Here is a 114,136-nt window from a genome sequence, read left to right as displayed (position 1 = left end):
GACCAGGGTAACTTCGGTAAACCACAATTGTAATTAATAGCTGGTCAAAATACATGTCCTCTTCCTATTTAATGTGTCATATCTCTAAGATGGAAATAATGAGGTTCAGCAAGAACAAATCTTTTACGGACTCCTCCCCTGTAGAGTTAGAACAGGACAAAATGGTTGGGCAAACAAAAAACAAACATGTGGCCACACTGTATCTTTAAAAATTAGTACACTCCAGATATATTCGGTGATGCCAAGTAAAAATGGCTATAAAACAAAGGCATTGGTTCTCAACTGGATTTGCTTCGGGGCCAGGATTTTACGTTGGACATCAAGTGGTGACCTATCAAAGTACAAAAACATGGCCTGTATTTAATGAAGTCTGGGTTGTATATTTCTTTTTTCTTGTAAAATCTTGTTTATGGTTTTCAAGTGCTGTATAAGGGTTTGTATCAAGTGACATTTTTGATGTCAACAAAGAAACTTGAATCTTTCTCTCCCAAATGTAGATGAGACTATTTATTTACATGAGCCTATTATATTTATTATCCTGTTTGTTTTTTCTTCCTAATTTAAAACATTCAATCAGAACATTACATAGAAGGAACTTTTTGTCCATAAGTCTTGGAGGTCCAGACTTTAAAGCTCTTTATGTACTTGCCCTTTCCCTCACTGAGCACTTTATTAGGAACACTATGATCCTAATAAATAGCCTGATGCGGTCTTCTGCTGTTGTAGCCCATCCACCTCGAGGTTACTGAGATGCTTTTCTGCTCACCACAATTGTTCAGAGTGGTCATCTGAGTAACTGTAGCTGTTCTGTCAACTCGAACAGGTCTGGCCATTCTCTGTTGACCTCTCGTATCAAGGCGTTTCCGTCCACAGAAGTGTCGCTCACTGGATGATTTTGGCACCACTCTGAGTAAATTCTACAGAGAACTAGGAGAATCCCAGGAGATACTCAAATCAGCCCTTCTGGCACCAACAACCATGCCACGGTTGAAATCACTGATATCAAATTGTTTCCCCATTCTGATGGTTGATGTGAACATTAACTGAAGCTCCTGTTTCGTATTTGCATGATTTTATAGATCGCACTGCTACCATGCAATTGGCTGATTAGATAGTTGCATGAATAAGTAGGTGTAGAGGTGTTCCTAATAAAGTGCTCAGTGAGTGTATATTTACAGTGTAATGTCATATATGCACAACATTAATGGCTCCTTATTATAGTGATTAGGTCAGTGTAGCTAGTCTTTCTAAAAATAATCATAATAATGCTATGACAAAATAATAGTAGCCTAAACGGAGTGATGGTGGTGTAGTGGGCTAAAGCACATAAGTGTTAATCAGAAGGTCACTGGTTCGATCCCCACAGACACCACCATTGTGTCCTTGAGCAAGGCACTTAACTCCAGGTTGCTCTGGGGATTGTCCCTGTAATAAGTGCACTGTAAGTCGCTTTGGATAAAAGCATCTGCCAAATGCATAAATGTAAATGTCTAAACACATTTAGAAACTTTAACTGCAATTGTCATAGTTGTAATAAAAATGAGGTCTAATAGATTTTTTTAAATGAAACTATAACATTTTTGTGAATATATCACAGTTACTGTTACTGCCATAAAATCATGATCCATTTTAGTAAGGATGATTGTGCAATTTGAAAAAGTTTATTTTGGTGCATAGCACAGTGTTGTCCTTTTCCTCAGTGCTGTTTATCATGTCGGGACTGTCTACTGTTTTAGAGGTTTGACTTCCTCCATGGAGCTTCAAACTAGAAAATCCCACTAGAATTGAAATGGGTTGCATCAGTTTTGTGGCCTGTGCTGTGATTTTGCACGCTAAATCCAAACAGACCTGCGACCCAATTTTGGGTAACGAACCACCAGTTGAGAATCACTGGATTATAGTATACTTTTAGGGTTTATTTTCTTGCATACCACACTTCTTTTTCTTGTTATCATATTGTGAATTTTATACTATTATATATCATATTCAAGTTGATCAAATTTGTGCCAAAAAAAAAAATATATAGAGAGGTTACAGTGAGACACTTATAATGGAAGTGAATGGGGCCAATATTTGGAGGGATTAAAGGCAGAAATATGAAGCTTATAATTTTTATAAAAAGCACTTACATTAATTTATCTGTTAAAACTCATGTATTATTTGAGCTGGACAATCAGGACCCAAGGGCAAATTCCTGGACAAAAGCCAAGGGAGCCAAGATAACAATTCAGCCTCCAGAAACCCCAGAGCAACAGCCCCTCTCACCACATACTTTCTCCTTCTCGCCAACATCCCCACTTCTGAGTTTCTCTGAGAAAATGGAGGAACTAGTGTATGATGGAAGATAGCTCTCCCATTCCATTGATGCAAGGCCTCAGATACCAACCAAAAAATGGTGGGTCCCTCTACCACCAAAGCCTGTGGGCACAGCTCACCCCCACCCTGCTACAATGCCAGGGCACATATAGTAATTTTTTGCTCTCGGTGAAAAACAAACTGCTGATAACAGCTTTCAGTGATGTGTGTCTGGTCCCAGCAAGGTAGCAGTCACATTCACAAATCAAGAACAAGTGTGAACCCAATGTGCCTGTGGCTTTCTCTATATCTGTCCGATTAAGTGATAGAGAGACTAAGGCATTCTTAAGACGTATGGCAAACCTGTCTAATCTACTGCCTATTAAACGTCACAAACAGACACTGTGAAGTTCACACTTTTAAACATCTACTCACTTAAGAACATATACATTTTAGTCAATGACCTCATCACCACAAACAACCTGGATTTCATGTTTTTAAACGAAACTTGGTTAGATAAAAGCTGTAGTGCAACATTTTTCAATGAATCAGGCCATCCAAACTTTACTTTTATGCATTTCTGTAGAGCTGTTAGGAAAAGTGGAGGATTAGCTGCATAAATCCTCTTATTAACGATGTAGCGCTATCTGACCATTTTTGTATTTTCTTTGATATATTGATTTCTCCTGCCACAGAAGTTACATCTGTCTGTCAAAAAGAGGTACATAAATGAGAATACTAGTGTGCTATTTATGAAGGCTGTATCTAGGACACCAAGTATATCTGCAGACTGTGTTGATGTTCTCCTCAATACTTTAACAACAAAACGTATTGATGGCATTGCTCCTGTAAAGGTCAGGACGATTACTGGCAGGCGTAATGCAAAATGGAGAAACACAACAGCTGTACAAAGCATGAAAAGGAAATGAACGAAAGCTGAGTGAATATGGCTGAAAACAAAACTTGAAGTCCATTATAATATCTATAAAGACAGTCTCCAAGCTTTCAATATGGAACTAGGCACAGCTAGGCAGACCTTCTTCTCAAATATTATAACCAGGAATATAAACAACACCCACATTCTTTTTGCTACTGTAGAGAGACTAACTAACCCCCCCAACACAAGTTCACTGTGAAATGCTCTCTGATAGCAAATGCAATGAATCTTGGTGTCATTTTGTAGTCAGACCATAGTTTCAGTAGTCACATCAAATCAATAACCAAATCAGGCTGGGGGGGCTTGGGTAACTCAGCGAGTAAAGACACTGACTACCACCCCTGGAGACGTGAGTTTGAATCCAGGGCATGCTAAGTGACTCCAGCCAGGTCTGCTAAGCAACCAAATTGGCCTGGTTGCTAGGGAGGGTAGAGCCACATGGGGTAACCTCCTCATGGTCACTATAATGTGGTTCGCTCTCGGTGGGGCGTGTGGTGAGTTGTGAGTGGATGCCGCGGAGAATAGCATGAAGCCTCATGATGCATGATACGCTATGTCTCCGCGGTAATGCGCTCAACAAGCCACGTGATAAGATGCGTGGATTGTTGGTCTCAGACTTGGAGGAAACTGAGATTCGTCCTCTGCCACCCGGATTGAGGTGAATCACTAAACCACCACAAGGACTTAAGAGCACATTGGGCATTCCAAATAGGGGAGAAAAGGAGAGAATTCATTTTTTTTTTTTTTTTTAAATAACCAAATCAGCCTTCTATCATCTAAAATATATAGCGAGAATGAGATGTTTTGTATCCAGTCAAGACTTAGAGAAACTTGTTCATGCATTTATCACCAGTAGTGTAGAATACTGCAATGGACTCCTCACCGACTTTCCCAAAAATACCATTAGACAGTTGCAGTTTATTCAAAATGCTGCTGCCAGGATTCTTACCCTAACCAACCAGTTCTCATGTCTTTTCACTGGCTTTAGTTACATTTAGAATTGATTTTAAAGTACTATTAATTGTTTATAAATCACTCAATGGCCTAGGACTTAATACATTGCAGAAAAGCTTGTTGAACCTGACAGACCTCTCAGATCATTAAGATCAAGTCAGTTAGAAATATCTCAAAACAAGGCGAGACAGCATTTTACCATTATGCCACCAGCAGCTGGAATCATCTTCCTGAAGAGGTCAGGTGTGCACCAACAGTAGCCACATTCAGATCCAGACTGAAAACACATCTGTTTATCTGTGCATTTATTCCCTGAACACTGTTCTGCACTTAATGATTGCACTGCATCATCATTTCAGTTTTCTTTTTTATTCATTTTAATATTTTTGACTTTTTTAAAATGTATCTTATTACCTTTTATTCTTATTTCATGTTCTTAATTGATTGTAAAATATTTTTTATGTATCTTTATATATATATATATATATATATATATATATATATATATATATATATATATATGTAATGCACTGAATTGCCATTGTGTATGAAATGTGCTAAATAACTTGCCTGTTATAAAATATTATATCTGTTAGACAGGCCTAAATATTCTAAGTTGTAGAATATAATTATTCATTGTTCTTCATAGATTTATAGCAGATAAGACGTACTGTTTAATACTTTTTTTTATACCATCTTAACTCACATATTTATGTGTGACCCAAAGATAGGTGATAAGATATTATATACAACAGTTAGTTCCGGTCCTCGAATCTGATTGGACGAGAGACGTCTGAGACTATCAGCACTCGGACGCTTCACTGTGTGTGTATCAATCCGCTTGTGTTCGTGCCGTTCTAAACTAAAGTGTAAGAGCAGTGAAGATCTGTTAAGAGCTTGTCTTTTTTTTATTATATATGTTAGCCAGCAGGTGGTAGCAAAAGATAATTTTTGTGTGTAATATGAGCCAGTTAGGTGACATGAAGTGAATCTGTGTCAGCTAGTGTTTACATAAAACAGCTCTTCCTGATTGCCTGTATTACTTCTACACTACTAAAGCTAGGAAATAGCTTTAAACGGCTTTAAACAAACAACTTCAGCATTACGGCTCATCACAGCTGAGAGACACAACAGACTGATGAATTACACAATGGGTGCGGTTTAAAATGGCAGAGAACATTGCGGTTTCTATAGTGATAGACTCTTGCACACTGGCTACCACTAAATAGAGAGAATTACCCCCTCTTGGATGCTATTTTTCCACTGAGAAAGCTGATCTTCAGAAAGCTGACAGCATCTCTGCCTGGGTGTGGCAGCAGGTGATCACACATGCTCCGTCTCTCTCTCTCGCTCTTCAACTCACACACACACACACACACACACACACACACACACACACACACACACACACACACACACACACACACTTGTTTATCTAATAACTTGTTTGAAACAGCACAAGCCTTGATACTATTTCTGAATTGACATTTTTGATTTACAAACGAAGGCATCGATGCATCATTTGTTTTGAACCAGCAACGGCAGATTCTGATCCGTAAGATAGTAGTTCCATGCACAAATGCGTTTTTTATGACCGTACTCAGTTTTTCCTAATTTAAAAAAAATTTACTTGTTCATTGGATTGTTGTATATAAGCAATATCATACTCGTAATCGTGAAATATGGCCCTACATCAGCACTGCTGTACCTACGGCACTCAGCCTGCAGACAAATCAAATCAGTGCTGGTGTAGGGCCATATTGCATGAATACGAGTATGATATTGCTTATATACAACAGTTCAATGAACAAGTACATTTTTTTAATTGCTGATATAGGGCAATATTGCACTCTATTTGAGGTCATCATTTCCGAAGATAAAGTCTGGAAAATACAAGCAGCTCTGGGAGTGAATATTTTAAGATGTAACCAAAAACAAAACAAACAAAAAAAAAACCACACATTTAACACAAGCAAATTAACAGATTATACATAAACTGACATCATCATTTAAAACCCAATGGTTTTTCGAAAACTTGTTCGTTCAACTGAAACATTTGAGATTTAGAATTTAAAATGGTAAAAGTTAATGAACAAATTAGTGTTGACCTCTTAAATTTAAATGTTTTAATTTTGCCAGTAAGAGTCATTTTGAAATTTGTTCACTCAAACTGGCAAAAAGACACTCTGAATTTAATGTAAATAAAAATGTATGCAAATAAAAACATTTTAAATATATTTTCATGCTGTTTTTTTCCTTCTTCTTCAAATTGATTTTTAATGACCAACACAGTATATGCCTTACGTTTACTATCAAACAGCTTCTGATATGTATAATGATGTTGCTAGGATATTGCATGAACATCGCACACAGTAGATGAAGAATTGAGATTATTTATTACGATTATTTACTTTCAGATCTGATTAATAGGTAAGTAAATGTAAGTTAATGTTTTCCTTCAGGGATTAAACTTAAAATAAACATTAATATCATTGTATTTGAATTTGACTAAAGTGTCAGTTTAAGTTAATACACATGACATCACTCTGAACTAGACTGATTGACGTACTGAAATACGTCTGTAAAAAACACTGTAAAATGTTATAAGTTGACTACTTAAAAAAGTGATAAAACCAATTGCCTTAAAAAATCAATTACTCTTATTTGGCTCAAGAAATGTGGACTATTACTAGTTCACTTTACTTGAGCCAAATAAGTACATTTACTACCATTTACTGCCTTTTTTAACGCAATGGGTTTACATGCTTTTTTAAGTAAGGTTATTTAATTAGATTTTACAGTGTATAAAAATACATATCTTTTAGCTCTGTTATTACAGAAATACTTTTTCCTCTAGGGTGGTGATCAGATAAGCTATTTATTTGGGAATTAGAGAGATTCAACTATATCTTTGATTATGATTAACTTTGTGTCCTGTTGTAACCAGATCAAAGAAATGACTCATGAGTCCAAAGCAGTCCACCCTATATTGGATCATTCGGTTTGTCTTAGGATCACTCCATCAAATATTTGAATTGTTTTCAACTTTATACATTTATCATACATTTTCATTTACACCTTTAGCCGATGCTTTTGTTCAAAGTCACTAGAGGACTGCTACAATTATTAATTATGTGATTATTCATTTCACACGGTCAAACTAAACAGATTAGTCAAACTAAAAGAGCTTAGTATATCGAGACTTTCTCATTCCCAGAGTGTGTGAGTGTATATGATGAAATGACACGTTGAAAGGGGTGTATCCTGTAATACTGCTATAAAAAGCCCAATCAATTCTTCACAGCTTTACAGTTTTATCACATTGGTTGACTTGTGTCTCAGGTCGTGAACAATGTTTGCACGAAGTGTCATCGTTCTTCTCTGTGTTCTAGGTGAGTGCTATAATGATTTACTCTACAATATAATAATAATAATAATAAAAAGTCATAAGGAAGTTGCCGATTGTCCCCAAAAGGCATTGCAGTTTACATTGATCTTCATATTTCTCTCCTATGTAATCTGATTCATAAGGGTTTTACAAAGATTAATGAAAGTCAAATACATTATTTAGAATTTCGACAATATTATAGCTTAAGTTAGGTAGATTGAGCTATAAAAATGTATGAATATCTTTGCTTTAGATAACAAATATCAAAACCAAGTGTCACTTGACTGTACAAGCTGTGCATTCAAACACTGATTTGTCCAAAGAATTGTTGGGGCCAAGGATCAGATGAGCCCGCTTCTGGTATAATGTTAATGTGCATGTTTAATACAGCCTAGTATATAAAAATGAAACTCCCTTATATGAGAATGTGCCCTTGCCATATCATGAAAAAAACATTTTCTGTGTTTCTTCCTTGACACAAACAGTGGCCATGTCAGATGGAGCAAGAAGAGTGAGTAATTCTATAGAATTTCTGTTTCAGATTCAGTTTTATCCTCTCCTTGTACAAATAGCAAATGTAATCTTCTCTTTATGTTTCCAGCCTATTTGCTCCAAGTACCCTGGTGCAATTTGCCCGATGAACTACTCACCTTTGTGTGGCACTAATGGAGTAACGTATGCAAATGAATGCATTTTGTGTGCTGCAATCAAGTAAGTTTCATTGAGACTTTAAACTCTTAATTAAATACTTACTAAAAAGTCTGGGTTACTTTAAGATCTCACGATACTTTAGGGCAAAATATGTATTTCTTTAATGTTTTTAATTATTCTATTTTAGGTCATCACATAAAAACATCTTCATCCTGAAGCCAGGCGAATGTTGAATAAAACATCTGCATTCGTGTCACAAGAATGCCACCAAGTTTAACTGTACTTGGACTCCCATTTATGGCCTGAATGTGTAACAAGTTAATCCATAAATAAATATTGTCATATTGAAGATGTTTGAAGCAACAACAACCAAAAAGAGCCTGTGTAAAAGACTTGTCACCCAATAAAATTATTTTAAAATCAGTCGTAGTATGTCTTTGTTTTTATTACTAAAACACGTTATATTTCAACTGTAACTATTTTTATACATGTACTGTAACTTGCTTCACTGGTATTCCTTGAACAGCTCTTTTTCATTTGGGGTGAACCATCCCCATATGAGCAACATCTGTAAAAGGGATTTTGTAATGCATTATTATTATTCTATTATAAGTTTTAGTTTAGGTGATTTTTGCCTTTGCTTTACTTGGGAGTCCATATACACAATGCATTTTGTGATGTGCCGTGTTTACCTCTAGATATAAGTGCGACAAATTTCCAAACCCTTTAACTGTCATAACACAAGTCTTATTTTTTCACTTTATCACAGCAATCAAATTAGCAAACAAATACAAAACAGCTCATTTTTTCCTTTAAAATAACAAGATCACATTTGTAGCCCTGTGTATTAAAGGAATAGGTTACACAAAAATTTAAATTCTGTCATAATTATATTCACACTCATGTTGTTCCAAATTCATCGAATGAATGAGCTTCTCTCACAGCGCTCATGAACGCACAACGGACGTCGAGACTTTATATTAAAAATTTCACAAGAACTTCACTCAATAGTCACATGGACTACTTTTATGATATGTGCAGATACTTTAGGCCACGGGTCGAGCCCAGCCAAACATGCAAGCTTACAAATGAGGCAAAAGTGTCTTAGAAGCAACACAAAATTAAGTGGCTGCTTTAGAAAATTTCCTTTAATGACACATTTGCTTTTTCCACACTATCGATTAGGTTTAGGCATTGGTTAGGGCTGTCACGATTAGCTGAAGATTAATTGTCAAACAAATAATTGCGATTATAACGATTAATCTGTTTTAGGGCTATGATGATTCATTGTCTCTTTAAGGCTTTCACAATTAATTGTCATATAAATTGTCATTTCTTAAGGTGCATGTGCGCTTCATACACATTAAGAAGTGATTTTTACATATTTATCTTCAAATATATAAATAAAAAAATAAATAGGGGTATATGATTTCCTTTTAAGATTTTTAAAAATGTAAAAACTATGTTTTAAATATTAAAATATGTCTCTCTTTTTGGTCAACTTGACTTTCGGTCAATTTTACATTTACGCTGTTGTTTTTGGAACTCATATATTTTATATTTAAAAAAAGAAATATACATTTGTTATGTATTTTTATTATTATTATTATATTATATTATGCAATAGCCAAATATATGGCTATTTTTTTTCAGAGTTTTAATGCTCTTTGATAAAACCCATGCTTCCATGTTTCTCATAAAACAAAACCTTTGAGATTTTATTTAATAATTTGATCACTCCACAGAAATAGATTAAGCATGTGTGTCTCCTCCTCTGTGTCACTGCATGTCAATAACACAGCATGTATGAACCTGTTATGACCAGGAATATTTGCCATTACACAATAATTTAAAGTGAAGCTGAAGCACTTTGCGTTTACTATCAAAGTTGATATATTTATTTTGTATTTCCATGGGACTTCTGCGCAAGCCATGCTGACAGCGTTCACACATGAGTCTTCAGGACAGGAGCTGCTCGGAGTTCAAATGAATGACACACAAATGCATGGTTTATGGCATTTATATATTTGCTTAAAATTCCCTTATTTGGGTATTAAAATGCTATTGGGATTTTAAGTGCATAATAATCATGGTTATCTCAAATAACCGGGGTTAGATCACATAACCACGGTTAGACGATTATTTTATAATCGCGACAGGCATAGTGTTGGTTAAGGGTAAGGATATCTGCTTTGTTCACCTCTTATTTAAACACTATTGGTTAGGTTTAGGTTAAGGTTTTAAGTTAGGGAGGTCCGTTTTACTCATTAAAACATCCATTAAACATTCACCTTAAAAATCTCGTCTGATTACGACACCATTACACTCGCTTTTGGCGCCCCCCTCTGGACATTTCACTGGAAAACTGCAGCAAAACGTCTAATGAAGCACGTAATTTCATTTAGCTAAAATGTTGCCACGGTCAAGTAATTTTCATGAGATCAGGCAACTTTCTTAAGCTTTAAAGTGAAGCACTATCAACTGCCTTTGTATTGAAAAGACGGATCGATATATTCATTAAAACATCTCCTTTCTGTTAAAGAAAGTGGGTAAATGACAGAATTTTCATTTTTGAGTAAACTATCCCTTAATTTCCTTTCTTTTTGCATGTCCAGGTCCCTTTAAATTATGTTTTTTTTATTATTATTATTAATAATACCTTTACAAAACATCCCAGATATGATTGTCTAATCCATTAGGTGCTGCTTTAGGAAACACAAAATATAAAAGGCACTAATAATATCTGATCAAAATTGGCATCAGACAAACCTTTGTTAATACTCGTAAACCACGTCTTAATGTACGTTTGGCTTCAGATTTTTTGTATGATAAAATATGAGTTGAGAGAAATATGGACAAGAGCGTAATGCTACACAAATCAAAGCTACATACAAGATATTAAACCACAGCTACCAAGTTTTCTGCTGAATCCTTTGTTATAGTCCCTTCATGGCCTGTAGGTTTTGATGACGTCCTTTATGGGTCTCCGACAGATGGGACAACACGCATTAATCTGTCTCTTGAGTCTCAGTCCGCAGTCATTACACAAACACATGTGTCCACACGTATAGATGACCGTGTCCACTTCCTGATCAAAACAGACTGTACACTCACTGTTCTTGTTGCCCAACGGTATGTCTGATGAGGAGAGGGTGGGTGAGACAGGTGGACTGAGGGGAGAGCTGGGAGCCGTCACTGAAAAATAACACATTAAAAACATCATCCACACGCTTTAGGGTAAAAACTAATTTATATTGTTGTTACACAACACTAACAATGTTAAAACAAAGACAGAAAGTATCATAGGTTTGGAACAACATGAGGGTGAAGTTGAACTATCCCTTTAAGACTGACCGAGAGAGGACTCAGAAGCCGATGAGGATCTGTTGGCACTGAAAACCAGATCAGAGTCACTGTCGTCAGGTGTTGATCCCTGAGACACTGATGGGGAGGTGGGTGGACTGGCCTGCAATGTTCCTTATAAAGAAAAAGAATAACATTTATTACTCTGGACATCTGTTGTTAATAGAACAAAGCTAATTGTGCAAACTACAGTTTGTCTTAAACCAGGGGTGTTCAAACTATGGCCTTTTAATAAACAGAAAAGAATTTGGCCCACTATTGAGAAATGAATTGAAATTCATAGTGTGATCACTGGATGTCACTATTACATACAAATTCTTCCACTGCAAAAGAGCCCAACAAGAATTGGGAAAACCCCAGACAATGAACAAGAGCCATCTTAAAGGTTACTTTTAATATCAGCGGTGATATGATCTTTCCCAGTATAGCTTTTAAGTATTAATGTAAAATGTCTGTACTCCATGATGTGATGTTATGACTTAAAAAAGTGCTTTTGTCCTGTTTTACTCAGTGATTTTTTTCCTTATGAACTGTATCTAACAATTAAATTAAATGGGTCATCAAATTTTCCTTTATATTTTAACATATAAGAGGTCATTCTACTATAAAAACATACTGTAAATTTCAGAAATCAAAACCTAATCCCCAATGCATAAAAGATGTATTGAAACCAAGCTGCAAAAACAATTTGTGCAACTTCCCAATGTCACTAGGGGGCTCATTCATTCATGAACACCTCTACAGCAAAAAACATCAACACCTACTTTACATATTTCACCCATAGCCCCGCCCACTAGCGCTCAGTTCGTAAACTGGGAGAGAGAGAGCAGGGCAGACAGGCCTAGTGTGGCCTACTAACTATTCCTGAACACAAACGCAGACCCATCTGGACTATTTTTATTTATTTTTGTATAAAAACATGCACTAGACAGACATCTTTGACCGTTGTCATGTATTTCGTGCCACTTTTAAAAGCAGCAGTGTCAAGTTACAACTCTGAAACCTCCCTTCTGTTTCATCAGCTGCTCTTGATCTTGCTGTTTTGAGCACAAACGTGTTCTGGACACCTTACTGTGCTTTTTTAAAATGGTTGGTGTATGTAAACATGCACTAGATGGACGTCTTTGACTGTTTTGATTAATTTCTGGCGATGTGAGCTTCAGTGCAAGATGATATCTGTATGTGTGTGCATCTAGTTCATTGTGTTTTGGACTACATACACTCACCTAAAGGATTATTAGGAACACCTGTTCAATTTCTCATTAATGCAATTATCTAATCAACCAATCACATGGCAGTTGCTTCAATGCATTTAGGGGTGTGATCCTGGTCAAGACAATCTCCTGAACTCCAAACTGAATGTCAGAATGGGAAAGAAAGGTGATTTAAGCAATTTTGAGTGTGGCATGGTTGTTGGTGCCAGACGGGCCGGTCTGAGTATTTCACAATCTGCTCAGTTACTGGGATTTTCACGCACAACCATTTCTAGGGTTTACAAAGAATGGTGTGAAAAGGAAAAACATCCAGTATGCGGCAGTCCTGTGGGCTGAAAATGCCTTGTTGATGCTAGAGGTCAGAGGAGAATGGGCCGACTGATTCAAGCTGATAGAAGAGCAACTTTGCCTGAAATAACCACTCGCTACAACCGAGGTATGCAGCAAAGCATTTGTGACGCCACAACACGCACAACCTTGAGGCGGATGGGCTACAACAGCAGAAGACCCCACCGGTACCACTCATCTCCACTACAAATAGGAAAAAGAGGCTACAATTAGCAAGAGCTCACCAAAATTGGACAGTTGAAGACTGGAAAAATGTTGCCTGGTCTGATGAGTCTCAATTTCTGTTGAGACATTCAGATGGTAGAGTCAGAATTTGGCGTAAACAGAATGAGAACATGGATCCATCATGCCTTGTTACCACTGTGCAGGCTGGTGGTGGTGGTGTAATGGTGTGGGGGATGTTTTCTTGGCACACTTTAGGCCCCTTAGTGCCAATTGGGCATCGTTTAAATGCCACGGCCTACCTGAACATTGTTTCTGATCATGTCCATCCCTTTATAACCATCATGTACCCATCCTCTGATGCCTACTTCCAGCAGGATAATGCACCATGTCACAAAGCTCGAATCATTTCAAATTGGTTTCTTGAACATGACAATGAGTTCACTGTACTAAAATGGCCCCCACAGTCACCAGATCTCAACCCAATAGAGCATCTTTGGGATGTGGTGGAACGGGAGCGTCGTGCCCTGGATGTGCATCCCACAAATCTCCATCAACTGCAAGATGCTATCCTATCAATATGGGCCAACATTTCTAAAGAATTCTTTCAGCACCTTGCTGAATCAATGCCACGTAGAATTAAGGCAGTTCTGAAGGCGAAAGGGGGTCAAACACAGTATTAGTATGGTGTTCCTAATAATCCTTTAGGTGAGTGTATGTGCATTTTATTCGGCTTATATCAGCGTGGATTGCTTGTGAACCATTAATAATACAATTAAAGCTTTGCAAAGAAACTGTTATTGAAGGATGGGAAAGTTAAAAACACTTCTGGACCAGATCGCAAAACCATAAGTACCCAGTTTCATACATCAGTATTTAAAATGTCATGATTGTTTAATAGTTTATGGTGCTGCTGTGCTTGAGTGAACAGTTTCATATATGTGTTAGATGTGCTTTATGTGTAAACCCTGACATGTAGTTTTATAATAAGTTTGGTTGATTATGATTATATATTACTTATTTATGACTGTTTTGGTGCAAAGAAAAAACTTTACTATCATTATAAGTGGACCTCAGGGAAGATTATACAATGAAAAAAAAAGAGTATGCCATGACCCCTTTAAATTAAATTTTAATTAAATTATATTAAAAGCTGTCAGATTTGCACATATGATAGTTTACAAACATTCTGAATCCCATAGAGGCCATGCATTATTAATATTTTCCTGTTCTATTTTCTTGAAATCAGGACTTATTCAACATCACTGTATACATTAACAGTGTTATTAGTGAATAAATGAATAAATATATATAATTTCATTAATGTAGCCTATTATAACCACATTAAGTTTTTAGGTTATGTTTGTTTTGAGGTATATGCTACTCTTAAAAGATGACAAAATCCTTTTTTATATATTTCATGTAATTATTTCAAATGTAGAAATGCAATTAAAATTAAGTCTTTTTCTTCAGGGAAAATGGACCAAAAACGTTGATGATTTTGATACATGGTCTAATTAACGTTACTTTACCTGCATATTTGCTAATGATTTTTACGTGGCTCCTTGTACATATCGTGGCTACTTCCTGGTGAATTTAACACTATGACTTTTTTATTCACTTTCACACAAAGCACAAGTAAACGGCAGACTATCGGCTCATCAGTTTCCATTACATAACCAAATCCTGTAAAGCATGCGAGTCGACACGAGAGCCGAAGGTGTCAAAGAAGCAACACAAAATGATGTGCATTTTTCATCTCACATATGATTTATGACACTATTTGTTAGGTTTAGGTTTAGGATAGGGAGGAAGGTTTGTTGATTTTGTTGACCTCGATAGAGGATTAACCTTAAAAACTTCATCTGTTTGGAAGAACATTTAAATTGCTATTAATTTAACTGCCACGAAACATGTAATGAGCCATGTAATATCATTTTGCAAAAATTTTGATTTTGCTTAATATTCATGAGATTCGTAAGGCTGAATCTATGTCCAATAAAATGTTCTCTACAAATGAGAATGTCCCTTTCCCTAATATCACCTGAGTCTGACTAGCAATTGAAAGTATTGAATCATGGTTCACACCTGTAATGTAAACGAAAGGTTATTAAAAAAAAGAGCCCTTCAATCTTTCCTGCTTCAACTTCCTGTTTCAATAGTAAACACATGAAACACTGCACTTCTCAATCCATTTCATGTCTTGAAAAATTGTATTTACACTTTACAAGCACATCCAAGAGCAAAACCTGTCATTCAAACCCACATAATAAGCAGTAAAAAAACAATGTAATGATGGCAAACTAGTGGCATCTAGCCTTGTTTAAGTACAACATCCATGTGGGCTTATTTTTGCGAAATGTGGCCCCCAATAAAAAATAAAGGTTTGGACACTGCTGACTTAAACTGAAAAAAAGAAGAAGAAAAAAATAGCACAATGTCAAACTTAATATCTTCTCAATATTAAAGAATGTGTAAATAAAGTAGGCTATGTTACATAAGCAGTAATTAAAGATGACAGAATATTCCACACTCCATTCTGGGCAGGAATACCACATTCCATTTTTGCTAAAGGGATCATATGATATTAATGTGCACAAACGTTTTCAGCTGCCCCATGGTGTGAGTTTTATTTCTTAAAAACATAATGTTTTGAGTGTGTGCTCATCATCAGTTAGAATTAAGTGGATTGAAATGAAAGGAACTTTGAAAACTGTTAATGCTGTTATGAATCATATAATTGGACTAAGGGGGAATTATTTTGGAGCACTGGAATAAGAAAAGTGGTATGGTGAAATAAAGCTGTCTGTAGGACATATGTTGGAATATATGTCTAAGGGGAAGAGGAACACTGGTAGAAAAACAGTGTATGATCTATTTTGTCCAGCAGTGAAGGCGCTATATGTTGAAATGAGCTCACTGTCACTGGCTCATACACAATTAGGTCATTCTAAAATTGCAGTGGCATATGTTGTTACCAGGGCTGGACTGGTAATCTGGCATACCGGACATTTTCCCGGTGGGCCGACGCACTTTGGGGCCGATCAGGGGCCGACTGGCCATCGCGAGAACCGAGTGGGCCAGTGGGCCGGCCGCTAAATAGGCCGAATGGGCCGCAATAAACGAATGAGCCGTCGAGTAATGCAGAACGGACCACAAAACAGCGCCGCGATATTTAGAAAAGTTACTCACTTAAGTAAAGCAAAAGGCTGATATTTAAAAATTACTACACTACTACAGTAAAACAATGGTTAATTTTACTGGATCAAACCTTTCTCTCAGTATCCCCGACCTTCACTGTGATCAAACGGAAATGTGAGGTGAGACATGGGAAAAAGTGGGATAAAAGGTGGGATTCGAACCCGGATCATCAGCATGCCAATGCATTTTCACACTGTTGTAACACCCTGAGCTACAACATCGACATGCTGGGTTGCAGTTTATCATAAACTACTGTGTTTCCATCAAACTATTGGAGTGCAAATTGTCACTCCATTCTCTTAACCAGTTCAAGGTCACCTTCATTTTACCAGGAGTGTACCCCAAAGACATTTGGTGTGGCTGTCTTGAGCTTGGTCTCAGCAATGGTGGGCCAAGTTATTGTATATAGCCTTTGCCAACAAGATGGGCTATTTGCATACATGCATAATATACTGTATTTATATAAAAGTACAATTAAATATATTATAATAGTAAAATATAGTATTTACATAACAGAAGGTAAAGTTACATTAACTGAATATTATTAATTCATATAAAATAACAAAAACAACGTATGCACTTTTTTATATTAGTGGTGATATGGTCTGTCCAAAATAGTTTTAAAATGTCAATGTTAAATGTCTGTTTCCTAGAAATTAGATTTTATGACCTAAAACAGAGTCCTGTTTTTTTTTTTTGTCCTGTTACACTTACTGGTCTTTTCCTGCTCCAATGTATCTACAAATCAAATTAAATAAAATACTAAAACAAATAAACCATTCAATAATATTTTGATACGTAGGAAGTAACATCATTTGGACACTTTCTATAGCAAGGCGGGAAGACAAGTACATTACATCATTCCATTTGTTTGAAGTTTGTGTAGTTTCTCAGTTTATTGATGCTTGTAGGGGTTGACTGCATGTGTCAGGCTCAACCATTCAACCCTGTTACCAAAGTTTTTGTAAAAGAAAATGATCTTCTACTATTAATATCTACAAACCAACATTTGTTCCAATCTATCTAGCCCCAGTGGAGTGATTTTGTAAATACATACCTAGTATCCTGAGTCGGTTTACGGCCCCGTGCAGTGTAAAGAAGGCCCATAAAACTTGAGACGAGTCGACACAGAGCAGACGACCACGTGCTCCTCCATTAATCCCGTGATGTACCTCCCCATTGGCCAGAAGAGTAAAGCTGAGCACATCGCCCGCCGCTGGCACAGGAAAACCCCTGTACACCACCCAGTACTCCTTACGGTCTAGAAGAACTTCCGGGTCAGCAGGAAGCTCGCCTGCATTTAGGGTGCCTGGATCACAAGAAGTCATACCAAACAGAAGCGCCCCAAAATATGGCAAGCCGAGATGGCCGACCTCCACATAAAGAGTCTCGCCCACTCGAACGGGCCTGTCGCTGAACATTAGAGTTCTGCTTCTGTTCAGAAAGTGGGTACACGCAACTGTGCGGTCATTAGAGAGGACCACGTCAGGGCCTCGCACCGGGTGAAAGTGTAGGTCAGTGTCGAGGGGCAAGGAGAGGCCACGGACTGCTCTCTGGGCGGTGAAGGCGTTGGATGGGGTGGAAGATGTGGAGCAGCAGGGGATGAGCTGGTTGTAGTTGCGGAGCTGTAGCGTGGCAAACTTCGCCGCGGCGGCCTGGTTGGTCTCCAGCTGGTTGTTGTTGTAATTGGCCGAATCATGGTTGCTCTGGGGCAGATAGGCACTAAGTCGAGTGGTGCTCAGATTATTCGCGCCCACGCTCTCAGCAAACGTACTCTCTGAGAGAGGAAAGAGAGGTCAGTAACTCCTTACAGATTAAAGCATATGAAGGCACTTTAAATAATTTTGCAAACAACAAAAGTGCATCTGATATCTCAGTGACAAATATTAGAGGGTGATTCTCACAGTAACCAGTCTGGTTATGGAAGTAAGAATCCCATTCATTTTTGTCATAGGCAAATTAATTATTAACGATAACTTAATAACCTTTAAAGACAGACCTACCATGAGCTCAGAGGTTGTTCATTGATGGTATATGCTTCTGTTGAAGCCATCAGACCTTTTTCAACTTCATTTTTTTACAATCGTGTTTAATAATTCCTGGTGAAGGACTACATATGATCCAGAAGGGAAACGATCCACCAATCAGAGAATCACTCTTTCAAACTCCCCTACTTATATATTTGTATATAACTGAACATTTTGCAATAAAACTGCAATACATCTAAACTTTTAATCAACTTTTAATACTTGAATTGAACAGTTTTATGTATTTCAATCATTTTTAATTCAATTACGTCATTCGCAATGCTTCACGGGATTGCAGTTCAGTCCCTCATTAAAGCCATTAACTACACAGTCTTTTACATTTTTGTCAGATTTTCAAGTACTTTTTTGCTTCATATGAAAGTTTGTGATGTGCTTCACCTCAGAGCTGGTTGATTCATGGCTTAGAATGTGTTTATAAAGGTTTCAATGAAATCCCTATGGAAATAATTAATGGGAAAAATACTTCTTGAACAAAGATGGCTGAAAATGTGGTCTGGCATTGTTGTGCTCTATTGTCCAGGTCATATTTCACCCAAAAATAAAAAATAAAATATATACAGTATATTATAGATATATATATATTAATTCATTTTAATTGAGAAAAACAAAGCCTAATTTTGATCACATTTAAATAAGGGATAATATAGAGTAAGCTGCTCATTACTTTCAAATCAAACCCTGATAGGGTGCAAAGTTTACTTTGTAGGGGTTTATTTTGCGATAATGAGCAGCTTACTGTACCATTATCCTTCTTATTACATAGCTACTTTCCAACTTAACAAATAAATGGACATGAAATACATTTGAACTGTTGAGTTGAAATAAGAAGAGAAGAAATTAGAAGAAAGAGACAGAAGGAATGATAAAAGGGACATAAAACTATAGGAAAATCTGTTGCTTGAGAAAACACTCAATAATACATTTTAACGGTAAATAAATTAAAATATTTCATTTGAAAAAAAAACTCAATTTAATATTGTTTTTTTGTATTATTTTAAGTTGTACAGTACATTTGTAAAGTATAATTATAAGTATACATCATGGTCGTACTAAATTTGTTGTACATACAGAATTTATTTCATGCTGATTGTCCAGCACTGTCCAGACACAATGATTTTCATTACTGCATTACTGTAATGAGAATTTGGTGGTGAATGTGCTTAACTGTCATGTCAAAAATAATATTTCTTCTTTTGATTTTGGAGTGAAATATGACCTGGACATTTCAATATGAGATTCATCCCAGGTGTCAGGATTAAAGTATATTATAAATTCAAAGGTTTCAATGCAATATACAATGTTCTCTTCCCAAATTTCAAAGGTTAGTAAAATTGCAATATTGATCTCTGTTAATCAAATAACTCCGAGTATGTTCTTTAGAGATATTTTGTCAGAGAAGCACCATATTTAATTTTCCCTAACAAGGCTGTTAGACTTAAGAGTCACTTCAATGTAGGTCTGAAATGATTAGTTGACATTATTGGCTATGTTGACGATAAAAAATTGTCGACAAAATGTTTTGTTGTCAAACTGTGGTTTGATCTCATTAACGTAAAACGAGATCACATTAAACTCTAATGATGGCGCGGGAGCAGAACTGCAGCTTGCATCTGACTCCGACTGCATGTCGAGCATCTTTAAAGGAAACACCCCGACGTTACATCTTTAATGCTGTTATATTAAAATATCTAAAAATACTTTAAAAAAGATGCATTCAGCTGAGAAGCAGCATAAGATATTTATACTTGTATACAAAATACACTTACTGTATATTTAAGATACATTCTCTTAAAGCAAGTCTAAATATCTAATATGTTGCTTCTCAAGTAAATGTATCTTATTTTAAGGATTTTTAGACCATTTTAAATGGAAAACAAGAGAAAAACAATTAATAACAATATGATTTTTTGCAGTAAATGTTTTACTGAAATTTTTTCCCTTAATTCAGTCAATGTCTTTTAGAGGTATTTTTAAAAGATGATTTTGTCCTCTTTATTGTTAGTAAGCACATTTAATACAATCTTTTATGTCGGGATCTTTGCATTAATCAGCGAATAGTCGAATAATCGTACTGAAAATCATTAAATTATATGTTGTTACCAGGGCTGGGCTGGACTGGTAATCTGGCATACCAGACATTTTCCCGGTGGGCTAATGCAGATTATTAAAATAATCATTAGTTGCTGACCTAATTCAATGGCATGCACTGTATAATAGAGGTCGACTGAAAAACGATTAATCGGAAGACAGTTTTATTCGATTTATAGAATGTTAAAAAAAAATGGCAATAGTTACTTACTCTGTAAGTATTTACCAAATTAAGCTTTTTCTAGGCTATATATCCATCAGATGAAAGGTTTTATGCCTACATACACCGATCAGCCACAACATTAAAATCACCTAACTAATATTGTGTAGATCCCCTTTGTGTCGCCAAAACAGCACCAAACCGGCTGCTGTATATTCAGGGCTGCTCACCACAATATTCTTCTCACCACAGTTGTACAGAGTGGTTATCTGAGTTACCGTAGACTTTGTCAGTTTGAACCAGTCTGGCCATTTTCTGTTGATCTCTCTCATAAACAAGTCATTTCCATCCACAGAACTGCCGCTCACTGATATTTTTAGTTTTTGGCACCATTCTCAGTAAACTCTAGAGACTGTTGTGTCCCAGGAGATCAGCAGTTCCAGAAATACTCAAACCAGCCCATCTGACACCAACAATCATCCATGCGGTTACCTAAACAGCCAATCATATGGCAGCAGTGCACAAAATCATTCAGATATGGGTCAGGAGCTTCAGTTAATGTTCACATCAACCATCAGGATGGGGAAAAATGTGATCTCAGTTATTTGGACCGTGGCATGATTGTTGGTACCAGATGGGCTGGTTTGAGTATTTCTGTTACTGCTGATCTCCTGGGATTTTCACAAACAACAGTCTCTCGAATTAACTCCGAATGGTGCCAAAAGCAAAAAACATCCAGTGAGCGGCAGTTCTGTGGACAGAAACACCTTGTTGATGAAAGAGGTCAACAGACAAAGTCTACCGTAACTCAGATAACCACTCTGTACAATTGTGGTGAGAAGAATAGCATCATATCGGCAACTATCGTCAGTTCAAAAATGCAACTATCAGCACCGATTAACAGGTAAAACCAATATATTGGTCTACCTCTAATGTAAAATGCTTTATACAGCTAATAGATCACATCTCGTGTAATCAGGTTTTTTTCATTCAACACCAATTTCCACAACAGTACAACCCATTGAAGAGACTGTAAGTGTATAACTCAAAGACTTGTTTTCATTCCTGTCGAACATTAAATATGCCGCTGCTCTGAATAAGGTCCATACGTAGGTCTAGGTTTGTTCATTGTCTCAAATAGGCTGGAACACTTTCTGCAGGAATATACAGCAGCCCTGACCAAATATGGTCAGACATCTCAGCAGACAGAAGGTAAACAAAGTCCTTGAGCTTTGGAGAGAAAGAGCAAGAGAGAGACAGAGAGAGATAGAAAAATGAAGGAAGAATTCAAGGACTCCCATTCTCAGTATTGGGGCTATTGTTGGATATTTAATCCTCAAAATTTTAAGGCTGCAGGATTTATCTGGCTGGACTCAAAGCCATCAGTCGGTCAGGATAAGAGAGTGAATCAAGGAACAACATTTGTGGTATTCAGTGCTGGCTGTGGGGCCTCTTGGACACAGTTCCAACAAAACTGTGAGGCCATTATCTAATCATGTCTTAAATGAGCTCTTGACAATGCAGTAATTCAAACAATCTGCTTTAGAGGATGTCTACTAGTTCTTTCATTGATGCCACAGTTGAACTGCAGTTAAATTGATAGATTAAACAAAAATGAAACTTCTGTCATTATTTACTCCCCCTGATGTTATTCAAGCCCCACTGGAGATTGTTTCTTCTGTGAAACAAAAAGGGACTAAACTTTAATTGCATGGAAAAAAGAAGCAATGAAAGTGAATGGTGACTGAAGCTAACATTCTACCTAACGACTTCTTTAATGTTCCAAAGAAGAAAGAAAGTCAAATAGGTTTGGAACAACATGAAAGTGAGTAAATATTGATCAAAAGTAACATTCCCTAATTGCCTTAGCAAACACCTCTAAATTGAATGAAAGGGAACTACCTTCAGCTTAATTTGGAGTAAAGCCTAAAGTGTCATAACTTAGGTGACATATCCCAGATGACACTTCTCTGGCCTACTTGGAGCTGCTACAGTTTAGGAAATCATATCAAACTAGAGCAACTCTTGGTAGCTTTTGGATGAAGACTTGTAAATAATCTGTGGAGTGTGTTGACTGGAGTTATTGATGATTTCTGCAACATTATAAAAAGGAGGACTGAACTACAGTGGGGTGCAAAAGTCAATTAGTGCAAATATTTCAATTTCTCTCTCTTTTGTAACAACCTTCATTACAAATTATACTTTCAGCAAAATAATTTGGTTGAGATTTTTAGAATTTCTTAGTATTTGTTACATGGCCTTTTTGCTTTAATAACAGCATTTACAGTTCACACAAACCTCAAAATGAAAACCTGATGATCAATGTTATCCAGCATTATTTGAGAATGTTTCAATGTGCTTCTTTTTGAATGTGTTCAATGTGAGTTCATGGGTGTTTCTTCAACTTCGGGCACTTTCATGTCCCAGGGGTTACATTTGAATAAAACCAACAGATTGCAACTTCTTTGCTTATTGTTATATAATGGTTTCATTAAAATTGAATTGAAAACTTTTTAACAAGCCATCATCATTTATTTTTTGGTACTTTTCAAATGCCTTTATGTATAAATTTGACTGTTTTAGCCTTGTTTAGCCTTTTTAGACATGTTTAAAACTATGATAATCTAAACAATGAGTAAACATAAAACATTTCAATATTTATTGTTTTAAAATTATTTCTAGAAATGTGTCGAAAATTACGCCTGCCCCAGTTTCCACCACAACAAACAATTTTCCCCATTTTGATTTGATTCCAATTCACATGCTCTTGGGTTGGATTTTTATCCGATTTTGATTTGATATCGATTCATGTGGGTATATTTACATTTACATTTATGCATTTGGCAGACGCTTTTATCCAAAGCGACTTACAGAGCCCTTATTACAGGGACAATCCCCCCGGAGCAACCTGGAGTTGAGTGCCTTGCTCAAGGACACAATGGTGGTGGCTGTGGAGATCGAACCAACGAACTTCTGATTACCAGTTTACCAGTTTACCAGTTATGTGGTTTAGACCACTACACCACCACTCCACTATTTTAGTTATAATGTCTCTTTTGCTTACATATAAAATTAATTCTCTCTCAGCTAATGCTGTGAATTATACAGGTGGTCTTCTAACTAGGTACAACATGAAAATATACATTTTACTAATGACATTTTTTGAGTTTTTCATCATTTTGTTTACATTTTAGCTTTTTAAAAATGAACAAATCAATGTTTTTAATCAATACATTTAATATTATAACACATATATTATAATTTTGTTACATGTTTATTGTTTACATTGAGTTGTTGAACACATGCCAAAAACTGGTACTGTCTCTTTAAGGAAACCCTCCATTTCTGCGCATGTTAACGAGAGAGACTCCAAAGGGCTTTATCTCATCTATGATATGCCTGATTAGAATTAAATGTTGTTGTTTTTTTTGTTTTTTTATCAACAACTGACTGTAAAGAACAGATTATTCATTGACAAATTGATTTTTGGACACACATTACACATAATTTTACTCTCAACATGCGGTGAAAGAATCTCACTGCTGAATACTCCACCACTACCAGTACCGCCACTCCCTATAAGCAGACTACACAGTCTGCGTAGGGCACCAATTCCCTAGGGGGGCACCATCTTACCCTAGGAGGGCACCAGAAAGTCCACCGGCTATGGGGGGTCACCATCTTACCTTAGGAGGGCACCAGAACGTCCACCGGCTGCCCTTACTTGCACGTTATACGTTATTCAAGGACCTGAAAGTAACTTCCATTTTTAGCACACAAGATGATCTTTGGAACGACCTCAAATGCATGCATGCTGTCACAGAAGTTTACCAAATACTGATTTTTCAACCTTTTACTCAAATTGTAATTCTGATAATGTAATTTGGAATTCAAATATTTGTATTAAATTATAAAAGAGTGCAAAATGGAAACATTTTCACAAGTAGTCTTATAGCAACTAATGATAAATAAGAATACTCACCTAGCAATGTAACTTCCTGTGTGATTCCATAGATGTCTATGATGGCCCAGAGCGGACAGGTAACACTTAGACCGCAGTGGAAGAGGATGGGCTCTCCATCATTGATGCTGTAGAAGACCCGCCCATGTCGGTCAGCCCAGAAGGCCAGAACATTGTCTCTCATGGCCAGTCTCTCAGGCAGGGCTTTGGCCCAGTATCCGGGCCTGGTCACCAGGTCAGGGCAGGCATATTTGGGGATGTCAGCTAAGGAAAGTTCGCTAGGGTCTAAACTGGTGAAACCAAAGCGTAGAGCCCCACTCCAGCCTGTGTGGACTCCCGAGAGATGCAAACGCACCTTCTCGTACAAGCGTATGGGTCGTTGACTGAAGGTGATGCCATTACAGAAACTGTTCTTGCGTGTGGCCCGACGCAGTTGTGCGTCCAACCGGATGTTTTTGCCCTTGGCGTGGGGGTGAAAACGGGGCGACTCGTTGCTGATTGGTGGGGCAGATGTGCGGCGGTCCACTCCACTGTTGGAAATAATGCAGTACTGGCGGTTGGCCACAGTGCGGTGCTGTAGACTGGCATCTGTTTGAGCAAAGCAATAGAGTACATTAGAAACAGTCACAGGGTGCTTCTAATTTACATAAACAAATGGCAAATATGATTAATGTATCAAGAAATTTCAAATTAAATTCTTAAAGCAAAATGGTGACATATCTGATACTAATAAATTCTGATATTCATGTACATTTTTTAACCTTTTACTAAAATTGTTATGCTGATAATATTATTTGCAGTTCAAATTTTTTAATTTAAATAGATGCATTTTAATAAGTGGTCTCTGTCTTTGGGATCTCACTACTCAAACTGATACTCAAACAGCATAAGAGCATTGTTGTTCACCATAGACATCTATAACATAAATCTCTCAAGGGCCCTGAAAAGGCATTATTCCAAGAAACGAGAGCATTCAAACAGCAGCACTAAAGAGTACGATGTTGACAGTGTTGACAGTGCGCCCATAAGTCAATGCACATACAGCGTTATCAATGTAGAGCAAATCAACAGCAGTAAATCTTTTGTACTGTGTGCATGACCGATTTCTAGCAATGTGAACATGCTTGAATCTGATCTCCCACTGCCATTATGAAACTGGCTGAATCTCACAACTCACGAGGAAATGTCCAGGTCATATTTCACTCCATAGTCAAAAGACAAAAATCATTTTGGGAATTATACCTTGCATAAAGAGTAAAACAGCCTATTTTTATATTCCTCCTTTTTAGGTTTTTGAATTGTGACATTACTTTCATGACAATTAAGAGCATTTCTCGTTACAATGCAAGAACTCTCATTCATTATTACTGTAACATTCATGCAGAAATGAATGCTGTCTAGACTCTATTTATTAATATTATACCGTAGGTTACACTTTACAAAAAGGTTCTATTAGTTAACACTAGTTAAAGCAGTAGGTATCATGAACTAGTCTTATCAATGTACAATAATTTTTAAAGCATTTATTAAAAAAAATACAATTGTTTATTGTTAATTCATGTTAATCTATAATGCATAATGTTAACGTATACAACTTTGAATGTTAAAATGTATCAGACAGTAAATATTGGATTTAATATTAAACAAGATTAATAAATGCTGTGAAAATATTAGCACATGTTCATTAATGTAGGCTATGTTAACAAATACAACCTTTGTAACACATTGTAAAAGTGTTACCAAATTATATTAAATGTTTTAAGCTTTTTAGTAAAATCAGCATTTGTTAAATTTCTTACAAAAAAATACAAACATTATGTATGCTTACAAATGTACGTTAAAATTCGATTAAAAGCAGTCGCAATGCAAAAATCGCTATGTCCTAAAAAATATACTTCATTTTATTCATGCACAAAAAAAGAAGACTTCTATTGATTTTGGCGTAAAATATGACCCAGACGTTTCTTGCCGGTTTTCGTGAGATTCACCCAATTAAAACACATCCTCATTCCACTAAAAAGTAATCAATATACAAGACGATTGTATGCGAAACATGCTAATTAAATTATAAATTCCCATTAAGTTCTTCCTTTGTTGTACAGTAGTGTTTCGTTTTTATATTTGATTACTTGCTGAGTACCACATTTCATTAAACACTGATTTGATTGGAAGATATTGCTTGCTACTGTTTATTTACCAATTTTCTCTGATCTTTGTACAGACAATCAGTGAAATGTACCATGCCACATTTCCCATGTTAGACATTATACCTAATTACATATAAACTATGATACTGCCATTAAACATGCAAGCGAAACATATGTAGCATCTGTGCTTTCATTTGTCAGGGTGTGTCACAGTTATTGTGATTTTCTGTGTGAATTATTGTGGATGTACTCAGCGTACCATCATTTTGATTGAAAATTCCATTTAAATATACACTGTTAGCGCTCTTTTTTATTTTAAAGAAACAAAGCAAGACTTACATGCTTTATATTTCTTGACAGAAAAAGATTGCGGTTGTGAAAATGATACAGAATATATGTGAAATATATAGAACTGTTTTTCATTAAGTCCAGTTGCTTTCCATAGCACTGCATTAGAGTTTATGGACAGGATGGAATCGCAGGGCTGTAGTCGAATAGTGTCTTCCATAAACAGATCTAAGACACAAGTCATAAAATACCACAGTCACCTCTTTACATTCTGTGATTAAAGGAGCTCTCCACTGATTGTGTATAGGCTGAGGAGCAATGAGAGTCATCAACTCCTCTTGTGAAGCAGAGCGTGCTCTTTCCTGCCTTCCAAATATAGGCCTGCGCTATCCAATCAGAGCTATGGCTAACGACAATTCAACTGGCCAGTTCCTTGACTCCAATTTCCAGCACACACACACACACACACACACACACACACACACACACACACACACACACACACACACACACACACACACAAGAGGCCATTGCTTTGTCATATACAAACAGTATATCAGTCGCAGGCTTTGTGATGGTTAGTTGTTTGTGTAAGCAAATTAAACAAAATTGGAGGGCTGGATAAAAAAAAATTCTTTTTTAAAAGATAGTTTGTATTTTAACACCAGAATAAGAGTATAAATTACACAAGCACAAATTACATTTTGTCAAATAGTTTTTGCATAAAGGCAATTATGCACACAAACGTTGACGATACATAAAACCGGTTTAGCCCAAATGAACAGGGTCAACAATTTCAATTATTGGTTAGGTAAATATAGTGTAAAATAAGTGTTCATTTAAACATAGTAATTCTGTGCATCTTATTTGCTTTAATTAAATTGGTAGCCTAATATTTATATAAGCCATTGGCCTGCCTGCTCTAAAAATGTATTTGTATCACTATTTAAAAGCCATATTGGTCGACATCCACTTATAACCTTCTTTGTCAAAATAAACCTTAATACCAGTTTGAATCATTTATTTTGTAATATTGTGATGGAGCCAGAGAATAAAGCTCCAATATATATATATATATATATATGACTTTATTAGCCATGTCTCACTAGAAATTAGTACAATATAGCTGCATATTGATGCAAGGCTTACTGAGCATATCTGACCACATCGTTTTTTAATGGGTTAATTTTTCTATGTTGTCCAGATGTACGTAGGTTGTACTATATTCAAGCCAAATTACTCATATTTACAGGAAACCTGTACAATTTAATTTACAACTACATCAAAGATATAGATAAATCTTTTGTTAGAAAAAAATGGAGTTTATGGAGTCCATTGTCATAAAAGTCACTTTGTATTGAAGTTAATAAAGTGCTAACTCTGGTACAGAGACATGTTTGGTCAGGTGTATCTTGAACCACACACACAAACATTTGTTCCATTGACTCCCAGTGTTTTTCATATTGAGCTTATAATATTGTGACAATTTATGCATGCCTGTTTGCTTGCATGTTCACACAGTCTTGTTGTTTGTTACTCCTGTTCCCGCATCCTCCTTTCCCAGGTTTTGGCACCAGTGTAACTGTTCGGGAAAGGAGGATGTGGGAACCAGAGTAACAAACAACAAGACTTTAATGAGACACCAACATAAACTGAAACATAACGACACAAACACGCACAAAGCAGCCATGCGCGTTTCTGTCTCTCTCCCTCTGGTGTCCCCGGCTCCTCCTTTATCCCTCTCCCGCTAATTAGGCAACTCAGTGCGGGGCGTGCATTCTCTCGGCCCCGGCCACGCCCACCTCCTCATCACAGTGGGAAATTGGAACGCCCAATCAAGAAGCTCTGAGAGCCCAACGATAAACGGATGTAGAAAGGAAGTCCTGCCTTACATGTAAAAGAGCCAATCACCTTTTAGATACAGGCATCGCCTATCAATCAACTCGACAACACAAATGCGCATTAGCAATACAAGTCGGCACGTTTTTGTTGCGTAATATGAGGTAAAGAAGTACAATTTATGATTCCAGTATTATCAAATTTTATTGCTGATATGAAATATGTTCTTTGACTGTTTTTGAGATTTTGGTATTTCCCCATTCAAGTAGATAGAAGCTGCACTGGCATGACTGGAATTAGCTTCCCAAGAGCGTTCCAAAGATGGTCGACAGTGGACTGACTTGCTAGAAAGACTTTGACACACATACTGTACATGAAACATTCAGCAACAGCTCTCAATGCAAGCCAGCCAAATGCATAACACAACAAATGTCTACATGACAACAACCATGTTTCTGTCAACGTCTTACATCTGATTACACACATATGCAACTTTAGTCACTTTTTGGTAACACTTTACAATAAGGTTCAATTAATAAACCACGGTGAATGCATTTGGTATAACGAACAACCAATGAAACATTTTTTACGGCATTAATCTAGGTACATTTTTCATTTAAATATACCATTGTTCATTGTTAATTACAGTTCATAATATATTACCTCATGTTAATGTATAGATAGAAATGAATTAATCAAGATTAATGTATGCTGTAAAAGTCTAAATATCTTATATGTTGCTTCTCAAGTAAATGTATTTAGTTTTTTAGACCATTTTAAATGGAAAACAAGAGAAAAAACTTGATAACAATATGATTTTTTGCAGTGAATTTCTTTACAGAAAGTATTTTTTCCCGTTAATTCAGTGAATGTCATTTAGAGGTATTTTTAAAAGATGATTTTGTCCTCTTTATTGTTAGTAAGCACTATATTTTATGTCGGGCCACAAGCTGAATAATACGTTAAGAGCTAATGATTAATCTTTGCATTAATCAGCGAATAGTCGAATAATCGTTCTAATAATAGGTAGATTAATCGATTAGCAAAATTATGGTTAGTTGCAGCCCTATAAACCACTCTCCTCTCTTTCTTTATTTGTAATCACACTCAAGATGGTCTCAACCAAGTCTTTAACAAGTCTCCTTTGAAAGTCTCTTCTCAAAGCAACAACAAAGCCCTGCTTACACCTCGATCAATGGCTGTTTCATCAATCCGAATAAATTCAATCCGATTGCAGATTCTGAATGTACTGTTTATATGTCCCCTAAACTTTGTAATCAATACAAATATTAGTTTACATGTGCATTACATTTATTCCGAACAAAACTTCTGCGCATGCGAGGAGCATCAGTCATTGCATTCTGAAGAAGCAGAGAAAGGCTGAGAAAGTGTGAATGGCACCAAAACCGTAATTGCCATTTTTGCTTTGATGAGATATCTAAAAACAAATATGCCAGAAAAGCTTTCTTCTTATGTTACTCACTCTACATTGGCAATGAAAAAGTAGAAGCAGCGTCTAATACCCTGTTTGACTTAACCGTGTATTTGCCTCATGCCCATTCCTCCAATCTAACCGCAGGCATCTCTGGATGAGAGTACAAAGTAAAGACAGGTGGGTGAGAATTGTCCTTAAAGGAGTTTACAGATGTGGAATGGAAACAAAATAATAGGCACTTTAAGCAACAGCTGCGGACGGAACGCTACACAAAAATCACTAAGCAATAATGATGGCGGAACGGAGCATTTAATCATTCAAGAAAAAAAAGGTAGGCTATTTAAAACAGCAAGAGAAGGGATGCGTGCAGAGTTAAATAACTGTCCGAAGATGAGTTTTACTCTTATACGATATAAATAGCCAACGTCTAAAACCTAGATATTATTATTAATAGGCTATCGATATTTTGGAGTTTTTTTAATTCAAAGCCTATAACCGTGTGCAATTTAACAGAAGTTTTGAGGAGGATGTTTAGGATATTTACTGTGCTCACTTTGCATCATCTCTTGTAAAACATATTCTAACATTTACTTTCCTAATCCGTCACATATTATCGACTGTCACTATCAAGGGAGTAGATTTGGCTTGAACAAAGGGGTACAGTGTGAAGAATTTACATGTTTCCATTGATCATGGTATAAATATGGGGGGTTGTACTTGCTTGTTTCTATTAACCCCCTCCCCCTCATGGAATCTACACCCCTGGTCACTATGGCAAAGGAAAAGTGCTTTACAAATTATGGATTTGCCTTCAGGATGTTCGCATACATGCAATGGAATACAGAACACCGTAACCAGACCTGCTGCTTGAATTCCCAATTAAAGTGATGTCATGAAAGAACGCGTGTGCCCTGCAGAATATTCAGTGTGAGCCCGCATACCCTTTATAATGCGTTTTGTCATTGCTTTGTATAAATTTGATTCTCGCAAAGAGTATCATGTATAGGCTAAACATACCTACGCACCTCATCTCAGCGCATGAGCGCAAGGTATTTTAGAATATGGTTGAGAAAGTAGTCGGATTCAAATGTTTACATGGCAAACATTTTTCTTTGAATCTAATTATTTTAGGTCTGCACCACCCCCTTCAATCGGATGGAAATTTCATTCAGATCCAGCTCAATCGGATAATTTTTGTGTTTACTTGAAAGCATTTCAATCTGATTGAGCTATCAGTCGGATTCTTAACGGATTATTTGGTTGCATGTAAACGTGGCTACTGTGTGTGCTTACTCAGTTTCAATGAGCACCATCTTGTGCACCTAGCCAATCAGCATGAAAACGCTGATATGAAAAACCAATGGTTTATTTAATTAGTAACACAAGTTGTAAAAACTATTTGAAAAGTCTTTGACTCTTTGGTTAAAACTTCTTATTATTTCATGATGTGGTTGACATTTCCGTGGAATTGCCCAACATATGCATAGTATCAGGGGCATAGTTTCCAGGGGGATGGGGGGGGGAGGTAACCCCCCAATAATCAAGCCAAATCTACGCCCTTGCATAGTATGAATTTCTAATGTTCTTTTGTATTAAACTGCCAAACAGATAAGTGCCAAAAAGTTTTAGAAGTACAAATAACTTTTTTTTTTTCAAATCAATCATCATGTTACCACATTTAGTCATTTGATTTATCTTTTTGTATCTTTTACATCTTTGTACATTTTTAAAGCATTATTCCAATAGTAAAATCCGATGAGAAAATAAGGTAAGTTGCAAAGAATTGGTATCGGTATCGCCCTACATGGTTGTTTTGTTTTTATCGGCATCGGCCAACCGTTTTCATATCGGTGCAACCCTAGTTTAAATGGGTCAAATTGACATGGAACTGCATTCAAGGTTTAAACCAGCCTAAGCTGGTTTGCTGGTCTTAGCTGGTTTAAGATGATGCCCCAGCCTGGCCAGCTGAAAAGTACACAAAAGCCCTCTACAACCAGTCAAAAGACCAGCCTGACCAGGTTGGGAGACCCACTAACCAGTTTAGGCTTTTAGGGCTGGTTTGGCTCTTTTTTGGGTGTTTTAGCTCTGTCTCAGATGTGTACCAACACACATGCGATGCAGACAGTTGGGCAATAGTGCCTAATAAATTGCCAACAAGAATAGAGGAAAACAATATGATGAATACATTTATGTGTTTTGTTTTCCAGATCATTTGAAAAATGTCCTGCGTTCCTGTATCAGCGTTGTGTCCATTAAATGACACACCCAATCATGGAGGGTTTCTGAAGACCCATAGATTTCAAGCGGATTTATATTAAAACTTAAAGCAAAAATAAAAACATTTCAAGAAATAAATCAAGGTTTTAAAGGTCTATGGCCTTATATAACCTGATTTAGATTGTATTAAACAACCTCATTGCATGCTGCAATACTAATCTGGTTTATCCTTTTAAATGCAGTCAATCTGTGAACATATAAAGTCACTTATACAACACTTTTGTGAGACAGTGGGAACTGAGCACACAATGAAAAACAATGGGCACCAGATAGAGCTTTATTTGTAGATTTCAAAACAAATAATATTTTTGTAGTGGTCAATTAGCTCCAGTACTGCCACTGAAACTCTTGACTCATTAACCTTTTGATAATGCATGCACAATTTCGAGTTTGACATGTGCTGACCATGTGCATTTTCTTGTAGACATGACCAAATGTCTAGATTGTCCTGCTAATGAAGCATCTACAAATTAAACATCTCAATAAACCTAGTTTTTATTATCAGTGTGACTTAGTTTCTCTTTAAAGGTCTTCTAGACCTACAGCAGTGTCTGATTTCTGCTATTTTATATGCTTTTGCAACTTAATTTGATTACAATTTTAAATTACGTAAGACAAATTTTTCATGAAAAAAAAATACATTATCAGCATAACATTTTCCGTGAAACATTTCATTGAAAAATGAAGTTGACTTTTAGGGCCCTAGACCTCCCTAAAATGAATTATTTCAAGATTTAGTATGCGATCAACAAACTAGCAGGGTAAATATAGGCTCTAAATAGAAACTGTGTGTGCATGTGGTATGCTTAAGGAATACTCTGTATTTTTATCTTGCAGCCGGTCAGAAGGAGACGAGCGTATAGAACAAATGTACAAATTATCAAAAATAAAGATAGAAAGAAAGCGCAATGACTTTTCCCATGGAAACTGTACCCATAGCTAATCATCTGCATCAACTCTTATAGTCTTTTTAATCAGTGCTAATAAATCAGCCATCTATTATTAGTGAATATATATATCAAATGTTTGGTTGATCTAAAGCATAAATACAGCCAAATATGGAATATACAAACACTATTGGCCATAACCCCAAAGAAGCAACATTCATCACATGCACTTGGAGAAACAAGGAGCCCACCTCTCCAAATATTCACCAATTATATTTGCTTTGAAAACCAACAACTTATTTTAGTGAATATTAGCTTAAAACCCAAAATGAAGGGCAAAGTTATGAAGTATGCACTTAATTGCTTTTACCAGTGACACATTTTCCGGATCTCAGAATAATTTGAACGTCACCTGTCAAATTCACACTCCCACGCAGCACACATGCACTGTCAGACCAATATAGTTCAATACCACAAAATAATACATGACACAGTATTTGCACAATATATCAAGACATTAAACCATCTTTATCCATATTAAATCATATAAAAATGCATCTATTGCAGTTATAAGACAAATCAACTGATGCACAACCATGCTATCTCCTACCTATTAGTGGTTTTGGTGTTGTATTCCCCATTACTTCCAATAATTCCTCCTCTCCCTTGGTGACAAGTGGATCGTTAATGCTGCAGCTCCTGGTCCGTCCATTTATTATGAAATATACGGAATATTATCTCAATCACAGCTGTGTGAAATCTCTAGGCGTTGGTGAAGGACTGAGAATCGCTGCGTCTATCCTATCATGCACACTTGAAGCCATTGGCGCACTGACCAGTCAAACCCTCCCCACGATTTCCCAACGCACAACCCATCAACACCGGACGCGACGCGATTAACTAGAACGCTCCCGCCAACGCAGCTGTGAACATGGCAAGCGCGCGACGTCGATTCGTACAGCTTGAGGGGGGCGTTCACACAAGACGCGTCCTTACCGTAGTATTCCGTTCACACAGGACGCATATATTCATTGTTTTGTAACGTAAACATGCGCTAGACGGACGTCTTTGGCCGTTGCGCTGAGTCTCGCTGTTTTTCCAGCGTCATTAACCCTTAAATGCATGGGAATTTGACCAAAAACTCTTACATATTCGGGTCTTTAGAGACCCGGCACTTATATCTATCACAAAAGGATCTACAAAATGCCCAGAGAGTGTCACATTTTCGAAATATTTTCAAGACAATTTGAAAATAATAGAATAAAATATGCATTTATATATTTTGATGTTTTATTTGTCATATATCAAAGAGATAATGCAACAAATCAGGACAAACCTAGAACAGGATTCATTACTTTAACATTGAAATTTCCTGAGACGCAACTGGCTGTCAAACACATATTGAGATACACTTCAGGCACTTATTGAGATAGATGCACAACTTATATAATTCCAGGCAGTAGTACCCCGCAAAAAAATTACAATAGTCATTTCATACTGTGCACGTGTTTTACTTGCTATAGTTTACTTCCATGTTGTTTCTTCATCAAATAGCAATGTCAAATGCAAATCAAGTCAATCACTGAAACAACAGCGCCACCTTCAGTAAGAAATAACATGATTAATATGTAGACTAGGGGAGAGCGGGGCACAAACTAATGCGGGGCTAGTTGTAACACGTGGTTTAAATGTTTCTACACACACTGGTAAGATGAAACTTCATTTGTTTACTCGTTGCCATATAAACTGTGTAGATAAAAAATTGTGGAACATTTAAAAAAACTTTGGAAGATATCGCCAAAAGTTCATTTTAAAGTAGCAAAAGTAAAAATTTACATGAAAGTACATTTTCATTTCCGTTTTTACAGTTTATTTAAAATGAGGCAAACTTGGGATCATTTTAATCTCCAATCTTTTAGCTTGCACCTTACATTTGACCAGCCAGGTTTAAATCCCACTTGTGCCAACAGGGCACGTTGTAACACTGCATTACAATGTGCCCCAATTACAAAAAACAATATGCAATTCCATGCAATCAGATATATTATTTACATAATTTTTCTTAATTAGTGTGTGTGTGTGTGTGTGTGTTTTGTCATCAATCCATGCATTATTTCGGTCAGTGCTGTGGCTTTGTTGTGTATTTATTGTCAAGTGTCACAATTATTGCTATATTATATATGGCAAAGTTAATAAATGGCTTTTATTGACATGAAAATGTAGTTTATCTTCTAGGCTTTTTAATTAGATCAGATACAATTGTTATCGGGGGGTTTTAAGCTTTTATATGATCTTGTTACAATGTGTCCCGTGTTTCTTTTTTTCGAGGTAGATGGTGAAAAAGTAAACACTGTATTCATGATAAAAGACCATATATGTGTAAGAGACACATGTAAAATTAATGTGAAAAAAAGTCAAATACATCGAACCCCAAGTACATTTACACAAACTTAAGAAAACCAAAAAGTGTTAGTTTGTGCCCCTCTCTCCACATACTGATAAATCATCATGGTTCTTAATTCATTGTTGCACAGAAAATCAATGTGAAATGGTATTTATATTTATGACTTTAGAAATAATTCCTTTGTGATAGTCAAAAACATAGAAATTAAATAATCATAAAAAATAATATATGCTAGTGTGGGGGAAAAAACAGACACTCTTACATCCCAAGGATTTCTAATGACCCTGTGTGCGTATGTGTGTGTGTGCGCATGCGTGCGTGTAACATTATTTAAAAAATACAGATTGAGGAATACTAAAGAGGTGTGGGCACAACTCCAAAGAATGGACGAGATACAGGGGTGGAAGGTTGTCCCGGGTCACTAAAGACCTGCAGTAGACCTTAAAAGAACTTCAATATATAAAAACGCGTCTCGAGGCACCTGCGTTCTGTTCCAATGCGTGGAGTTGCGCAATTACTCTGTCATTTGTGAACGCCCCCTGATATATTTCCTAAGGAGTTCTTCGGATCGCGAGAGACGCGACGCAAGTCCCGCGATAAACTAGAATTTGCAGCAAAGATGGGAGCGTGTTTTGACGCGTCGCGCGCTTGCAGTGCACGTGGGTGTTTGAGGAAACGCACAGAACAAACTCTATTAAATGGCACCTAAACAAACCACTCCGGCTGTTGTTTATTTCTCTATAGCTCTTTCAAAGAGTATTGTTAATGTACAATGATATATGGTGAATGATTACCATATTTTAGCCTATATTTCAAGGTATTTACATGATCTAATTCAGAGAATGCCATGGTACCTGCTTAGAAATGATGGCACTGCCATGGTAAATGCCAAAATAACATAGTACCTGGGTCATTCTTCATTTGTGGTGGCAAGTGGTGTCCCTCTACTTTACAACAGTTGAAATGAACTTTAAATACCAATAAATTATAAAATGTTTTCATTTTTGTATTCTGTAGAATAAACACAATTTGTGCACTATTAATAGATACTTTTTAGTTTTAAAATACATATTTAATTGAGTTTGAGAGATTGCATTTATAACAAAATATGTATGTTCCCACCATCTCTCAGAGAGATATCATGGAATTTAATTACAACAATATAACATAAAAAAAAAAAAAGGGTTATATTATGAATATAGTTTTATTTAACATGTACAATTTATTCAATTATTTTAAAAAATACATATTTTGTAATATTCACGAAAAAAGTAGTGTTCCCCAAATTCATGTCTGTGGTGTTACATCAATGGATGTCGCCTCTTTAAGAAAAGGGGAAAATCTGTTTGGACTACTTCCTGTGTGTAAAGGTCATTGCAGGTGCTGGTTGATCTGAGGGGTGCATGGTGAGTACATTCTTTCTTATTCATTTTCTTAAAGTTAGCTAAATTCCTGACAATTTCATGTGTCACACTTTATTAGTGTCTGTGGTGTTATGTTGATAACTTGCAGATTTTACATATTTTTATCAAAAATTTGATAAATGCATACTTATTAATATTTCTAGAATGTCCTCTGATCTTCAAATCATCATGATGGCAGCCTCCATTTTAGAAAAGTCTGGATTTAGGCTAATTTGTCTGTGGTGCTACTGTCTGTGGTGTTACTGTATTTCCTGGTAACACCACAGAATCTATAGTAACTCCACAGACAATATACCAGTAATGTTGTATTTTTAAATACAACTTCTACCTTTTGTCCACTGTACCTTTCAAGAAAGGGTTTTCCACAACCACCTGGAACTTCTTCGAAGCCAAACTTTTAATTGTTAAACCTTTTATGCAATATTACGTCTGTGGTGTTACAACAAAACGTATCCGACATTTCTTTCCTTCAGAGCCATTTAATCTTATAATTTAATGTTTTTAGATTGTAAAATGGTTTTAAAATTTTAGAAGAAAGACTATAAAAGGTAGCAGAGACCATTTTTCCTGCCATTTTTATGTATATACAATTTTTAAAAAAAAAGAAACAACTCTTCTTTGGCAAAAATAGGGGACAAGATGAACAATTAAACGTTTATTTAAAAAAATTATATTTAAATTATCAATGAAACCGAGTCCTTGAAGTAATTTATTTATTTATTAATTATTACCTAAAGTTGCATATGCCTGTTTATTTAGAATAAATAAAAATTTTACTTCAAATATTGGTAACACCATAGACATAAGTGATTGTTTCACCAGTGTTTGATTCAAATTATTTAAAAATCTAAATGTTATTAAGCTTCAATTTTAATTGATATAGAATATTAAACTAATTTTAAATGCATAGCAATACATTTTATTAAAAGAAAACAAACAAGCATTTTTACAATTTCTGCCTCTCATTTGCCACCCAAATTGAAGAATGACCCACCTTGTGTTTGACCTACTTTTTTGTTAGTCAGATTTGTAGTTATGTCAACTAAATCTATTAGATAAATGTATAAAGTCATGGATCAAGCTAATTTAATTGAAATAAAGTAATATTCAAATTGAGGTTTAAGTTCTTGAACACAAGCTAAACATAAGATTAAAGAGAACTTAGTAATTATTCAAGCAACAGCTTGTAAATCATGTAAATCACAGAGATACTTGGAATTAAATGATTTCAGTAACTCTGTTTATTTGTCATGAAAATACAGTTACTGTAAAAAAAAAAACTTTCTTAACTTTTTTATGCCAACAGAAAACTAGGTATTTTTTAAAATGACACAAGCCCTTATGAGGAAATCCCCTACACCAGCCACGCCCCCATCCTCTCTCCTCATGACCTTGACCGCTGAGATCCTTGCAAGCTGCTTCCTGTCTTGTGAACTGTAGCTGTCTCTGAGGAGCCCTGTCCAAACAGACCTAGCCCATGACTGCCGGCCACAGGCCAACGTCTATTTAATCTGCCCCAAATCCTCACATTATGCACAGCATGTCACCTAGTGTGACAATTCAGACAGTTACAAGAGTCATGTTCATTCCATGCCCATGCATGTGAACTAATCTCAGGCTACTTAGGATGGGGTTTTCGTTTTGGTTGATGTGGCAAAGTATGACAATAAGTACAATTGTGGGTGCAAAATACATTCTGTCAGATTACTAATGCACGTCTGGTTTTGGAATGCAAGTTAATTCTTGGTTGTGTAAGTTATCCATATAACAGAAATCTACCTTGCTATGTACCCTAACATTAAAGCTACTGCATTATAAAACAAGTTGTACCCCAATAAACCAGATAAATTTTATGATGAAGTACTGTTTAATATATTTTATAATATATTCATATGTACCAAGAAAATATAGAGACCCTCCTGCAATGCTCAATGTACTATGTAAAGGCAGGGCCAATGCACAATGAAATTCTTTGACGCGTGTATTATGACTCTAAAAGGAAAGGCGGCCACAACTGTGGTTTGCAAAAGAGGAATGTTTAAGGCGGGACAATTTGCACTGTAAACACAATATCACAAGAATAAAAGCTCTTTGTTTGGGATAGGGATTGTCATAGGATGAATTCCATTAGCTAATGTTGCAAATATGCAATAAAATGCTGTTTGGGTTGATCCTGGTCACATTTCACTCAAAATAAAAATATTTAGAATAAAGGGAAATAAAGCCTTTTTTCAGCACCCTCATTTGTATTGTGACATTATTTTCCTTTTACATTTGTTGTAATTGTCAATATTTTCCTGGGTGATTCTAAGTACTATAATTGTTCAATAAAAGTGAAGCTCAGTCAACAGCATTTGTGGTTTACTATTAATTACCACAAAAAATAATTTCAAACCCGTACATCCTTTTCTTTAAAAAAGCAAAAATCGAGGTTACGGTGCGGTACTTGCAATGGAAGTGAATGGGGCCAATTTATGGAGGGTTTAAAAGGCACAAATGTGAATCTTATCATTTTATAAAAGCGCTTACATTAATTCTTCTGTATATTTGAGCTATAAAGTTGTTTAAATCATAATCAGTCATTCTAGGGTTTTAAGGTTTGATGGCATTACATTGTCATGGCAACGAAGTTGCCAAATATTCTATATCTTTACACAGAAAAGGTTAGTAAGTGATTTTATGACACTAGAATCATGTTAACACACATATTGTTTACATCTTGTGACTATACTATACTTTTGGAAAAATTGGTATTTTAATGTTTACAGATTAGCCCCCATTCACTTCCATTGTAAGTGTCATCTAACCCAGATTTTAGCTTTTATTTTTTAAGAAAAGGGGGTGCAAGTCAAAGTAACATTTTTGGGTAATCAATATTATGCCACAAATGCTGTTGACTGAGCTTAACTTGTATTTAACCTGGAATAATCTAAGGACTTCATTTAAAGTATTACAGTAAACTGGTGTAATACAATAGTTTTATTCACATCAGTATTAAAAGCAGTGCAAGCACAATGTGTGTGTGTTTTTTTTTTTTGCATTACAGTAATAATAATGTTTTTTTTCACATTATCCTATGAAGATTGGTGGGGACTATGCTTAAAAGTCACGAAATTAACATCACAAAGTAAAAGAAAATCTTAATTAAGCAAAATATAATGAACTTTTCTGTTGCTTTTGGGGTGAAATATGACCAGGATATGTTCTTGACAGGTTTCGTGAGATTCACCCTCAAGCAAGTTCATGACTAAATTTGTTATTAATTATACTACACAAGTTAGCATGCAAAGAAAAGAAAATCCCACAGCATTTATTTCTACATTTCCTGAACAAGATTATTTGCCCACATCAGTCTAGACGGCTCCTCAATCTAAAAAAACTTTTTCTGAACATTATTGTCCGTGTCCTTTCTCCTCTGGGAACAACTAACACAAATCTGTCAGTCTGATTTCATGAATGTCTAGCAGCCATCGGCATGGTCACGGATGACAGTCAGGACAATGTGACTCGACAAAAAGGGAATGCGTGAAATAACATCTCTATGAGACCATACAGGAATGGGTGGACATGTAGACAGCATTGTTTGGCAAGAGACTAAATTTCTTGCAGCAGTAGGCATAAGATTCAGGCTGGTTTGATTGTTTGATACAAACATACTGAAGTCCACATGGACAGTATGCCAAACCACCTTTACAAGTGGACTCGGATGCAGTTCGCCGGCGTGCAGAAAAGTTCAGAAAATCGCTTTCACACCAATCAAACAAACCAAACTCTAAACCGAACACTAATGTGAAAGCGCCCAAAACGTGAAGGAGAATGGCGTTTATAACAAAGCTACCCCAAGAACAGAACACTTTTGAGAGTGCAAAAAGCATTATGTTCTTTTGAGGGATGATGCTGTCACACTTTGTGTTTAGACTTGGACTATGGTATCAAAATCGCTGCCATGCGGTGAAGTGTCTAGTCCTTGGACTGCGAAGTGTTACATTAGCTATTTTCTAATTCCCGTCAAGTTTCAAAGACACCGAAGAAATGCTAAGCAGATGGCCAACTGGGAGGACTGCATGTGGTTGTCTGAGCAGCAGGGGAATCTTGTCCAAACCCCAAACTTACAGATCTAATGACAAAATGACTCATAACCACAGTCGGAGAGGAGGCAATGTTGTCAATTCACATGCAAATAATAAAACCACCATTTATTTTCCAAATTAGATTACACAAATAATTTCTGCAATATGATTTCGCTCTGATACAGTCTTTGTTTTCTGTGGAAAGATACGTAGTTAGGATGTCCGTGTGAAGTCCAGAAATTGTAAGCTGAGGAATGGACAAAGGAATATTTTTTATTGACGCACAATAGCAGAGTCAATGTAAACGAGACCAATAGTATATATCTATATCTATATCTATATCTATATATATATACTATTGGCATCAGTTCTTTGTTTTTATTATATTTAAAACAAAAGTAGTATAAAAATATAATGAACATTTATATTTTAGCATAATTTGTCATTACAAATGTTATTTGTCAGACACACAAATACTTGGTTATTAATTTTTTAATTTAAACTAGTTTATTTAACTTTTAAAAAATATATATTTTTGTTTATTACTTATTATATTTACTATGAAAGGTTTAAAAAAAATTATTACTGTGTCACTAAAGCTGTAGTGTGTAATTTCTGTCAGCAAATGGAATTATAAAAATAATGATTGTTGCCACATAGGTTGCCCAAACTCTCACTCCTTCTGCCATTGGTTGAAAACAGGTAGTACCACCCAAAACTCAACCTCATTGGTTGAGCCAATGTTGCTATTTCAGGCCTCTCAGATAAACAGAGCAATTTGGAAAGTGCCACAGTATTATACTTGACCCTTGTGCGACTTTAGGGACATTTTAGTTTTTCCAATCATTTTGGCTGTGTTAAAGACATCGGCATCAATTTTGCCAAAGGTGTGTAATTTTTAGGGTATTTTGGCATTTCAACCTCAGTTCCTATAATACATCTATAATGTACACAAAATAGTTACACACAGGACCTTCAGGACAAAAATGTCCAATATTTGATTCCAGTGCCATTAAAGCATAAAATCATGAATTCTATAATATTATGCTTTCATTCCGGAGCCCTGGCTTCAAAATGTAATTTCTTTATATTTTCCACCAGATGGCGCCATTTTTCCTCATGTTTAGTCTATGGAGGAAATACATGCTTTTTTCCTATTCTCTGTTTGCTGGATTATACAGCACTGCAGTCATTCACCATAACTCATTTTAGCCTGTTATTGGGGGTTGTCGCAGCTATCTGGGTGGATTAATGTCAATCTCTCCTCTTCTTTTTATGAAATCACACAAAGGACACATTCTCTCAGGCTAGAATTGCATTAGCTTTAATGAGCTGGTTGCTTTGGCATACTTAGTCATTTTGAACGACTCAAAGTGCAAAATGACATCCCAAAATTTCCACTGGATATGTTCCTAAAGGAATGCAATCATAAACTCAGTATTATACGCCTCTATCTTGGATTTTGTTCAAACCTAGTTAGTGAAGGACACTTCATGTTCTTGTTGTTTTGTATTTTTCAAAATGATGCGCCTAATATTTTACACTAATTGTACATATCAAATGAAACAAAAATAAAACAATAATTGACCCAACTTAAGCTTTATTTTTTTTACGATTCTTACTAGTTTTAATGAACCTGTTACAATGAACTTCTTGAGTACTTGAAGGTCCTTGAAATGTACATTTTGAATCATAACTCAAATATATACATTATTGAAACTTTGGATTAGAGTAAAACTACTCAAAAGTATCAAGTACAAAATTGCAGCTGTGTGGGATATAATAAATTATGCATGTTTGATTAATATAATTAATATAGTTTTAATTCTTATGACTATTGTCGCTGTTTTGTTATAGCTGGTTGATAGCTGTGATTTGTCTGAAGTCACCATGAGGGTGATTAGTGTTACCGCTAGGTGAACTTGGAGCCTGCTCAATCGAAGCCATTCGTCTTGACTCAATTACACTTTACAAAAGAGCAGATTTATGCATTAAGATGTACTGAGGAGAATCCGCCATACATGTGATTAACCTAGAGTCCAGTCATAATTTCCTTACAATGTTCCTTATATAAGATGAACTATAATTAAATAAAAACAACGATAATTTAATCACTAGTAAACAGTACTTAACTTATTAAGTTCACTTTACTTGAGCCAAATAAGTACTGTATGTTTGCCTTAACAAAAATCTTAGTAAGGTCAACTAATTCGATTTTACAGTGTAAAAAGTCAAAAGATCTATTCATGTCTGCTAGCTCTGTGTCTCAAATGGGTTTGAGGGCAGAGAGAATCAGACAGAAAGTCACAATATGACTAAATATATGCTATTTCAACATCTATAAGCCTAATATTCAACCATATACAAAACACATAACACACTTTTTGAGTCTCTCCAAAGTGCTTGTAAAGATGTGCAGATATACCATCATTAAACTATAATTAATTCAGTGTTGTGGTGGGCCTGGTTTAGTGGTAAACATCAAATTAGGTATTTATTTGAATAAAAAGGTTTATTTTTACGAGATCACATCATTAAAATTTACAGCCTAAGTTGGGAAATAGCCCTTGAGGATTCTGGGGCAATACAGTACCACGGGCAAGGCCCAATACTTTTAAAACATGACTTTTAATGATTCACAAGATATTTGGTGGAATTAAAATCTCAAATTGTGTCTCGCTTTGTGGTTAAGAGAGGCAGATTTGTGGTTAACCATGCAATCATTTCTATTCTCCTCTTTATGTTCACTTGTAACATATCTCCACTTATTTTCCCCAAAAATGTAATCAATGCATAATTTCTAAAGTATCACACAGATTGAGTTACATGAGCCTGCCAACAACTGAAGTTAACATTCTTGTACTTGGACAATCAAGGTCAAATGAAGCTACTGGATGCCTATTGCAAACGGTGGACTTTACTCTTAAAAAATACATTTGCAATGCCTTGATTAGGAAGAAAAGATATATTTTAGAGTTCAAATTATTTAAGCCAAGCATCATCATTGAAACATCATCATTTGTCGGGTAACTTGATAATGTGCTTAACATGACAACATCTGAATTAACTGGTTTAACTCATATCAATAGATTTGATTAAATAGGATCCCCTTAGGTAACACCAACAAAAGTAATTTATTTTAAAGTAATTCAGGTTGTCAAGTAGAAATAAGGTACGTGCACATATTCAAAAAAGGATCTATTTAAATACAGGAAGGTGAGTGATAGTGATAGTACAATGAACAAGAGAGGAACTGTCTATTTTACCTCAGAAAACACTGAAGCGATGGTTTGTACTACCAATGGACATCCGCTGGAAGGCTGCCTCATACATCCTGGCCAGTAAAAACTGGTATACATCCAAATATGCCCAAAATTCAGTCTTCAGGTCTTAAATTTCAGGCTAAGTGTGTCTAGAGTGTCAGAGAACTGATTTGGCAAGCAATGGGTGGTTGTTAAGTGTCAAGTTCTTTAGAGCGCCATAACACACAAACAGACACAAGATAGTTTGAACCTTGACAACAAAGGTCAACCAGCCTGACAAACCCCTGAGGTCAACAAGGGCAGAATACCAAAGAAAATTTAACAACTGTCCTAAAGCAGTTTTTCGTTCCAGGAGGTCATTATGTAGGGGAATACAAAACTAACCTGAGTCTTAGTGTAGCAGACCACCTGGGGAGGGTGAAGGTATTACATAACCAACTTACCGCAATGACAAAAGGACAACTATAAAACAGATCTGATCTAAAAATCTGATTGGACGAGGCACATTTGGCATTGTTGTCAATATACCAATATGCATACACCAGTGACCGCCCTTCAATTGAATTCTACATGAATTTACCTATAATTTGCTATGTTGCTTGTCAACTTTGAGCAACATATAGAAAAAGTAAGGGATACTGTACAATCAACTTCTCATTCTCAAAAAATAAAGGCACTGGTTAGTGTGGAGTGGTGGTGGCGTAGTGGGCTAAAGCACATTACTGTTAATCAGAAGGTCACTGGTTTGATCCTCACAGCCACCACCATTGTGTCCTTGAGCAAGGCACTTAACTCCAGGTTGCTCCAGGGGATTGTCCCTGTAATAAGTGCACTGTAAGTCACTTTGGATAAAAGCATCTGCCAAATGCATAAATGTAAATGTTAAACAGGATAGAGATAAGAGAGTTATGAAACAAAAAACTAGTGGAGCAAATTGGTTGCCAGGTTCAGGACAAGTCAATTATGCAGTTTTAGCGGTCACTATGCACCTTATTCAGCCTCGCCCCTTTTCCATGTTCCAATCTTCAGAATTTTGTTACGTAACTTCCTGTTTGTATTGAAGCTACTGAGAAGAGTCGATCATGTGAAAATGCTCATGAGGTGTTTTTTTCTGTCACTGGCTTCACTTTTGAGGGCTTGTGCGGCACACTTGGTTTGAACTGACAAAGTCTACGGTAACTCGGATAACCACTCTGTACAATTGTGGTGAGAAGAATGTCATCATATCAGAATGCTTTTCTGAGATGTGGGTTGGTGCTGGTTTGGCAGCATGAGGGGGACCTACACAATATTAGGCAGGTGGTTTTAATGTTGTGGCTGTCGTGTATATAAAATGACCAAAAAAAATAATAATTTATTCTGATTATTTTTATTAATGAATGTAACAATTTATTGAACATTATAATATTGCTGTTGTCACTGTTTTTAAACGCCATAAGTTACAAGAGGAATCAATTACATTATTTATGGGAGAGAGCACACTTTACCTGCTGTAAAATCAATATAACGCCTTACAGCCAGCCGTACATGGTTTATTTCTTCATAGGAGATCACCAGCTACATGAGGGATCTGTCAGTGGCTTCAAAATGACGTGAGTACAAGGGATCAGCATGCAGTATTTAGTGTGTGCACATATGGATCCCAGACACAAAGTTTCAATGCAGTCACTTTTTATCAAGAATTGGTAAAAACTCCCTGTGGATCCAATTCCTACAAAGAAAAAACGTTGGATATATTGTGGATGTGGAGTTTAAATGCGGTAACACGGTATGTGAAAGACCTTGGATGTTTTAATTTAGCTTGCCTTTCCATTGAGACATGGACACCAATAACAACAAGCCCAAACCATGGCACTTGATAGCTTGAAGTCAAAGGTGAAACGTGGGAACCAGCGTAAATATAGAATGACATCCTTGTCATTTCTGATTCCTCTGAACTACCGAAGAGATTTACGAGTTAGAATGCAAATTACTTCATACTGTTCACACGTCTTTGTTTCCACTGACGGTTAAGTTTAAAGCCATATTTTAGGTTTAAATATACTTCGGTTGTCCACATTGCTGATCACAGTATGGGTGACTCAAATTTAGTCTCCAGCACAGTCAGCGCGGCCTGATTTTCGCATCCGGAATGCAGTACAAATTAAGTATACACGGGCCTTTAGGATTGGGGTTTGGGCTAGGGGGTATGAATAATAAAACATACATCCCTGTTGACTGTATTACGTCATATACAACCAAAAATACAACTTTTGCCACCACCAAGTGGACATCTCATGTCAGCCTCAACCTCACTGTGGTTTCGATAAGTCAGATAAATTCGGTAAGCAGAGATTCATTTAAACCGTAGAAAGTTCGACCTCCGATTGCCAAATTAGAAGTGCAATCACATCTGTCATTTTCTAATTTAATGAACTGTCAGAGTTTCAACTTTTTCTTTATCAGTAATTACATTTGAATTTGAAACAGTTTAGAATTTAGTTATTTTCAATTTTCATTTGAATTTCAGTTTTACGTTCATTTTTAACTGTAGTTTTTATTTAATAAAATATGTCTATTTAGTTATTTATTTTATTTTAGTTTTAGGGATTGACAAATGTATAAATGTACTGTAGGCTACATCAGCTGACTGAGAGAAAATGGAGCTCTGGTGCTACTGTTAAAGTTATTTAAATAGTTAATTGTTTTAACAGAGATAGTGTAATAGTTATGCAAATATACAGATGTAAATATACATATCTAACCATAATTCTATTGTACAGTACACAGAAGCAATGCAACATGCTCACTCCACTACTGAGATACATTTATTTTCAATTACTGACAATTAAAGAACAAAAATAACATTAAATAGCATGCCAATTTAAAAGAGACCTATTACGCCCCTTATTACAAGATGTAATATACATCTCTGGTGTCCCCAGAATGTGTCTGTGAAGTTTCAGCTCAAAATACCCCACGGATCATTTATTATACCAAGTTGTAAATGTCTCATTTTGGTTGGAATCAAAAACATGCTGATTTCGTGTGTCTCTTTAAATGCAAATGAGCTGCTACTCCCCACCCCCTTTCCTGAAGAGGGCTGTGCCTTTACAGCTTGTGCTTCAGATACTACAACAACAACAATCAGAACCAATATGACTGACGGCATAAATACCTGAGTTCGCTGTCCTTTTCTTGTTTTGTGGTCCGTTGTGCATAACGTGGCGGCTCATTTTAGATTATCACAGACCATTCGGCCCGTTTCGCGGCCAACCCAGCAGCCCGCTCAGTTCTCCCAATGGCCAGTCCGCCCCTGATCGCCCCCAAAGTGCGTCGGCCCATCGGGAAAATGCCAGGTATGCCAGATTACCAGTCCAGCTTGTCCACTGGTGGCTCTGATGCCGGGAGTACATGAAGACTCTTATGTTCACTTTTATAGCCAACAACAGAACACTTATGATGCTTACGAAGCTGAGACATTATTCCTCTCACTGTATCTGCTCCATTGTGGAAAAAAATGGCAGACTGTGTGTAGATCACTCAGGGGAGGATCTATGATAATAGGGTGGAGCCCGTCACCAGTTGTGGAGCGAGGCCTGGTCTAACGTGACGTCACTTTAGAGCAGAAACAAAAACTGTTCATTTTGACACACTGTTCAAATGACAGAAAGAGGAGTGGGTGGACTTCTTCTGGAAAATTGCAGATGAGTTCATATTGCTCCTTGATGTTCACATAAATTTGGAAATTAAAACGAAAATATATATATATATATATATATTTTATTTTATTTATTTTTTTTACTTAGTTGTCAAGGCAAGATTTTCTGTTTAGTTTTAGTTTTTTAAAATCGAATATTCATATCTTGTTTTAGTTACCAAATTTTTTTTTAATTAGTTTTCGTTTTCGTTAGCAACAATAACCCTGGTTTGAAAAAGTGCAATGAATTTGGCAACAATGGCTGTTTGGTCGAAATGATGGTTCCTTCTTGATTCCTCAAAATGTATATTTAAAATAGTCAAAAGGCTGAAACTTTTTTAGCAATATTGCCCAACTCGAGTTGTAACTTTGCTTTTACCACATTGATTTTACTTCAAAATGAAGGCAGAAACAATATTTACGTTTTTAATTTTAGAAGGTTTAAACAATTACAGTGTATATAATTTCAAATATATAAAGGAATACAAGCAACAACAAAAAATAAAGTAGTTCTCCCTCCTACTGATACAGCACAATGCTGTTATTGCAGAAAATTCCGCTTTTGAAAACCAGTGGAACGTAGACATGTGTTCTAAATAGGGCTTACACATCGTAAGATTTAATGGGAGCCATGTGAATTTGAGATAAATGAGAGGTGAATTTGATCTTTTAGTAATACTGCAGTTTCTGCTGAGATTCAAGGGAACCCTTTTTACCATGTCTGCAACATTAAATGTGACCTAAAGCTATTTAAATTGATGAACTAGATGAACATGATTTTTTGATTTTCCGAAGAAAAGTGGAGTGGTGATTACAAATACAAAACTCGCTGTGACAATGGTTGCCATGGTGCTGTTATATCTAGTTGCTAGGGTCATCTGCATGGTTGCTTGGTGGTTGTTTACAAGCCCTAGTCAAAAAGTCCACCCGCAATTCTCTATGCTATTCTCATCTATGTAAATGGCTCGGGTCCCTCCTTAAAGGTGAAGTGTGTAATTTCTGTGCCTCTAGCATCACAAAATTAAATTGCAAACATAATGTCGTGCCACAAACTCACAGCATGTTGCTATTTACACTTTTAGAGGGAATTAACCTGCCAGTGGCTTACTAATCATGGTCTCTGGAAAAGGACAAAGTATTTAATATACCCAGAAGTCCATTGGATTTTTTTCACACATTTTATAATTCGTCTAAATTGTAATTGCGTTGTACAAGAAGCACAATTTCAGATATTGTTCATGTCTGCAGCACAAATGGTGTGAAACAAGTTGCACACCAAAGTTAAGCAATAGTAAAAGAGATGCCATAGCAATCAGATTTACTGATTTAGGAATATGGTATTTTGGTAGGTAATGTTAAATGCGGTTTCTCACAGTTTTCACACACTGTTTGTTATATGAACTGAGTCAGCCATAAGTCATATGAGATCCCTCACGCGCCCTGGAACAAGACCACCAGTTATGCATCCCTCATGTCTGAGACTCAAGGTCAACAAAAAATGTTCACATGGGTGATTTAGCCCAAAAATACTTGCGGGCCCCTGTGCTCTGGTGACAGCTCTCAGGGTGTTGTTAAACTTGTGCAGGAGGGGCGACACGACGCCCCACAGGCCAGTTTGGAGTTGCTTTAAAGAGTTTTAAAATAGACTTCAAAGACAGAAGGACAGAACAGCTGTGTTATCTAAGGCTACTGAGATAAATACATCTATATCTAGTGACATCACTGTAATGTGCATGTCTTCTTTCAGGGTTTATTCAACGTTATACTCTGACAGAATGTATTTGTCTAGTACTATAACATATTAATGACAAAGAATAGTATACTGCATGCTGCTTATTGGTAAAATGCATAGGCATTTTTAAAACATGCACATCATTTTTAAAATAAAATGTAAGACTTTTTAAGACATTTTTCAAGACCTGAACAAATAAAATGAATACTGTATCCCCATACCAAAACAAACCCACTCAATCTCAAAATAAATCATGTATCACAGCCTCTTATTCAAACAGGCACGGACACACATTCAACATGGCCTTAACATTGCTTATCAGTAAAACAGGGTAGGATATATACAAGTTTAAAATACTCAAGATGTGTTTTCCACATACAGTATCTCACCTTAAAATTGGTGCCATTACATAAACAGATAAAAATTAGAGGTTGACCGATATTGGATTGTGCTGATTCAATAATGTGTTGAAAGTAAGCCAGTTAATCTGCCAATAGTTTTATATATTTTTTAATTGGTAGCCTATATTAAACTTTTAACATTAAAGGCACTTTAAAGGACTCTTATTTTGAAATGTTTGCACTTTACTGCATCCAGCTTCTCATTCAAACAGATAAGGGAAATAAAATGTGTACTCCTACTATAATCTACAACGTATTACAATATAAACAATTAAAAGTAAACATTGTCATATTTCATCAACACTATATCATCATCATCATCATCATCATCAGTTGATCATTAGTGATCGCTTGTCATAACTTTCTAATATGGCTTAATGATTGCGAACTGCTCTACAACAGCTGGAAACACTCACATGCCCCCGTGTGCTTGAAGAAAATACAGTGCCATGTTTTCACTCTGAAGGATGCTGCACATACATTTATTTAATTAAATCGTATAATTTTGAAGTTTGATAATCACATTGGTCATATCACGATTCTTGTCTTTCCGTCTCCAAATGTACTTTTATTGTATCATTTAAGATATTTAAGATTTTTATGACCTTAAATTTTGTAAAACTGAATTTAAGACATTTTAAGGATCTGCGGGAACCCTGTAAGGTTGTTTTTTTTTTGCCATGCAGAGACCATATTGAGTAGTCGGTGGTGTTTGCTAAGACAATCATCACTATTACCATTGCACCCCTAACCCTAAGGCCCAGATATACTTCATATGAAAATGACATGGGTATGACATCATTTAGAACAAAATCTGGTCAAAAAGAAAGTGTTTTTGAGTTCGTTTTGGTGGTTCGGAACAGCTCGCCTGGGCGAATTTCTAGGAAAACGTCTAACCAGCTTCTAAACACCTTCTTGCTGCCATTAGTCCACGTCATTGGTAGGTGTGACCTGAAGCTCCACCTACTACTTTGTTTACGTTTTTCAGACAGTATTCAATGTGAAAACACTGGCTTGCAAGACCATGTCATGCAAATACATTTTTTTAATTGGTCTACAAAAGGAAATCTACTCAAATACTCTCATATGCCATTCACACATATTCCCAAAGTAAGAAATGCCTCTCTTATCTTTCTTTTGTCTGTATTTTGCCCATTACTCTTTTATACACCCATCTTTGCATTTGTATCCGTGTCATCATATATTACAATAACAGTGTGTAATTGGTGCATATTATAGCTGCATATAGAGTGTTAGCACATTAGCGTCATGAATTCAGAATCTAAACAAGACAAATTAAACATTTTCTACTGCATATATATTACTTTAATTCATCATAGAGTGGTTAAAACAACATATCTGACTGACATCATCGGAGTTCTACTCATAGAATGAGGCACAAAGTCATTGATAAAACATTTGTAAGGTTTTACAAGTAGCGTCCTCATATCTAAATGTACTTCTACTTCTATGTACTTTTATACCATCGCTCGGCTGTTTAGAACATCTATATTTTTACCCCTGAACGAAGAACGAATAAGAACTTCTTCAAAAGTATATCGGGGCCTTAAGTGAACATGAATGATACTTCAAATCATGCCACTTGTTGAGGAGAGGTGTGCTGTTAGTTTTCTAGGCAAATACTTGTGATTTTTGATAAAATGGGTGGAAAATCCCTTAGACAACGTAAGATGCAATACAAGCCATATCGCACAGAAAATCGACATGCAGTTTTCAAATGTTCACTTAAAAGCCCCATCCCTCCCAGACATTTTTGCATTAATTCCAATGTGTTTACCTTTCCTGTGGTGCTACTAACAACCTATGCCACATGGGTTCTGATCCAATGGGAACTAGGCTGTAGTTGCGTTCACATAAACAATGGTGAGCGTGGTTCGGAAGTTGCATTTTTGCTCTCCTGACGGTTAGTCCTCAGGTTTGGGTTAGTGAGTAGGGTTAATAAATGATGCACTAAATATACAACTCGTGTGGACATTTCATCTCTCAATAGCACTTCCAGCTTTGGCCAAAAAACAACTCAGAACACAACTGCAAAGTAACACCTAAGCATTTTTTTCCAAGCATATTTGGTGCACTAGTGCCACAGAAATTACAAGTGAACTGTATAATGAGTCAAACTTATTGATTGCAGCTAATCTTTGGTATTGATTGCACTGTTATTCCCAATCTTTTTTGTAATCATTTACCATACTATTGGACTCAGAATTTATCATTGACTTTTCATGTATGACCTATTCCATACACATGCCTCCTGGAGAGGTGAAAACAATGGCTGTAGTGGCCAACAACAGGATTGTGTTAATGTTTTGGTAGTTTTCAAGACCCATCGCCATCGCATGAATTGCTGTAACAGCTGCAGCATGTGCCGTAGTGGAAGTCTGAAGATACCTTGCTTGTGATTAAATCTGCTTGTTTTGGCACCCTGTTCAAGTGTTCCTCCCTGACACAAATGTATTGTGAAGGGGACTTCTTCAAATGAATACAAAAAAGGGAGAGGAAGGATCTATTTAGATACAGTGTTCTGTTTTCTCCATTCCAGAACTTTGCTTCCAATTCGTGCAAGTCACATACAGTCGGAGAGATCTTTTAAATGACAAAATATATTTAAAAGTTAGGTATTGAAAAGTACATAAATTTCAGAATTTTGTAGTATTTGGTATGTTGCTCTTTTGCTTTAATTAAAGCATGCACTCAGCTGGCATGAACTCTACAAGTCCTGATGATCTATGAGATCAAGTATGATTTGAGAATGTTCCAAAGATCATCTTGTGTGCTCCAACGGAAGCAAGGAAATCTGACCTTTTGAACACAGGAGTTAAAGGGATAGTTTACCAAAACATAACATTTTTGTCATTATTTAGTCACCTTCATTGTTGTTCCCATATGACTTTCTTTTTACCGTAGAACACAAAAGGAGATGTTAGGTAGAATGTTAGTCTCAGTCACCATTCACTTTTATTACATACATTTTCCATTCAATGAAAGTGAATGTTGATTGAGGCTAACATTCTACTTTTTCTCCTTTATTGAGCACCAAGAAGAAAGTCATAGCATTGGTAATATCTTGCAGTTTTATTAATTTCTCATCAACAATATGTTTTATGTACAGTAGTTTAATTGTCCTTTATTATGCATATTTTTCCATATCAACTTTGTTAACAGAATAAAAAATCATGTCATGCATTTTTGTCAGTAATTGCATTTACGAGATTAATACTGCTACTGAACGTGTGTTCACTGTGGCGGGATACATCATTACCCTAGTGAGATCCTCTCAAAAACTCGAGTTTAGCAATATTTTTTCTGATTCACAGTTTTTATTGATTCATACAACTGACATAGAAAAGAAAAACATATATTCCCAGAATCAACATTTGACCCCCACTATTACCCCCCCCCCCCCCCCCCAATACCCAACCCCACCCTCACCCTCAACAAACATCCCTTTGGTCACACAAGAGTATGCATATAGAAATAGAAATATATATATAAATTATAATAAAAAACTAATAATCACACACATTTAAAACCATACTTGTCTCTCCACTGCCCCTCCACAAAGAGCCCTCCAAGAAGGACAAATAGCTTCCCCATATCCTATCAAATAAATCTAAGTTCCCCAGCCTTCTACAAGACATTTCCTTGAATGCCACCACCTTCCCCATCTCTGTGCAACACTCTTGAAATGAGGGCACTCCAGCTGACTTCCATCCCCTTAAAACAATCTGTCTGCCGATCATAATTTTTTTTTAATGTGTTTATCCCCTATATTAATGAACGACCCATCGCCTGAAATACAGAGTCTGTGCCCAATACGTCACACATAAAACTCTGAACCTTCAACCAAAATTCTTGGATCTTAACATACCACCAAAAAACATGGATTGTGTCTCCAGCTTCTGATTGGCATCGCAGGCAGGTGGGTGTGTCTTTAAGACCAAACCTATACAATCTAGAGGGGGTCCAATTGAATTGATGTAAAATCTTAAATTGCATAAGACGCACCCTTGCATCTCTAGACGCAGACTTGATGTTTTTTAAGAATCTTAGCCCACACTCCCTCCTCCAATACCAAGTTTAGATCTTTCTCCCATAATCTCTTGATAGAAGTTAAAGCTCTGTACCCTACACTCTAAATTAGCAGGGAGTAACACACTGATGCCAGAGTATCTACCGCTTTAGGGGGGGTGTATGCTACTCCCAAATAGTAATAGTAAAGAACAGGTGGCACAGCTGTAAATACCTATAAAACTGAGATCTGGGAATCCCAAAATGTTGAACCATATTTTCAAAGGATCTCAACACTCCACTCTCATGTAGGTCACCGAGCGTATTAACCTCCCTCACAATCCACTCTGACCAACAGAAATGGAACTTGTTAAACATCACTTTGGGTTCAGCTATCTGCTTGAAGCAACATTTAAATAAATGTCTGAATTAAATACTCTGGACACTTTTGTCCATACAGAGTGCAAATGCGAGATAACGGGGTATAACAACTTCTCTGGTTAGTTTGATAGAAAGGCTTTGCAATGGCGAAACAGGGGCAAGAACTTCCAGTTCAATACAAAACTAGGGAGGGGCCAAATGCATAATAATAAAACAAAATCTTGGTCATAGCCCACCTTTTTCAATCGGCCTATGCAACTTTCTGAAATGTAATCTGGGATGTTTACCATTCCAAATGTGAAATAAGAGAGGGGGACATCTATAGGGAGTGACTGTTGCAGGTAGTTGAATTTTGGAATACAGTTCATTTTAATAACATTAACCTTCACAATCATAAATAAATGTAATGAAGCCCACCTGCCCACATCGCTCGAAAACCATTGACCAGGGTCAAAATTAACTGTAACTAAATCACACAAATTTGCTGGGAATAAAATACCCAAATACTTAATGCCCTGTTTGGCTGGAAAGCGGTTACTGGGCAGTATGCTGTCAGAGCCAAAGCTTCGGATTTAGACCAATTAATTCTGTATCCTGACAATTTTAGAGAAGGAATTAGTAATTCTGTGGTGCAGGGCAAATATCTAGTAGGGTCGGAGTTGAATAATAAAATATCATCTGTGTAAAGCAAAAGCTTCTGCGCCATACCTCACGCCATCACCCCTGGAAAATCATCCTCCTTTCTTATCACGGCTGCTAATGGTTCCAGGGCAAGACAGAACAATAATGGTGAAAGAGGGCAACCCTGCCGGGTGCCCCTATCCAGAGTAAAATAATCTGAAATTAATCTATTTGTTTGTGCCGCTGCTACTGGGTGTCTATAAAGTAACTTAATCCAATCAATAAAAGTATTCCCGAACCCGTACCTTTACATAATCTTAAAAAGATAATCCCATTCTACCATATCAAACGTCTTTTCGGCATCAAGTGAGATGGCAGAGACAAGAGTCTGATCATTCGCCACTGACCACATGATATTGATGAAACGCCTAATGTTATCAGAATAGATGTGGCCCAGAATAAACCCCACCTGATCTATACGTATAAGAGATGTCATAACTTTACTTAATCGGTCAAAACAAATTTTTACACTATTTTAACGTCTAGCTGGATCAGGGAAATTGGACGGTAACTCTTACACTCGCTTGGTTCTTTGTCCTTTTTAAGAATCAGACTGATCCGGGCTTGTGTCATGGTTGGCGGAAGCTTTCCATTCTTTAATGATTCTGTATAAACTTCTAGCAAAAGTGGAGCCAGATCTGTAGCATAAGATCTAAAAAAATCCCAGAGCCTTGCCTGTAGGCAGGACCTTAATTACCTCGCCAAGCTCCTCCAAGATGATCTCAGAATCAAGATAATTTTTTTGCTCAGTTGTCAGTTTAGGACGTTTTAATGGTTCCACAAAGTGTCTAATATCATCATCAGTAGATAAAGACGTGGATAGATAAAGATCAAGATAGAACTCTTTAAAGGCATTATTAATATCAATGGCAGAGGTAAATATTTCACCACCAGCATATTTCACTGAGGGAATGGGAAAAAAGACACTCTCTGCTTTACATATCTATCCAGAAGCTTCCCTGCTTTGTCCTCCGACTCAAAGTATCATCGTCTTGCCCTGAATAGCCAAAATGTGATCCTTCTGCGACAAAATAGTATTACGTATATCTGTATTTCAGAGTCAATTCTCTGAGGACATTAGAATTTTTGTGCTTTGGATTTTTTGATGGCATACTGTATGATCCGACCCCTAAGAACCACCTTAAGATCAGGGTCACATTATGTAATGGTTTCCCCAGAAGACGGGCTAAATGTTGAGGGGAACTGAGCCACTGGTTTCACACAGTTTCTGGTCAACTTTGCTCCTCTGCCCATCTTGATTTAGAAAGTGAAAGTTAAAGTGGAGATGAAGTGAGCAGAGTGGAGAATTTATAGAAAAAATGACCTTAAATATTAACCTGTTTCTCAACCACACCTATCATATAATTACTGAAGATATAGATTTAACCACTGGACTCATATAGATTACTTATATGCTGCCTTTATATGATTTGTGGAGGGTCAAAATTTGGCCACCATTCACTTAAATTGTATGGCAGATACAGTATTCTTCTAAAAATCTTCATTTGTGCTCTGCAGAAGAAAGAAAGTCAGAAGAAAGATGGCATGAGGGTTAGTAAATGATGAGAGAATTTTCATTTTTGGGTGAACAATTCCTTTAACACGGTCAATGTCACAAATGAGCTTATTCGATTAGACACCTCAAAATAGTCAAAAATACTCCTAATTGAATTTATGTCAAAGGTCTCAGACATTTGGACTTCACTGTAGATATCGGCCTGTTCTGAGGAGCATTTCAACACCACGCGTGGTTGACGTGATGGTGAACGCTGTTGTCTTACATCTAAGTGAAATATGGGGAGTTAAATAACATGGACAGTATATTGGCTCTGAAAACCTCCATGCTGCCATTAAAGAGAAGGCTGACCAACAGGTAAGAATGTGCCATAGACTCAACCCATTGAGAAACAGCAACATGCAATTTTCTCTAACAAAAAGGCAGATTGAACATCTGATAATGTTTCCCTGATGAAACAGCAAAGATGAAAGGCAGACGAGGTGTTAATGTGCAGGGTAACATTATGTAATGGTTCCCCAGAAGACAGGCTAAATGTTGAGGGGAAATGAGCCACTGGTTTCACACAGTTTCTGGTCACCTTTTGCTCCTCTGCCCATCCCGACTTCCTGTGCATAGTTGCCCTTTTATTTAAAGTACATCTTAATGCTTCAAAGCTTCACCATTCACTTAAATTGTTTGGAAAAAGGTGCAATGAAAGTGATTGGTGACTAAGGCTATAATTCTACCTAACCTTCTTACCATGTTTCATGGAAGAAAGTCAAACAGGTTTGAAATGACATGAGAGCAAAGAAAATAAGACAGGATTTTATTGAATTATGATTTTAATAATTATCAATCACAGGAATCACAAACATCTATATCTATATGAACATCTAGCGATATGCAGAAAAGGACAGCGACCCCCCCACCCCCGGCCCAACTTTTGGGCCAGAAGTAAAATCCCGGGCCGATTTCTCTTCCCAATCTGCCACTGTTTCTAGCTGATCTAACTCTTGAAAGTTACTAATGTTTGTGTAACCTAATATAGACAGGTTTATTTAGTGTATTAAATAATATTATTAACTTGAAGGAAACCAGTTGCTTTCAATGTTACAACGTAGCACATTTGTAGTTTCCAGACAAAATATCCCTACAGTTCACTCCGCACCATGACATCAGTTTCAGGCATGTGTGGGAAACTCTAGGCCCCTCGCTTCGTTGCGGGTCACCGCTACACGCCAAGTGCCGTGCACATGGCTATTTTAAGAAGCTGTAATATGGATACTTCCTCTGTGTAAGGGTCTCTCATTTCCCAAAAGATCACATTACATTATTAACAACAAGCTGCAAGCATAATAAACCAGGCTTCCATATGCTTGAGTTTGTACTCACTATCTAGGATGCTCCAGTCCTGAATGTTATTCTGCAGAACAGAGATTGAACATATGATAATGTCTGTGCTATTGCTGATTGAGACCTCCAACTGTTTTACTCATGGAATGTGAGGACAGCTGAGGAACAAATGCATATTAAAAAGAGCCTGTAGGAAGCTCGTTGTTTCAATCACTAACTTTAAAGTCAAAATGAATTTAAAATTGACCCTATTTAGATTCTTAATAGATATTTCTTAATGTCAAATTTCTCAATTCATCAGAGCACATTATCCTAAAGAAAATAAGTTAGTCTTAATAATTTGTCATTAATACACAATAACTTGCTCCACTTCTAAAATGACTTTCCTTCTCAGATTATATCACATATGCTGTGCGAACTATTGGTTAAAGTTAACCAATAGCCAAATAGCTATTTAGACATTGTTTTAGGCTATTGTTGTAGATAATGTGGTCTTTTTTCAATCTTGCCAAGAGTTAAATCAGTAATGTAATGCTGTGTTACATCCTCATGGCACCGAAGGTGTAAAATTGTCTATAACTTTACACGGAAAAGGTTAGCAAGTGATTTTATGACACTAAAATCATGTTATCAAGTATATTGTTTATGTCTTTTGGCTGTACTTTTTAAATAGTGAGTATTTTAACCTTTACAGATTGGTCCCATTCACTTCCATTGTAAGTGCCTCTCTGTAACCCAGATTTTAGCTTTTTTTTTTTTTTTTAAAGAAAAGGGGGGATGAAATTCATTTTTGTGATAATCAATATTATGCCACAAATGCTGTTGATTGAGCTTAACTTGTATTGAACCCAGAATATTCCGGGTGTCTACGTTAATACAAGCATCTGCTCCTTTTGTATGCCCCTTGCAATTTGTTTATAGATTTGAAGAAAAAAAACAATGCTTTTAATTTAACCCTTTAAGCTCTGAGTGAGTTTTTAAGGATTTCCTGTTTCATAGGCATACCCAAAATGAAAGGCTTATGACTCAAAAAAAAAAAAAAAAAAAAAATATATATATATATATATATATATATATATACAAGGGTCCTCATTTTAAAGAAAACGATTTTTTTTTTATGACATGCAGTTCTGTTCAAAAGTTTTAGGCACTAGTGAAAAATGTTGCATAGTGAGGATTTCTTCAAAAATAATGACATAAATAGTTTTCATTTCTCACTTAATGTCATACAAGGTCCATAAACATAAAAAAGCTAAATCAATATTCAGTGTGACCAACTTTGCTTTCAAAACAGCCCCATTTCTCCTAGGTACGCCTGAACAGTTTTTTTTTTTTTTGGTTGTGCCAAGCTTCTTGGAGAATTCACCACAGATCTTCTATCTAGTTAGGCTGTCTCAATTGCTTCTGTTTCTATGTGGAATCTCAGACTGACTCAATGTTCAGTGGGGGGGGTCATGACATCTGTTGCAGGGCTACATGTACTCTTCTTTTCTATTCTATTTGCAGAAGGAATGTTTGGGAGTCTAAAATGTATATTACCTATTGACACGCTACAGCTAAATATATAAATAACCATCTTAAGACAAATGCTTTTGATAAACATCTTATGTGCCCAAGACTTTTGCACAGTACTGTAGATTATGAGCCAAAGAAACTGTTGAAAAAACACTTATTTTTCTGATTTAACATTATATATCTCAGGATGTAAATAAAGTTGTTTTCCTGTCTAATTTTTTTTAAACATCTGACAACTGAAAAGCTTTCAGGCAAGGTAGGCCTGAACCACCATTTGATTATTTTACATCTGTTTGCTGATATTTATTCATGCTGAATGTTCGAGTTTAGCTATATTAAAAGATTTAGATTGTTTAGGCCGTTCTTTTAGCCGTTGATGTTTACATGTTACATATAAACTAGGCTGTTGGTGCAATAACTGACAGACATTTTTAAACCAATGAAAACTATTTTTTTGTTTTGTATTTTGGGTATTTTGTAATATTTTACACTTTTTTTGCACTTTAAGTTTGATACACAAAAAAAATGAATATGCACACAACGCCTCCCCAAATCCCCAACCACCGAACAACACTGTTCAACGGCGGTGGTTGGCCCTTAACAACTGTGATGGTAAACATTTGTCACTGCAACAGCCCTACTTAATCAATAACATGTGGCATAATGTTGATTACCACAAAAAAAAAAATATTTCCTTTCTTTTAAAAAACAAAAAATTGATTACAGTGAGGCATTTACAATGGAAGTGAATGGGCCAGTCTGTAAACATTAAAATACTCACTGTTTCAAAAGTATAGCCACAAGATGTGAACAATATGCATCTTAACATGACTTTAGTGTGATAAAATTACTTTATAACCATTTGGGTGTAAAGTTTTACACCTTGGTTGCCATAACTACATAATGCTGTAAACCCGAAAACAAGCATAAATCAATGATTTTAACAATTTTACAGCTCAAATAATACACAAGATTTAACAGAAGAATTGATGTAAGTGCTTTTATAAAATTATTAGCTTCACTTTCTGCCTTTAAACCCTCCAATAATTGTCCCCATTCACTTCCACTGTACAGTAAGTGCTTCACTGTAACCAAAATGTTTGCTTTTTTATAGTCCACTTGAAATAGTCCAAAATACTCCTAATTAAATTTACGTCATAATGTTTCTTTATTTTAAACTTAGTTTTTTCCAGGTTCAATCATATTTAGAATCCCAGATTATCAATGTGGTCTCAGACATTTGGACCTCACTGTAGATATTGGCCTGTTCTGCGGAGCATTTCAACACCACGCGTGGTTGACGTGATGGTGAACGCTGTTGTCTTACATCTAAGTGAAATATGGGGAGTTAAATAACATGGACAGTATATTGGCTCTGAAAACCTCCATGCTGCCATAAAGAGAAGGCTGACCAACAGGTAAGAATGTGCCATAGACTCAACCCATTGAGAAACAGCAACATGCAATTTACTCTAACAAAAAGGCAGATTGAACATCTGATAATGTTTCCCTGATGAAACAGCAAAGATGAAAGGCAGACGAGGTGTTAATGTGCAGGGTCACATTATGTAATGGTTTTCTCAGAAGACGGGCTAAATGTTGAGGGGAAATGAGCCACTGGTTTCACACAGTCTCTGGTCACCTTTTGCTCCTCTGCCCATCCCGACTTCCTGTGCACAGTTGCCCTTTTTTCCCCATCTGCCCAGATGAAAAAAATAAGGTGGCTTAAAAAAACTGCTTTTGTTTTGTTCATAATCATAACTGGAACTGAGTAAAAAGTTTGTGTTGATACGACAAAGCAACCATAAGTTATAGCATTACAAATATAATGCATCCTAGTGTTCAAAAATGTCTCAATGTGTCCAAAAGCCTCTCCAAACAAATTAAACATAATAATTATATAAGAACTAATTACACATGCAAATATAACTATGACTAAAGCTCAAAAACATGCAGGCATGACTAATGAGATCTCATTCAGTTCCATTCTGTGTCATCTGAGCCATCATTTAGTCTGTGTCATGTGCTTGGCGCCATCTCCTGGTGGCCATATGTAATAGAGTGAACGATCCTCTCTGCCCATATATGGATGACTTCCACCTCTGATTGCAGTGATCTGAATCCTAATACGATTGGTTTAGCATTCCATGATGCTGGACAATGTACTACATCATTTCTGATGAAGTCATCTGTTTTAGCAAGATAGTACATTATGTGCTGTGCACATTGTGCTTCATGTGGATAATATAATGACCTATGCATACAATTATATTGTGTGTGGACTCGTTTTAAAGATAATCACCTCTTCTAAGTAATGGCATGTCATATTTTATGTTCTGTTTATTTTTTGTGAAGTTATAAGCAAAAATGAAGCATTTAAGCAGCACCCGTCAAAGGCTTACACTTATCTATTAGGCCTACTCTCTATATTTTTGTCTGTGAGTAAAACAAATGAGCTGTTTGTATTTTACTCTTTGAGAGCTTTCCAATGACATATGACACATGGCTATTTAATCAGTTTAATGTTTCTACCAATTACAATAATACATGCAGGTAATTAAAAATGATCAAAACAAACACTTTTGATTTGTCAGAGAATTTCAAAGCACTTGTTCAGTTTTGGTCATAAAGCCTACATGTATTGTAAAGTACAGCTTTTAAGCTTTAAAACAATACCTAATTTTTGTTTGTCAAAACTGTAGTTATTATATTTAAATCATAATTTTTTCTCTGCAGGCCCATCCGAGCTTAAAGGGTTAACTTTTGAACTTTAATTCAAACGGAAACTTAGTGCTATTTGGTGTCAGCATTGGCCATAAAAATAATATATGCTGGTGTCCGCACAACACTTTTTATCTAACTTAACCAGCAGAACTTCCTTTGGCCATCAGATTATCCAGTCTCACTAGCAAGACCAGAACTAACCAGCTTGGACCAGCACAGAAATGGTCTTCTTTACAGTGAGGCACATCACCTTGGCACTTTAGTTGGACCAAGAACAATTACGTTTTTACAATGAAAAGATTATGTCATTACATCGTATCCTGATGATGCCCACGTTTGGTGTCTGGTCTCATAACTCACTATACTACACTTTCATGACCCTTGCCCTAGGATGTGTGTTAATCCTCATCCAACTATGTGTCTGTAGTCTTGGCTATCATACAATGGCTGCTACAAACCAGATTTGTTTAACTCAGTGTGTCTCCTTTGTGAAGCTTTCAAACAGGACCGTTAAAGGAGAGCTGGCCAAAGCCTTGGGTGAGTCTTGTGATTTGTGTGTTTGAACAAATCAAATATATTATATATCTAAAGGTATATTCCCTCACTTTAGTTACACAATAAATCTGTTACTCTGTAAACAGGTTTGTTTTTTCGGCTGGCTGCCCTGTGACTCATTGGTGATGGAATGCAGACAAACTACTTACCTGACATGGAGCCAAGTAACTTAAACAATGTAAGAGTCATTACTGAATTAAACACATTTAGAAACAGATATAAAGAAAACATGCACCAGTGGCAGTTAACAGAAAATTTGACAATCTGGAGAGGAGAAGGGAAACATAGCATTTTAAATATCATGCAAACAATGCAATACTTTTGCATTAGTATTAGTTGTACACAAACTCTATTGGGTGAATATCAAACCTGTCAAAAACATATTCACCATGAAATTTCACCCCTAGTAGTCACATTTCATCACAAAGTTAAATGTGAAAATTAAATACATTTTTAGAAGCATTATTTTCACGACAATTAAATAAATATTCTGAGTTCAATACAAGTTAAGCTCAATCAAAAGCATTTGTGGCATAATATTGATTACCACAAAAATGTATTTTCCCTTATAAATGAATAAGGTTCAATACTTTCTTTAATTAAATAAAAAATCTAGGTTACATTGAGGCACTTACAATGGAAGTAAATAGGACCAATCTGTAAACATTAAAATACTCACTATTTCAAAAGTATATCCACAAGATGTAAATAATTTGTGTGTTAACACAAAAAGCCCCTGAAAATCATATCCAGGGGCAAATATTGCCTCTTAATAAAAAGGTTCATTTCTGACACTAATGAGAATAATAGGAGTTAAAAAAAAACACTCAAAAGTAAAACATTTGGATGTACTGGGGTAATGAGAATTTGGAGGAAAATATGCTTAATTAATTCAAATTCATTCAAATAAAATGACAATGCAAAAAAGTCCTAAAATAGTATTTAATGTTTTTATTTTAAAAAAATTGTGACCTGGGGCATGAGATTTGCCCCATCAGACTTATCTTATTCTGTTAAATTGTGTTTTAATTAATCTTTCTATTATCATTATATATATATATATATATATATATATATATATATATATATATATATATATATATATATATATATATATATATATATATATTTACAGGTGTACTAGTTCTAAATGTTCTCTCTATTATCAAAATCACCCCAAAATAACTGTGGTTTATTGCTCAGTTGCACATAACTGTTGGAAGATCTTAGCTGCCATCTGCTGGTCTGATTATGCCATCAAGCAAACTGACCGATCACTAAAGAATTACTGTAGTGTCCTACTGTATAAAGGTGCGTACACACTGCCAGCGACATCGCGCGCGACAGCGACTCAATACCATTCATTTTCAATGCGAGCACAGCGACTTCCGGCGACACGAGCTGTCGCGACCGTTGGCGCTAGATGTGGGCGTGTCCAGCGACGCGACAAAGTTGAGAAAAGTTCAACTTTGGAGCGACTAACGGAAGCGACAGCCAATAGGAGAGACGACGGGAGAGCTCACGTGATCCTCTCTCTCTCTCTCTCTCTCTCTCTCTCTCTCTCTCTCTCTCTCTCTCTCTCTCTCTCTCTCTCTCTCTCAGCTCCTGCAGTAACGGAAAGATGGATGAAAGGCTAATTCTTGCTGTTAAAAATTTTCCAGTGCTCTATGATATGTCTCTTCCCACGTACAAGGACATTTTTAAGAAAAATACTGCGTGGAAAGGTGTATCTGAGATCGCGGGGATTTTATGGACCCAGACAGACCGGCATTTGCATTTTCGCCGCAGATAAACAGCCGCTCTGGCAAACAGCACACCTGGTTTCTCATTCATCTTTGATATAAAGCATTTTATGTACTGATTCCATTTATATTTAGTCTTTTCCCTCCAAAATGTTTGTTTTTAGTGGCAAGAAAAGAGATTCGCTGTCAACAGCAATGGAATGACATCCGTGAATGTCATTTATAAACGTTACTAGGCAACCAGTAGTGGGAACACCCACAGACCCACTAGCTACTTCACCGCCAGCCACTGGCTACCTGCAGCGATAAAGTCGCTGGCAGTGTGTACGCAGCTTAATAGTACACTGCGACATCAAGCAGCACTACCAGGCAGGGCCCGCCAGACCCAATAAACAACCTAAACCTTTCTTTAGGGCCCCGTGATTGGTTCGGGGCCCCACACACCACCACCATTTATTTTATTTTTTGCCCATCAATTACTCTAATCAACAAAACACCCAACCGTATCAATGAAACGTAGTATGTTTCATTTAGTATATTTTTTCTAAATTAACTAGAATTTTCTAGAAACCTGTAGGGCCCCATACACTATTTTTGTTTAGGGCCCCCAAAACCCTAGGTCTGCTACCAGGACACCACAAAGGACATGATAAATCCACTTAAAGCTTCTGAGCTTCAAAGATTACTACATAGTGTGTAAACGTTTGTCAAAGGTTTCTCAAATTCTTCATTTCCTTATTATAGACAATTATTCCTTCCCAACTGTTGTCATCAAGGTCCTGGGAAAGCCAAAACCTTGCCAAGTATGCAAAGCTCAGAGGTCTCATCGTAGGAGTTACATTTCCTGTTTAGTTTCTGGAAAATCACTCATAGTTCTCAAATATACATATACTCTAAGTACTTATTAACAACCAACTCACACCAAAAAACAACATTTTACAATTGTTTATTTTACAGTATTCTGTAAATGAAACTACGCCCCTCTTGTGTTTTAAAAAACAACCTGTTCTATAGTTTATTGTCTATACATTTTCTCAATTGCTGCTATATTTGCTTTTTAAGATCCCTTTTGCAGTCTGAGAGTGCAAAATACATAATTATGACAAATAATATTTTGTGAGGTTATATTATTATACTATAATACATAGACTAGCTGTCATCTTATTCATTAGCAATATTTCTGTAACCTACCACAAAGGACCCAAAAGAGTGCTTAAACACTTAAGGCACTCAAAAACTGTAGCAAGGTACAAAATATCATATAAGTGGGATTTATTTTAAAGAACGATAACACATGCACATTGCACACCTTATCAAGCAAAACATTTCACAAATAGATGTTTGTTAGGATTTCAGTAATAAAACATTAGAAATACTGTTGAAAATAAGGGCAAAATACATTGAAACTTTCTGGTTGTTAGTTGAACATGAGCTGTGGTTACTCTACTTAGACACCTGTGTGACGTCATATTCACTAAAACGCACATTAAGGGGAGTTGGGTATAGGGTAATAAATAAATAAATGTCATTTGGTTTTATGGTTTGTTATCTGGTGCAATGATAATGGTCATTTTTAGGTGTCCAGTGTACAATATAATTATCACTATTACATATATTAATAGACTGTATAGTCAAGCATAAATGAGAAGCGCACTAACCTTGCAGAATATTTGTTTGCCACTGAATTGTTGTCTTCTGAACTATGGCATCTGAGGAAGTCTGCGCGGATGATCCGTTATTCCCCATAATATAATAACAAATATAACAACGCACTGGGTTTTGAATCTAATAAGCCTGAAGCATTCCAGACTGTGGTGAACTCTGACAACGTTAACTGATATACAGAAAAACCCCGCCTAAATTCAGTTTGAAAGATGAAAACAGCAAGCACGTGCACGCCTTTATCTCCCGCGAACTGTCCAATCGCTGTTTTCGGGCACGTCATTTGAACGTTCAGACGGTCTCGGCGCGCTGAGGAGTGATTGCCAGCCGCTCCCACTGTTTGTGTTATTCACTGCTGTGAAATGTGTGACAACTAGCCTTTTTCACGTGTTTGAATCTTTCTGTTCAATCCATTTAATGCCAAACCATTTATATCCTAATCATGCCAATTGACACCAATGCAAAAAATAATGGTCCATTTTAAAGCTATCATTAAGATCTACCATAGAGAACAATTGGGAATGTATTCTTAAAGGGATAGTTGTGTGCCCCAATACTGTATGGTAGTATTTAAAGGGATAGTTCACCCAAAAATGAAAATGCTCTCATCATTTACTCACCCTCATGCCACCCAGAGGTGTGACTATCTTTCATCTAATGAACACATGCGAAGATGTTAAGAAGAATATCTTAGCTCTGTAGGTCCATACAATGCAAATGAATGGTGGCCAGAACTTTGAAGGTCCAAAAAGCACATAAAGGCAGCATAAAAGTAATCCATGCAAATCCACTGGTTAAATCCACGTCTTCAGAAGTGAAATGATAGGTGTAGGTGAGAAACAGATTAATATTTAAGTCGTTTTGTACAATAAATCTCCACTTCCACTTTCTCCTTCTTTGTTTTTGGCAATTCACATTCTCCGTGCATATCGCCACCTACTGGGCAGGAAGGAGAATTAATAGTAAAAAAAAGCACTCAAATATTGATCAGTTTCTCATCCACACCTATCATATAGCTTCTGAAGACATGGATTTAACCACTGGAGTTGTATGGATTACTTTTATGCTGCCTTTATGTGCTTTTTGGACCTTCAAAGTTCTGGCCAACACTCACTTGAATTGTATGGCACAAATGAGCTGAGATATTCTTCTAAAAATCTTTGTTTGTGTTCTGCTCAAGAAAGGAAGTCAGACGCATCTAGGATGGCATGAGGGTGAGTAATCGATGAGAGCATTTTGGGGTGAGCTATCCCTTTAAGATGCAGGAACAGGTTTGGTATAGTAGTATGTCATTTTAAAGAATTTGCATGCATGGATATCAACAATATTAACACATAAAGCTGATCTAATTGAACAAATAGCAATGAAAATATAAGTTTTGCAATTGTTTATTCAATAAAAATATCATAATAGGAATTTCTAATTGTAATTCTCTCATCTAGCTTACATAAACTTAGAGACAAATGTACACACTCCTCCATTCCTCTGGTTTTATCATGGGGTCCTTGAGAAATTCCTGGGTTGAGTTTAATGGAATGGTCTGGCCTAGCGGAGTTGACATTTTCTTCTTTTGTAAATGCTTTTCTAATCAGTGGAGTGTCTGACTTCACATTTCTCTGAAATGGAAATAAAACATTTTCCATTCATCTACAATCTTTCCCATGTGGGGCTGAGAGAGCTCTTTTGATCTTGGTGTAGTTATGCTTTACACCTCAACTGGTAACCTGCAATTATTGCCTCCAGGAGCTATTTACCTTATCTAAACCTTAACATTAGCTTTCTTAGTGTAACCTGTATTAAGTTTACTACAGTGGTGTTAAAGTGTATTTCTGACTTTAATTTAGATGTTACCACATGAAGCACATTTTTTAGGTTAACATTTTTACAGTGTTCAAAACCAGAGCACAGGTTTGTATTGTTTGTATAAGAAAGTGCCCTTTGAGTTCAAATGACATCTGATGTCCTTGATTCCACTTTTAGGCATTTATTAATAAAAGTAGTATGCATGTGTACTAACTTTTACCGCTCTTTTGATATCTGCTGGTTTTAGTAGTAAAGCTGAGAGTTAAAAGAAATGGAGTGTTATAGACTATATATGAAAAGACAATCAAACAAAATAATAACAATAAAAAAACAAAATATGGTGTGCAATTGTTCTTCACAGTACTGCACATATAAAAGCAAAGGATGATTCTGCATGCTTTAATATTGGATTCAGATTTCTAAACTAAGCAGCCTGTGATTATAATCAAACTTTATCTGTAAAGCTGACTTAAAAGTTTATATTGTGAGGCATGTACTTGTCACCCTTGCCTATTATTCAGTTATAAGTGACTTTAGCACACACTCATTATATATACATGTTTGTTTGAATCTTTGTCCACTGGCTGTCATCATCTCTATTACTCTATTATTTAAATAGTGACCCTTTGACAAATTGTCAAATATTAGCTAATGTCAAATGGAAATAAATCTGGTCAGTTAATAAGATATAAAGTTATATGTTTGCAGTGCTGGGTAGTAAAGGATTACATGTACTATGGATTATGTAATCAGATTTGAAAAAAACAAGTACTTGTAATTAGATTAATTTACATTTTAAAATACTTGTTATCAGACTACAGCTACTTTTTTATAGATTACATAATTACATACAGTATTAACAAAGCAACCGCATAAATTGTTAATAATTTATTGATCATTTTCATATCAATATCATCATATTCTTACCCCAAAGTGCAAAAGTCTCACTGATGAACATTTTCAGCATGTGCTCCTTTTACATTACAAAAGTAAGATATGCACCTCAGATAAGGAATATGAATAGGTGATGGACTATTACTATGTAGTAAGTGTTACAATTAAGCATGTCAGAGTTTTGAGCTGTTAGCTTTGACCTAGCAATGTCATTGCTGTGATTTCAGGTTCATTAATGTTTTGTTCATGTAATGTTTCTATTGTTTTATGCACTTAAAATGAACTTGGTATGTTTTAAAATATATATATTATTTCTCACTACCTCACCAATGTTGTGCAGCTCACACATTGAACTTAATTGCTTCAAAGGATCTAGTGGCTGCCATCTAAGGGTCCTGCCCGCAGGGTACACATTAGTTCAAAGAATGGATTATATTTTCTTCATCTTTGTACTATTATGTTATAATGATGATTATCCTTCAAATGCATGAGACATAAAATAAAAAAGTAATAGGCTGAAATAAAGTAATCCAAAAGTAATCCAAAAAGAATCAGATTAGATTACCCCAAAAATGTTACTGATTGAATTTTTTTTGTCATGTAATTTGTAATCAGTACCTAAGTACAATTCACATGTAATCCACCCATTACTGTATTTTTCACATGTAAGCTAAGTGTAGTGTAGTGTAGTGTGGTTTATTCATGCCTGAACAAGAACTCTGATGCAGGAAGATCAATTTCACTGAATAACTCCAGAGAGCGCTCTTTACTCACTCTCAAACTTCTTGAGTTTAAATGTATATACAGTGGCCACATAGACACTATAGTCACTCTTTAAAATGTATGAATGACTTTGCATTAAATAATAAAGTATCAAACCAAGTGACAAAAATGTTAAAAGATATAAATTATATATATATATAATTACATTACATTTTTATATTTTACTGCAGTACGATATGAACTTGTCTCTAAATACATGATCCAGTACAATTTCATGTTCTGTGGACCTCAGAAATGTACACAAGTGTCAGATTATTTAATGTCATGTGCAAGTAGGCCTCTGGAATCATTCCAGACATTCCGATAACACACTTTTCCGTGTCTTGTTACAAACAAAATGTACTTATAATTAGCAGTCTAAAAAGGCTTTGAACGAAGACTTAACTTTTGTTGTGTTATAAATGATGATATATTTTTCATTTTTTCATATTTTTGTATGATAATATTGTTTTTATAATGTTTAGTCTTTTTAGACAGTAGCATTTTTAAGGTTTTGCCCACTCTTTTATCTCATTTTATATTGTTTTAACCTATCAAACTACACTTAAAAAATTTTTTTGGTTAAATTTACAGTAAAATACCGGCAGCTCTGGTTGCAGAAATTTACCGTCAAAATTACGGTGACCATTTTTCAGGCTTTACAGGATGTAATTTTGATGCCTGCATATTTTATGGTTCACTACTGTTTATATTATATAATTATATAAATGCAATATACTAACCTTCTGGGACTATACAAGTCTGCTTTTCACTTTCAAATATATTGTTAATCACCTTAGTAACTACAAAAGGCCAAATGATGACTTAATATTCATCAACAGTGTCCCTTCCAGAAACACAAACACAAAACTCCATCATGGTAACAAATTTGACACTAAAATAATGTAAAAAACATGAAGTACCCTACATAAAATATAACACTGAACACCTTAATGTCCATAACCAATATTAATGAATAAAAAGAAACATAATTATTCCTATAAAGTATAATTACATTTGTCATGCAGGGAGTTCTGGAAATGATTAGTTTTTTTTTTTTTTTTTTTACTGCAATTTAACAATAGTAAATTGTTAAATGTTTTCTCTTTTTAAACATAATATACATTTTTTACAATACATATTACACAATATTACAACAGTGCATGTGTTGTCTTCTTAAATATATAATCATTTCTGTTAATACTTTATTTTAGGGATCAGAAATTAGACAGTAATTAATGAACAGTAATTGGACTTGTAGGGGAGTACAGACTTTATTTTAGAATGATAAGGTATTTATTAGGCCTTTGTTTGCTGATTTCTTACTCTTACCTATCCTCTTTACGTTTGCTTTTTCTTAACAATAAATTTATTAGGTAAAAACAAAAATACCAATAGTTATTAGGTCCAAAATACATCCTTTATTAGGTCTTATAATGTGAATGTGCAGCTTATAAAATTAATATAGATGGCAGAGACTTTTGTTGCTTAGTGTAAATAACAACAAAAATCATCTTCTTTGCACTAATTACAAATAGAGTTAGATGCTATTTACACCCCTTATTAAACGGATAGTTCACCCAAAAATGAAAGTTCTCTCATCATTTACTCACCCTCATGCATTCTCAGATGTGTATGACGTTCTTTCATTTGCTAAACACAAACAAAGATTTTTAGAAAAAATATCTCAGCTCTGTAAGTCCTCACAATGCAAGTGAATGGGTGCCAGCATTTTGATGCTCCAAAAAGCACATAAATGCAACATAAAAGTAATCTATATGACTCCAGTGGTTAAATCCATTTATTCAGATGTGATTTGATAGGTATGGTCAGGGGCTGGACTGGCAATCTGGCATACTGGGCATTTTCTTGGTGAGTGGACGCACTTTGGGGCCGATCATGGGCAGACTGGCCGGTGGGAGAACTGAGCGGGCTGGTGGTGCGTCCGCGAAATGGGCCGCAATAAGCAAAAATGAGCCGCCGTGTTATGCAGCTCATACCACAAAACGGTACCGCGATATGCAGAAAAAGACAGCGAACCTCTCTCCCCCACTCAACAACTTTTGGGCCTGATGCCATGTAAAATACCGGGCCGAATTCTCTTCCCAGTCCAGCCCTGGGTATGGTGGAGAAACAGATGAATATTTAAGTCAATTTTTGCAAAAGATTCTTCTCATTGCCCAGCATGGGGTGAAGAATGTGTAAGTGAAGATTAAAGTGGAGATTGACTGAGCAGGGAGGAGAAATTGTAGTAAAAAATGTATTTAAATATTGATCTGTTTCTCACCCACACCTATCATATCGCTTCGGAAGATATAGATTTAACCACTGAAGTTATATGGATTACTATTATGCTGACTTATGTGATTTTTGGAGCTTCAAAATGTTGACACCCATTCACTTGCATTGTATGGACCAAAAGAGCTGAGATATTCTTCTAAAAATCTTCATCTTTTTTTTATGCTGAAGAAAGAAAGTCATACACATCTGGGATGCATGAGGGTGAGTAAATGATGAGAGCATTTTCATTTTTGGGTGAACTGTACCTTTAAATACTACCATACAGTATTGGGGCATCAATGCAGTGTGTTTATTGTGTTTATTATTATGAAAAAAGGAAATGTAAAGGGGCTATAAAGAATTAGATATCATCCTATAAAGGCTTAATAAATATTTTATAATGCCTAGTCACTTACAAGTGTATTATTCATCATGAATTACTGTCTAATTTATGATCCCTAAAATAAAGTGTTACCTAATGTTTTATTGTAAATATTAAGGTAACCACCTGTAAACCAATTAAAAATATTTTTACCATAGCATTTAACAGAAGCAATATTTTAAAATGAAATGCGATCTATAATCATATGAGATGTGATGACGAAGTGTTCATTTTGTTTTTTTTAAGGAGCAATTTTAAGGAATTGTCCACTCAGGTTGTTTTAACCTTCCAAATGATAAAGTGAGTGCGTTTTGAAGGCTAATCCTCACATCTCATATGAGCCATGACATCAGAGCAACACCTCAAGCTGCTTTATTATGACACACACAGACAGATTACCGGCAGCATTAGACAGAGCTGGATGAGGATCACTTACAAACACAATGAAAACAACACGTCATTTAGACCATCTGTAATTTATACTCATCCTTTAAGCAACAGACGCAAAATGTTTTGAGATAAATGACCTTTGTGCACTTTGAGTGTTATGACACCCACTGTGACAACAAAGCCTTCAATCCTTCACTCATTCTGTCATTTTCTCCATCTTCATACATTTCCTTGGAGAAAAGAGATATTGATGCAAACAGAGAAATAGTGCATTTATAATTTTGATTCACTGTAATTTAATGGTAAAGACAATTTCTCAGCCTAAAACCTTTTAAGAAACTGTTTATTGATCTCATCTGAACTTGACAATTATGTTGCATTATCTTTGAAGTGAACTAGTTCTGAGCATATAGAGAAGGATAAATTGACAGCTGATTTAGGGTTTATGTGTGTGTCTGACTCTGTGCACACACACATGTGTATGTGTTGGTTGAGTCTTTGTCATATGAGATTTATTTAGACCGGGGGGTGTATCTGCCTCCTCTGCCCCCCACGACAAATGGACAACAACAAGCAGACCTTCTTTTCTTCATAGACACAAAAGATCAGTCTGGGCAGCAGGGAGAGCATATGCCACAGAAATCAGCAGGATTTTATCTGTAAACAACGCACAACAACGCAATATATATATATATTATAGCTGTGTGTGTATATATATATATATATATATATATATATATATATATATATATATATATATATATATATATATATATATATATTAGGACTATATATATATATATATATATATATATATATATATATATATATATATATATATATTATAGCTGTGTGTATATATATATATATATATATATATATATATATATATATATATATATATATATATATATTAGGGCTGCATATATTATATTAGGCTGCATATATATATATATATATATTATAGCTGTGTGTATATATATATATATATATATATATTAGGGCTGTCAATCGATTCAAAATATTAATCGAATTAATCGCAATTAATCCTATATATAAATATTTGCTAAGAAAGAACCCCCAAATAAATATAATTTAATATATAATGATTAAATAATTATAAATTGTTATATTTAAATAATTATAAACAAAACATATATTATACAAACAATAATACAGATCATTAAATTGCATTTCATTATTGTGGCACATGAGTAAAGCATTAAAAAAGACAATAACACTTTAAGATTCTGTTTATAAACGTAATAACATTAGTAAACATGAACTATCAATAAGCAGTCCTTTTACAGCATTTATTAATCTTAGTTAATGTTAATTTAAGCATACACTAATACATTTTTACATCAAAAGTTGTGTTTGTTAACATTAGTTAATGCACTAGTTAATGAAGTTACACAATGAACAATTGTGTTTTTATTAACTAATATAAGCAAAGATTAATAAATGCTGTAAAAAAAAATATTGTTCATTGTTAGTTCAAGAGACCTAATGCATTAACTAATGTTAACGAATGGAAACTTATTGTAAAGTGTAACTAAATAGAAAATACAAATAGAGGGCTTTTAGAAGTCAATATATTGTTGATTTCCATATTATTGAACATAAGCCTATCACTGGCCCAAAGTTCACAACAATCAATTTTGCAATTGAATTCGTCAATCTGTCCGAAATAGATTTATTATAAGGGCTTGTCTAAGGATGCGTCAATGTACACCTGCAACAGATGGATGCTTCTGGATTTTCTCGGTTGTGTCGTGTCATAAACGTACCATTTTTAGGTCGCTGTGTTACGTTAAACGTGGTTTGAAACTTTAAATAAACGTCTTGAGATTCCTGTGTTCGGAATTGCACTCCATTAAGCTGTTTATAATGCAAGAACATGTTCACATCTTGTGCTGTCAGCTGTCAGTAAGTGTGGTTTGTTCTCTGTATAAGCTGCACGTTGCCTATACAGGTGGAGTTTTGCTTACTGCCCCCTGGAGAAAAAAGGTGGTACTCCAAGCTTGAAAATAAAGCTCCAAGCAAAAATATGGTTTATTGAAAGTTCACAAGTAACCTTTTTGAATAAAATTATAAATACATTATATACACACACACACATACAAAACCATGTTCTGAAAATGAACCTTAGATATTAGGCCTACATTATTTAGATATTTAGCTCTGTACATGAAGACACATCAGTTGTGTAAAAAAATATATTTTTAATCCTCTAAAATAGAAGTACAAAAACACATTTGTACTCAAATGGGGCATTATAAGCAAAACTGCTTTTAATTCAAGGCAAGTATTACTGCCAATGTTGTGCTAATTACAAAGCTTGAAGAAAAAAAACCCACTCCACTCTCCCATCGTACGTGATACAAAGGATAAGGCACAGAGCACCCTGATCTTGGCCGAACACTGAGTGCGCTATAGTCATCACACTTTTCCCAAACGCCTTGCAGCTGCTCCTATTGTGCTTTTTGAAGGGGTCCACCACAGCCCCTGCTCCTCTGACCACCCCTTCTGCTTTCTGCCTGCCCTTAAATGAGCTCATTGAGACCCCCGTGCCGGAACAATTGAATACACTGATCCTATGCAGCATGTCCGCAAAGCATCCCCAGTCTAGGATTCCAATGCACACACAAACAAAGGTCAAAATGCCCTAACATGTTTAAGGGTCAGGGTGAAAGGGGATTGTTCAGATATTTTCCCAGCCATCTCTCATTCACATAGGCTTGAGTTCTAGTTCAAACAATGATGTCAGCTGCATTTGCCTTTCTAATGACCTCTCTAAACACAGAAGGTAATCATCTGTCTACATGCTGGAACTTACACAGGCTCCAAAAAGTACTTGGATGCTGAAGTAACACTTTAAAATGTCTGAATGTCTTTACGTTAGATAGCAAAATATCAAGGCAAGTCAAGTGGCATCTATAAACCAATGATGGTAGCTTTTTTCAAAACTAACTTTAATTTTCTGAGCCATTGTGAAGTGTCAACATGAATTCAAATATACATACTTAGGTACCAAGAAAGTTGGTTGTTTTCATGGTTTCGCTGTTGTTGTTAGTATGTCATATGGGTCGAAGGACAATGCTGAAATGTATTTATACCGTACACCTGCATACAGAACGTATTTCATCAATGGACGAGATGCTCTTCATCAAATTCAGTACTTTTAAAGGGAAGAATTTGGATGTAAAGCCAAGGTGATTTTTAAGTGGACGTATGAAGCCAGTTACCCTTAAATTTCTAGCAGAGTAACCGGTTTAGTTCATCACATTAACTATGGGCATGATCCACAACCATAAACCAGAAAGTGTGCTTTTTGGAGCTTTGGAGAGCTGGTCACCATTCACTTGCATTGCATGGACCTACAGAGCAAAGATATTCTTCTAAAACTCTTCATTTGAGAGAAACAGATAAATATTGAAGTCCTTATTTTGCTGTAAATCTACATTTTCACTTTCACATTCAACCACCTGGTCGGGCTGGACAAAAGTGGAGATTATAGTAAAAAATACTTAAATATTACTTCAGAAGACATGGATTTATCCACTGGAGAGTTTTATTCTGCCTTTATATCTTTTTTGTACCTTCTGATATTCTTCGAAAAATCTTCTTGGTGTTCTGCCAATAAGAGAAAATCATTTACATCTAGCATGAGATGAGGGTGAGTAAATGTTGAGAGGATTTACATTTTTGGGTGAACTACCTTCTGTGAAAAAAGGAGATCTTAAAGTTCACCCAAAAACGAAAATTACATCACCATTTACTCATCCTCATGTTGTTCTAAACCTGTACCTGAACACAAAAGGAAATGTTAGGCAGAATATTAGCCTCAGTCACCTTTAACTTTTATTGGATATTTTGTGAATGGTGACTGAGACATAATAGCTAAGAGACTGATTTACTTAATCTTTTATTTACTATATCAGATTTTCAGTGGTTCTCAAATTACTTTTTCCCATTCCTCCTGACAGATCTGGTATATCCCAGTCAGATTTGTGGGCCAGGGCTTTGTGATGGCCGCTTTTACTTTGTTGTCTTTCACAAAGTTCACCCAAAAATGAAAATTCCCTCATCATTTACTCCCCCTCATGCCATCTAAGATGTGTATAACTTTCTTTCTTCTGCTGAACATAATCAAAGATTTGTAGAATATCTCCATACAGGAGAGGTCCATACAATGCAAGTGATTGGTGATCACATCAGACCTTTCATTTACTCTGCATCAAAGTAATCCATAAGACTCCAGTTGTTAAATCTGTCTTCAGAAGCAGATCAATACATAAGTCTTTTATTACTATAAAGCTTCACATTCACTTTCACATTCTGAAAGTGAAAGTGGAGATTTATGGCAAATAGTGACTGAAATATTGATCTGTTTCTCACCCAAAGTGATTGCATCGCTTCAGAAGAGATATATTAAACCACTGGAGACGTATGGATGACTTATTGTACGATCATCCGTGCTTTTTCATCACCATTTACTTGCATTATATGGACCAACAGAGCTGAGATATTCTTATAAAAAAATACATACAAAAAATTAATGGACAACTGGAGTGGTATGAAAGGGAGTAAATGAAAAAATTTTCATTTTTGGGTGAACTATCCCTTTAAGACCTTTGGTTACAACTTTGGAGGTGTGCTTAAGATAAATTTGAATTATGTTGGCCTGACAAAGGGATTTTGGAAAACCCCTAAACCATGCATGTAGAAACATGTCTGTAGAATTCTACAGGCATGGTTTAGGAGTTTTCCAAAATCAGTAAAGACAAAAATTATCCATTGCAACTCCTAGATCCATGTATATATATCTATCTATTACTGTAGGTATAATGTGGCGTTTTCACTTGCTTCACTTCGAATTATAGCTGTATAATTTCCAGCTGTTATTATGCAGGGATGCAAACCCATGAGAGGCATAAAAGGTGAGAAAGTCATAGCAGGTTTTTCCAGCTGTGCTGTATATTTTCAGTTAATTTGTTTGTGTTTAAAGGGTAACTAAACACCTGCTCAGAGTCTGACTCCACCCACTAGAAATATTTGAAATATTTTAATTTTAAAAAATTTTAATAATTGTTATTATTATTCCTCACACGGTCGCAAGACGACATGTACATGAATCTGGCGTGGTGAGCTGGAACCTGCTTACGTCAGCTGTCACCGCTTACGTCACGAAGTACCGCAACAGCCAATAGGAAAATTCAACTGCAGTAGCCACCGTTCAACCTGAAGAGGGCAGCACTCAGACGGTTTTACACCATATATTGTAGAATTAAAACACTTTATACACAAACGTCAAAAAAATTACTTGAATCAATGACCAGTACTAATAAAGCCCCATGCTTACAGATCATTAACTAAAAAAAGTTGGTTTAGGGTTTAGTTACCCTTTAAAGTTTTATTAGTTTAAGCTTTAAGTAACCCTTTTTAACTGATCTAAATAAGGAAAATGTTACCAGTCAATTTGGGCAGATTAGTTTCAGAAGTTTACTTGTGCTGAAATGTGTGTAGCTTGCAAACCTGATCATGAATAACATATCCAAAGTATTTGTTGTACTTAAAGTTTTGAGACTTAATGAACTACTTCTACATTTCTTTGCCACATATAAAAATGTCACTAAAAATAAAATGTAGCATTTAATTGTGGTGGGGCTAGCAAAATATTGGGAGTACAAATCGGAAACCTTTATTGTGGAGCTCTGTAGGACTCATCCTACCTGTATGTATTTTTTTTTTTTTTTTTGCTTTTCTTTACCAGTTTTCTCTAGTGTCTTCTTGCTTTCCAAACTAATAGTAATTAAACTAACTAAAGTAAAGCATTACATGCAAGATTTTATGTATGAAAAAAAGTTTATTTGTCAGCATCAAGTATCACAAATATATATGCCATAAGAAATATATTAATTTAGTCAATAAATAGTCACATATATCAAAACAGTCTCAGAGTCATTCATGTTAGTAGTGCTTATGGGAGGACTCTTAGAAGACTGACAACATTACAGACACATGAGGTATTCACTGTTTGTTTACAAATAACAAACAAATGGTGTGATTAATCGGATTGCGCTCTGAAAGGCATGACAGGCTCAGGAATAATCGTTTCAACTTCCACTGTCTTAAGGCAGCGCCTATACAGTGTTAACTACATTCATTGTTCAAAAGGGAAAAACAAACCAAGAAGCAGTACTCGTTCAGACTAGCACCTTCAAGTCTAACAACTTCTCCCCTCAGACTTCGCTCGTAAGAAACAAACAAACAAAAATAAGACAAAAGAAAACAATCCCCGAGCAACCTGTGAGACAAAGGTTCTTTTGATGCCAACAAATAATAATAAAAAAAACTGATTATCAATATCAACCAAGTCAAAAACAATACAAACAAACAAACCAGACAAAGACTGGAGGACTTTGATGGACAGGTTAGCAGAGTGTTTAAACTTGGTTTTCGTCACAAACTTCAAAACAAAATCTGCAAACCTTTAATTTAGTTAACATTTGTAGACCACGGGTTAAAATGTTTTTAAAAAGAAAGTCTGGGGGAGTTAGGCTATACAAGACGCCGACTCCTCCTACGCAGAATCGTGGAATATTTGTAGCAACAAAAAAAATGAAACAAACATTCTGAAGTCTAATACTGGAAAGATCTCCTCAGGGATCATATAGTTATCACATAAATAAAACTCGCCCCGGCGGAGAGGGGAGAAACATAGTCTGACCACTTGAGTACATTCAGCAGGATGGTGAGGTAGTGATGGGGCTCTGTAGGAAGGAAAGCGGGCTGGCCGCGTTGTGGACAGGAATGGAAACCGGAAAGTTGAATACTGTGGTGCTTTTGCCGATGGCAGGGCTTCCAGCCTCTGAGGAGCACGTAGAAGAGGCGAGGACTTGGGATTCGAACTGTAAAAGCTGCCCCATGAAACTGAAGTTGGGTGAGATGATGCTACGCCGCTGTTTGACGAACTCAAACGCCTCTTCGAGCTTTACACGGTTGGTGCGCATCAGGTAAGCCAAACAAATGGTGGCGGAGCGCGAGATACCGGCTTGGCAGTGAACGAAGACGCGTCCGCCTCTGTTCCTTACTGAATCTGTGAAATAAGAAAGCAGATTTGTTTAACCTCAAGTTCAATGTGAAGTGTGCAATTTTTTTAATGTTCAACTAGCCAACAAAAGTAGGTTGATTCTCCCGAAAAGTCCCAACCACCCTGATACAGCAACATTGGCTATCCGACCAATTCTTGATTTCCATTTGGTAGAATCGTCCTATAAAGGCACCCCAGGCCTGTCTCAACAGATAGAGGCTGATAACAGCCTTCTAGTATTGATTCCTTAACTACACATTCATATGCAAATTCTACCCCACAGTGTTACTAATGAAGGGAGCCATCTAATTAAGGAAACAGGAAAAGTTACATCAGGCAGGGGTTCGCGAAATGAGGGGAAACAACCCCCGACAGGCCTGAATACACAATAGGGTGGTTGTGGGACCCCTGCTAAGAGCACTGATCTGACAGGAGGACGACCAGAGAGCTAGACTCTACCTTTTGTTCAGGCAGAACAAAGGCAGGCAAGCATTCAAACGGAGCCAGTTGCCCCATGAAAAGAAGGTCAGGTCACAGCCTGGTGTTATCTGAAAAGGGGGCACCTCTTTAAACAGGATAAGAGGATGATGTAAGCCCTAGAGGCTGTCAAGCTTGGCCAGTACAGCTGGTCTGTTTTGGAGGGAACTTTTGAAAAATTCAGTTCAGGCCTCAGTTGAATAGGGGGGTTGGGTAGGGCGCTTGCCTGCCTGCCAAAGTCCCTCATATGGTAACATCTGTTCCCCGTTTCGTAACAGGCGATCAAATAATAGCGGCTAAAACAGATACTCACCGATAAATTCGATGGCCTCATTGAACCAGGAGCTGATATTGGCTTTGTGGTTGTCCTCCACTGGAATACTTTTGTACTGGTAGTGGTCTTCAAAGTGATTGGGGCAATTGGAAGAGACGTTAATGAGGGCTGTGATTCCCAACATGTCCAGCATGTCTTTTCTAGATGCATGGTAGGCACTGCCTAAATATAAGAACGGCAAGATTTCTACCGGACCACCCTGAAAAAAACAAAACAAAAGTTTAATACAAATCTTGTTTTTGTAAATAAAATTACTGGTTCTGTATCAAAGGCACATATTTAAAAGATTTTATAGGAGGTTGAAGGTTACCTGATCATACAGAGGGGTTGTACATGAATTACAGGAAGGCTCAGCAGTGTTTGGATGGCAACTGGAGCTCAGAGGCAAACTCAAGCCTTGTGGTGGGACCGGCTTGGTACACATTTCAGGAAACTCAGAGAAAAATGTGTCAAAACCACCTAAAAATAGTAAAAACAGAAGTCATTAGTTTTGGTAACAGTGGAATTTACAAGTGTCAGCTAAAATAACCGATTGTGACACCAGGCCAACACTGAAATAGTAAAGAACAGCTGAAGAAAACATTTGGTCGGGAGAATGTATGATATCTCTATATATACACACACACTTTTAAAACTCCTGTGACCTCATTTACTTATAATACAGAACTAACATACTAAACAAAATATTAAAACTTAAATTTACCCATTTTGTAAATAAAATATATAAAATTACAATTATATTATTGGTTTAAAAATATAGTGGATATTGTGTGACATAATAAACACACACACACACACACACACACACACACACACACAGGAACTTTTATATACTATACTAACTATATACACACACATTATTGCCTACTATAAGATATGCATGTGCTATACATTACTACATTACTATAAGACAAAGACATGTTTTTTGTAACAACTTTTTTTGTACCTTTAAGAAAGAACACACTTGCTCCACATGAATTGCGACACAAAGCGTTCACGGCGAGCATTAAAGTCCCATCTTTCTTCACTTCTCCCATATCCAGACTCCGGTCGTCCAGGAACACGACACTCTGGTATTCCCCGGACAGAAGTCTGTTCCTGATGTCCTCGTTGGGCACAATGTGCTCCAGTCCCAGACCCCCTCTGGCCCTCCGGCGCACTATCGTACTGAAGCGCACATTAGTGGAGCTCGATATGTGAGAGGAGCTGAAGGAAAAGAACGAGCGACAGTCCAGAACCAGACAATCTGGATCATCTCCGTCCAGGAGATCCCGAAGCGAAGCAGAGTCGATGGCGGACACTTCCATGATGACCATAGTAGAAAAGGATATATCTAAATACATTAAAAAGTTACAAAACGTTCTCTTTTGAATTTTGTTCTTAAAGTTCGCGAGTGTTCGTTCCAATAATAGTCCTTAATAGCGATCCTGAAATTCGAAATTAAACTAATTTGTCTTCAAAGTGAAAACTCGTTCTGCTCTCAAAGGCGATAAGCGACGGTTATATAGACACCTCCCTCTCGTTTAAATGCGTGACGTCAAATACACCACCCCTTTTGGCCCACGTGACTTCACATGCGCATGCGGTTTATTTTGGCCAAAGTGGTTCTAGCAAGTCAGTCCACTGTCGGCCATCTTTGGAACGCACTCTGGACTCTATTTCCAGTCATGCCAGTGCAGCTCCTATCTACTTGAATGAAGAAACATCGAAATCTAAAAAAATGTTGGTCAAGATTACAACCAAATAACATATTGGACATCAACAATAAAATGCAATAATACTGGAGTCATTAATTATGCTTCTTTCCCTAATATAACGCTAAAACACGCACATTTTCTGGCTTGTCTAGCTAATGCGCATGCGCGATAACGAGTTGATTGACAGGCAATGTCTGTATCTAAAAGGTACCTGTAAGGCGGGACTTCCTTTGTACATCTGTTGATCATTGGATGCTAGAGCTTCTTGGTTGGGCGTTCCAACTTCTCCCGTTAATTTGAATAGAAGTGGCCCGTCTCTGCTAAATATCTCTCTGGCCTCTTTTACAAGGACCGTCAGATTCCGTCAAAGCCAGTCGACCTCAATAAACCGAAATACTGGTTATCTTGTCCAGTTTCCGAGTGCGCTTAAGCATATGTGTTAATAATGATGACGATAATGATGTTCTTATTGTTTTGTTGTTGTTGTTGGAATGTTTTTGGTGTCCCAGACCCAGAGGTTTCTATTTCACCAACTAAGTCCTCAGCTATGCTTCAACTTTGTCTCAGATGTTTCTCCTCGATTTCCTTGAGACATAATAATAATAATACAAAAAAGGGTTGACTACAAATGAGACAGTTGTAACAGGGATACACGTGTGTGACATTACTTGTGTCTTTTTCTCAGGATAAAATCTAAGAAGCAATCAAAACTCAACCATTGAATCTGGTTGCTGTTTTGGATAAACAGTCAAGATATTAAAGAGATTTCATTTGTGATTTAGCTTTTTTTTTTATGATAATCTCACTATGTTTCAAAATTCCTCTTTTGCTATGACAGTTGTCTAAAATGAAGGAATGTTTAGGATTTTTCCCATGATGTTATTGTTTGATATGATTTCTTTCTGCTCCTCTGATAAACAACAAGACAATTAGTGAACCTGTCATTGCACTCATAAAAGTTTATACTTTGTTTTTATTGTACAGGAGTACATAGTGTGCAATGCCGCGAGAGCAAAGGCAAACCATAAAAGTTAATTACTGTATAGAAACTTGCAGTCTGGTAAATTTCCATCAGCTTCAAACACAAAACAGGCTTGGGGTATATGGGACCGTGGGATGACACCTATATTTGTTCAAGACAATGTTTTGACTTATAAGTATACATAGGGCAGTATACTTGCTCACTTGAAACACATTTTGGTGAATTTCCCTATATGTCCAAGTATAAATATTTCCGTTGTCATTGATTCACATTGAAAGTTATCGTCAACAAAGATTTTTTCCACGGATTTCTTGTAATGTGATGTTTTTATTTTGCTAGTTAACCAGTTTGCACGTTCCTCACAACAGTGACTAATGCGTTGCCATGGATGAAATTATGATGCAAAGTGTGGTTTTTTGTTTTGTGTGGAGTCAGCTGGCTTTTGATTTCTAATATCAAAATACAAGCTACATTAGTGACTTTAATGATCTTCTTTTCATATTCAAATACGTTTATTTATTAAACTTACAGCTGTATTTTTACAATGAAAACAAGTATTCAATAAGTTTACAGAAGTTTTATTGCTCTCATTTATCCCAACTTGCTAAAACTTAAAAAACAAAACAAACAAGATGCTTTGTGGTCATTCTAGCCTTTTATGTTTTGTCATGCAAGACTTTAATTTGATATATTATCTCAGAGTGACAGTCCCAATACTTTACAAGAAGCAAAATGACATATGTAGGTCATGACGTCAACATTTGCATGTCTGAAACTTGAGTCAGAGGAATACTTTTTGATTCATTTCTGGTCATGTTTGACAACTTTGGAAACAAAACAAAACTAAAAGTGGGGAAGTGGCATCGACATTGTTCACGGCAGCAACAGCCGGTGGAGTTGGATTTGACTGTTAAAAACACTGATGAGTCAGCACAGAAATGCAAGCCACAAGATGAGACTGTGATGCATTAATGTATTACAAACTTGTCTTTTGTGCATGTTTGAGACTGGAAAAGAATTGTGCAGTACGTATATTTTCTTAGTGGACAAACAAGTATTTAAAAACTTTTAAAGGTAAAAGAGTATACTTTTACACATTATTAAATTGTAATGTTAAATTGTCATTTTAAGTTTAACTACAAATGAATTGTTTACATTTTTATTTACTCACCATCATGCTTCTCCAAACCCAAAGAATCACATATGCAGCTCTTCCCATGAGTTTATAGTGAGTTTATAGTTTGGAATGACATGAGGTTGATTAAATATTCACAGACAATATTCATTTTTGGGTGAATTATCCTTAAAGTGTGGATTTAGTGACTCAAAGTATACAGGCTTATGGAAAAGAGAAGAAAAAGAAAGAACGATATAGAAATTATGGAAAATAAACTATTAAATAAATCTCATAAACATTCACCCCCAATGTGAGTCATATTTAAAGTAGTACATTTAAAAAAATACATTTCAGTAATTGCTTGCAGTTGCATGTTTTCTCAGTTAGAAGGGGAAGTGAAAGAGTGTGAAAAATGAGGTATTTCCTTTGTGTAGTAAAAAGAGATAGAATACATAGGACATTTACGGACAGAGGTGACACTGGGCAACAGCTGTAAGTCCTGGGAAAATACTTGGTATGTCCTTTTTAAGTAAGTTGTATTCATTGTAGCTTCTATTTCTATTTGAGACCACTGAAATTTCTAGATAGACCCAGAAATGACACAGTGAAACACATATTGAATAATACCCCACATCATTCCAGCAAGACATGTTGACTATGTGTTGACTATCTGTTATGTCAAATAAACATTTTGAAAACTTATTTTAAAATCTGGACCTACCCGAACTTGGAAGTATAATACTGTTTTGCAACTTGTTGTTAATTGACTCTGTCATAAACAAAAAATACAAATGACAATAAACAAATAAATATATTATTGCATATTGTGAATTTGTCTAGTTGTGAGAAACCATATTGACCCTTTGAAATGATCAGTGCATGTATGGTTCCTAAAATGTCTGTTCAGATCTTCATATAAAAATAAAGAATTAAAAATCAAACTTAAGTGGTAAAACCTTAATTTTAAGTATATGATACAAAAGCACTGGAACATCCTTCTTTTCCAGTAACCCAAATGAGGCACATTCATGTTTTGGGATAACCCTTGCCGATACTGAGTGTGATCAGGAGGACTATGTCCTGGCCATTTTAAAATACAGAATTTATTCACTTTGATCCACTGATGTACAACTGGTAATTCATGGGCTCACAAGATTTTCATTACCTTCCATTCAAGAGGTAATTTGTCCTGTAGTCCCATAGACAGGACTAGTAAAACGGTTGGACACACCTCACTGAATTATTTTTCTCACGATCTTTTGATCATAAAGGAATTTCACATTCAATTCAACACTAGTGAAAGGGATAGTTCACCCCAAAAAAAAAAATTCTCTCATTATCACAAAAGTACATGAGTTTCTTTGTTCTGCTGAACACACAGATTCTTAGAAGAATATCTCAGCTCTGTCAGTCCATACAATGCAAGTGAGTGGTGGCCAGAGCTATGAAGCTCAAAAAGCACATAAAGGCAGGATAAACGTAATCCATATGGACTCCAGTGGTTAAATCCATATCTTCAGAAGTGATATGATAGGTGTTGCTGAGAAACAGGTCAATTCCTTTTTTACTATAAATTCTCCTCTCTGCCCAGTAGGTGGCGATATACATGAAGAATGTGAATTGCCAAAATCAAAAGAATAATGTAGAAATGGAAGTGAACATTTATAGTAAAAAAAAACACCTATCGTATCACTTATGAAGACGTGGATTTAACCACAGGATTACTTATATGCTGCCTTTATAAACTTTTTGGACCTTCAAAGTTTTGGCCACCAATAATTTGCATTGTATGGACCTACAGAGCTGAAATATTCTTCTAAAAATCGTCATTTGTGTTCTGCTGAAGAAAGAAAGTTACACACATCTGGGATGGCATGAGGGTGATTAAATGATGAGAGAATTTTCATTTTTGGGTGAACTACTCCTTGAATGTCAATTAACAGCATTCGTGGAATAATGTTGCTTCCCACAAAGAATAAAAAAGAAGCTAAAATCGCAGTTACTGTAAGCCACATACAATGGTAGTGGATGGGGCCAGTCCATAAATGCTAAAATACACATAGTTTCAAATGTACAGACACAAGACATGAACATTATAGAGTTAACACGATTTTAGTGTGAAAAAACTGCTTATACTCACTTTATCCGTTTAAAGGTATCCAATATTACAACTTTGTTTTCATGACAATGAAACAATCTAATCATGATGTATAGGATATGAGACACAGATCAGGTTAGTAAGCTACATTTTTGTCGCATTACACAATTTCCTTTTTTCAGTTTGTTTTATTTCATAGCCTAGCCCTAATGACTTCACTATTACTCTAAAGTGTAAAAAAATAAAATATTTGAGTACCGTCATGTAGAATTCCAGCAATAATTAAAAGATGTAAAAATCATGATGTATTTGATATGAGACATATCAGGTTAGTAAGCAACATTTTTGTCTCATTACACAATTTCCTTTCTTCAGTTTGTTTTATTTCATATCCTAGCCCTGAAGACTTCACTATTACTCTAAAATGTAAAAAAAATATATATATATATTATTATTATTATTATTATTATTATTATTATAATTTTTTAGGCCAGTCATGTAGAATTCCAGCAATAATAAAAAGATTCACATTATAACCAGCATTATGCTCAGATTACACATTTAGAAAGAACACAACAAAGCCACAGAGTTGCTATTTATTTGTTGTTTAGGAACAACATTTTACTGTTTAACCACATAAAAAGGAAGCTAGTAAAACTGAACTTTGAGTCTTGAATCTCCCTGGGCAACACGTGAAGTTTGTGAAACGTGTGTTTCACAAAGCGGAAACAGAATAATCGCGGCGGCGTTCTTCAGACCAATAGGATTTTGCAAAGCGTACTAAGCAGTCGTCACATCCGGTTTGAACAGCCGGCGCGATTGAAGGAATAATCTGGAGTTGTCTCTGAACTGTCTATCTTATCTTTAAACACTTTTGGCTTTGTTTTGAAATCGTGCAATCACAATGACTTTCGATGTTCGGAGGTGAGTAGCGGGTTAAAGCAGTTCGGTCGCTAGTTTGCGATATTTTTATGTAGCGCATGAGTTAAACACGAACACAATATAGACACAATGGCTGCATCTCAAATTCTAGTGAGCTACCTATTTAGACACCGTTTGTGGGCATCATATGAGCTGATATGTTGCCCCATAATGCTGTCTAGATAGGCTGTTTTGGTATATTTTGAAAAACAGCAAATAGTTTTATAAACTACAGCAGAATGGCATGTTGTTCACGGTTTATATTGTGAAAACACTATCAATTAAGTTTTTGTTTTATCTCAAAATTATTTGTAAACTTTGTTTAATAGCATAAAACTGGTCTTGATAAATATCTATGGATTGTTTTTTTTTTTAAACAAATGCCCAAATATGATGTCAAGGTAGGTAGCACACTTGGTTTTAGAAATAGTTTAATAAACTACATGAGAATAACATGTTTTCCAGCTTGTAGTATTGTGAAAACACTTTTAAATCCATTTATTTTCTCTCAAAATATTTTGAAAACAGCTTGATGCATTTTTATGAATGCTTTACATTTTAACAAATTGTAGAGGATGCTGTCAGCACCTGGCAACTGCATGCAACATTTATTAGTTATTTATTTATTAGTTTTAGGTGCACTTTTAGAGCTGGCACATGGATTAGTTGCTATGTGATTATTTTTCAATTATGTGCATGTGCCTTTATTCAACAGCAGTCTATAGGGTTTATAAACGCATTAAACGCTGTTTATAGGATAGAACTGAGCTAGATCTATGTTCCTGTTCACACAGTTATGCAAATAAAAAACAAGCCCCAAAACAAATGAAAATTACATTTACCATCACATCATGAGTTCTGCTGCTCTAAAGCATTGTATATGAAAGAACAAATTCAAGATAATTTGTTTTTCTGTTCATTATTCAGAGCCACAAGACCATTTATTCATGATGTAATTATCAACAGCGAGTTGTGCTATTCACTCTGAATTAAGGAAGACATCTCTGGAATGTTTGTAAATATAATGAATCCTTAACATACCCCCATAACAAGGTTTTCCTTTTGCTAGATTGCAAAGTGTCATTCATTTATGCGACTTTTCAAGTGTAAATTTTGTTATTTTTTGAATCCCCCTTTTCTCCCAATCTGGAATGCCCAATTCCAACTACTTAGTAGGTCCTTGTGGTGGCGCGGTTACTCGCCTCAATCCGGGAGGCGGCGGACAAGTCTCATTTGCCTCCACTTCTGAGACTGTCAATCCACTCATCACATGGCTCGTCGTGCATGACACCACAGAGACTCGCAGCATGTGGAGAATTATGCTACTCTCCGCGATCCGCACACAACTTGCCACAAGCCTCGCTAAGCGTGATAACCACTATTCGCGACCACGAGGAGGTTACCCCATGTGACTCTACCCTCCCTAGCAACCGGGCCAATTTTGTTGTTTAGGAGACCTGGCTGGAGTCACTCAGCACACCCTGGATTCAAACTCGTGACTCCAGGGGTTGTAGTTGTGTGTACATTTCTTGACCAGGTGGAGATGACGCATTACTCTATCACACTAATACAAAACGGAATTAGTTTCGTCCACATTGTTTTACGTTTACATCTTAAGGATGCTTTGTGTAAATATTTGATTCACGGTTTGATTTTAAATCAAAATGTGTGCCTTTGCTTCACTATATTGAAATGGCTACAATAAGGAATGCAAAAGGGTTCATAGGAAAATGCTTTTCACACATTTGTCAGTAGTTTGTCCCTGAACTATTTGTCACATTTCTTACCTAGCTATGAAAATATGGATGCCAATAGGAATTTTAATCAGTCTGATGAATACAGTCTGTTTGTCTTGATAGCATCAATAAAGTGATATTTAATATCACATTGCTCTTCTGTGCAAAACTCCTGACTATTATCAGTTTTCATATACTATTAATGTTTCACAATCCTTATTCAAATTCCAGGAAAAATGTAAGTACAAAACTGTAGTATATATCAAGCACTGTGAAATGGCATAAAAGAAAGCTTTTTTTTTTTTTAACGGACCTTCAGGAGTCCCTTAAAGTTTGCACACAGTTACTTATCTTCATTAACATATTATTTATGGTTATTAGATCATCAGACACAAGTATATGTCATATGTAATGTCCAATCATCAGAATAGCCCACTAACTTACTACTCTTACTATTTATGTATTATATAGTTGTATAGTTGTTAAGATGGGCAAGGAGGAGGTGAGAACCGGCTTGTCAATATAAATAATAGTTTTAATGATAAACTTAAAAGACAACAAACACACATATGATGGACATGTCCGTAAACTATCTCTGTCTCTCGAACCGTCGTCACCGGCCGCCTTTATCCCTCGCACACCCCATCAGGCCGATTGGGGACCGGGCGTGCGACATTGCAGCCCTGCCCCGCCCCCCTCTGCTCCACACTAGTAAACATAATTTGTAATTTGTATTTTTTTTTTTCTATATATTATAAAGTTAGAATTCAATGTTTAGGTTTCTTTATGACTAATAACTAAAAATGTATAATTCTGTATTCTATTTAGATAATAATAAAGGATTTCCTGCTCGTTACAATTCAGTTTAGCTAAAGGTTGTCACAAGGCAAGTTTATTTATATAGCATATTTCATAAACAATGGAAATTCAAAGTGCTTTACATATAATAATGATAAAGGACATTTAAGATACATTAAAATTATTTTTAAATCAGTTAAGAAAAAGAAATAAGAATAAAAAGTAATAAGATACATTTAAAAAAGTAACAAATATTAAAATGAATAAAAAAAGAAAACTGAAATGATGATGCAGTGCAATCATTAAGTGCAGAACAGTGTTCAGGGAATAAATGCACAGATAAACAGATGTGTTTTCAGTCTGGACCTGAATGTGGCTACTGTTGGTGCACACCTGACCTCTTCTGGAAGATGAGCAGCTTCTCCAGCTGCTGGTGGCATAATGGCTAAACGCTGTCTTGCCTTGTTTTGAGATATTTCTAACTGACTTGATTTTTAATGATCTGAGAGGTCTGTCAGGTTCAACAAGCTTTTCTGCAATGTATTAAGTCCTAGGCCATTGAGTGATTTATAAACAATTAATAGTACTTTAAAATCAATAGTACTTTTCTAAATGTAATTGAAGCCAGTGTAAAGACAGGAGGACTAGAGTAATATGCTCAGTTTTTTTGTTAGGATAAGAATCCTGGCAGCAGCATTTTGATTGAACTGCAGCTGTCTAATGGTATTTTTGGGAAGGTCATTGAGGAGTCCATTGCAGTAATCTACACTACTGCATGAAGACATTTCTCTAAATCTTGACTGGATACAAAACATCTAGTTCTCACTCACTATATATTTTAGATGATAGTAGGCTGATTTAGATATTGATTTGATATGACTACTGAAACTAATACTAACAATTAAAATCAGTCACTTTCATAATAGTTTATAGTTGCGGACCAAGTACTTGTAATTGGACTAAATGACATTTTAAAATACTCGTTATCGGACTACAGTTACTTTTATAGATTACATGATTACATATTAACAAGGCAACGGCAGTAAATTGTTAATAATTTATTGATAATTTTCATATCAATATCATCATATTCTTACCCCGAAGTGCAAAAGTCTCACTGATGAACATTTTCAGCATGTGCTCCTTTTACATTACAAAAGTAAGATATGCACCTCAGATAAGGAATATGAATAGGTGATGGACTATTACTTTGTAGTAAGTGTTAAAAGTAAGCATGTCAGAGTTTTGAGCTGTTAGCTTTGACCTAGCAATGTCATTGCTGTGATTTCAGGTTCATTCATGTTTTGTTCATGTAATGTTTCTATAGTTTTATGCACTTAAAATGAACTTGGTATGTTTTAAAATATATATATATATATGATTTCTCACTACCTCACCAATGTTGTGCAGCTCACACATTGAACTTAATTGCTTCAAAGTGTCTAGTGACTGCCATCTCTAAGGGTCCTGCCTGTATGGTACACAATAGTTCACATATGGATTACATTTTCTTCCTCTATAGCCTACTTTTATGTTAAAATGATGATCATCCGGGAGGTCCCACTTGGTGCCATGCGAAGGGCAGACACGTGAGAGACAGCTCTGTGCACTTTGCATTTTTTTTAAATTATTTTCATGATATAATCCGGTGAAATTCGATACAACCAGTTACACATTTGCTGTTTGATGTAAACATGGAAAAGAAGTCAAAATCCTCGTGCTCTGGAGCCATTAAAAGACACTTACGTGTTCAAGATAAAAGCCCAGACAGGCCTGTGGACTCGATTTGAATAGCGTGGCAGGAGGAACCCAGCATCAACTGTCCAACATGTCGGTGATGTTGACAAAGTTAGTTGTGGACTTGGAGGATCTCGCTGTAATACGTCGATCGATTAGTTAGTCACAAGAGTGGCAGATGTTGAGAAACAAATCAATTATCTGGAGCCATCGGAAAGGGAATTATCCACTAATCTGCCAGCAACCAAGATAGACGTGGAAAAAATTAGAATGAAGATATGGGGTGGACGTGTTTTCTTTAGTGCTGGCCCAAGTAAGAGCAAGGGAGTCATTATATTTGTAATAAACATCTACAATTCAAATGTCTCAAACAGTTTAAAGATAAATTAGGAAGAGTAATTATTGTTTTAGCAGAAATTCAGGGGCAAAGGTTAATTTTGGCTAATATTTACGCACCTAACGTTGATCATCAGGGCTTATTTTATAGATCTTGAAGGGATGTTGCAAGCCGCTGGCACCCCTCATGATATAATATTGTGAGGTGACTTTAATCTTTTGATGTACTCAATCCTTGATCATAGTGAACCAAAAGTGTGTAAGCTCCCTAGAGCAACAGTGATGCTTCACAGGATGTGTACAAATTTGGTCTTACAGATATTTGGAGACTTTTAAACCCATTTGGTAGGGACTATAATTTGTTTTCATCAGTCCATAAGATTTATTCTAGAATAGATTTTTGTTTTGATATCCAAATCCCTCATTTCATCTGTTGTCGAATGTTCAATTGGAAACATTTTAGTCTCTGACCACCCCTGGTGAATGAACATATGTTGCCACATATGGAGAAAAAGAAATCATATAGTTGGCGCCTTAATGTATCCCTTTTGCAAAATCCTGATTTCCAACAAATGTTAAAGACTGATATCAATGTTTATATGGAGACCATCTGGTTCTCAGTGTCCTCTGTGGGCGTGGCTTGGGAGGCACTTAAGGTGGTTCTCAGGGGCTGGATTGTACAGTATGCCGTATACGAAGAGTTGTAAGGAAATATTAAAAGTGCAGAGGCAGAGCTGAAGCGCCGTATGTCGTCTAATGGCCTCGGGGAATTGACCCGATTGAAATATAGATACAATACTAACGCAGGGAAGCTTTTGGCTAGATATATAAAGCAGAGAGAGTCTTTTCCTACCATTCACTCATTGAAATCTGCTGGTGGTGAAATATTTACCTCTGCCATTGATATTAATAATGCCTTTTGAAGAGTTCTATCTTGATCTTTATCTATCCAGGTCTTTGTCCACTGATGATGATATTAGAAACTTTGTGGAACCATTAGAACTCCCTAAATGAACAAATAAGCAAAACAATTGTCTTGATTCTGAGATAATGTTGGAGGAGCTTGACGAGGTAATTAAGTCCCTACCTACTGGCAAGGCTCCGGGGCCAGATGGTTTTGCCGCCGAATGTTTTAGATCCTATGCTGCAGAACTGGCTCAACTTTTGTTAGAAGTTTATACAGAATCATTAAAGAATGGAAAGCTTCCCCCAACCATGACACAAGCCCGGATCAGTCTTGATTCTTAAAAAGGACAAAGATCCAAGCGAGTGTAAAAGTTACCGTCCTATCTCCCTGATCCAAATAGATGTAAAAATCTTGGCTAACCAATTAAATAAGGTTATGACACCTCTTATACGTATAGATTAGGTGGGGTTTATTTGGGCCATAGCTCTCTCTAATAACATTAGGCGTTTCATTAATATCATGTGGTCAGTGGCGAATGATCAGACTCTTGTCGCTGCCATCTCAATAGACACAGAAAAGGTGTTTGATATGGTAGAATGGGATTATCTTTTTAAGATTTTGGAAATGTATGGGTTCGGGAGTACATTTATTGGTTGGATTAAGTTATTTTATAGACACCCTGTAGCAGCGGCACAAACAAATGGGTTAATTTCAGATTATTTTACTCTGAATAGGGGCACTTGGCAGGGTTGCCCACTTTCACCATTATTGATCTGTCTTGCCCTGGAACCTTTAGTAGCCGCGACAAGAAAGGAAGAGGATTTTCCAGGGGTGGTTGAGGGAGGTGTGGCGTATAAGCTTTAATGGAGATTATATCTTATTTTTTGTCTCTGAACCTACTACATTTATGCCTTGCCTCCACAGAATTATACATTCCTTTTCCAAGTTCTCTGCATGTAAAGTCAGTTGGTCTAATTCCGAAGCTTTGGCTCTGACAACGTTCTGTCCAGTTGGCCCAAACAGAGAATTAAGTATTTGGGGATTTTAGTCCCGGCAAATTTGTTTGACCTAGTTAGTAAATATTGACCCTTTAATAAAATGTTTTAGAGTGATGTGGGCTTCATTACATTTATCGATAATTGGGACGTTTTATGTTATTAAAATGAGTTGTATTCCAAAATGCAACTACCTGCTGCAATCTCTCCATATAGATGTCCCCCTCTCTTATTTCAAGCAATTTGATAGCATAGTGAAGTCCTTCATTTGGAATGGTATGCATCGCAGATTGCTTTAGTAAGTTACGTAGGCCGATTGACAAAGGTGGGCTAGGCCTACCCAAGATTTTGTTTTATTATTATGCGTTCAGTCTCAGACATTTGGCTCATTGGTCACTTCCAGCTGAGAGAGCCGCTCCCTGGTTTTGTTTTGAACCGGCAGTTCTTGCCCCTATTTTGCCATTACAAAGCCTCTCTGTCAAACTAATCGGAAAAGTTATTTTACACCTGTTATTTCACATTTACACTCGGTATGGACTAAAGTGTCCAGATTGTTTAAATCAGACACTTATTTAAATGTTGCCTCAAGCATATGGCAGAACCCACGATTGTGTATTGGCAAGTCCCCTTTCTGCTGGCCAGAGTGGATTGTGAGGGGGTTGCTACACTCTGTGACCTATATGAAAGTGGAGTGTTGAGATTTCCAACATTTTGGGTTCCTCAGTTTTATAGGTATTTACAACTGCCCCACCTGCTTTGTACTATTTTTGGGAGTAGCACACACCCCCCTAAGGAGGCAGATGCTTTGGGAGAGATGATTGCATCTTTTGGAAAAGATCATGAGACATCAGTGTATTACTCCCTGTTGATTCCGAGTCTGGGGGACGGAGCCTTAACTTCTCTCAAGAGAGTATGTGAGAAAGATTTCAACTTGGTATTGGAGGAAGGAGTGTGGGCTAAGATTCTTTAAAACTTTAAGTCTGCATCTAGAGATGCAAGGGTGCGTCTTATACAATTAAAACATTTGCATAGATTTTAACGGACCCCCTATAAGACTGAATAGACTTGGTCTTAAAGACACACCCACCTGCTGGAGATGCCAAACAGAGGATGGAGACATGGCCCATGTTTTTGGTGGTGTGTCGAGATCCAGAAATTCTGGTCTTTGTGTTCTGGGCGATGGAGCGGTCATCGATGTGAGGGATGGCCATATAAAGAACTGGGTTCTGACCTGTGTGATGATCACCGGGAAGTTTATTTTGAGGGGTTGGAGGTCAGCTGGTGTGCCCCCATATCCAGATTGGTGCACGGAGATGGGGAGTGTAGCGGCTTATGAGGAGGTGTGATTGGGAAGATGATTTGGATTTGTTTTTCCGGATATGGGGCAGGTATTTGGGATTTTTGGGGGGCTCTCACTTAGGGTGTGGAAAGAGTACTTTAGTATAGTTTTAAGAGAGTATGATTAATATGTGTGTACATGTATGTGTATGTATGTACATATATGTGTATGTGTATATTTACTTACGTGTGACCACAGGATTGTTTTTGGGGTTGGAGGTTTAGGAGGGGGTATTATGGGGTTTAAATGTTGAATGTGTGGTATGTATGTATGTATGTGTGTGTGTGTGTGTGTGTGTGTGTGTGTGTGTTTTGATTGAGTGTTTTGAAAAAAAAAAAGATCGATTATCCTTCAAATGCATGTGACATAAAATAAAAAATAATTAGGTTGTAGTAATGTAATCAAAAAGTAATCGGATTAGATCACTCCAAACATTTAATCTATGAGATTACGTTACTTATTGCACTTTTTGTTATGTAATTTGTAATCAGTCCCTGATTACAATTCACGTGTTATCTGCCAAGCACTGGCTATTCAACACTTTCTCCCTGGTTGCATTACAAATTCAAAAAGAAAAAAGTTTTTTATTTGTTACATTCTGGTTGCTGTTATTGTACATATGTACTGTTCAGTGCCTTCTGACATTTTTGAACAGCCGGGGGTGCTTATTGTGTTGTAATTCAGGAAATAAGAAATATCTGACAGATTCAATCAGTTTACTTCTAAACAGCCAGAGGGAATGTGTACATGTTCTGCCTCTTACGCAACACATTGAAGTGTGTATATACTGCCTAATCTTTACAGATTTGTGTCTGTACAAAATGTCTTTGGTTTTCAATACTGCAGGACGCTCTTCAGAGTACACAACTGATTTGTATTAGGAGACAATTGAGGTAATCCTAAATGTTAATAATGTTTTCCAGACGAGCACACACTTTTTTATTCCGCATTTAGTAAAGAAAGACATAAACAGAATCATATGCTAAAAGCTACTGTACAAGACATGCTTTAATTAGTTATTTTTATTTAGATTAATCCAGTTTAAGGCCTTCTGACTTTTTCTGTTTTGGTAAAATAAGTGCTATAATTCCCATATGTTAGATAAGTTCTCCGATAAATGCCAAAATAGAGATAGCGGTAAAAATTAGATGAGTGTTATAAGCAGCACTGTGATTCATTTCCTTTGACAGTAAGTTCTGTGTTGGTGTGGTAAAATGTTCAAAATCATCAAAAAGGCAAGATGGTGTATCTAGCATTAGGTCTCTCATGTCCATTTTATGGTATTTGTTTTGCAAGTACATTCTGACTTAAATGAGTGAATTCAGACAGATCAACTGAACCACAAGGTGCAGTTAATCATCATTTTGCTAACAAAAAGTTTCCCAATATCAAATTAGTATTGAAGTTTAAAGGAATATGTTTGGGTTCAATACAGGTTTAACTCAGTCGACAGCATTTGTGGCATAATGTTAATTACCAACATCATCAATATTACAGTGAAGCGTTTACAATGGAAGAGAATGGGGCCAAATTTTGGAGGGTTTAAAGGCAGAAATGTTATGCTTATAATTCTATAAAAACACATTCATTCTTCTGTTAAAACTCATGTTATTTGAGCTGTAAAGTTGTTATATCATCATTTTTACAGTCGCTTTACGGTTTGTTGACATTACATCATCATTGCAACAAAGTTTTAAAATTGGATATAACTTTTCACAGAAATGGTTAGCAAGTGATTTGATCACACTAAAATCATGTTAACACGCATTGTTTATGTCTTGTGGCTATACTTTTAAAACGGTGAGCATTTTAACATTTACGGATTGGCCCCCATTCACTTCCATTTTAAGTGTCTCACCGTAACCCAGATTTTAGCTTTTTTTTTTTACAAAAAAGAGGGACGAGTCAAAATACATTTTTGTGGTAATCAGTATTATGCCACAAATGCTGTCGATTGAGCTTAACTTGTATTGAACCTGAAATTCCTTTTAAATAGAAAATGAACCACCTCATACAATGCCACAAAAGATTTGGTCACTTCATTATGTCTTGATGTCATTTAGACAAGATATCAAACCAAGTGTCATGTGCAAACAAAGCTTTTCTCAGAACTAACTTTTCTGAGCAATTTTCGCTATGACTTTTAAGAACGGGTGTTAAAGTGATTTTGAGTTGAATCGGTTCCCCTCAAGTTCACACAGGTGACAAACTATGGACATTGTCCACATCCACAAAGTGTCATAATAGTTTGTCTTCATTTTGAACAGTTTGTCTGAAATGTTTTACTTAAAATGTGTCTGTACTATCTTTCTTTCAAATAAATGTCGCTTTGCTTTAAAATGTTATCTGATGCAATGACATGCATTCATTTTAAAGTGTGACTTAAGTGTCCAAATACTTTTTACTGTAAATTCTCCATCTAAAACCAGTCTCTTACAGGAAGTGAAGACATAATCTTGGGTTTTCAGTGGCTTAAGAACAGCATGTTCTTCTACAGAGATTCACATAATAGGGTCATACCTTCTACATCCTGTGAGCTTTTCAGTCAGAACACAATAAACTGGTTTCTGTCATGGGAGGAGGGGGCAGAACAGCAGGGTGTTTGGTAGAACAGGAAACAAGCCCTCCCACCCGCCTGCATTAGGTCATCTTTGGGGTAACCTTTCTCCAAGAAATGTTCACAGGTGTGAGTGTTTTTTGTGGGCTGAAGGCGTGAGAGGTTGGACTGGAGTTGTGATGTGGCTGTGAAGGAAGGTTTCAAAGCCGAAAAAGGCTAGGTTTACATCTGTGAGCGGGATAGTTTGGCTTTGGAGTCCACAGAGCTTGAGAAAGCTCCTTAAAAAGCCAGGATTTGGATTGATTCCTACAGAGAGTTATATAACTCAGACTCCCAATGGTTGACGTCTGCTCTAGCAGACCTAATGTGTTGTTGTATTCCACTCATCTTTTATGAAAATTAGCATTGATCAGGGGCATAACTGCAGGGTGGGCAGCCGCCCTAGGGCTCAGGGTAAGAGGGTGCCTGCAACAGTTGATCATATGGAACCATAAAAATGACTGTGGGCCCGACGGGTGACAATAAATGACCCAGGCTACCCAAGGAGTGGGCCTGACATGTTCTTTGCACTGGGGCCCCTAAAATCTAAGTTACACCACTGAGACTGATAGTAACTTTGATGATTACTTATACAATAACATATGCTTTGCAGTCAATCCAGTACTTGTTATCTGAAAGAATAAAACAAAAATGCTACTTTAAAAGTTTAAATCATCATTTTTACTGTCGCTTTGTGGATTACGGCGATACTTTGTTAACGTAACGTATTTGTAAAATTGGCTACAACTTTACACAGAAACAGTTAGTGATTTTATCACATTAAAATCATGTTAAAATGCATATTGTTATACTTTTGAACAAGTGAGTATTTTAACATTTACGAATTTGCCCCATTCACTTTCATTGTAAGTGCCTCACTGTTACTCAGATTTGTGCTTTTTCTAAAGGATGTATGAGTCAAAATTTTCACTAGAAAATAAGGCAAAGTTAAAGCGCTTGTTTACATGTACACTAATGCTGATAACTATCAAAAATCATCTTATTAGGGGGGCCTGGGTAGCTCAGCAATTAAAGATGCTTACTATCACACCTGGAGTCGCAAGTTGGAATCCAGGGCGTGCTGAGTGATTCCAGTCAGGCTTCCTAAGCAACCAATTGGCCTGGTTGCTAGTGTGGCTAGAGTCATATTGGGTTAACCTCCTTGTGGTCGCTATAATGTGGTTTTCAGTGGGGTGAGTTGTGCTTGGATGTCGCGGAGAATATCGTGGGCCTCCACACACGCTAAATCTCTGCGGTAATGTGCACAACAAGCCACATGATAAGATGCACGATTGGCGGTCTCAGACGCGTAGGCGACTGAGATTCGTCCTCCGCCACCCTGATTGAGGTGAGTCACTACGCCACCAGGAGGACTTAGAGCGAATTGGGCATTCCAAATTGGGGAGGAAAGGGCAGAAAAACATGATTACCTTATTAAAAAGCAGACAACATGGGAAAGCCATGTCTCCATGAGTTTTGAAATAATCTGATTTATTCTTTGCTTTTGAAGTCAAAACAAACACTTACACACATTGGATAAGCCAGTAAAATACGATAAAATTGTTTACATGCAAGCAAAATCGGTGTATAGGCAAAAAATCTATGTGTGCTGCTTAGTATTTGCCTAACCCGTTTATGGCCTTACCCCGATAAAGGAAAACTGACCACGCACATTATCGGCATGCAAAACCGGTGTAAGAACCTGCACACTCAGTGATTAGGACTGGAATTTTTGCGGTGCAACCCAACTGTTACACAATCTACAAAGTGTCCCTTTTAACCCAGAGTTTGAAATTGACATTTGCTTTCCCTGATGTTAGCTCTGGTCTGAGTGAGTGAGTGAGTGATGTGCATTTAGTAAGTGTTGACAGCTTTCCCGATGACCTCAACTTCACTGTTGTGTAGTGAAAATCCAAAGCAGATCAGAGGTTGTGGTTTTAAGGCAGGAATGCAGCGGAAGAGGTGTAACTGAAGAAGCAGGGGTCGCGCCAGACTGTTGCGTCTGGGCCGGAGTTTAATGGACTGCGGCCATATTTCACATTCCTCAGCGCCTCTGTAATGCCTTACACTACGCTGGGAACAGAATGTTCTTTCGCATGCTCTCTTCCCAGGAGAACACAATATTTACCTTTCTTTTCCCCCCTTTTCTCTTTCCCTTCTTTTCCTTCCAGGTTCGATATCTACAGGAAAGTGCCCAAAGATCTTACCCAGCCAACGTATACGGGAGCTTTCAGTGAGTTACAATATTCATAATCATTACTTTCCTTCCATACACCCTCATCCACTCTATCAATCAATAGAGTGAATGAAAAGTGATTGCCCACTTTTTAAACGGCCTTGGGAAGAAAAAAAATCTCAAATTTTTTCCATAGCGATTTACAAATATTCTTCAATAAAGAGTTCTAAGCTATGAGCCAAACCAACCAGCTCCGAGATGAGTCACAACAGTATAATCTTTGATTTAAAGCAAAAACATATTTGAAAATTGGTAAAAAGACAAGGGTACAGAACTGTATACTTGTTCTTAAATAGGCAAATTAACTACAGTCTCTTGAAACACAGCGAATAATGTAATGGGAGCGTAGGTAGACTGACTCGATTGCATAATTCGCAATGCTTCATGTGAGTTAGCGGTCGCTGAACTGAGCTCTTCTAGGTGTAAATTTCAGAATTGTGGCTTCTACAACTACAGAAGCATATCGTCATTTAACAATCTCTGAGCTCATAACAGGCCTGCTTTGGAAGGTTTATGTTTTCACTAAAAAGCAACTTCTGCAGAGAAATTTATTGGTATTTTCACTTCTGGAACCCGACAAATGCACTTTATAACCAGCCTAATCTGGCACTGGTTTTATAATCCGTTGCACATCTGGCTCTTGTCTTTTTTTGTAAACATTCTTCTTTCTATGTTGTATCTTCCTCACAGAAGATTCCTGCTTTCATCCCAATTGATTATTCACTGCTGTGGTCATCAAACTAATTTGCTGACTCAGTTTTAGATTCCCGAATTTTGCCTTTTGGAGGGCTCATAGTTCCAGCCTTTATTACACAGAAGAGTAGATGTTTGTAAGGTTAGGTGTTGCTGTTTGACTCATAATGGAATGATATTAGCACTATGTTATTACACACTCATTCCTGAGGCTGCGTCTATTGTTCTTTTGGCGCTGAATGAACTACCTCACGTTTAGTCATGTTTGCTTAAGTTTACACCAACAGATTATAAACACACAACCATAACATTGTTCCTAAACCGGTTTGTGATTAAGTTGTCATGTGCTCAGGTGTAAATATAATTGGTTTTGAAAGGTAAACAAATGAGAACGTGTATATGTAGTTTTATTGGGATGTTTTCAAAGCCAAGTCTACGAAGATAATGACATTGGTTTTCTTTAATTTACTGTTTTTGAAGCTTTCTAATATAGTTACCGAAACAGATATAAAGCAAGCTAAAATCAAGAATCTATGAAGATAATGTCTGTCTGATTTAATAAACTTTTTTTTAACTTTTCTGTAAATTTATAGAAACATATACAGTTGAAGTCTGTTTAGTTATTTTGAGGGGACAGCAAACTTACACTGTTATACAAGCTGTACACTCACTACTTTACATTGTAGCAAAGTGTAATTTCTTCATTGTTGTCACATGAAAAGATATAATCAAATATTTACAAAAATGTGAGGGGTGTACTCACTTTTGTGAGATACTGTATGTATATATATATACATTTTATATAATATATATGTGTGTGTGTGTGTGTATATATATATATATATATATATATATATATATATATATATATATATATATATATATATGTATGTATGTTATACTATACAGTTGAAGACAAAATTATTAGCCCCCTATGAAATATTTCGTTATTTTTCAAATAATTCCCAAGTGCCGTTTAATGGAGCAAAGATTGTTTTTTCATCATAGCATTTCTAAACATAATAGTTTTAGGCATCTTTGTGTTTATAATACAAATAGAAACCAAATTATAACCAAGAATAAAAAAATCTACAGGTCAAAATGATTAGCCCTCTGATGTTAATAGCCAATAGTGTATCCCTTTTGCTTGATAAAAGCCTTTAGTCATTTGTTGTAGTTCTCAACAAATTTTAGGCATTCCTCATTAGCAAATCTCTCAAGCTCCTCCAGATTTGTTGGTCTCCTGGCATGGACTGTAGTCTTCAGTGTGGCCCACAGATTTTCTATGGGATTCAAGTCTGGGCTTTGTGCGGGCCAGTCAAGGACTTTTGCTCGTTTGGAGGTAGTTCTTCTCTAGAAGCGAGGTATTCTTTGGGTCGTTATCATGCTGGAAGACATGAAGACACTTTTTCTTTTTATATATATATATATATATATATATATTAGAGGTCGACCGATTAATCGGCCGATTTTTTGCATTTTTTACATAATCGGCATCGGCCAATATCCACGCATATCAAGCCGATTATTAGGCAGGCGCATCTGTGGGCAGCCTAGTGTTGTTGTGGAACACGTGTTCGACGCACACTGCCCCTAGAGTCATTTTCCAGCAGAGTGAGCAGACCTCATCCAGTGCCTAAGGAAGGAGCTAAATTCCTTGGAGAAAACAGTAAGGGTTAAATTTGTATAACTTCTTTAGATTTAATTAAAAACTTTTGATACGTTACTGCCAACTTCAAGAAAAAACTTGACAAACACGATAGTTGACATGACATTCGGCTACTTTGGATATTGATAGCGTAGTTGAAGTTGCATTATCACAGCAGAAGGGTTGCTATCATGTCACAATAAGCAAGCAAGAATTTTGCAATTACAGACAGTGAATCTGAGACTTTTATTTGTTCTGTTTGTGTGTCTTATATTTGAGAGGGTTGTCACTCAATGCCGATAAATAAGTAATAAAAATATACCAACGCAGTATATGCTATTGAAGGACTGGCTTTGGTAAGCTCGGACGTTACCGGTTCTGCTGTCAGTACTGGAGAAATTAAGAAAACACATTCTTTATTGCTATAAAGAGAAAGTTATTTTATATCGCCAGCCATTTCTATGTATAATAATATGAAACCATTTGTCTGTGATGCAGTTTAGCTATTCGCAGTCAGAGAGAGAGAGAGAGAGAGAGAGAGAACTCGCTCACGTGGTGCCACAGCGAGCCCAACACGAGCCCAACACGAGCACAGCTTAATGAGTGACAGAACTAAACATTCAAACATAGCCTGGTTTAGATCTGTGATTATTAGTCTGATTTTATTTTAGATTTCACCTTCCAAAGACTATAAAAAGAATATTTATACATAAGCCGCATTCTGTCTAGCACAACTTCCTTCCCTTCACAGCGGTGCACTGACATTTCTCCCTAAAACTCAAACTTAACGTCAGAATCAGCACGATCGGTGATTGTTGTAAAATGCAGTCTAGCTACTGTTGCTAAATTGCGGGACGCGTATAATAATAAAAAGAGCGCAAGAGATGCCGTTCCCAAGACGGCGCGCGCTCCGAAGCACACCGCAAAGAGACAAGCAAAGTATAGGCTACTTTGGGTTTCATGCGTCTAAACGATCAACTATACACAAAAATATGTCAAAACGACCGGCTTGGAGATTCACTTAAACACAGTTTATGTCTTAAATGGACGTAGTTATGGAAATAGTTGGGGAGAAAATATGCTGCATCAGGAGCCTATTAGATCTGAACTCGGTCTTAAAGGGGAAGCAATCTATTAAACGTGTGACGATTGAGCCACTGCGAATCAAATAACAAAAGGCAAAGAGAAAATCACTTACAGCTCTTGAATGAATAACTTCTGCATTAATAAGCATTAATCTATCTATGATAAACTATGCAGTGTTATTTTACAATTGATTACTTTATTAGATTTCTTTTTAGACCACACCTGAACAGTAATGTTAGTAGACCTTCCTGAATTAAAATTTTATATATATATATAACAAAAAGAACCGTTAAGAATACCGTTAAAGTACCGGATCGATAAGCAGTATCGGTAAGATAGTAATACCATTAAAACCTTAACAATACCCATCCCTAGTTATGCCTGTGCTTCTCTTTGATGCTCTGAATATTGGATTACGAGTCTGGATTGCCCCTTAATTAAAGCTGCATTTGGATCTCAACATTCGTGTCTCGGAGCAGTTCGTAACACCTGCTTTGTTTATTTAATATATTTGTTATACATTATTTATACAATATGTTTTTACATTATACATTTTTAATTTAAGTGTACAAGTGCAGATTGGTCAAGTGTTCAATAAATGTATTTGTTGAGAAATGTTGTCTATCTTAAGTAATTATGTGTGTTACATTTTATCTTTCAAATAAAAGGTTCAAATAAGAAGTTAAAAACAAGCACATATCGGCCAAAATAAATCGGCAGCATTAATCGGCCATCGGCCGACCCGATTTCAAAAGATCGGCATCGGCCTGAAAAAACCAATATCGGTCGACCTCTATATATATATATATATATATATATATATATATATATATATATATATATATATATATATATATATATATATTGTAGATTATTATTTTATAAAATGTTCTGTTTTTTATACAGTAGCTTTTGACACTTATAATAAAAATAATAATTGAGGGACTTGTTCACAACTATTACACAAGGTGAAAACATTCATTGATGCTCAAGAAGACAACAAACTACTATATGCATACTATACTACTGTAATTATTTGTAATGTAGATTCTGAAGAGCAGTATTAAAAAAATATTTTATCTATCTCTTATATTTGCATATATTATGAAAGGGGTGTGAACATTTATGAGGCAAAAGGGAATGCAAACTTATCTTCTCCACTATATATTCTGTGCAGTTTTGGCAACTAAAAACATCCATTTGGCTCCTTTATCTTTCAGTTTCGTGATGTTTTTTAAAGCTGCCTTGTATACTTAAAATTGTTTATTAATGAGGGAACAGAAAAGAGAATAGAATCAACAGTTTAACTGTAATTCTTTCCAAGATAGACATGATTCTATGTCAAACCTGAATCTGTGAGGGCCGTGATCTGTGTGGCATAGTGACACACCTTATTGTTTTTGCTTGTAGCTAAACATTAGCTTGCGTAAACTAGAACAAACCTCAAGTCGGAGGATGACGTGTCAACCACAAAGTCATGTGATCATCGAGTCACTGGAGACTGTCTCCATGTAAATATGCACAAGCTTCTGCTAGTTGACTCATTTGATCACGTTGAACTCAGAAATGATCATGTTAACAAGAGCAATAAAGCCACACCGTAATTCGCCTGTATAATTAACTTATGTAATCTTTCTTTGACTTTCAAATATGTACATTGCAACATTGTTTTTGAACATAAACCCTCTGATGCATTAATTATTATATATATATATATATATATATATATTTTTTTTATAAGTTGATTTCTATTTTTACTTTAAAGCAAAAATATAATAATTCTCAATATTGTTATAATTTAGTTTTTTCAAAATCTATATTTTGAGAGAGTTACACAACTGTCCCCTGCAAATTTGCAAAACAAGATAATGATGAATATTCCAGAGATACTTTGTGTATTGATGCTTTTGTCAGCGATGTTGAATTTGTTGTCATAAATAAAATTAAAAATGACATGAAGAGAACAGTCATATACAGGACAATTACAGTGGCAAGAATAAGTATGTGAACCCTTTGGAATTGGCTGGTTTTCTGCATTAATTGTTCATAAAATGTGATCTCATCTTCATCAAAGTCACAAGTATAGACAAATACTATGTGCTTCAGCTAACAAAACACAAACCAGGGACTAAAAATGGTTCAAGGAGCAAAAACATATGAACATTTTAGCAGAACGTAACTGAAAACCGTAACAAAGTGATTTTCAACTGTTCCGGGGTGAAACATTTTAAATGCTGGAAACCGGTTATAACCAGTTCATTTTGTTCTGGTACATTTTTCATGAAACTAAAGGCGAAAGGGCTTATCACAGTATATTTTTGGAACGGCATCACTTCATTTTGCCTTAAAAAAATGAACCTGAAGGAAACTACTGCATCACACATTTCTTTGCCTACTTTGCCATCACTGAAGTCTTCACTGAAATATTGTTATTCATATGATGCATTAATACAGATTTGATGCTGCCGGGTTTTGACTCAGAAGCAGATATATAATTAAAATATCACTTAACAGTTAATTAACTATATGTTACAATTTCTATTGTGATAAATTGCAAACATGTTTTTGCATGAGCTTGTTTTCCCAGACCAGATTGCTTGCTTCTCTTGTGAGATCTGACAACACTGCTGTTGGTATTTCACCCACCCGCAGAGTACTGTCATTTTAAAAAGATAGTTATTAACCGTTCTTTTATTTTGTTCTAACTGGTAACCATTTGTAATGGAGGCTGCAGAACTTTTAAACATGAATTAAAAAAAAAGAAATAATGTTTCTTTCTCAGAAAGAACTGAAATGAAATTTTTTTTTTTTTTTTTTTTTTTTCTAGTCCTTGACACAAACAATTATAATCATTAATTTCTTTATTGAGCACATTCACAGTGCTGTGGAGAAAGTAAGCAAACCCTAGGATTTAATAACTAGTTGATCGTCCTTTGGCAGCAATAACCTCAACCAAGTGTTCCCGGTAGCTGCGGATTAGACCTGCACAATGTTCAGAAGGAATTTTGGAATAGAGTCATCTTGGCTGGTTGGTCACTTCTAGGGAGTGTAGTCAGAGTACTAAATCATCTCCATTTATAGAGAATTTGTCTTACTGTGGACAGATGAATATCTAAGCTCTTTGAGATAACTTTATCGTCTTTAAATTCACTTTTTCCACAGCACTGTGAATGTTTAATGAGATGTGTTCCATAAAGGCATGGTAGATTATAATTGTTTGTGTGTTGTTCGCTTGAATCTAGAGAAACTGATAGTTTTGCACTGGTCTCTTAATTTTTTGCAGAGCTGTGTATACAGTATATATATAATAATGTACAGACTTTGATCTTATGGAAAGAAATTGGTGCTTTTATTCTCCAAAGTGGCATTCAACTGATCACAATGTATAGTTAGGACATTAATAACGTGAAAATATATTATTACAATTTGCAAAAATGTAAATGTTCAGAACTTCTTAAACAACTACAAAGAGTTATCATCAAAAACTCCTTCACGTGCAGCAATGACAGCTTTGCAGATCCTTGTCATTCTAGTTGTCACTTTGTCCAGATACTCAGGTGACATTTCACCCCACACTTCCTGTAGCACTTGCCATAGATGTGACTGTCTTTTCAGGCACTTTCTCACACACCTTACAGTCTAGCTGATCCCACAAAAGCTCAATGGGGTTAAGATCCATAACACTCTTTTCCAATGATCTGTTGTCCAATGTCTGTGTTCTTTGCCCACTCAAACCTTTACTTTTTGTTTTTCTGTTTCAAAAGTGGCTTTTTCTTTGCAATTCTTCCCATAAGTCCTGAACCCCTGAGTCTTCTCTTTACTGTTGTACATGAAACTGGTGTTTAGCGGGTAGAATTCAATGAAGCTGTCAGCGGAGGACATGTGAGGCGTCTATTTCTCAAACTAGAGACTCTGATGGACTTATCCTCTTGTTTAGTTGCACATCTGGTCTTCCACATCTCTCTCTGTCCTTGTTGGAGCCAGTTGTCCTTTGTCTTTGAAGACTAGTGTACAGCTTTATATGAAATCTTCAGTTTTTTGGCAATTTCAAGCATTGTATAAACTTAAATATTGACCATATATTGACCTTAAGACATGCCAGTCTATTGTACACTGTGGAAACTCAAAAACAAACACAAAGACAATGTTCAGCTTCATTTAAAGAACCAAATAGCTTTCAACTGTGTTTGATATAATGGCAAGTGATTTTGTAGTACCAAATTAGCAATTTAGCATGATTACTCAAGGATAAGGTGTTGGAGTGATGCTGCTGTCTAGATTTGATCATAAATGACATTTTTCAAATAGTGATGTTGCTGTTTTTTACATCCGTAATGTCCTGACTATACTGTGTGATCAGTTGAATACCTCTTTGGTAAATTAAAGTACCAATTTCGTTCCGAAACTGCAAAATCTGTACATTATTCCAAACATTTGGCCGGCAGTGTATATAAAATATTTTTTTATAAAAGCGAATCAAATAAAAAATATTTTTAAAAACCTGTATGTAGTAATCACGGAAATGACTTGAAAGGTCATAGAAAATGGAATTTCATTTGTCTAAAAGGTGGGAACCTTGTATAGGAATGACATCGTGGCTAATGTCTTTGAAAATGTTCATTACCTTTTTGTTCATAGAGATATTTTCAGCAAACACTAAAAAATTGTTCCTTGGGGAGAAGCAAAGTAATGTTACTTTGAAAATAACTTCCTCAACACAATATAACATGCATACTCTTTATGCAAGTCTACAACAGTCGAGGCAAGTTTATTTATATATGACATTTCTTACACGATGGTACAAAATGGGGAGTGAAATTTCCATACACAATTTTCCACGCACACATCTAGATTTATAAAAAATAAACTTGGCATAAATATCGCTTTGGATAGAAATAAGTCACTCGCTGTTTTGGATAAAAGCGTTTGCTAAATGTAAATGTAAATATGTGTTCTGTGCACCGTCTGCACACTCTTGTCTGTGCGTACACACTCTTTTACGTGTGTGTGTGTGTGTGTGTGTGTGTGTGTGTGTGTGTGTGTGTGTGTGTGTGTGTGTGTGTGTGTGTGTGAATTGCCAACACTAGCTGGCCAAGTATTGAACTCAGCTTTTCATACAATAACCAACATTTTGAATAAAAAGGTATAGAGTTAAGCACTTGAATCAGAAGTAACTGATATACAGCCGATGTTAGGCTATATTCACTTTACATTTTTACATTTATGCATTTGGCAGACGCTTTTATCCAAAGTGACTTACAGTGCACTTATTTCAGGGACAATCCCCACCGGAGTAACCTGGAGTTAAGTGTCTTGCTCAAGGACACAATGGTGGTGGCTGTGGGGATCGAACCAGCGACCTTCTGATTTTCAGTTATGTGCTTTAGCCCACTACACCACCACCACTCCGAAACTTTATATAACTCATTGAAAATGCATTAAAGTATAAGCTGTGAAAAGGAAATATTGGAATGGAAACGCTACTTTTGCATGACTTTCCCGTGGCATCATACAGAAGGAACATATTTTAGGATTTCTTGGCTCGTGATATTTTAGATTCCCAAAGGCCATTCACCTCGAATTGTGTTTTTGTTACAGAAAATACAAGGTAAAAAACAACATTCAAATAAAGATGATCTGACCAATGCGGAATGGCCTGGTAAAACGGATGCATTCAGTAGTCGAACGTACCGGGAGTTCAAAGTCCGCATGACACCGTTAATCGCGACAAAACGCAGACAACCCTGTTCATGTTGTTAGCCTTTTGAAAAACATTATGAAAAATACCATACAAAACAAAAGATAAAGGTACTCTTTTATAAATCCAAAAACCTTTAGGATGAAATCTACTCCAAGTTTTATACATGAGGCCCCTGTTGTTGTCATAGTGAATGTTTGAACAGATTGCTCACAATTCTTGACCTCTTCTTGTCCCCTCAGTTTCAATATGCTGCTGTGTCTTCATGTTGTTCCTCTTTCTCTCCGAACTGACAGGATTCATCGCCACAGAAATGTATGTATGAATGCTTTATCACACGTTGCAACAATCAAAGATGTGAAGACACGTACCTATGATGAGATACACATTAAACCTTCACAGACCTTCATCAATATTTACACTTTTCACTCAGGTCACCGATAGGACATAAAGTAATTAGATTACCTCCATTAAAAGATGTATGACTTTATGACCCGATTGCAATCACACTGTTGTAACCCCAGTGACAAGTCCGTTCACACAGGATAAAAACATTGCTGCCTATTTGTCAACTTCTTTCAACTGTTTGTCATGAGAAGTGTGGATTGCAAATGGCAAGTTACTGCAGTGTTGGTATTTTACTGTCACGAGACAAATTGGCCAAGATGGCCAAGGTTTGATCGTGAGCATGAGTCAATGCTAAATTGAATGTGTGTGTTTGTGTGTGTTTCCAGAGTAAATGAACTGTATGTAGATGACCCTGATAAGGACAGTGGTGGGAAGATAGATGTGAGTTTAAACATCAGTTTGCCAAACTTACACTGTGATTGTGAGTATATACATAAAATACATAAATACTCTTTGTTTTTCCATCCACATGTGTATGACAACATCCAGAGTTGGCATGTTATGATTGTAACTCAAACTCATTTTTGAGTGTTAACAGCGATTTTCCTGTTATATGAGGTATTTCATTCAGTTATAAGGATAGGTCACCCAAAAATTTTTATTCTGTAATTATTTGCTCACCCTCATGTTGTTCCAAACCCATATGGTGATGATGTTATTTTTTTTTGGTGGAAAACAAATTAGAAATATAAAAAAAAATCTTCACGCAGCTCTTGCCATATAACAACAATTAATTTTGACTACCATGCTAGGTGCTACGTGCAACGACCGTGCGTTACACCTTATCCAATTTTTTTTAGGGAGTGCGCTAACTCTGAGCCCAATTCTCGGGCCAGCGCAAGTGTGCATAGGTGGAAGGGTTTTTGCTATCTGTGGGTGAATACGTGCAACCTGTGGGTTTATTGTATGTTAATGAAGTGGCGCAAAGCGCAATTAGATTATTTCCTGAGAAATAGGCATTTGAGATCTGTAACAAGGTTCGTTGTTGGGTGGAAAGGAAGCTGGGACCGGCTTGAACAATACACGTAGACTGTATTGTTCAACTTAAACACAACAAAAAACTTTGCTTTTCAGCAGAACACTGACACGTAGACATAAACACAGCTTTGTGTGTGTCTCTCTCTCTCTCTCTCTCTCTCTCTCTCTCTCTGGCATCCCCGGCTGCTCCTTATCTCTCTCTGTCCCGCTGATTGGGGCAACTCAGCACCAGGCATGCACCCTCACAGCCTGGCCACGCCCTCATCCCATTCCCCCAATGCCTGATTCAGGCCGGGGTACCAACCAGTTTGACCTACTCCCCCTGGAGGGGAGGAGTTGCTCCTTTGGCGCCAGCTGGTCTTTACCACCTCCTGGGAACCCAAGTAGGATGAGGGGAGGGAGAGGGGAGAGAGAAGAGAGTGGGAGAGCCCGAGAGAGAGAGAAAAAAGAAGAAAAATGCTCCTGTTTGCCGGCCCTGAACACGCTTTCACATGGTCCTCAGCCAGAGGCACTGCCTCCTGGCAACGGCAGCAGTGAGGATTCCATGACAGCGCATTCCTTCGTCCTTCCCGGGTTTCGGCACCAATGTAACAAGGTTCGTTGTTGGGTGGAAAGGAGGAAGCTGGGACCAGCTTGAACAATACACGTAGACTTTAATATTCAACTTAAACACAACATAAAACTTTGCTTTTCAGCAGACACAAACACAGCTCAGTGTCTCTCTCTCTCTCTCTCTCTCTCTCTCTCTCTCTCTCTCTCTCTCTCTCTCTGATCCTTATTTCTTTCTCCCGCTGACTGGGTTAACTCGGCACCAGGCGTGCACCCTCACGGCCTGGCCTTGCCCTCCTCCTCGTCACAAGAACATTGTCTAATCCCGGCACAAAGTCTAAACTCAGTTCCAGCTTTTGCTGTTTGGAGATTCCACCAACAGATGATATCAAAGAAACTAGCCATGATTTGTGTGTCAGTGGATCAGTAAGATTAATCATTATAATTGTAATAATATAGTGTATAGCGCATTTCCAAAACTCAAAGACGCTGTACAGAAATGAACATACAACACATAAACACACAAATGAACATACAACACATAAATCACAGTCCGGATACTTGTGAATGGGCTGTCTTCATTTATATCGAGATTCCTCAACAGTTAATGGACTATATAATAGGACACAGATGGTGCAATAACCGGTGAAGAACCTTAAAAATTAAACTGCACTTGACCCAGCCCATTAGTGCATTGTGTCTGCAATCTTGCCAATCCACTTGCGCCGAAGACTTAGCGCATGCTTGCACAAAAAAATATCAAAACTTCATGGCCGTGCACACTGACTTTGCATGCATGACATATCGCCATAGGCATAGCGCTCTTAAAATAGGACCATGCATCTGTGAAGCTCCAGAAAGAGAATAAATAAATAAATAAATAAATAAAAGTAATCCGTATTTCTCTTCTGTAGCCATATTTTGCAAAAGTGTAGTAACCAAACGTGACACATCATTTTTTGTAATTATAGACTCAAACGTGGGATTCCTCCCCCCACAAAAGCTGTTGTCTGGCTTCAGAAGACTTGGAATATTGTGGACAAGCCATATGGACCTCTTATATGGTGCTTTTTGTTGTTTTATTTGTCCTGTCTGGAGCTTGACAAATTTGGTTGCTATGAACTGTTGTTGTGTTGAAAGAGCTGCTTAAATAATTTTTTTAATTGTCCCCTTTGAGTTCCACGGAATAAGGGAATGCAAGTTTGGAACAAGATTAGGGTGAGTAAATAATGACAGAATTAAAATGATGGTGTGAACCAGGTCCTAAGGTACGTTAAGTAGATTGTTACAGGAAACGATGCGCAGTGCAGACCTCCCACACACAAGCACCGTTTACCAGCACTGAAAGTCTCGGTTTGAGATGTACCTGTACATTGTGTGGGTTTTCCCAATGATGGATTCCCTATCGTCCTTGCACATTCAGACATCATTGAAACTGAATGGAAATCATGAAATCAACTGTTTGAGGAAATTCTCTTTCATATTTTGCAATGCTCTACGTACGGTTTTCCTAAATGACAAAAACATGTCATGTTTGCGTAAATGATTTTATCACATGCGTCCTCAAGGTCGCAGCTTTTTTCAAATTGTCACTTCATAGTTTGTCATTGGTAGCCTAATATTTTATCAAGACCATCTCTAGTTGATCTGATTCGACACATTTAGCGTCTTAAGAGAATCAGTACAAATACAATAGAGTTTCAGCACCTTTTGTGCTTGGATCATTAATGATATGTATTGCACGAACTGAACAGTCTCTCTGGTCTCTAGAAAATGGACATTATTGTTTTCATGTGAATAAATAAAAGTACATTTCTAGTTTGAACATTATTTGTACTTCAGACCTTTGTTTTGTTGGACAAGTAGTAGTAGTTTAATACCATGTGACCCACATTTGTTTTTCGTCCATTGAATTTGTCGAAAGTTTTAAATAACTCTTTAAATATTGATCCATAGCATTACAAATTTTGCCTTTGAACATATTTATATATTTCTTTTCTCAGTAAAAAGCCAGCGACTTCTGGTAGCGCTGACACAGAATGACAAATTTGCAATTTAAAGCCTTTTTGGTCATTAAGTAACTTAAAGAATGTGTCATTGGACTAGTTTCGCTATCCCTCCTTGTCTCATAACTAGACGTTTTAATTGTGCTTTCTTATTAACTTAAGTAGGGTTCATTTCTTGTAATATTTTTTTTTTAATATTGTTATTTTGGTGGGTATAAATAAAAATGGTTATAAATCATCTTCCTTACGTTCTCTGATTATTTTAACCACATTTTTGGCTAAACTGTATTTTACTCCTGTCATTAAACATTTTGTATCTACTTCGAAATAAATATAAAAATCTGAATAAGGATCAACGTTGGGTCCAATGCGTTGTTTGGTCACTATTTGAAATATAAGTC

At 36.3% G+C, this 114,136-nt stretch overlaps 3 protein-coding genes across 4 annotated transcripts in view; 1 reads left to right on the top strand and 2 right to left on the bottom strand.

The window, feature by feature from the left end:
- Positions 1–8,458: 8,458 nt before the first annotated feature.
- Positions 8,459–66,923, bottom strand: LOC127659877 (E3 ubiquitin-protein ligase NEURL1B-like). Of its 2 annotated transcripts, none has more exons than XM_052149834.1 (5): positions 66,753–66,923; positions 24,792–25,358; positions 17,571–18,290; positions 11,580–11,702; positions 8,459–11,420 (listed from the first exon to the last, which is right to left on the bottom strand). In XM_052149834.1, the coding sequence occupies exons 1-5, from the start codon at positions 66,838–66,840 to the stop codon at positions 11,173–11,175; spliced, it is 1,746 nt and encodes a 581-aa protein (XP_052005794.1). In that variant the 5' UTR covers positions 66,841–66,923; the 3' UTR covers positions 8,459–11,172. The 2 variants fall into 2 exon arrangements, with proteins under 2 accessions (XP_052005794.1, XP_052005795.1); XM_052149835.1 differs by lacking the exon at positions 66,753–66,923 and adding an exon at positions 34,254–34,506.
- A 12,199-nt stretch (positions 66,924–79,122) lies between these two features.
- On the bottom strand, positions 79,123–82,656 carry LOC127659773 (dual specificity protein phosphatase 1-like). Its single transcript, XM_052149728.1, has 4 exons — positions 82,121–82,656; positions 81,485–81,633; positions 81,154–81,373; positions 79,123–80,369 (listed from the first exon to the last, which is right to left on the bottom strand). The coding sequence occupies exons 1-4, from the start codon at positions 82,515–82,517 to the stop codon at positions 80,014–80,016; spliced, it is 1,122 nt and encodes a 373-aa protein (XP_052005688.1). The 5' UTR covers positions 82,518–82,656; the 3' UTR covers positions 79,123–80,013.
- Positions 82,657–87,848: 5,192 nt separating this feature from the next.
- LOC127659704 (endoplasmic reticulum-Golgi intermediate compartment protein 1) overlaps positions 87,849–114,136 on the top strand; it is a 39,807-nt gene continuing 13,519 nt past the window's right edge. Inside the window, exons 1-4 of the mRNA XM_052149647.1 lie at positions 87,849–87,992; positions 100,605–100,666; positions 110,037–110,109; positions 110,529–110,623. Of these exons, the coding sequence (XP_052005607.1) occupies positions 87,973–87,992; positions 100,605–100,666; positions 110,037–110,109; positions 110,529–110,623 (250 nt within the window). The 5' untranslated portion in view covers positions 87,849–87,972. The remainder of the gene's footprint in view (positions 87,993–100,604; positions 100,667–110,036; positions 110,110–110,528; positions 110,624–114,136) is intronic.

This window comes from Xyrauchen texanus, chromosome 19, assembly GCF_025860055.1.
Source record: "Xyrauchen texanus isolate HMW12.3.18 chromosome 19, RBS_HiC_50CHRs, whole genome shotgun sequence".
Lineage (NCBI taxonomy): Eukaryota > Metazoa > Chordata > Actinopteri > Cypriniformes > Catostomidae > Xyrauchen > Xyrauchen texanus.
Note: the sequence above shows the minus strand (reverse complement) of the source record. Positions and strands in the feature narration are given on the sequence as shown.

What these genes read in the sequence shown, in the direction of transcription:
- LOC127659877 (XM_052149834.1), bottom strand. Translation starts at nt 66,840, where the DNA reads ATGGGGAATAACGGATCATCCGCGCAGACTTCCTCAGATGCCATAGTT. An exon ending in GCAAACAAATATTCTGCAAG is followed by an intron (nt 25,359 to 66,752) that starts GTTAGTGCGCTT and finishes TTGCTCAAACAG; the next exon opens with ATGCCAGTCTACAGCACCGC. An exon ending in GGCTTCTGAGTCCTCTCTCG is followed by an intron (nt 11,421 to 11,579) that starts GTCAGTCTTAAA and finishes GTTATTTTTCAG; the next exon opens with TGACGGCTCCCAGCTCTCCC.
- LOC127659773 (XM_052149728.1), bottom strand. Translation starts at nt 82,517, where the DNA reads ATGTATTTAGATATATCCTTTTCTACTATGGTCATCATGGAAGTGTCC. An exon ending in AAGTGTGTTCTTTCTTAAAG is followed by an intron (nt 81,634 to 82,120) that starts GTACAAAAAAAG and finishes TACTATTTTTAG; the next exon opens with GTGGTTTTGACACATTTTTC. An exon ending in CAACCCCTCTGTATGATCAG is followed by an intron (nt 81,374 to 81,484) that starts GTAACCTTCAAC and finishes TGTTTTTTTCAG; the next exon opens with GGTGGTCCGGTAGAAATCTT.